A 143,956-nucleotide genomic window follows, 5' to 3' on the forward strand; every position below is an offset into this window, starting at 1 on the left:
ACATCCAGAACAGGTGCGCTCACTTCCCAAACTCAACTACCCACAGTGGCTCGCATGAAGCTCATTACTTCCCCCAGGTAGTGGTCCAACACCTCAACAGCCTCTCCTGATTCAGATGGCACAGGTAGAGTTGCATGCCAGCAACATACTGGCATAACACTCTAAAACCCCAGTGGCTTCATACAGATGTTGAACAGCATGAGGGGCAAGATTGACTTCTGGGAGACACAACTCCCATGATGTAGCAGTCCCCCACTACTACTCTATGGAAATGATTCCTAAGGTAAGAGAGACATCACTGCAGCACATTGTCTTCCCATTTCCAACCCCCAGCTGCTCCAAGAAGCTACTATGGTTCATGGTATCAAAAGCCACTGAGAGATCAAGGAGAATCCTTGGTGTTACTTGTGCTTGAACTCATCACTGGTATCATGAGTGCTGAGATGGGACCAGGCTCGGGCATGGAATAGGAGGTTGAGAAGAATGAGGGAAGGGCTGAGATAGGGCAACAGAGCCTGGAGACGGTGCTTCTCCCTTGCAGAAGATTGCTGTCTCAGCTGGGGAAAAGAGCATGGGAATGGAATCTGAGGGGCGGGGGAGAACCAGAGTCACAAAGGGAACTCACACGTAGCCTCAACACATGCTCAACCATCTCACAAGTGAGCCAGCCTTGCCTCTTCTTAAAAGTGAGTGCAGCTACCAACCCTCTGGAATGGCACCACTGCTTCTGTGCAGTTGTGAGCTCCTTGCCCTAATCTTGGGACTCCATAAACTTGGACTGCTGCTTCTAGTCTGGCTAGCCTTGCCTTTCCTCTTGCCAAACTTGATCACGGTGGCTGCTGGGACACATTACCCGTTGCTAAGCCTCTCTCTGTCGTGGTGGCCTGGACAAGAGCCAAGAAAAATCACTTCTCTTGCTGGTGGCAGAGGTGCTGGGCCTGGTGTGGGATAAGCATCCTGCTTCCTACTGGGAGATCCCCTTGAGACAGAGTGGGCCAGATCCTGATTACCTCCAACCCCAAGGACCACTTCAACAGATGGGAAAGGGCTGCACATCTGCCAATTACCTATTGTTAGCTGAAGTGTTTTCCTTTGCCTGTGTTGTGGCACAAACTTGGCTGCAAACTTTGTTTCCTTTGGCCACAAAGTCTGAAATCAAACCATGTGGGCAGAGGAAGTGCAGCCAGCCATCGCCAACAATGAGCTAATTGAGCTGCCTAGTGATTGGTGTCACACAGGGCAGGAAACCAAACTTGGCAAGCTGTAAATAACAAAGCTGTAACTGTTATAAACCCACTGCAAACTGGGCAGACTGATCCCCACCTACCATACCCCTAACTCTGCATTGTTGTACAAAAATCCTATACAGTGGTACCTCGGGTTACATACGCTTCAGGTTACAGACTCCACTAACTCAGAAATGGTACCTCGGGTTAAGAACTTTGCTTCAGGATAAGAACAGAAATCGTGCTCCGGCGGCGCAGCAGCAGCAGGAGGCACCATTAGCTAAAGTGGTGCTTCAGGTTAAGAACAGTTTCAGGTTAAGTATGGACCTCCGGAACGAATTAAGTACTTAACCTGAGGTACCACTATATACAGTATTATAAATTATATTACAAGGTTTAGCATAGTTCCACATCTCTGTGGAACAGCCATCTTCTGCAAGGGAGGAGAAGAAGAAGAAGAAGAACAAGAGGAGTTTGGATTTGATATCCCGCCTTTCACTCCCTTTAAGGAGTCTCAAAGCGGCTAACATTCTTTCCCTTTCTCCTCCACGACAAACACTCTGTGAGGTGAGTGGGGCTGAGAGACTTCAAAGAAGTGTGACTAGCCTAAGGGCACCCAGCAGCTGCATGTGGAGGAGCGGAGACGCGAACCTGGTCCCCCAGATTACGAGTCTACCGCTCTTAACCACTGCACCACACTGGCTCTCACCCACTATGCATGTAGCCTATTTATAATGGCTGAGATAACACACCATCTGTGTTGGGCAAAAGATGTTGGACATAACATCTTTTGCCCAACACAGATGGTGTGTTATCTCAGCCATTATAAATAGGCTACATGTTCAGCACTTCCCTGACGTCCTGGACATGCTGTTTTTCATTGTCCGAATAGATCAGGACGTCATCCAGAAATGCTACGCAGTTTTTGTACAGCAGGGGTCCCAGCACATGGTGCATGAAACTTTGAAAACAGGCTGAGCCCGACTGTAATCCAAATGGCATGACTAGGTACTCAAAGGCCCCTAGGGGGGTAAACATGGTGGTTTTCCATTCGTCCCCTCCCTCATTCTAATCAAATTGTATGCTCCCCAGAGGTCCAGCTTGGTAAAGATCTTCCCTTTCCTTACCCGAGTTAGAGTATCATCCATTCTGGGCATTGGGAAGGTCATGGGTTCCGATACGAGGTTCAATTTTCTATAGTCCACGACCAGCCTAGGCTGATCCGTGTTTTTTTTGTCCACAAAGAACACAGGGCTGCCCCCCACTGCCTTAGATTCCCTTATGAACCCCCTTTTTAGGTTCTTGTCAATAAAGTTCCGCAACTCCTGCATCTCCCGGTCCGACATGGCATACAGCTTACCCACTGGCAGCTGCGCCCCAGGGAGTAGGTTGATTTGACAGTCAAAGGGCCTATGTGGTGGCAGCCTGTCCGCCTCCCTCTCGCTGAAGACCTCCTGTAAGTCCGCGTACTGTGGCGGCACCTCTGCTCTCGGCTTCAGTGTAGTTGCTGCCACTCTAGCCAACCTCCCCCTGGGCTTCCCCCCCCCCCAGTGTCCGTTGATGCCAAGCCACCACTGGATCATGTAGCACTAGCCAGCTCATGCCCAGTATTATCGGGGGTCCAGCCAGTGTGGCCACATGAAAGGCAATGGTTTCTGTGTGTCTGGAAACCCTCATACTCATTGGTGGGGTTTGATGTGTCCCCTCCCCTCCCAGCAGCTCCCTGCCATCTATCGTGGTGACCTGGAGGGGAAAATCAAGTGGCAGCAGGTGGAGTTGGTGCTCTAGTGCGAACTCCTTGCTAAAAAAATTGCAAGAGCTGCCTGAGTCCAGCACTGCCTTAACCTTGACTGGGTGTCCATTTGGGAGTTCTAGCACCACCTCTATCGCTATAGACGCCTTGGGTGGGTCTGGTTGGGGCACTTCCATTAGTTGCTCGCCTGGCTGCTGCGCCCCCCTGTGGGCAGCCTTGTCCTCCGCCCCCTCCTCCTCGCTGCCAGCGGCCCCCACCATCCCTTACCAAGCCTTTCTTTGTGGACAGACCCTGGCAAAGTGTCCTGGCCGTTGGCAGAGGAAACACTTCTTGGTGCTTTTGGCCGCCTTTCCCTCCCTTTTGAATCCTTGGTTGGCGCTTGAAGCCTCGCGCGCGCGCGCCCCCCATCAATTTCCATTGGCTCAATGTCCCCAGAAGGCTGCTTTGGCATCTCAGGAATGCGGTAGTCAGGGCAACGTTCTCTCCCTTCCCGCCTTTCCAAAGCGTGCGCTTCCTGCTGAGCTCCTATCGCAAGCGCAGCTTTAGTCAGTTCATCCATAGATTGCGGGCGGGGCGCGCGGGAGAGCTCGTCCTTCATGGTTGGGGACAACCCCTCCTCAAACAGCATCCGTATGGGCGGGTCATCTAGATCCCATTCGAGCCGGTGTATCAGCATCGCAAAGTGGGACCAGTAGTCTCTAACGGATAGATCCCCCTGCTTGCATCTCATCAACTCCCGCTGGGTTACTCTGCCCAATTTGGCTTGAATACATTGCATCCATCGCCTGGAAGAACTTCCGGACGTCCCTCATGGCAGCATTCTGCGTGGCCATTAGGGGCCTGACCCATTCACGCGCGCCATCCTGAAAGTGCCCCACGATATACGCCACCCTCTCTGCATCGTCAGCAAAGTCATCGTGCTGCAGCTCCAAAGCGTACTCTATTTCCGTTCGGAACCCATTATAGTCCTGGGGCTTCCCCCCAAACTTCTGTACCAGTCCCGGCACCTTCTTTGCCACTGGGTTGGGTCTAACCTGCACATACTGGGTTCGCCTCTCATCCAGCCGCGCCGTCAGCAGAGCTACATGCTGTTCCAGCTCCCAGTTCCTCTTCACCAGGTCCTGCACACCCGCAGCTTGCTCCGCTGCACCGGCGCCTCCAGTCTGGCTCATGGTCCCCCTGCCTGCGCACAAGTAACTTCAGGGACTGACGGATTGCTGTAATGGTTGTAAGGGGGTTACTTGTGCGTAAGTTGCCTTCAGTTTTAGTTATATTGCCTGGCCAACCATGCTTTGGCTGACAGCTCACACTCCGTGACCGGTCAGTCACTTGCAGAATCCGTCAGTGGGCGTTTCTTGAACCTCTTCCAGCATAAGAGCTGTTTGACGCCTAGTCTCCTCCTACTTTCCCTGCGCGGAACTCGTCTGCGCAAGTACGGGGAAGGCAGGGCGTGTCAGCGCTCTCTCCACTAGTCTCTGGTGAAGGGTCTTGGAGACCTGTCTCCAATTCCTCCATCTCCCTCTCTTCCCTACTGGTGTTACGCTGAATTCCTTCCCCCCTGCTGGTCCCCTCTCCGGCATCGCTCTGGAGCCCTGCCTCCGCCCCTCGTTCTGATGTCAGTTCCCTGACAGGTATGAAGTTTACGGCATGTAATGCCTTAAGAGAGAATATTATGAAAATGATGTACAGGTGGTACATGATGCCAGTCAAGCTTGCAAAAATTTATCATTTGCCCGATAATAAATGTTGGAAGTGTAAAGAGATTGAAGGTACATTCTTTTACCTTTGGTGGACATGCCCAAGGATTAAGACTTTCTGGGAGATGATTTATAATGAAATGAAAAAGGTATTTAAATATACCTTTCAGAAGAAACCAGAGGCCTTTCTCCTGGGCATGGTCGGCCAATTGGTGTCAAAGAAGGATAGAACTTTCTTTATGTACGCCACAACAGCAGCAAGAATACTTATTGCAAAGTACTGGAAGACACAAGATTTACCCACCCGGGAAGAATGGCAGATGAAGGTGATGGACTATATGGAACTGGCGGAAATGACTGGCAGAATCCGAGACCAAGGAGAAGAGTTGGTGGAAGAAGATTGGAAGAAATTTAAAGTTTATCTACAGAAACACTGCAAAATTAAGGAATGTTAGAAGGATGTTGGAATGAAGTAATGTGGTTTTAGCAGAAATGATATAAAGGATTAAGTAGAAATGGATTGTTAATTGGTGAAAGAACTGAATGTAAAATTATAGTATATTAAGATAAATCATCAGGATAGAAATAAAGATGGAAAGGATTTGCTGAAATATCTAATTGAATTAGAATACAAAAAAGGGAGGTGTGAGGAGGTCAAGGAAATAAGCGAAAGAAAGTTATGTAAAGGATTGATTTGTTTTTTTTCCCCTTTAATTATCTGCATCTTTTTTTCTTTTTTTCCCTTTGTTTTTGTATTGTTCTGTATTTTTATTTTTTTTCTCTGTTTAAATATGTTCTTTATTTTTTCTTTTTGTAACCTTTAAAATCTCAATAAAAATCTATTGGGGAAAAAAACAAAAAGAAAGAAAGAGATAACACACCATCTGTGAATCAGGAAAATGAAACGGCAAGAATGAATACTACCCACACTATAAACTTTATTCTTGTTTCATTAAACAAAACAAAAAAGTAAGAAAACACAAAGCCTTTCATACAGCTAAGGCTTAAAAAAAAGTTGGTTTGAATGGAAGTGCACTCAAAATACGCAAGGAAGAGTATTTCTTTTACAAAGATGCTCCAAAGCTTAAACAAACTTTAACATTAAAGATAATGAACACATATTTGAGGTTTGCCAAAGGGTACCATTAGAAAATGAACATACTTGAGTGGAACATATTTTAAAGACTCAGAAGTGGCATTCTCCTGGTTGGAAGAGGACATGCCCATTAAACGCTTGCCATCAATGCCAAAAACAGAAGAGCCTTGTGTGCAAGACTCCTCCATCTCTCAGGTGCAATTTAGTGCAATATCCACAAAGCAGGAAGATCAGCACTGCCATCTGAAACGCCACTCACTTCCTCCACTGTAGGATATACAGGCAAGTTAACCGTTTATACCATAGAGGGTTGTGCGTGCTCTCAAGTGTATTAAATACACATTTCCTTTACAGACGTTAATCTGCCAGTAGCAACAGCTGTAAAGAGACAATTTTTCTGATATCAGTTGTCATTCAAATAATGAGGGACTTTATTCATATGACGAGTTCCAATAAATTTAATTCTACTGATCTGAAACTCCAGCAAAACAGAGTGGGAGAGCACTCTCGTTCACAAGTTCCACAGCTAACAGAATAGTACCCGAGAATGACAAGGCAACAATCCAGACTGAGCAGAGATGAAAGCAAAGAAACAAAAGCACAGGGGAGACGTAGACCTTGGCCTCCCTGCCAACTGCTTCACAGTTCTGACAACAGCACTTCTCCCCACTCCAATTGCTGGGCGAGCGAAGCAAATCCTCCCTACCCTCTGCAGAAAATTTATTTATCATGCTGAATCCTGCAACAGAGGAGGGGCTCCTTGGATGGGATATATCACTGTGGTCCCTTTATAATGGGAGGGACAACTCATCCAGGGATCTTCTCCTCTGCTGCAGGAAAATGAGTGCCATGCCGATGCATGCCGCTCCAAAGTTTATGCTTTGCTTCTCTCCTCCTCTTTTTTCAGCCCCGAGAGGTGCACTGCATTGTCTCTCGAGACAGACAGCTGCCAACCATAAGCTTCCTCAGGTGTCTTTGGGTAAGGTATTTTCTCAAAGCTTTTAGACATTCCAGGTATGTTGTGTCAACTGGATCACCTCTATGTTCTTGTTGACACTCTCAAAGAACTCTTAATAGGTTCGTGAGGGGCAAAGCCATGCTTCACATCCCACACCTCTGAGGTGTTTGGGAGGCCCTGTGAATCTAAATACAACCAGATAGTTGAAATTATATGACAAAGGGACCATGCAGCCATCATCCCAGCCAGGACAAAACAAAGCACTAGCTCCAAAGTATGTGCTACATGAATGGGCTTCAGTCCCACATGGAGGCCATGATATCCTGGGCCTCTCTCAGCCATGCTGACGCTTGCCCTCCTAAGCACGAAGGGAGGCAGGGCTGACAGCACGAGAGGCTGTAGCTAGCTAGCAATCCTCACTCTTCCCTCACAGAATTCTAGCTGCATGAAAAGAAGACTTGCAAAATGACCGTAATCAGCAGCAAGAGGGAAGTGAAGTGAGGCAAGGATTAAATATACAATACACATAGAAGATTAGATATTATTTCATACAAGTTACAAATTCAAACATTTTCTAAATATCTTACCTTCTGTGCCAACAGGTGGCTTAACAGTTGAATACACAGTATCCCTTTTGTTGTCTAATATCTGTAGTGAAAGGGAGGGGAAAGAATTATCTCAAGAACAAAATAATATTTTGATATCTCTTTCCAATGTATTGCTTAATGGTATTGTAAGATAATACTGAACTACAATTCACTAACAAGTGCAATATATAGAGAGTGCTCCTCATTTTACTCATTTATGCAAGGTCTTCTGTTACAGGAGAGAACTGGCAGTAAGCCTTTATTAGAAACCAGCACTCAGCAACAAAAATGTTCTTCCTAAACTCTGTATCAGTTTCCTAAACAAAACTTGCTTCAAAAGAACTTTACTGAAATAACAAGGCATAAGCTCAAGTCTTTTCAATTAACAAATAATGTACATTATTGAATAAGGTTCTAGTTTTTCACACAACAAGCAGTTATGTTACAACACCAACACACTTCACAAAAAACACTTACAGAGAAGCAATATCCTATTTATTATTGCAGAAGCCATGTTGATTCTTCATCAGCAAGGCTATTCCAGATGCTTAATTCCAGGACAGACATTAAGGGTATAGATTAGGGCAGAAAGAAGAGAAGCATCCAAGAAGGAAAATGGGATAAAATATAGATAGAAACAAGTTTTTACCCTCAGCATTCAATGCCCAGGTCATGTTTTCCTTACACCACTGTGCAAGATAGTGAAAAAGGAAGAAAAAGGGTTCTGCTACTTTCACATCATCCTGCCTCTATAATGAACTCTCTGAGCCTCACCCCTGCTAGCGCAGAAAAAAGGAAGAATTATTGCTGGACATGAGTGAGAGGAGAAATGAGTACAAGGTGTGAGCTACTGCTAACATGGGGCAACTTTGTTGGTTAAAATTATATTAATGCAAGGACTTCTGCTTGCACAACTGAACATCCCCGTCCTCTCTCTGCAGCCCCACCATCTGCTGCAGAGGATTGGGGAGCTCCCAAAACAAATCTGGTGGCACACGGAGGAGAGAAAGGGAAAATTAGGTTACACAAGCAGAGGTCCTTGTGCTAATGAAACATTTTTGTTGGCTACAACCCATCATTCTGCTTGATCTAGGCAGTGGAGCATTCTGACTGCAAAAGATAGCCACTAGTTTGAGGAAGGAAGAGGAAAAGGATTTGAAATGGAAATATGGGGCAGAGGACATTCAGGTTGAGAGCCAGAGGGCAAAGCCAAGCAGGAGACTTACAATACTTGTAAATGGTACTCTTTGTTGGCTCTAACAGTGTCCTATGCTCTAATAGGCTCACTGCATGCTTCAGAAGCATAGCACACTTGCACTTTCCTGCTCCCTGGTGGAGTCAGAAGTCAAAAAAAGAGCCTGCAGGAGGGCCTGCCTATTTCTAGCCAAATGCACATCACAACGGGGAAGACCAATTCTATGCCCCAAACACAAGCAGTCAAGATACCTGGGATTATCTCAGGCAGTCAAAATACCTGGGATTATCTCAGGCTATCAATAATATATTATTTATACCCCGCCCAGCTGGCTGAGTTTCCCCAGCCACTCTGGGAGGCTCCCAATCGAATATTAAAAACAATACAGCATTAAATATTAAAAACTTCCCTAAACAGGGCTGCCTTCAGATGTCTTTTAAAAATAGGATAGTTGCTTATTTCCTTGACATCTGATGGGAGGGCGTTCCACAGGGCGGGCGCCACTACTGAGAAGGCCCTCTGCCTGGTTCCCTGTAACCTCATTTCTCGCAGGGAGGGAACCGCCAGAAGGCCCTCAGAGTTGGACCTCAGTGTCAAGGCTTGAACGATGAGGGTGGAGACGCTCCTTCAGGTATACAGGACTGAGGCCGTTTAGGGCTTTAAAGGTCAGCACCAACACTTTGAATTGTGCTCGGAAATGTACTGGGAGCCAAAGCAGATCTCTCAGGACCAATGTTATATGGTCCCAGTGGCCACTCCCAGTCACCAGTCTAGCTGCCGCATTCTGGATTCTACAGTTTCTGAGTCACCTTCAAAGGTAGCCCCACATAGAGCGCATTGCAGTAGTCTAAGCGGGACATAACTAGAGCATGCACCACTCTGGCCAGACAGTCTGCGGGCAGGTAGGGTCTTAGCCTGCGTACCAGGTGGAGTTGGTAGACAATACCCTGGACACAGATTTGACCTGTGCCTCCATGGACAGCTGTGAGTCCAAAATTACTCCCAGGCTGCATACCTGGTCCTTCAGGGGCGCAGTTACCCCATTCAGGACCAAGGAGTCCCCCACACCCGCCCGCCCCCTGTCCCCCCCAAACAGTACTTCTGTCTTGCCAGGATTCAACCTCAATCTGTTTGCCGCCATCCTTAAAGGCTGAATGGTGGACTTACAAGCATTTGTGGCAGGACTGTAACTATGTTCATAAATTTGGGGTTTCATTAGTGCAGGGAATTTGACAGTTTACGGGAGAAAGGTTAATGATGGACCCCAGTTTATATTTACTTTCTACGTTTGTCAATGAAAATGTTAATGCAATTTGTAAACTTCTAATGTTCCATATTTTGGTTGCCGCCATCTGGTAATGGCTCAGGGTTGGAAGGATGTCTCAACTTTTTCTCTGGACATTTGGCTCAAAAATCTTTCTATATTGCCATATCTCATCATCTGTGAGCCATTGGGGGGGGGGGGAGGCTGACCCACAAGACCCACTTGGTGGCTTTTTGAGACTTAAATGACAAGACCAACATATGGTTGCACAAAGTAGGATTTTATTTGGAGAGATGTGTAACTTTATTTATTATGTACTACTGTCTTTTTCAACAATGATATTCATTTTGCTCTGTGTAACTTTTTGCACAACCCCAGTAGTAGGTCTGGATTTTCTCTATTATTATTATTATTGACTACCTCTGGATTTAAGAATTCCATTGTTTTGGTTTGTATTATACCGTACAATTCTTTCTGGGTTTTGTGTCTTACTGCTCTTGGGTTCTAATGAAAATGTTTTTAAATAATTAAAATAAAGCAACTTAGCATTTTAGAAAATACTTTACCTCAGTTGGACTTGCATCCTGTTCAGGAATCCGATTCCAAACATTGATAGGACTTACTACCTCTTCATTTCCACTTGAAAGATTCAAAACCTTTATGTAAAAAGAATGCAATCTTTACAGACGTAACTTTTATAGGGCACCTTAATGGACAAGTATCATTGACATAACAAGATCCAGTTACATGTGGCAAATTTATTCACCATATTCAAGCTGACTTACCTTTGTACCTTCAGCAGATACGCCTAAAATCTGAGCCTTGTACCAATGAATGCCAGACCACACCATGCATTTGGAACCAATATCAAAGCCATTTAAGTTGCAAGTAGTTTCATTTTTTTCTGAAACAGAGAATGTGCATTATTTTTCTAAGATGTCACACTGCAAGGCATAAGCAATTTAAAATGAAGCTATAGGGTTACCGATTGCAGTCCAAAATGACAACTCCCAAGCAGTATTGCCAGATTTCAAGGCTTCCCTCCATGTTGTCTTTTTATTACTCAATTTATTACGTTGAAGGCAGCTTGCTTTTTCAGTATTCCACTGTAACACCTGACCACTAGTTAACAGTCTGAAGTTATCTTAGTTAACAGTTGAAGGTAGGGCAATTTATAATATGCCTGTTGGGCATTTTCTTCCTAACAGAAAAATGGTCACCGCTAGACTGATCAACCGCTGAAAGAAAAAGAAGCCAGCAGTGCAGGTGTGGGGCATGTGCAAGGAAGAGTGAGAGAGGTCCTACTGCTGCATGCGTATGCAAGGAACATGTGCATTGCTCACGTTATCTCTAACTACTGTGCATAAATGTTTTCTACATTCTAAATACTATGCAATCCATGTCATAATTTTATTTGCTTCCTTAACCATCTGCTCTGGGATCCAGGCTGTGGAGCTCCTTGTCCTGCAAGACTGGTCTACCTCCGCTTGTGTTATTGCTTTAGCCACTTATCTGTTTAGGCAGGCATTTCATGTTGGCTGGCTGGCTAGTCTCTGCAGGACCCCAGAAGTGTTTTTAAGGGGAAGGGAGACAAAAGGCAAACAGGGCATGAATAACACTGCCAGCTTTGGAGGTATATTTTCATGACATCTCTTTTCTGGCATTTCATAACCCCACAGTGAAATCCTATTCTTTATTATCACTATAGATTTCAAACATCATGCTAGGAGATGAGACAGGACTTTGCCCTCTTCTCTTCTCCCTCACCCAGAACTCCCTATCTGCTCCGGAGGCCGACTGCAGAAGGAAGGGAAGGGAAGGGAAGGGAAGGGAAGGGAAGGGAAGGGAAGGGAAGGGAAGGGAAGGGAAGGGAAGGGAAGGGAAGGGAAGGGAAGGGAAGGGAAGGGAAGGGAAGGGAAGGGAAGGGAAGGGAAGGGAAGGGAAGGGAAGGGAAGGGTCTGTGAGTGGGAATCTGCTGCACAAGTGGAACACTGCAACTATATACCATCCTATGGAGCTAGAACTGCTTGTGCAGTTACAAGCCTATTTCTATTTGTTAAAGTTTATCAGTGCCAACCCAAAAGAGCCCTGATGATGTTGAAGTGCACAGAAATGAAGCATGCACTTCATAGGTCCAGAGAAGAGTTAAAAACAAAGAAAGCATTAAACAATGCTGCTGTGGATATTGCTATGGATGGAATAGGGAGTAACTCTTGCTTCTTGGTGCACAGACAGAAGAACTTCAGTGGATGCACATTTTCCCACCACTGTGGTAAAGCTACTGCTGCTGACCTTCTATCTGTTGTGACGTGGGGTTTGTGATTTCAGCTCTCTTGACATAATATGCTGGAGACAGTTCTCTAGTAACACTTCTTTATTAAAAGCAACAAGACTGAAACCTGAGGAGGGGAGAGCTACATTTATAGGGACAGGGAACTAGCTAGAAAGGATACATTTTGGAGGGAACAATATCAGGCAATCACAGTCCTGCCTTTTGGAGGCAACCAATAAGACAGAGGATCCAAATACAGCAGCTTAAATGAACCAATAGTAGCTGAACCCTCTGGAACCAAAAGGCAGTTACTTTACCCTAATTCAATTACAGACAATAATAATACAGATATAAAATCCTTTGACTCAATACACAACACTATCTACCTGTAATAATAAAAAAGGAAGAGCCCTACACAGCATTCTATTCAACAACTTTAGCTAGAGCCCACCAAGAGATGACAAATATGAATGGGCCTTTCCCTTAATGCATGTTTTGCATTGTCAAGAATTCCCGTTTTCCAGAAGGGAGCAGCACACCATGTGACTAGAAATGTTACAACAGGTGTAACTCAAAAAGCCAATTTTTTCTTTTACTTCAGTATATATCTATACAGTATTTACTAACCAGCACATTTATCTGAGCCCAACAATTTTACGTTTTGTAAAAGGAAAATAATGTCATTACTCATTCTATATTCAATAATACATTTCAGTTTTGACAAATAGTACTCCTAAGTGGTGGTGATTGCAATCCTTGAAACAATTTTTACATTCATTTCTTTCTGTACAATTCCTCCTCCTAGCAACCACTTATTACAGTATTCTTACCTAACAAAACCTGCAAAGTAAGAGTAACTCTCTTCAGCGAGAGACACCATATGCACCACAGGTCACCTGCAACACTTAAAAGTAAGCAATGTAAAAACAAGCACTGTCTTACCTGTACTGTGACTTGGAATGTCAACTGTTTCTTCATCTAGCAGTGTGCTTCTCAAAAAATCCTCTCCAACCAAATTGCTCTCTTTAAATCTTTCACCCGCATCATGGCTCATCTGTGTTTCAATGTGGTTCTTCAGCAGAGTTTGCCTTGCTAGACAACGGTAACCTTCGTTTTCTTGTCCTGTTTCACACACCTCCACAATGTCCTCACGGCAGAAGAAGTCTTGCAGTTTGAATCCAGTTTCTGAAAATGGTAACTGGATTTCATTATCTGCAGGCAGCTCCAACAACATATCCTCCCTGATTTCACCAGCTTGTAAAAGACACACTTCAGGTGTAACAGGTTCCAGCAGTAAACAGTCACTTTTATCCTTTAGTGAAGAGCGCTGTTCTAACTCCCCTTCTGCATGTGTCATGTCAAGCAAGTCCAATTCTGCTCTCTCTCGTGTTTCCTCACACAGGGGAGGGCTCACGTCAGCTGTCTCCAGATCCAGTGTGTCTCCAAATGGGTGCATCTTCAGTTGAAAAGGCAGCTGATTTGTATCTGATAAAGTCACCACCTCAATAGGCACCAAATCTGACACACTCAGTGTTTCATCCACAGCTAAAAGTACTTCACGTGTATCCAGTGTTAACATTTCTGCTTGGCCTTCAGTCTCTTTCAGAGTTTCAAACAAATCTAGTTCTAACACCTTAGATTCACCACCATTAGGAAGCTGTGTTTCAGTAACATCTGCAAAATTTGGTATATCACTTTCTTTTGCAAATGCAGAATAGTCAGTTCCCTTTTTAAATGTTTCAGACACAGTGTGTTGGTCTCCAATGTCAAGTACTTCAGAAGTGGTTTGGTGGTGCTTGGTTTGAGATTTGGGTGAAGAAGTTGGGGGAAATGCTCCAAATGAATTACCACTCCCTGTAGCAACTAAACACTTATCTGCCGGTTGGAATGCCTCTGAACAACGCAGCAGATCTGAAGGCATTAGTGCACAGGCAGATACTTTGGTTTCATTTATAACCACCTTTGACCTATCTGTCCCTACATCTTTAATCTGTTCTTCAGGTTTGTGAATACTATTTGTCAAAGTTAAGGCACAGTCTTCAACAACAGGCTTCCAAAAGGGTTTCATTTGTTCATTGATGCTGATTTTTTGACATTCCAATTGAACAACAAATAAAGGGATTTCAAAAGGGTCATCATTTTGTTTTTCCATGATGGTAGTGTCTAATAGAGAGTCTGTCGTGAGATCACAGAAGATCTTATTTATTCCTTCAGCCCACAAACCTTCAGCAGAGTTAAAGCCAAACAAACAACAAAGAAATGCTTGAGGTGGTATTACCAACAGGTCATCAGGAATTTGCCTGATCATCTCTGCACTTGTAAGTTCCTCGGTTCCATTGTCAATATGAATGAGACTCAAGGTTTCCCCCTCTACACTGCTAATAACTGCTCGGTAAAAGGTATTATCTTCACTATTCTTTGCTAGACAGGGACAGCCACTTTTTATATCCTCAACATCTATGCCCATAAGCTCTCCAGCTTCCTGAAGCTTTGTTTCAATTAATCCAATATCATCTGAGTCAGCAAACTGACACCAAAAATATCCTGGGCTCTTTGCAACTATCAAAAAGGTTTTCAAAGTTTGACCCACCTTAGGAATCTTCCAGAGGAAGAATTTGGTGTTTGACATATTGAAAGGTTTGCTATACTTATCAGGAACAGCAACTTCACACAGGTTTATCAGATCAGTGTCACTCTCCATTTTGTCAGATGTTTCCCCCAAAGGAGGTTGTTTGTACTCAAGGTAATTATCAACCAAATCCACTGCTATATTACCATCTTTGTCACAGAGATGAATGTTCCATTTGCTTTCAGTTTTCTCCACAAATTCGCCATTTAGCTGAGTATCACTTGTCCTTTGGGAGAAATACAGCACTGCTTCCTGTGTCCATTCTGAAAGCTCTGTGGTCTTAACTCCATACAATGAACAATGAATGCTCATCACTGGGACTGATGAACAGTCTTCAAGGAGTCTACCTGTTTTGCAGATGCTAACCAGTGCGGTATTGCCATAATCAATATACTGCACCCTCACCAGTTTACCAGAGGGTTTTTCAATGACTGCAGCTCGATACCATAAGCCATCTTCTGAAAACAATGCACACATTATGTCTCCTATGTGAAGCTGTTGCCCATTCAGGCTCTCAATATTTTCAGATTTATTTAGTTTTTCTGAAATGCTGTCAAGCAAGGGCTCATCTTCTACTAGGTGAACATAGAAGTCGGATGGATTATTTATATGAGAAACATACACCAAAGTTTTAAGACCAAGGCTTATGATTTTTTGAGGTAAAGCACAAATATTTTTAAGTGAAAAGTGTGTATTAGTTTCTGATTGATTTATGCTTTTCAAGTTATCAGGGGGAGTTTCTCTGCTTAGCATGGAATCTCTATGACTCCTATCTGTTCCAGGATCATTTCCATTATTTTTTTCCACTGGTCCAGGAAGCTTAATTGTCACCTCTCTTTTTGTTTTCTGCTGAATTGTCACCTCTCTTTTTGTTTTCTGTTGAAATTGTCTTACTTCTCTACATACAACAGTGTGTTTGCTACTGCCTACTATGTCCAAATTTTCATTGTTCCACCTCTTGTCCTCAAAAGTTGGTTTATCCATTTCTGTCAAAGATAGCCTTTTTTCAGTGTTTTGTTCCCTGGTGAGCAGATATCTGGATGCTGAAGCTCCATTTTTTGTATATTTGGCCGTCCCTCTGCTGTACTGCAAACTCTCTTTCAGTTTTGCATTGATCTGCATCTTACCATCATATAGTTCAATGATCAGTTTTCCATCAGGTTCTTTTGCTACAATTAAAGCCTTTAAGGGCTTATCTAGTACTGCTTTTTCAAACCATGCAGAAACTTCTTCTGGAACATCAACAACATCAGATAGAGAGCATTTTATGGCTTGCATTGGCAAAAGCAGTAACTCATAAGCATCATTTGGTACTAGGACCAAGTCTCCATTCTTTAGCAACTGCCTATTCCCAAAATCCACAAAGAAAACTTCTTTGGTATCTTTTGCTGAAGTTACTACTGCCCTGTACCAGCAGCCATCCATATACTTTGCAAGATACACATTTCCAGGGCCCTGTGATGTTTCCAAATTGTACTGCATTTTGCTGAGTTTAGCAATACTAGTAGTTAACTGCCCAATAACATTTGCATTTCTAGCAAGTTGGCAGTAAAAGTGACTGGGATCATTAACATGTGTGATATAAACCACCTCTTCACTTCCTATTTTAATGTCATGTGTAGAATAATAGTATGACAGAAGATGAACAGAAGATATTAGAGGTTTTTGAGGCTGCACACATCTGGCTAGACCCTTCTTTGTTAAAAAATGGCACACACTTTCAAAAGGGGTAATCAAGTCCACAATATTGATGAAATCTGTATTGTTTAATGCTGCAAAAGCAAATATGGTACATTTCAGTTCTAATGTGCTTGCTGACTCCACAAATTCATGAAAAGCTTCAGTGGCTTTTTCATCCCACACAAACGGATCCTGACCATTTGGCTGAATTAAGTTGTAAAGGCTACATCTGAAAGCTTGAGCTTTCAACGTCAGAAACTCTGTCTTAGTTGCACGGACATTCTTTAGTGAAACACGCTCTTTGTTCCCATAGTCAACATATGCAACTTCCACCTCTTCAGCACAACATACTTTACTAGTAATAAGAGCTCTGTACCACTTCTCATCCTCAGAATACTTAGCCAAACATACATAATTTGGCCATTCACGGGGTTGTGCTGAATGCATACAATAATCTTGAATTTTAGCCATAAGTGCTCTCAGGTCTTGGGAACTTTTAGCTAGCTGACACCAGAAGAGACTAGGACTTTCTGTATAGGATACTACCACATCTACTGTATTTCCAACTTCCAGATGCCCTTCACTAGAAAACCCTGGCTTTATTTCAGAGTAGTTTTGCATAACATAGAGTGAAGGGGTTGGGGCAATGCTAGAATCCTCTTTTGCAAATGCTTTGCATGACAAATAGCAACTACCTTCACTGGGCTGCTGCTTGACGATCAAAGTTTCAGTAGGATAAGGGGCTGAACTGTGATGTGGTGGCGAGGGTTCATTTTCATCTTTGGGGGAAATTTTTCTCACAGGCTTCTGCCCTATGCCCTCTATTCCAGACGTGCTCCTCAATGGCTCCTTGGTCACTTTCTGGAGAGTCTCTAATTCCTCACCCTTATGATGCTCAGCATACTTCTGTTGAGACATGATTTTGCCCAAGTTTTTTTCTCCTGCTAGTGAATGATCAAAAAGTTCCACTATGTAAATGTCCCCTTGCGTGCCTAAGACCTTGATTACCAGCTCCTTGTTTAGCACGGCTTTCCTGAAATAGTCTACAGCATCTGGGCTCCATGACTGCCCTGGTGGGAAAGGATTAGCCAATGCACATCTGAGTGCTGCAGCAGGAAGTTCTCTGAACTGGGGAAGTAATTCCTTCACCTTATGCAAGTCAATAATTTCAGTGTTTCCTCTGTCTACCAGATAAACTTCAATTCCTTTCCCCAGCATCTTGGTGACAACAGCACGGTGATAGCAGTTCTCCTTCAATGCGACACAGCACAGGGATCCTGGTTTGGGCTGAAGCAGAATACCCTCTAGTTTTTTACTCTGAGAATAGAAGTCACTTAAGTTCTGTATGAGGCAACGGAGAGGTTGGCGATGCTCCTGCAGGTGCACCCAGAAGTCTGTGGGATCCTGGAGGAAGGACACTTGAGCACTGTGGTACTCACCAGCCTTCAAACGCACAACAGGAAGTGGGTCAGCGGCAAGCATGGACTGAACTCCCAACAGAGAGGCACGTTCTTCCTTGGCTGTGGCACCTACCTTCTTTAGTTCAGCCATTAAGTCAGGGGAATGCTCTTGACTGCTGTGAAGGAGGCTCTGCTCCAGACAATGGGCCTGGACCCCATAGAGGCAGTTAAGGTTCAGGCCATCTTCTCCATAGAGAGTAACATAGTAGAGGTGCTCAAAGGGACAGTAGGCTTCAATGTGGGCTTGCACCACCTTGCTCAACAGCAATGTTTTAAGCTGACTTATCTGAGAGCGGGTCCAGCCACAGCCTCCATCGGTAATACCTTGCAATGAACAAGGATAGGTCACCACCGGCATTCGGAAACACTCAGCAGGCAAATTGCGCAGGTTTTGCTTTGTCACAAATTCCTTCCTCCCATAATCCACATAGATCACCTGTGCCACCTCTCCAAGCTGCTCCTCCGGGCCACCCAGAGGATCTACTTTCAGCAGCAGGGCCCGGTACCAGCAGCCATCGATGCCCAGCGCGGCACAAGGGGACCCTGGGGCCGGCAGGGGTTCTTGCAAGTCTTTCCCAGCGGAGGCCTCGAAAGCCTGGCGCATGGTGTCTGAGAGCAGCTGGATCTCTCTGGAGAGGCTGCGCAGTTGACAATATATCCTGCAGGGGTCGGATACCTGGGTCACCAGCATGGGCTCTGTCACTCTCATCTGCAGCTGCGGGTAGAAGTAGTCCAGGGCGGTGGGGTCATCCTGGGTGCGGGGAGCGGCAGGGCCCCCGGGCGCCTGGGGGGACGGCTGGGGTGGGGCGCTGGGGGCCCCGAGGGAGGTGGCGAGCAGGCCGGCGAAGGTGCTGGGGGAGAGGTGGCCGGCGAGCCCCAGGTGGCGCATCTGGGCCAGCAGCCCGGGCAGCTCCAGCACCACCAGGTGCTGCGCCACCAGCACGTCCCTCACCAGGCCCGACACCTCCTGGCCCTGCAGGCGGCCCAGGAACTCGGCGGCGGCCAGCGTCCAGCTGAGGCGCGGGGGCGGCGCCAGGTCGGCCAGGACGCAGCCCAGCACCTCGGAGGGCAGCTGGAAGAGCTCGGCGGGGCCGCGCGCCAGGGCCTGGGCGCCGGCGCTGAGCGTGCGGCCCTCGTCCAGCAGGAAGACGCGGTAGGCGGGCGCGGGGCCGGCGCGGAGGAGGCCCAGCACCCGGCAGCGCCGCCAGCGCCCGCCCGCCTCCGCCAGGCACAGCTCGCCCGCCGCCAGCCGGGGCCCCGCGCCCGCCAGCCGGGGCCCCGCCCGCGCCTGCACCTCCTCGGCCAGCCGCAGGTACTCCTCGCGCCGCTCGCCGCGGAAGCCCCACAGCCGCACCAGCGGAGCCTCCGCGTGGAGCTCCACGAAGGACACGCGCAGGGACAGGCAGCTGCCCGGGCTCGGCAGCGAAGAGCACATGGCGGCGGGCGGCGGGCGGCGGGAAGGCGGGAAGGCGGGCCGCGGACACCGGCGCCTCACGCGGCACCAACGGCGGAGGGCGGGGGGGGAGGAGCCCGTTCCTCGCCCCGCCCACCCGCCCGCCCGCCCGCGCGCGAGCCCCGCCCCGCGGGGCAGTTACCTCGCGGAATCCCTCCGGCGCTTCGGGAAGGCGGCCGAAGGGGGGGGCGGGGGGGGTCCCGCCAGCCCACCTGCGGAGCGCGCCCTGCCGGGCTGCTGCTTGCAGACGGACAGACGGAGCAGCCGAGCTGCGGCGCCCGCCTGTCTCCGCCCGCCATCCTTTCGTCCCGCGACCTGGACACAGGTGTCTGCCCCCCCCCGCCCCCCCGCCCGCCCGCCCCCGGGCCGGTGTCCTCAAGGGCCGGAGCCAAAGGTGTCCGTCGTCTTCCTCCTGCACATGTGGGTTCCCCGCAGAAATCAGTATGTCAAGTTGAAGCAAGGAGAGGAGGTTTCATGGGGCCAAGTCACAGAAGCAGGCAGGCAAAGACCCTTTCCCCGAAGGGGCATCCAGTCCAGGCTCCTGCAATGCAGGAATCTTAGCTGAAGCATCCAGGGCAGATGGCCTTCCAACCGCGGCTTAAAAACCTCCAAGGAAACCTCCCACCTCCCAAGGGAGACCATTCCACTCTTGAACAGCTCCTGAAGTTTAGTTGGAATCTCCTTTCCTGTGATATGAAAGCACTGGTTCAAAGCCTGCCCTCCAGAGCAGGAGAAAACAAGCCCGCCCCACCCTCCATGTGACTGCCCTTGAGATAGTGGAAGATAGCTATCTATCTCAATCTCTTTCCCTGGCTCCTTCAATTGTTCCTCATAAAGCTTGGTTTCCAGACCCTGGATCATCTTGGATGCTCTCCACTGCACATGTACCAGCTTGTCAATAACTTTAAATTTTTGTGCCCAAAATTGGACGCAGTATTCCATGTATGGTCTGACCAAGGCAGAATAGAGTGGTATTATGACTTCCCTTGATTTGGACATACTTATCTTGATGCAGCCTATGGTAGTGTTAGGCTTTTCTGCTGCTGCATGACACTGTCAACTCATGTTAAGCTTGTGGTCCACCAAGGTCCCTAGATCCTTTTCACATGTAAGCCAGGTATCCCCCATCTTATATTTATTCATCTGGCTCTTCCTGCCTACTAAGTACAGAACCGTACATGTGTCCCTATTAAGATCCCTTTTGTTAGTTTGGGCCCACTTCTTCAATCTGTTAGTGTCATGTTGATTCCTGATTCTGTCTTCTGCGGCATTAGCTCCCCCTCCCAGTTTGGTGTCATCTGCAAATTGGATGTGCATCCCCTCAATTCCTTCATCCAAGTCGCTTATAAAGACACTGAACAACAAGGGGCCCAGGAGAACTCTGCAGCACCCCATGTGTCACTTTCCCCCGGGATGACTAGGAACCATTAATGAGTACTTTGGGTTTGGTCTGCCAACCGGCTACAAATCTAACAGTTGCCTCATTCAACCCACATTTTACCAAGTTCCTCACAAGAATATCATGGGGGACTTTGTCAAAAGCCTTACTGAAATCAAGATACACTAGGTCCACAACATTCCCCTGATCCACCAAGCTTGTAACTCCGTCAAAATGTAATGAGATTCGTCAGAATGACTTATTATTGAGAAACCCACGATGGGTCTTAGTAATCAGAGGCTGGCAAAGCATGTAAGACAGACATTGCATGGAGGATTCCCCATTGCAGAGATCATGAGAGGGGAAACAGTATTTTTGAAGTTTCATGGAGGAATTATAGAAAAATTAGCTGAAGGCAGATGTGCAGAAGAGGGACCGATTGAGGAAAAGAGAGGGAGGGGCTAAGAAGGGTGGCTGGAAGAAAAAGAACCCAAGAGACCACAAGTAAGTAAAAGGGAGAATGGGGCAAGGAAGTTGCATCAAAGGGAGTTTATACCAGTTTGGTTTTTAATTGAAATGTAGTCTGGTGTGTTTTTTTAATTGTATTATACCAAATTTTTGGGATTTTAAAATTTACTCATAAGTTTGATAAATGTATTATAAGCAAGGACAACAAACACCATCACATTTAGTAAGCAGACAAATGTTTTGTGAAAAAAATGTAGCATATACTCATTAATGATTAAATAGCCTATAGTGTAGCTTGATTCAAAGGTCGTGTTTTATCACCAAACCTTGCTAGGTCAGCATGATACTAACAATCAGCTCACTTTGGGAAGCTCAACTATTCTAAGATAAATCCAGTATTTTTTCAAGATTGCCTATGAATGTAACAACAGTATTTGGATATTATAGCTCCATCTACATGTATGACAGCTTGGAAGATAAACAGATATTTTACTCAGTTCATGGTCAATTTATTTATATACCACATTTCCCACAAATATGTATGTGCTGAAAGCAGTTCACATAAAAACGTTTTAAGTACATTATTGAGATGTAATAAAAAATATAATCTCAGAGCTTGCAGGGCAGCAGCTGAAGAAGGAGCAAAAAGGGTTTTCTTGTGTGTGTGTGTGTGTGTGTGTGTTTCTTTGTGGCTGATTAGCTGCTCTCCCTGTGCAAAGGTCAGAGGGGGCAGGGTTTCTGTTGAGGCAGGTGATTAGTTGTGGGAGGAGCTTATCAGAGCTTGCAGGGCAGCAGCTGAAGAAGGAGCAAAAAGGGTTTTATTGTGTGTGTGTTTCTTGTGGCTGATTAGCCGGGCAGCGGCCTAGCGGTACGCGCAGTTTGATCCATCTTTTAGATTTAGGGGAGCTAGTCTTAAACGTTTGTTGGGGGAGACCTAGGGTTGAGTGAGGGAACAGCTGCAGTTGCCTGCGGTTCCTGCGCAATGTTTGCCATCTTGCCAAAGGTTGCAGGCAGCTTTACCTGCAGCAATTGCATGTTGATTACCCTCTTAGAAGACAAAGTCCAGCAACTGGAGGAACGTGTAGCTACGCTCCAAAGAATTAGAGAGCTGGAGCTCTTCTTGGAAGCAACAGAGCACACCGTCTCCACCAAGGGGGAGACAGGGGACTCCCCTGAGAAGGAGGCTAGTTCACCAACAGAGGAGCCAGATATATGGAGAAACGTGACTCAAAGAAGTAGGAGGCCCAGGGTTCGCTCTGATTGTTTAGAAATACACAATCGCTTTGAGGTCCTCTCCCCTAGCATGGAAGACGAAGAGCAGACTCCATTTGAGGATCTCTCCCTCATTACAGTCGATCAGGTATATGAAGACGAGCAGCAAAGTCAGTCCTCAGGGAATGTGCAGGCGACCTTGGAACGGACAGCTCACGGAAGAACCCCGACCAAACCTAAGAGGAGGCGTGTAGTGGTGATAGGGGATTCCCTACTGAGGGAAACAGAAGCAGTGATCTGTGGGTCTGACAAGATGTCTCGGGAAGTGTGCTGTCTCCCCGGGGCTAAGATCCAAAATGTAACTGAACGACTGCAAGGAATCATAATACCCACTGACAAATACCCCTTCCTCTTGGTTCATGTGGGAACCAATGACACTGCAAGCAATAGCCTCCAGAAGATCAAAAGAGACTATGAGGCTCTGGGCAGGAAATTGAAGCAATTAAATGCACAAATTGTCATCTCATCTGTCCTCCCAGTTGAACGACGTGGCCCAGGGAGAGAGAGAAAAATAGTGGAAGTGAACAGCTGGCTTCGCAAATGGTGTAAACAGGAACGGTTTGGATTCTTAGATCACAGACTGCAGTTTCTTGAAGATGGACTTCTGGCAAGCGATGGGCTGCACCTCACAACGGTTGGGAGGAATGTTTTTGCCAAAAATCTCAGAAACCTCATCAGGAGGGCTTTAAACTGACTAATGTGGGGGAGGAAGACAGTGCTCCTGAAGGTAGGAGTCTATCAATTGATGAAGATGATCATCCAAATGTCATAGACCAAATGGAGCAAACAGCACGCAGACCTAGTGGTGGGAGGAAAAAATCCTTAAATAAGAGACACGGGGGAATGATTAATGGACTTCAATGTCTGTACACTAATGCGCAAAGCATGGGAAATAAACAAGATGAGCTTGAGCTCTTGGTACAGCAAACTAAATATGACATAATAGGCATCACTGAAACCTGGTGGGATAAGTCCCACGACTGGAATGTAATAATGGAGGGATACAATCTATTTCAGAGAAACAGACCAGACAAGAAAGGAGGAGGAGTGGCGTTATATGTCAGGGATGTGTATACCTGTGAAGAGATCCAAGATTTAGAACCTCAAAGCCAAAGTGAGAGCATTTGGGTCAAAATTAAGGGAGAGAAGAATAACAGGGACCTCATTGTGGGAGTTTACTATAGATCCCCAAGCCAAACGGAGGACATAGATGATGCTTTCCTAGAACAGATGGCCAAGCATGCAAAAGGAAGGGAGATAGTAGTAATGGGGGACTTCAATTACCCGGACATTTGCTGGATGTCAAACTCAGCCAAGAGCATAAGGTCAAACAGATTCCTCACTGGCCTTGCAGACAACTTCGTTGTCCAGAAAGTGGGAGAAGCAACAAGAGGAACAGCCATTTTAGATCTGGTCCTAACCAATGTTGATGACCTGGTTAGTGGGGTAGAAGTGGAAGGATCATTAGGCGCGAGTGATCATGCTCTTCTGAAGTTTACTATACAGCGGAAAGGAGCAGCCAAGCATACTAGGACTCAATTTCTTGACTTTAAGAAAGCCGACTTCATAAAACTTAGGGAAGTGCTGGATGAGATCCCATGGGCAGTAATACTAAAAGGAAAGGGAGTTCATGATGGCTGGGAGTTTGTTAAGAGGGAGATAGTAAAAGCACAACTTCAGGCAATACCAATGAGACGGAAACATGGAAGGTGCCTAAAGAAGCCAGGGTGGCTATCTAAAGAACTTTTAACTGAGTTAAGATTAAAAAAGGATGTGTACAAAAAATGGAAAAGGGGGGAAACCACCAAAGAGGAATTCAAACAAATAGCCAGCATGTGTAGACACAAAGTCAGAAAAGCTAAAGCACAGAATGAACTCAGGCTTGCTAGAGAGGTTAAAAGCAACAAAAAAGGCTTTTATGGGTATGTTCGTAGCAAAAGGAAGAACAAAGAAACCGTGGGGTCACTCAGAGGAGAAGATGGTGAAATGCAAACAGGGGACACAGAAAGGGCTGAACTCCTCAATGCCTTCTTTGCCTCAGTCTTCTCCGATAAAGAAAACAATGCCCGACCTGAAGAATTTGGAGCAAATGATTCAGCAGAGGAAACACAGCCCAGAATAGCTAAGGAGATAGTACAAGAATACTTGGCTAGTTTAGATGTATTCAAGTCTCCAGGGCCAGATGAACTGCATCCAAGAGTATTAAAAGAACTGGCAGATGTGATCTCAGAACCACTGGCAGTCATCTTTGAGAATTCCTGGAGAACAGGCGAAGTCCCGGCAGACTGGAGGAGGGCAAATGTTGTCCCTATTTTCAAAAAGGGGAAAAGAGAGGACCCAAATAATTACCGCCCAGTCAGTCTGACATCAATACCAGGGAAGATTCTGGAGCAGATCATTAAGCAAACAGTCTGTGAGCACCTAGAAAGGAATGCTGTGATCACCAATAGTCAGCATGGATTTCTGAAAAATAAGTCATGTCAGACTAACCTGATCTCGTTTTTTGACAGAATTACAAGCCTGGTAGATGAAGGGAACACAGTGGATGTAGCCTACCTTGATTTCAGCAAGGCATTTGACAAGGTGCCCCATGATATTCTTGTAAAGAAGCTGGTATAATGCGGACTTGACTATGCTACCGCTCAGTGGATTTGTAACTGGCTGGCTGACCAAACCCAAAGGGTGCTCATCAATGGTTCCTCTTCATCCTGGAGAAGAGTGACTAGTGGGGTGCCACAGGGTTCTGTCTTGGGCCCGGTCTTATTCAACATCTTTATCAACGACTTGGATGATGGACTCAAGGGCATCCTGATCCAATTTGCAGATGACACCAAACTGGGAGGGGTGGCTAACACCCCAGAGGACAGGATCACACTTCAAAACGACCTTGACAGATTAGAGAACTGGGCCAAAACAAACAAGATGAATTTTAATAGGGAGAAATGTAAAGTATTGCACTTGGGCAAAAAAAAATGAGAGGCACAAATACAAGATGGGTGACACCTGGCTTGAGAGCAGTACATGTGAAAAGGATCTAGGAGTCTTGGTTGACCACAAACTTGACATGAGCCAACAGGGTGACGCGGCAGCTAAAAAAGCCAATGCAATTCTGGGCTGCATCAATAGGAGTATAGCATCTAGATCAAGGGAAGTAATAGTGCCACTGTATTCTGCTCTGGTCAGACCTCACCTGGAGTACTGTGTCCAGTTCTGGGCACCACAGTTCAAGAAGGACACTGACAAACTGGAACGTGTCCAGAGGAGGGCAACCAAAATAGTCAAAGGCCTGGAAACGATGCCTTATGAGGAACGGCTAAGGGAGCTGGGCATGTTTAGCCTGGAGAAGAGGAGGTTAAGGGGTGATATGATAGCCATGTTCAAATATATAAAAGGATGTCACATAGAGGAGTGAGAAAGGTTGTTTTCTGCTGCTCCAGAGAAGTGGACACGGAGCAATGGATCCAAACTACAAGAAAGAAGATTCCACCTAAACATTAGGAAGAACTTCCTGACAGTAAGAGCTGTTCAACAGTGGAATTTGCTGCCAAGGAGTGTGGTGGAGTCTCCTTCTTTGGAGGTCTTTAAGCAGAGGCTTGACAACCATATGTCAGGAGTGCTCTGATGGTGTTTCCTGCTTGGCAGGGGGTTAGACTCGATGGCCCTTGTGGTCTCTTCCAACTCTATGATTCTATGATTACAAAAGAATCCAGCATTAGCATTCATTAAAATTTAAGTGAACATAAGTTCACCAATATTAAAAGCAAGGCTTTCCAATAACTTCCTATCCAAAAGTAGCCCAAAAGCTGATGATGCCAGTACCTGGCACCCCTCGACCTATGCCTCAAACCAGAAGCCCAGAAAGCCCATGGGCGTAGCCAGGATTTATTTTAGGGTGGGCAGGCATTTTTTGGGGGGGGTGCAGAATGAGTTATATGGGACGCAGTCAGATAGTTAAGTATTTTTATTTATTTACTTGATGGGGGGGATAGCTGCCCCCCCCCGCCCTCCCTGGCTACAGAATTCTTCTGGGAGGCTCTCAGGCCTGGAGCGTGGGGCAAGGCAGACAAAAGCAGTCATTGCCAAATGGCACACACACAGTCTTTCTCGCCTCACAGTTCTGGAAGCAGGTCCCTCATGAAGGCTCATTGTAGAAACACAAGTGCAATGTGCTTGACTTTTTTTTTAAAGTTTTATGTAAAAGGAGTCCTCAACTTACACAGGGCTTACAGTCTGGGGATCACACCTAAAGCTAAAATTGGTCACAGTAAATGGCGAGTGGGATTGCCAAAGTCTTTTCCCCCAGATGCCCATCCATTTCTGTTCTCTTTAAAGAATAAAAAATTAAAAATAAAATTTTGCCAAGGGCATAAAGCTGAATGCACACAAGTTAAATATGCATGAGTTGCAGGTTTACTGTACACCACTTAGAAAATCTGAATATTAAAAAGTATATAAAGACCTAGATAAATAAATGAGCAAGCCAGCTGCTAGAATCCCTGAATACAGAGACCCAGAGCTCCTTATGAGTACACACTGCTCTTTTCAGCCCCAAAATACAAGGGGAAGAAAAGGGGAATCTTCCAAATAGCTCCCATGGCTGGAAGCCTGCAGATAAAATGTGGAGAAAAAGCTGAAAGAGCTCAGGTCATCACAGCTAGTCATGTGGTGAGCTTCTCCATAGTCTATGTGATGGTGGATGTGAGGAAAGTCCTGTCCTTTTGAACTACTGGAGTGCACAGAGAGAGACAGAAATGAGTAATGATCAGCAGTTGTGACACATTGCTCCTGGACCTGTCTGCATTGTGTCTGTTCCTAAATGTCTGTAAATACCAAATGTGCTCAGGCTCAGGCTCTGTGGCTCCAAAACTATAATACTGTCTATTGATATAAAAAAAATATCAAGGCAATGTATGCACAGTTAAATAACAAAGGATCTATTTTCATTATTTGGAACAGAATAGCTTACAACAGTTAATATTGGACAAGAAGGAAAATGAAATATGGCTTCATGTTTCAGAGAACAGAGAGAAGAGAAGTCCATTTTGAGGGTCAGTTAGAAAGTAAAACTAGCCTCTCCCAGAGGCAAGCTGAACTATGTAATACACTTGTCTTTTATCATAGCATCCGCAAGAAGGCAGCAGTACAAACAAGATTTTTTTGAATACTATCCTGAAGTAACCCCTAGCAGCATTATATCTTACAGCGGCAGCCTGTGTCAGAAAAGCAACTGCTACAGAGGAAAGAAGATGGAAATCATTTTGGCTCTCCTGTTTACAGTGGTTCTAGGTTTTGTTGTCAAGCATATTTTCTTTCCATTCAGAAACATCAATGAGCCGCCTTGTATCCGTGGCTGCATCCCTTGGTTCGGAGCTGCCTTCAAATTTGGGAAAGCTCCTCTGGAATTCATCAAACAAGCCAGACTCAAGGTAATAACTGTGGGAGCCAGGGAGGGAGAATGAATGAATGAAACCATTTAGTACAGTCACAGACCAGAGATCGGGGAGGGAGAGGATGAAAAGGCTTGAGCTTGAACTGAACAAGCCAGGTTTCTAACTTACCGTATTTTTTGCTCTATAAGACTCACTTTTTCCCTCCTAAAAAGTAAGGGGAAATGTGTGTGCGTCTTATGGAGAGAATGCAGGCTGCACAGCTATCCCAGAAGCCAGAACAGCAAGAGGGATTGCTGCTTTCGCTGTGCAGTGATCCCTCTTGCTGTTCTGGCTTCTGAGATTCAGAATTTTTTTCCTCTTGTTTTACTCCTCCAAAAACTAGGTGCTTCTTGTGATCTGGTGCATCTTATAGAGCGAAAAATACGGTACTTTGCTTTTTACAATTTAATATGCTTTGTGTTAGCTGACTGTTATCAAACAATTTATATAGTCTGAATTACTATGATAGAATAACATGCTGAGAGAAATGCTAAAACACGTATTTGCTCTCTCTCTCTCTAGCTTTAGGGCACTGTTCAGAACAATGTGGCTGTTCTTGTCTAACAGGACAGTTCCCCTTGAACAAGCCAAGTGTTAGGTTACTAAAGTTCATGTGTGCTTTTCAAGCTGTCCTGAAAGCTACTCAGTGTTGAAAGAATACATTAAAATAGAATTCTACGAGAGTCTTATAAAATGAGTATTTTCAAGCACTATGTATACAAATGTGTTTTTTATAATAAATTTTGCAACTTCATTGTAATGCAGTCTGCTTTTCCCCCCTTTCACAACAGTATTGCTAAGAGATTTTAGATAATACTGTTTTCTGCATTTTCAATGCAGCCTTCAGTGCTGATGGCATAAGTAGGCAGAATTACACTGGACATGTAAAAGTGGGAGGTCTCTCTCTTTCTCTCTGTACTCAGGTAATCCCCAAATTAGCAAAAAATGAAACCTAATAGGGAAAGTTAGAACTGTGCATATGTTCCCACATGCAGGAAAGCGGTAGAAACAGAGTATAAACCACATTCATAGAGTGGGAAAGATTGTGCATAAGGAGGAAGGAGGAGGAGTAGCAGAAACGCAGAGTGAAACTGGGTAGGAGAGGCAAGCAAGGACAGAGACCAGAGAGGAACTGAGGTTTGTGTGGACCACAAAGCACTTTTAAATCAGAGCCATGTAGGGAAAAGGCGGTGTGCTTGCAGCCCAGCAAGGAATGAATGGCTGTGGCTGCCAGTTTGTCTTTCATCACAACAACCACACTTAGCATTTTGTTTTTTGTATATCTCCCACCCCAACTATTAACCTGCTGATCTTCAGAAATGGGTAACAGGGTGGAGATACCTTATGGGTGCATTGCCTCCCCCTTGTTCAAAATCCATTCCCTAGAACAATGTTTCTCAACCTGTGTGCCGTGGTATGTTGGGGTGCCCTGAGTCAGGTGTACTGCAGGCAACACTGGCCTCTGTCCCTGTTTCCTCCCCTCCCTCCTCTGATGCCCTCTTGTGTCTTTGCCTCCCAAAGGCTTGTGTGGCTGTTTGTTGCAGCAGCCCTGGCTATAAGCTCCGCAGGCGAATGATGCCTCTGGGGCTGGCCAGGAGGTGCTGGTTGCCAGGAACGGAGGCAGCCTTGGAGTAAGCAAGCAAGCAATTGGGTGAGGCAGCCCAGCCAGCCGGTCTACCAGCCCTTGCTGTTGGGAATAGATGGAAAAGTGGAAGGCTGGGCATGCAGCCAGGTGCCATGATTGCTTTTCTTGTGCTTGCTGTGTGCAATGTCTGCCTGGGAGCTGAGTTTCTGGTGCCGAAGGGGAGCCAATGGGCAGGACCCAATGGCTCCCCCTAAATGTAGTTGTATTAAACTACTTAACTTTTTTAATAAAAATTACATACCGGTATTTTTATATGTAAAAGATTACATATAATCACATTACGTAACATTGTACCCTCTTATTTTATCTCTTTGGCTCAACTGAACCTAATGACTTCCCTCCCGTCTGATGGTTTACAAAATTAAACTTTACGGACTTCCGGGTTGGCGCCATCGCCGAATGGCGGACTCCCTCCGAGCTCCGGAGCGAGCCAGCTCGGCAGGGGCTGGGTCCTACCGCGCCGGCGATGCGGGGACCCTCAAAAACCATGGGCGCTTAAACCCATGGGCATGGTGACTCGGTGGGCACCGTTTGCGCCCCCCGACCCGCGAAGGAGCCTTTTTAAAGGCTGCGGAGCAGGTGCCGGGGGGGGGGTGTGGTGCTATGAGTCCTCCGCTTCCCCTGCCGAGCGAAGCCGCATGCCATTCGGTGGAGAGCGCTGACTTCTTCCATTGAAAATTTGGATCAAAAAGAACAACCCGTGAGTAATTGGAAACTGGACTTAAAAAGGGGAAAAAAAATTTTAAATTCGGAGCGAGCGGGGGAGGTGCAAAAAGGAAGTCAGTCTCCCCCCGGTTGTAGAGGAATTAAAGCAAAGGATTTGACAACTAAGATCGAGTGCTACCTTATTTTGATAAAGTTACTAATTTCACGATGGAAAACTATAAGATTGGGCTGGAGGAGAAAAGTAAAATGTGAGCTAAAAGGCAACCCCCCCGTGAACCGGGAGCGATCCGCGAGAGCGCCGGGAGAGGAGCAACAGAGGCTTTGACAGCTGTCAAAGGAGCTGTCAAAGTTGAAGAATAAAAAGAGAACTTTGTTACGAGGACTTTGCCGGTTATATTTGTTACAAATTGGATATTAACTGTTTAAAATAAGGAATAACAAGTTACTTTGACTGTTGGGTGTGATCTGGAAGGAAACTGAGTTACTATAATCCCTCTAGAGGGGATGTGGGACACTACAAGTATTGCTGGTACGGAATTTGAATAGGACTTTTTATCTCCTGGGAAACTGCAGAAATGGAATACTATTTTGTCTACAGAGGTCTCTACACTAAAGGAGACAATGGATTTATCTATTGAAGAATGGAAGGGACTTGACGTAAAGTTTTGTTCCTGAATAACAAAGCCTCTGTAGAGGATTTAGAAGCTTTTGGAATTAGAACATTTTTGCAGGGGAGCAGGAAATGAAACTAGAGGAAAGTGAGGAGAGAGAATAACAAGAACAACATGAACAATAAGAATTGGATAAAGTTGGAAGTGGGAACATTTGGGACATCCAGATTTGAAAGGTCTAAAGAAACAAAATTGGAGTTTTTGCTCTTGAATACAGAGATTTGGATGGAAAAAATGGGCCCTTTTGAGATAGAGTTCTTCCAAGATTGGACGTTCAAAATTAAAGATGACCAAAAAGGCGGCAAAGACTTTTAAAAAGACGGCAAAGTGGACTTGTGAAGGATTTCGGCCTAGATGTGGGATCTCCAGGATGACAGCAGGGATGGACACTGGGGAACGCAACCGGGAAAGGGGGGGGGGTTGGAATCCAAAGGGTGTTAAACTATACTTTATTCTTTTTTCTATTTTTTTTATTTTAACCTGTTCTGCATATTAAAGAGGGGAACTCGTGGAAGGGAGCGGGGTCGATTTTAGGGGATGAACATTTTTAACATTGGGTTAATCATAATAAGTTTAAAATTTGGGGTAAGAACTTGTTGAATCTATTTGAAGGAATTGGAATACAAAAGGGGGTGGGGCGGGGAAGTCCTGAAAGGATATCAATGAAAATAAGGTTATAAAATGGATGTTTTATTTTTCTTTTTTTTTCTGTTATATTTGAAAATGTTCAATAAATATTATTAAAAAAAATAATACAAAATTAAACTTTACATCTTTACATTTCGCTTCGTTTCCTATCCTTGTTGTATCAGTACCTAAAATATTATATTACTCAACCTGCATAGGTAGCAATTTCATCTTACAGAACTTCAGATAACCCTGCTAATGATGTTGATTGCTTACAGTTGTCTTTCAAATATAATATAAATTTGTTCCAGTCCTTTTGGAAGAGCCGCAAAAAGATTCCATTGAGCACATGGATTGACAATATGGACAGACTAGCGACATACGAACAAATTGCATATTGAAACAAATTAAGAATGAATTAATATGAAGAAATCTGGAAGGTTCCAGATCTCGCTGGTTCCGGATTCTTCCTGTCAGTTCGCCAGTTCTGCAAAGTCCATCCGCTTCATCTGCCGCTCTTCTTTTGTTGGTAACTCCTGTTGTTTCCATCTTTGGACTAACAAAATTCTTGCTGCAGTTGTTGCATAGTCTATTCTTCCTGCAGTGTGTGTGTGTGTGTGTGTGTGTGTGTGTGTGTGTGTGTATATATATATATATATATATATATATATATATATATATAAAATAAAAACTACTTAACTTTTTAAACACTATATTTTTCAGTATGGACCAGTATTCACAGTGTATATGCTGGGAAAACGATACACATTTGTAACTGATGAAGAAGGTTTTCAAGCATTTTGTACATCTAAAGATGTGGATTTTGAGCAGGCAGTGCAACAGTCTGTCCAGCGTACAGGTAGGTAAATGATATTTAATTTCAGTGGGGAAATGATTTCTTTCTATTTTAGTTGATAAAGGGTTGAAACATGTGACGTGGGATATCTTTTTACTTTAATGTAGCTTTGGGGACTCCAGTTTTGACTGGAGCAATGTGCTGAGGGAGCAAGTATTTCTCTCTCACACACTCATTTTTTTAAAAAAAAATATTTAATCATTTTTTCAATATAAACAGCAACCACAAAAAACACATACAACAAAAACCACAATAACACTAATAACACAATTTAACAATTCAGATTTGGATACACTGATATACCTATGACTACACCTTTTTAACAATATTTCCCCACCTCTCCTCCCCCTACTTCCCACCACTGTCCGCCTTATCGCTTAAATATTCCTTCCAGATTTCTTCATATTTATCCATTCTTAATTTGTGTCAATATGCAATTTGTTCATGTAAAGGGATTAGGGGTTGCTTGTGCGTAAGCGCCAAACCGCTCCAAGCTGAGTAGTTGGCTAAAACTTTCCCTGACCGGACAGCCTTTACTTCGTGGCTGCCTTAATCACTGGCAGAATCCGTCAGTGGGCATTTCCTGAACTTCTTCCAACATAAGAGCTCCTTGACAGAAAGTCTCTGCCTGGATTCCCTGCGCGACAGCTTTCTGCGCAGAGTGGGCGTCCCCAGGGGAGGTCCTGAGCTCTCTCCACTGGTCTCGCCCTCCGACTCCTCCTCCTTCCCTTCTTCCTCAGCAGAAGATCTCCCTCTTTCCCTGCTGGTTCCTTCCCCAGCGTCTGAGAGCCTCTCCACCACCCTGCTCTGCGATGGCAGTTCCCTGACATCCACCTCCCCTCCAGGACCCCCCTCACCCCCGGTCCATCCCCTTTCTTCGGCCGGTGATGCTGGGAACCCCCTGAAGGAACCTTCCCCATCTTCTGATGACTCGAACACTGCTCTCCACCTGCTACTACCTCTTCCCACTGGAGAATCTTCCCAATCTGATTCCACCCCTTCAAACACTTCTCCTCCCTCCTGCCCAGACGCTGGAAAGCCCACAAACTCCTCTTCATCGTCCGTGGTGCCAAATTGCTCCTCCCAGAATCTCGCTAAGGGTCTGGGCCTCCTTGGGAACCTGCGGTGAAACTCTTCCAGGAGAAACTCATCCTCGATGGTTTCCGCTGGCACTCATGCATTTTCCGACTCAGGTTCCCCCTCCCAAGCCACTAGATACTCCACCTGTCTTCCCTTCCACCTTGAATCTAGTATCTCCGCTACGTGACTGCTGCGCTCCCTCTCCTCTACCTGTGGGTGTACGGGAACCTCTCCTTCTCGTCCCTGAAATTCCCTCCCTGCCTGGTATGGTGAGAGTAATGACCTATGGAATACCGGATGTAGTTTCATGTTGTCAGGCAGTTTGAGCCTAAAGGCCACCGGGTTCACCTGCTGTGTTACCTCGAAGGGTCCCAGTCGCTTGGGCCTTAATTTCTTGCAACCTCCCTTGAACGGTAACCCTTGGGTTGAGAACCACACCCGGTCCCCCACCCTTATGGTCTCTCCTTCCCTCCTGCTCCTATCTGCCTGCCTTTTGTACACTTCCTTAGCCCTCTCCAAGTTCATCTTAAGCTGTTGGTGCAGGGCTTCCATCTCTTCCACAAACTGTTCAGCTGCGGGCACACTCCATCTCTCCTCCCCTTCCCCTGGGAATGCTCTGGGGTGACAGCCGTAATTGGCCATGAACGGGCTCATCCCTGTGGACACATGCTCCGCATTATTGTAGGCAAATTCGGCCAAAGCCAATTTCTCTACCCAGTCATTCTCCCTCTCGCTGACGTAGCACCATAAGTATTGTTGGAGTATACCGTTCGCTCTTTCTGCCTGCCTGTTGGTCTCCGGGTGCCTGGCCGTCGAGAAGTTGACCTCTACATGAAGTAGGCTCATGAGCTTCCACCAGAACCTGGAAGTGAATTGTTTCCCTCGGTCTGATAAAACCCTCAAGGGGGCGCCATGCAGCCTGAAAACGTGTTCCACAAACAGCTTGGCGGTTTCCTCCGCCGTCACCGCATGCGAGCAAGCGATGAAATGGCACATCTTAGTTAACAAGTCGACCACTACCATGACGGCCGTCTTGCCCCTTGACTTGGGCAAATCGGTCATAAAATCTATGGACACTGCCTCCCATGGTCTTTCTGGTGTGGGTAATGGTTCCAGTAACCCCGCGTGTGCCGCCCTCTCCCCTTTGGCTCTCTGGCAGCGGTCGCATCCCCCTTATATATTCTCGTACATCTTCCCTCACCTTTGGCCACCAGAACTGCCTGGTGACTAACAACATGGTTTTGTGTTGCCCAAAATGTCCCACCGTGGGGCTGTCGTGCAGTTGTTTGAGTACTCTACTCCTCAAGTCCCCCTCTGGTATATACAATGCCCCCCTGTAATACAGTGCCCCATCCTTTTCCTCAAAACCCCCCAGGTTTCCTCCTGCCCTCCTGAGTTCCCTGATCTTGCTTTGGGCGTACTCGTCGTCTGCCGTCCCCTCTGCAAGCTCCCGTCGCCCTACCAACACTCCCCCACACACCCATCGGTCCTCGGGTATCACATGTCGTTCTTCCGGCGCTCCCTCTCCTTCCAGGTACTCTGGCTTCCGGGAGAGGGCGTCTGCTCTGACGTTTTCTTCTCCCGGAACGTAACGAATCTCAAAATGGAATTTGGAAAACTCCTGAGCCCACCGCACCTGTCTCTGATTGAGTACCCTCACCGTTCTCCAGTATTCCAGGTTCTTATGGTCCGTGCACACCTGGATCTTGTGCTGCGCCCCTATCAGCAAATGTCTCCAGCGTCGAAACGCTTCGTAGATAGCCAGCAGCTCCCGGTCATACACCGTGTAGTTCTGCTCCGACTTGTTCAACTTCCGGGAGAAAAAGGCACACGGTCTCCAACCGGACTGGTTTCCTCCCCCCGGCTGGAGCAGTACAGCCCCCACCGCTCTGTCCGATGCGTCGGTCTCCAGCCTCATTGGCTTCTGCAGATCCACGTGCAAGAGCTGCTCTTCCGAAGTGAACGCCTTCTTTAGCCTTTCAAAAGATTGCTGCGCTTCCTCCGTCCAGACGAACTTCTTCTTGCTACTGAGGCAATCTGTGATGGGTGCTGTTAAGTGGGCAAAGTTCTTGATGAACTTCCGATAGAAGTTCCCAAACCCCAGGAACCTCTGCACGTCCTTCCTGGTCTTGGGTGTCTTCCATTCCAGTACCGCTTGTACCTTGCCTGGATCCATAGCTAGGCCCTTGTCTGACAATCGGTACCCCAGGAACTCAACCTCTCGGGTGTGGAACTGGCACTTCTCCAGTTTGACCCACAGCTGGTGCTCCTGTAGCCTCTTGAGCACTTCCCGGACATCTCTGACATGTTGCTCCTCGTCCTCCGAATAGATCAACACATCATCTAAAAAGGCCACGCAGTTCTTGTACAGCAAGGGCCCCAGAACGTGATGCATGAAAGATTGGAAACACGCTGAACCCGCTTGGAGTCCGAAGGGCATAACGAGATACTCGAAGGCCCCCAGAGGGGTGAACATGGTGGTTTTCCATTCATCTCCCTCCCTCATCCTGATCAGATTGTACGCCCCTCTTAGGTCCAGCTTGGTGAAAATCTTTCCCTTCCTCACCCTGGTCAAAATGTCATCAATCCTGGGCATGGGGAAGGTCACTGGTTCCGACACTGAATTAACGGCCCGGAAGTCCACTACCAACCTGGGTTTATTCGTGTCCTTCTTGTCCACAAAGAACACTGGACTACCCCCCCCCGCCCTTGATTCCCTTATGAACCCTCTTTTCAGGTTCTTGTCTATAAATTCCCTCAACTCCTGCATCTCCCTGTCCGACATGGCATACAGTTTGCCCACTGGCAGCTGGGCTCCTGGGAGCAGGTTGATTTGGCAGTCAAAGGGTCTATGAGGGGGCACTCTATCCGCTTCTTTCTCACTGAAGACATTTTGCAAGTCAGCGTACTGCGGTGGTACCTGCCCCTTCTCTCCCACCGCCATCCCTGCCACTCTGGCTATTGTCATCCTCGGGGTCCCCCCCCCCATGGCAGTGTTCCAAGCAGTGAGCTGACCCGAATGAGACCGTCCGCTGGTGCCATCCCACTAACGGATCATGTAGCGCCAGCCAGCTCATTCCCAGTATAATTGGCGGTCCTGCCAGAGTGGCTACATGAAAGGCAATAATTTCAGTGTGCCTGGCAATCCTCATTCTCATGGGGGGCGTCTGGTGTGTTACCTTCCCCCCCTCCCAGGAGTTCCCTCCCATCGATCGTCGTGACTTGTAAAGGACTCCCTAGTGGCAGAGTCTGCAGCTGGTGTTCTAACGCAAATTCCTTGCTAAGAAAATTGCAAGAACTGCCTGAGTCCAACAGCGCCTTTATCTTGAGTGGGTGGCCGTTAGGGAGCTCTAGCACCACTTCTATGGCAATGGCTGCCCGGGGGGGGCTCTGGCTTGGGCACATTTACTGGTTGTTCGCCTGGCTGCTGGGCCCTATCGGCAGCCAAGCGTTGGCTTTTCCCTGCTCCTTAAGCCCCTACTCCTCACTCCCGGCCGCCCCCACCATTCCTTGCCATGCTTTCCTTTGAGGGCAGACCCTGGCAAAATGCCCTGGCTGTTGGCAGAGGAAACACTTCTTGGTCATTTTCCCCTCCTTCTTTCGAACTTATCCAGCGTTTGAAACCCCGCGCGCGCGTGCGCCTCCGATCTCCATTGGCTCCACTGGCAGGGAAGGTTGCTCTGGTATTTCAGGAATGCGGAAGTCATTCCAACGCTCTCCTCTGCCTTCCCACTTTTCCAGAGCCCGCGCTTCCTGCCTCGCTCCGATGGCAAGCGCAGCCTTGGTTAGCTGATCCATCGACTGCGGGCGGGGCGCGCGGGAAAGTTCATCTTTTACTGCGGGGGCCAGGCCTTCCTCAAATAACATCTGAATTGGTTCCGCAGTCAAATCCCAACCAAGTCGGTGTATGAGCATGGCAAATCGCGACCAGTACTCTCTGACTGATTGGTTCCCTTGTTTGCAAGCCATCAACTGCCTGCGTACCATGCTCTCCTCAATCTGGCTGGAAAACATCAGATCCATGGCTGCAAAGAACTTCCTCAAGTCTTTTAGGGCATCATTATCAGATGCCATCAGTGGTCTAACCCACTCTCTGGCTCCAGCCTCCAGGTGTCCAACCACAAAGGCAACTCTCCCCCCCTCGTCCACAAAGTCATCATCCAGTGCATACTGCACCTCTGTCTTAAAAGCCTGGTAGTCCCTCGGATCGCCCCCAAACTTATGCACCAGTCCCGGTACCTTCCTTGAGATGGGGGTGGGTTTCCCCTGCGCATCCTGAGCCCGCCTCTCATCGAGCCGCGCTGCTAGGAGAGCCAGCTGTTGCTCCAAATCTCTGTTTCTCTCCTCCAGAGTTGGTCCTCCCCTGGCTCCCCCTTCGGCTCCTTCTGTGTTGCTCATAATGCCTCCTCCGCACAAACAACGTCGGTGACTGACGGATTGCTGTAAAGGGATTAGGGGTTGCTTGTGCGTAAGCGCCAAACCGCTTCAAGCTGAGTAGTTCGCTAAAACTTTCCCTGACCGGACAGCCTTTACTTCGTGGCTGCCTTAATCACTGGTAGAATCCGTCAGTGGGCGTTTCCTGAACTTCTTCCAACATAAGAGCTCCTTGACAGAAAGTCTCCGCCTGGATTCCCTGCGCGACAGCTTTCTGCGCAGAGTGGGCATCCCCAGGGGAGGTCCTGAGCTCTCTCCACTGGTCTCGCTGGAAGTGTCCCTGCGCCTTCCCTCCGACTCCTCCTTCCCTTCTTCCTCAGCGGAAGATCTCCCTCTTTCCCTGCTGGTTCCTTCCCCAGCGTCTGAGAGCCTCTCCACCACTCTGCTCTCCGATGGCAGTTCCCTGACAGTTCATATGTCGCTAGTCTGTCCATATTGTCAATCCATATGCTCAATGGAATCTTTTTGCGGCTCTTCCAATTCATCAAAACAAGGTTTTTTTTGCTTCTAATATGGCACAATACATCCATTTTTTTTTTGGCCCCTTGTAATCTCCCACGTTTCCGGTATATAATTTAGAATTAAATTCAAATCCCCTAAATAACAATTTCTTTTTATTACTCTTGCTATATATATCCTTACCTCACACCAAAATGATCTTATCACCAGGCAGTTAATCATCATATGTACTAAGTTCGCATTTTTACTTCCACATCTCCAGCAGTTTTCTGCATTTGTTATTTTCTTCTGGTAAAGTTTTGCTGGAGTCCAGTGGACTCTGAATATTATTTTCTGCTGAATAAGTCTTAGTCTTAAATCCATAGAAGCTATATCTGTTGATTTTATACTTGACTCCCATATATCATTTGTTATCTGTACCTCTAACTCTTCACTCCATTTTTGTCTATCATATTCTAAATCATATTTCTTTCTGTTGTGTAGGGTTTTATATAGTGCAAGTGTAAAGTTTTTTGTTTTTGCTGCAGAGATTAAATCTTGTAGCAACATGGGTGTTTCCGATACTGCTATAGCGTCAGAGCCAAACTGCCTTTCCAACATATGTTTCAATTGGATGTATTGTCATTGTGTTTCACTGGTTAATCCATACTTTACTTGCAAGGTCTTATATTCCACAATTTTTCATCAATTAATTCATTCAATGTCAAAATACATTTTTTCATCCAATTTTGCCAAATTATTACTTGATTTCCAATTTTTTATTTTGGGTTGGCCCAAATTGTTAATTTCTCATGCTGATAGGGGTCATCCTTATTATTTTTATTCAACCAAATTTTTATAGGTGCTTTAATAGTCTCCAGGATAATAGGATATTTCATAAAATTGGAGCCCAGTTTATCCCACCCTACAAGAGGTTCAAAGAAACTATATTCAAGAGTAGCCCAAATGGGATTCCTGCTAGCTCTCCAATCATTAGTCTTACTCAGCAGGTAGGCCTGGTGATATAGTTCCAGATTTGGGAGACCAAAGCCACCTTCCTTAGTTGGAAGTTGCATTTTATGTAGTAATATTTTTGGTGGCTTTGTACCCCACAGGCACAATCTAAATAGCTGATTTATTTTTTGGAAATAAAATTTGGGAATATGTATTGGTAATCCTCTGAGAATGTATAAAAGCTTTGGAACAACATTCATTTTGAGGACATTAACCTTTCCCCAAAGGGAAAGGTTTAGAGGTCCCCAGCTTTCAATATATATATAAAAAATCTCATTTATAATTTGATTCAAATTTAATTTTACAATTTGGTCTATATCCAATGAAATCATTATACCCAAATATTTAATAAAGTCTTTGCACATCCGAAATTGATGGTTTCTATACAATGTTGCCCTTGGCCCAATTGGTAAAATCTCTGATTTTGTCCAATTTATAGAATATCCCGATATTCTGCCAAAGGTTTTTATTTTCTCCATAATTTTTGGAATTGTATCTTCTGGTTTTGTAATAAATAAAAGGATATCATCCACAAATAATACAATTTTGTAATTATCTTTGTTGTGTTTTACACCCTTGATATGCTCATCCTGAATTATTGCTCTTGTTAATGGTTCCAGGCAGAGATTAAATAATAATGGAGAAAGAGGACATCCTTGTCTCGTTCCTCGATTTAAACTAATCAAATTCAAAATTCTTCCATTTGTAACGACCCGGGACGTTGGGTTTTTATAAATCATTTTAATCCAATTACAGTATTCTATAGGGAAACCAAATTTACGTAACACACTCATGTTTTTCACTTCAAAATTATCCTCCCTCAGAGATGTTATTAGCCTTACTAAAGACAGTTCCAGTAATACAGGCACTATACAGGTAGTGATGTAAGAAGGCAACAATTTCCATTCTCGTCTGTGTTCATAAACATTAGCACTGCTTCCATTCCACTGCAGCTTGTTTCCACTAAATTTGTTGTTGTTGTTTAGTCATTTAGTTGTGTCCGACTCTCTGTGACCCCCCGGACCAGAGCACACCAGGCTAATATCTTCCACTGTCTCCCGCAGTTTTGTCAAATTCATGTTGGTAGTTTCGAGAACACTGTCCAACCATCTCATCCTCTGTTGTCCCCTTCTCCTTGTGCCCTCTATCTTTCCCAACATCAGGATCTTTGTGTGGACAGGTGGAGTCCCCCCAATCCCAGGCGACCCCTGAGTGGAATAATGACTGAAGAAATGTGCTATGGGATTAAAATTGGCCACAACTTTATTAAGTTTTAGATGTAGGGAGACCTTGGCTCAGGCATTGGGCATTTATCCTTCTCAGTCCCCAGCCGGGGATCTGGGAGACTTCAGGGTTATCCAGAATGTGTGGGGATTGGGCTGGCTCTGGAAAACATATGTTCAAGCAGAGAGCCCGCCCCCTGTTTTGCCGCCTTCGCAGGGGAAAGCAATGACAACCTCTTGGCATATGGCTAATGCCTCTCCTCAAGACCCCTTTAATGGGGAACCCTGGGATCACTGCCGCAAGGGGGGCTTGGGTCACCGCTTCACGCCCCCCCCCATTTAGGAAGATAGACTAAAGGATTCCACCCAAGGCCTGAAACCGCCAAAGTTGTGACATTTTTGCTACAGGAAAGGCAAAACGTGCCAATGCAGGAAAATTCCTTTCCGGCCCTTCAACAGTGACCCATGTACCTGTGGAGAAGAGGTTAACCTGCAAAAGAAGGCTTAACTGAGGGAGGGCAGGATGGGAGAAGCTCTGGAGCCAACTGACACTTTGCAGGTATAAGATCCACTTTCCATTGTGTGGGCAGGACGGTCCTTCCCCCTACCTGGCCAATCCCCTGGCAATGCCTCCCAGGCAGGATTGGGTGATTGGCTGAGGTAGGCAGAGATCTCCAGGTATCCAGTCTGGGGAGGGTGAAGCCAGCCCATACTACCGGGAGCCTCACTGGGATCCGGGGGCTGCACGCAACCACACAAAAGGCATGTGGGGAGCGGTCATTTCCAGGGAGTCTTCTTTTCTCATGAGGTGGCCAAAGTATTGGAGCCTCAGCTTCAGGATCTGTCCTTCCAGTGAGCACTCAGGGCTGATTTCCTTCAGAATGGATAGGTTTGATCTTCTTGCAGTTCATGGAACTCTCAAGAGTCTCCTCCAGCACCGTAATTCAAAAGCATCAATTCTTCGGCGATCAGCCTTCTTTATGCATGTGACATGATCCATGCGACGGTCACCTCCAGGCTTGACTACTGTAACTCGCTCTATGCGGGACTGCCCTTGAAACTGTCCCAGAAACTCCAGCAGGTGCAGAATGCTGCAGCAAGGCTCCTCACAGGGTCCTTGCCATGGGAGCATATTCACCCAGTGCTTTACCAGCTGCACTGGCTCCCGGTGGAGTATAGTTTAAGGTGCTGGTTTTAACCTTTAAAGCCCTATGCAGCCTTGGACCCTTGTACTTACGGGACTGCCTCTCCTGGTACGTTCCGCAGAGGACCCTAAGGTACATGAATAATAATAGCTTAAAGGTCCAGGGGCCTAAGGAAGCCAAACTATCCTCCCTCACTTTTTCAGTGACGGCTCCGACCTGGTGGAATGCTCTGTCCCATGAGACTAGGGCCCTGCAGGACTTGAGCTCCTTCCGCAGGGCCTGTAAGACAGAGCTATTCCACCTGGCCTTCAATTTGAATTAGCCTGAACCTCTATTCCCTTTTCCCTTTCCTCTTCTATGAAGAAACCCTTTCTGGGACCCCACATTTAAATTCTTCCCTGGTCTCCTTGCTGGCCCTTGTAGGACCAACTTGGCCAGTTAACCCTGGTGATCATTTGATGTCTACTGACTGGGTTCCCCCCCCAAAAAATGACTCCTGAATTTTTGAATTTTATTGATATTGATGCTTTATTTTATGTTGTATTTTATGCTGTTTTAAAGTCGCATTTTAATCAATGTTTTATATTTGCTGTTAGCCGCCCTGAGCCCGGTTTTTAAACCAGGAAATGTGGGGTATAAATAGAATTATTATTATTATTATTATTATTATTATTATTATTATTATTATTATTAGCCCATCTCTCACTTCCATACATCACTACTGGGAACTAACTAACTCACTAGGAACTACTTACCTAACTCCCACATGCCGCCTAACCCTGCAGAAAGCAGGATTTAACCCCCACCTATCAACTGATCACTATCTTCCCCACCCCAATGTAAAGGAAACATGCTGAACATGCCATTAATTACTTATTGTTTGTGGACTTAACACACACTCCACAACAATGAATTCTGATCCTATTCACTTTACTGGTTCTAGAACACAGATTAATATGCAAACTACAGCAATATGCACTTCCATGTACACTTCCATGACATACAGGTACCTGTATTTTTCCACTGGGGGCGGGGGCATGAAATTTAGATGGAAGAAACAGTGTGGGAGTGCCATGGCATCAGACTCGGAGGAGTCTGCCATTCCTATATATGCCATTAAGAAATTCTCAGTTGCTTATTCACACTATAATGAAGACGTATTTAGTGAAGACAAGGAAGCACCCAACTTTACCAGGGCACATTATGTCAAGATTCTGTATCTACATATTTTTTATGTCTAATCAGAAAGAATTGCCTATTTTGAAAGACAACACAACATGAAATATAGAAACAAAACTGTTCATGATGCCTGCACAGATTCTAGGGTATTTTAAGTAAAACTTTACAGCTTATTCTGACTGATGTTATTTTTCCCACTTGGATTTTGAAGCTTCAATTCCTGAAGAAATATTTTACAAGAATAGGAGCAGGTTATATATCATGATGAAGGGAAGACTGAGTACATCTAATCTGCAGCATATGCCCAGGAGTCTCTGCCAGGAACTTCAGAAACACATGGAGGACTTGGGTCACGAGGGAACTGAGGAGCTCAGAGATCTTGTAAGGTAGGCAATTTTGCAAACCAGCCAGAATGGCACAGGCCTCCATTCTTTTCATTAAATAAAATTAATATCTAGAATAAGCCATAAATGTTGTAGTTTAGAAGAAAATAAAATATAGTTTAAACACTACAAGAGAAAGCAGAAGGGTAGGGCACTGGTGGAGTTGCCATAAACCCATTTTACTATTGGATAGGATATTCTTGTGAAGCCAACAGTAGCATCTCCTTAGTATGTAATAGCAAGGGAGTGCGATAAATATACTCTTTGAGGCTAATTTCATAGAATCATTGAATAGAGCTGGAAGGGACCCAAGGAGCATCCCGTTCAACACCTTGCAATGCAGGGATCAAACCATAATACATACTTGTACATTGGAACAATTTGACTTTGGATCCGCTTTGGATCCATTCCAGTCTGGTTTTTGCTCTGGTCATGGGACTGAGACGGCTCTGGTCGCCATAACAGATGAGTTCCGTAGGCAGCTGGATTGAGGCGGGTCGGGGCTGTTGATTCTTTTAGATCTGTCAGCAGCCTTTGACATGGTTGACCACAAACTTCTAGACCACCACCTCACCTACGAGGGGATTCAGGGCGCAGTCCTTCAATGGCTGCACTCATTTCTCTGTCAGGGACAGAGGGTGGCACTGGGGGGGAAGGAGTTGTCGTCGCGCTACTCCTTTGTGTTTGGAGTACTGCAGGGTGCAATTCTCTCCCGATGATTTTTAACATCTATATGTGCCCCCTTGCCCAGCTTGTCCGGAATTTTGGTTTGGGAGAATTGGATTCTAACATTACAGTGGTACCTCGGGTTACATACGCTTCAGGTTGCATACGCTTCAGGTTACACACTCCGCTAACCCAGAAATAGTGCTTCAGGTTAAGAACTTTGCTTCAGGATGAGAACAGAAATCGTGTTTTGGTGGTGCGGCGGCAGCAGGAGGCCCCATTAGCTAAAGTGGTGCTTCAGGTTAAGTACGGACCTCTGGAACGACTTAAGTACTTAACCCGAGGTACCACTGTATTAGAATGACATATCCTGATGACACCCAGCTTCATCTGTTAATGGACTGCCACCCTGACTCAGCCCTAGACACACTGTTCAGATGGCTGGATGGCTACGTGGGAGCTTGGTAAAGGTAAATCCTTCGAAGACAGAGGTCCTTTGACTGGGTTGAGACGATATGGGGTTGTGGGGGGGGCAACTCCCATCCCTTGCAGGGGCGCAACTAGTACCCGCACCTTCCGTCAAGAGTTTGGGTGTAATTTTCGACACCTCCCTTTTTAGGGAGGCACAGGTTACAGCTACAACAAAGGCAGCATTTTTTCATCTCCACTGAGCTAAGCAGTTGGTCCCTTACCTCTCACACCTTGACCTCACCACTGTGATCCATGTGATGGGCACCTCCAGGCTTGATTATTGTAACTCACTCTATGTGGGGCTGCCCTTGAAACTGATCTAGAAACTCCAGCGGGTGCAGAATGCCGCAGCGAGACTCCTTACGGGATCTTCACTGTGGGATCACATTTACCCAGTGCTATACTAGCTGCATTGGCCCCCGGTGGAGTACAGGATCAGGTTTAAGGTGCTGGTTTTAACCTTTAAAGCCCTATACAGCAGAAGTTTATCCACTACAATCTGTTTCACCTATTTTTACTTTACTATTTTTACTTTAGTTGTATGAAACCAATATAGCCAACAGCTGACCATTCCAAGTGGATTCTAACATTATTTTCCTTCAGTCCACAACTATACCTTTTCTCCCATTGCAGGCACATCATGTTCCCATCAACAGTGAACACCCTGTTTGGAAAAGACATATTTTTGACCACCAGGGATAATGTCAAGGAGTTTGAGGAGCACTATCAGAACTTTGATGATGATTTTGAATATGCTACCCAACTTCCAAAATATTTTTTGAAGTAAGGGAGTAGTGTTTCTGTTTGACAATATAAATTTATCCAGAAATTCATGTTCTAGCTTAGACTGTCCTCAGATTCCTGTTGCTTATGTCTACAATATTATGGGTGTAATCCATAGACAACGTACCGTATATGATGGCATGTTTTCCCTCCAACTGGCATACTCCTGCTTGCAGTAGCTAGTTGGGGAGCCTAACTAGTATGCGCAAAGTTCACTTTTGATTTTCTAGATTTACACTACAACAAAGAGGGGACCCTGCATTCTGTGAAGAGGTGTGAGCACAGAGTCAGCTTAGTGTGATGTTATGGAACAGGGGCAGTGCATCCTGTTTTACCGCCGGAGGAGAAACGTAAATGCGCCACCTTGTTGCCCCACCTCTGATTACGCTCCTCTCCCCCGCCACTGCTGAAGCCTGCCTTACCCGCATTGCACAGCGGCACTCACAAAGCACCAGCAGTTGTGCTGGCTTCTGGCGAGATCTCGCTGAAATCTCACAAGTTCTCATGTGCTATGTGAGATCTTTGCAGAAACCATTGCTGCTCTGCGTGCCGCTTCTCCAGAGGTGGCAGGACTCCACGGGGCACTGCCCGGTGGGCTTCTGCCGCTCAAGGCGAGCTTGCCTCATGGCCCTGCTATGGAACCTGCTTGAATGGGAGCAAATTTAGGCCAAGTGCAGTTTTGGCTATCTGGAAACAGATGCTAAACTTTTTTCCAAAAAATAATTGTGGTCATTTAATCCTCACCTCAATGAAAATAGAGATAGATAGTAAGGGAAATCCTGGTTAGCCTTAACTGCATCATGAGTTGACAAACTGCCTGAGCAGAGTGGAAGGTTGTTCCAAAGATGGCTCTTTCTTTTCTGGGAGTTAGCTGTGAGCCAGTCTGCAGTAGCTCACCATGTATTTAGAAGTGCTTTTGTATGCCTAAGAAATCCTTTAGATCCTGGCCTGCAACAAGCCCTTATTGGATCTTCCCCCTTCTTGTAAGGTGTTATATATTTAGTGGTCTGTGTTTGCCTGAGCTTGAGTCTGGACTAAGGATTCTGAGCTCCTGTATTCTGATTCGATACATGATGACCAATCACAGAACATTTCAGGATTTGGGCCTCTGCCATTGGCCCTTGAACTCTGAGTCACGATTCGCAGTTTGGAAGTTTAGACATCCAATCACGTTGAGAGTAGGAGTGGCCCAGGCTTTCAGGAATGTATATAAGCAGTTTCTTTGCCCCTGTTTCCCAGTTATGTAGTTCAATAAAGGTTCTTGCTGTTATCACTGCATCTTGCCTTGTGGGCACCCACCTACACTTCATAACGCTCTTCTGAGAAATCCTGCAGGGCTTCTCATAAAACTGAAAGTACTTGCCCTGTGATCAGAGTTGGGGTTAGAAGTGGTTCTGCCTCAAGCAGAAAGCCCTCCCTGATTCTGCTGGCAATTCTCCAGTAGTGACGAAAGGGGCAGTGGTAGTACTATTCCTTATTTTTCAATGCACTCTGTTCATGAAGGCCAGCATGGCAGGTCCCTTCAATCTTACTGACCAGCATGAACTGGGAGCATCTTTCTTTCTCCTCCTGTGGGGTGTAATGGCTCCATTAATTATTGTGAGGAAAGGGAAAACCCCAGTGGGAAGAGATGTGTATTTCTTTTTCCTTTACATATCGTAAAAACATTTAAGTGGTTTACAACAATAGTATCTATATACAATAAAACCACATAAAAATTAAAATTGAGGGTGTTATGTACTGAGTTGAATAGGATCCATAAGGCAGCAGTCTGATTGGTCCTAGAACAATAGGATTCAGAATGCAGCAGTCTGATTGGTCCTAGAACAATGCAGCAGTATGATTGGTTGGCAGGTACCACCCAATCATGCTCCAGATTGAAGTGAATCCACAACCTGATTGGCTTACAGTAGAATTCCGGAATTAGCCAATCATGTGTAGCCCATTGTGTAAATAATGTATATAAAGCAGATACTTTGAGGGGACTTTCATTCATTCCTCCTCACCACCACTATGAGCTGAATAAAGAGCATGAAATCACTTTGCGACTCTGAGTATATTTCAGAGAGACTACCCTCTGAGTTTGTCCCACTAGAGTTTTATTCCTTATATTCACTGACAGGACATCACCACTCTTTCTTCTGGTAGCACGCTCTGTTTATGCCAGCCAGTTAGGAGAAGAACCATTCTTCCTAGCCAGAATAAACAGAAAGCAGCACCTTAATGTGGTGCCTTGAACTGTGAGCAGATTTGGTTGCTCAAGGGCTCATCCACACTCACCTTTTGCCCTGCTCTTTCCAGGCAGAGGTCCACACTTTAAAGCTCCATGCCTGAGTGTTGGATTTTTTGCCCCAGAGCTTTCCCCACAAAACCGCACTGTTTAGTGCTGAATCTGAGCAAATGTCAATTTGGGTTTTCCACCGGTTGCCATTTGCTCCAATTGAACTTTGAAGACCAGGTTTTGCCTGGAAAGGCTCCAGAGCCAAAAATATGGACATGGGGCTTTAAAGCGTGGAATGAGCCTGGAAAGAACAGAGCAAAGGTCAGGGTTGCTGAGCCCTTATTGCTCAAAAGCAGGGCAAGCACCTGCCACTGTGATCTGCTGAACTTCTGCAATTGAGCATTACTTGAAAGTTTAAAAAATTATGGGAAAATTGTTTAGAATTATTTCCTGAGTACAGATAATCATATATATTTCATAAGGGTTTGTTTTCCTTTTTGCTTCCTAGAAAATGGTCTAAATCAAAGAAGTGGCTCCTAAAAAGTTTTGAAAAAGTTGTCTTGCATGCAGAGGAATCTAATCCTTCAGATGACAGTTCTAAGGTAAACCTTCCATAAGGCTTTTCATGTTAATATTATTATTTATAAAATACTAAGCCAGGTGCTGCGCAAGTCAATGAAGTGTCAAACCTTTTGGCAAAATTTTAGGCAGTTTTGGGAGGGCTGGGATTGAAGTGAGGAGACTGGGGAATGGGAGGACTTTTGAGAAATATCACAGAGTGGGAGTAAGGCGTTGCTTTGACGCCAGAGAGGGAAAGACAGCCTGTGGTCCTCCAGCTGGAGTCCAACAGAATCCCTCCTCATTGCCTAACAGGCTGTAAGGGGGGGGGGCAGTCCTATGGGCCACCTGTCATCTACAACCTGAGGCGTCTTCCTAGACTACAAGATGGCAACAGGGGTGCTTTTTTCCCTTTTTTTCTACTGGCTCTTCTGTGAGTTTATCTATAATAGCCTGTAAAAAATAAGTTGGTGAAGGCTATACTCCTGTGTGTGCGTGTGTGTGTAAGACTAAGCTTGAGCACAGTGGGATTTCCTTCTAAGTATACCTATAGAAGAGATATGAGCATGTGTTATTAGCAATTGTACCAATGTTTTAGGGTTCCAGAAGTTTCACTTAAACAGCTATCTGATGTAGGAGCAAGGGGTCCATCTGATGTTATCTTCCTTGCCTCTGCCCCACCAGTCCTAATGGGAAGCAGTCACCACGACTTGGGCATCAGACAAGCTGATAATTAGGCAACCTATAATTAGTAACTCCCCAAGTTACTATTAGTTGGGCAACTAAATAACACTGTGGCTATATGTAAAAGAAGCATATACCATGCATAGCTAAACTAGCTAGGAGCCTGACCCTGCAATCTGTAACCCACTGTGGTTATATATGAAAAGCAACAGCTGAGGTGATGCCAGTTGGAACTCAGAGCACTGACATCAGGATGAAAGCACCCTTGTGATCTCAAAGGCAGGCCTTACTTCTGAAGGTATAATCCTGCTCTTCCTATTGGCAGCAGCCTGCAAGGCAACTTGCATGCATGAAATAAAAACCACAGTCAATATCTAATTCTGGTGACCTCACTGTAGCTTGGTGGTTAACTCTAATGCCAAAGCAAAAAGAATCTTGGGAATTGCAAGAGCAGAGATGGAGTTTGCGCTTCATAGTGTCAGCCCTACGTGGAGACTACTGGAATCAAGGTCGACCAAACATTTATTATTATTATTAATAATAATAATAATAATAATAATTTAATAAGATAATTTCATTTATACAGTGAAAAAAAGGAGGAAAGAAAAAAGTGTGAGAGAGTATTAAAAAATACTGTTATATTACTATACATATACCATGCAGATATGTATATTCTTATTATCCTAATACACATATATTTGTCAATAACCTAATATATTCTGTGCAAAGTTGCAAACTCATTCGAAATATCATTGTATCTATTCAAAAAAAGTCTGCGTCTATAAGCTGTCTGTTCATATGTTGCCATGTTGTCAAGCCATTGATTAAGGAGGATCGTATCTGTATTCTTCCAATTCATAAGTATCAGTCTAGCTCAACCAACCGTGGGAGCAGCTGACTGTAAGCCTAGTTTATCAGGAGCAATTGGCTGAAGGCTTCACTTTTCTGGCTGCTCTGCCCACCAAACAATGCTCTGGGCATCAGCAGGTTGTCACTATTTCGGCAGAATGCCAGATAGGCCACTAGCCATTCTGCTAACAGAGATATGTTGGTGGAGCAAATGAAGGGGTTGAGCTGTGGGCAGCATGCGGGTGAGAAATATGGGGAGGAACATATTTGAATCTAATGCTACCCCCTCATTCCATTGCCACATACCCCATCAATTGCAGAACATTACACAAGCTCCAGAGCTTCCATAAGACATTTTCCTCACATGGTTTTTGTATGTTCTGGTTGTGTATTTCCCCATTCCAAGACTCAGCATCAAGGGTTCTTTCTAGCAATGTCGCAGTGGTGTTTTTTTAGTTTTGGCATAATGAGAGCACAGATTTACCGTACTTTTTCATGTATTAGACGAGGGTTTTTTACTCCAAAATAGTGTTTAAAAACAGAGTTCGTCTAATACACGGGCAGTACATTGGGGGACCGGGTGATTGGTTGCAGCCACAAGCTGCAGCTTGTAAATGGTGATTTGGTGAGTGATTGGTTGCTGCGTCAAGGCCTGCCTTGGATTGGCTGCCGCTGCAGCAATTGGGTGTTTGGTTTCCAGCTTGTGTTTGCAAATGGGCAGGTGCTTGTCGGCTTCTGCAACGCGAGCAATTCTGAGCTCTTGTCTTTAGGGTTAGTGATTTTCTGCACCCCCCCCCCATGGGCAATCCCCCCCAAAAGCCCAACAACTCTGCACAATCCTTCCCAAAAGCAACCCCCCCAAAGACTCAGCAACTGTAGGCAATCCTCCCCCCCAAAAAAGCTCAGCAACTCTGGTAATATAGCCATCTCCCCCCATTTTCTTAAATTATAGCACCCTAAAATAGGGGGCGTCGTATACATGGGGGCATCCTATAGACGGAAAAGTACAGTACTCTGTCTGGCAATTAAAAGCAGCTAGCAGCAATAAAACATACAATGACAATAAACAAGGGCGTGTGGAGTGTACACATTTCTTCCCTACTGTCATCTTGAAGATGTAAAATGTACCTATTTCCATTTAACAAATATTTAGAAGCATGGAATCATAATAAATAACTCTTGTGCTTGGGCTTCTTTGTGGTCTGACCATCAGTGCCTATCTCTCCCACCTAGGTTGCAGTTAGGGATGAAAGAATAGGTCAGTTTCTGAATCAGTTCCGAATCAGTTCAGTTCAGAATCATTTTGCTTAAGGAAAAAAGTCCTCATGGAAAACAGCCAAGCTTTTAGTGCAAATTTGTTCAAATACATACATGCATGCGATTTTGCCCACTCTAAACATTTCCCCCCAAGAGATCCATAATAATAATAATAATAGTCAATGCATTTTAATACAATAATATTTTATATGTTATTTTCACTAATATATGCATTTTTATGCACCCCTTCCCTTAATATACACATTTCTGTACACATTATTTGACTGGAGAACTGCGTCACACAATTCAGAGAATTTTTACAAAATTTGAAGGTTAACTGTGTTTTGGCTTGGCTATTGTTTCTTAAAGTGTGGATCAGGCAGGGCTCACATTAAAATCCAAATGAAATTGGTGATGAGCAGAGCACGGGGAAATACCAGCTAGCATGAGGCAACAGATTTGACACTTTTGTATCTTTCCCCATCATCTGTACCTGAAGGAAGTGTGGTCACTTGGGCATTCTAGAAAATGGTGTCAGGAAGAAAGCTTGTGTGTGTGCAGAGCCTCACGCCTCTGCAAGAGAAGGCAGGGCCACCTCTTCCATAGTAAAACTTGCAGTGTATGGGGAAACAGCCACACACACATGTTCCTCTGCCCCATGAAATTTCTCTCACCTTCCCAGCAAAAGAGGCATTAAAATAGCCTCTTTCACAAGGAGGAAAGATTGTCATTAAAATTTCATATAAATTGGTTAGAGCACGGTGCACCATGATAACAGGTTCGATCCCTGTATGGGACAGCTGCATATTCCTGCATTGCAGGGAGTTGGACTAGATGATCCTCAGGGTCCCTTCCAACTCCATGATTCTACAATTCTACAAAATTTAAAATAAAAAGCACTCGATAGCCAGTGGCCGGTGTAAGTCAGCTTGTTATAGAAATAGCTTGGGTTCAAAGTAAAATATGGCTGCTCTGTGAGAATGACTTGTTACCCCATTAGTGTATGCTATTTTTATTTGGTCTGTGTTCTTCTGATTTTAACAGACACTTTGGCAACATGTCCTAGACACTTTGCAAGGAAAGACCTTCAGTGCTAATTATGGCCTCTTACTCCTTTGGGCATCTCAAGCTAATGCAATTCCTGTAAGTATGAGACAGAAAGTATGCTTCCTTCAGTGAGTAAAGTGAATCAAGGAGCCACTGGCAGGCAATTTTCTGAGCCTTCAGTTTCTTAGAAAAGTACCATATTTTTCGCCCTATAGGACGCACTTTTTCCCCTCCAAAATCAAAGGGGAAATGTGTGTGCATCCTATGGGGCGAATGCAGGCTTTCCCTGAAGCCTGGAGAGCGAGGGGGGTCGGTGCGCACCGACCCCTCTCGCTCTCCAGGCTTCAGGAAGCTATCCAGGCTTCAGGAAGCTATCCGCAAGCCTTGGGAGCCCGCAGGAGTTCCCGCCAGGCTCCCCCGGCTTGCGCAGAGCTGCCTCTTATCCCGAAGTCCCGTCGTGCTGACAGGGCTTCGGGTAGCTCTGCGCAAGCCGCGGGAGGGCTACCACGGCTTGCGGAGAGCAGCCTGTTCTGGGGTCGGGGGAAGCTCAGGCTTCCCCCGCCCCAGCCTCGCACCTGGGGGGGGAATAAATTTTTTTTTCCTTTATTTCCCCCCCAAAAAATTAGGTGCGCCCTATGGGGCGAAATATACGGTAAGTCTCTAGCCCTTCCAGGAAGAAAGTTATGAAACAATGTGCCATTTCTATGTATTTTCTTTCAAATGACCTGGGCTCGCTGCTCCTGTGTTGATGTTTATAGCCAGTGAGTGAAGTCAGGCATGTGACTGATCAGGTGATTTGTTTGAACACCAGGAAATCAGAATAATTGCACCAGGGCCCATGCCAGCAACCGGGGCCCCAGACTCTGAGGTCGCATTTTTTAAAAGAGCAAGTCTCTTGTCCTTATAGAAAGAAAGGTATTAAGCAACCTTCTAAGTTGGGGTCTGGTGCAAGCAGAGACTAGTGTCACTTCCACCTAATTTAGCTTCTACCTAATTCAGAGGCCTCATTATTATCATAATCTTCCCCCTCTGCCTGGCTTACAGCAAAAATTGTTTGGGGAGGGGTGAGCACAGTGCAAAGGCACATTCAGCCCCACCCCACAAAAATGGGCTGTGCACAGGGCCTCAGAAATCATGAACCTGATACTGCCATCCTCAATTCAAGGGGCAGCACTCTGCTTTTGTATGTGAGGCAGGCATTCTGATAATGCTACTTCTTTCTCTGGGTCTCACTAAGGTGGGATTTCTGGATTAGGCGGCAGTTTTTGAGGAGAATCCATAGGTATCTGAGGATGCTGTCAAGAACATATTCTTAAGAGTGGGGAATAAAGGAAGCACTATCCTTTGGGGTTCTTCCTCCCCTTCATCTGAGGCAAAATTTGCAGGAGAGATTGATTCAGTAACAAAAGATTCTGAATCCCATCGTAACATGACACATGAACGTTTCATCTCGGGACCCTTAAGAATATTACGCATAATGCCTTAACAGGTTTTAGAGGCTAGGCATTATTCTGAACACACATTGAAAACAGCAGCCCTGTGTCAAGTCTCCCCCCCCCCCCCGCCCCAATGATTCTATGATCTTCCCTTCCTTGTGTAGAAAAGCAAATGACTGCCCCTTTGAGAGAAGGGGCATCCCAGAGTCACTTTCTCTTCCTGCTGTACACAGGGAGCCAGCCAAAGAGGAGCTCTGGGACTAGAAGCAAAGTTTAAATATGTAATCCAACCACAGTTATGCACTTTTATGATTGCGTATTGTTAAGAAGAGATATTAAGTATATTTAATATTTAAGAAAAAACAGCAAGTAGCTGAGATGAGGCATGTCATAGAATCATAGAATTGTAGAGTTGGAAGGTACCCCAAGGGCCATCTAGTCCAACCCTTTGCAGTTCAGGATTCTCAAGTATCCATGGCAGATGGCCATCCAATCTCTGCTTAAAAACCTGCAAGGAAGCGGAGTCCACCACCTCCCTAATGAGACTGTTCAGAGGGGATGTGAGATCAGTTAGTCTACTCTAGCAATTTGAACTTTGTGGTCTTTAACCCCTTCATATACTTATGAGCATTGTTTGATTGCGGATCTCCCTCAGATTTTAGGTCCCATACATTCCGGTTTCAGATACTGAAGCAAAAACAGTCGAGTCTAATAAAAATTACATTTGGCTAGGTCACGTACATACTGTTGCCAGAACACCAGATATAGTAAACTACTCCCCTCAGGAGGAGATGGGATGGGGCATATCAAATTTAGAATTTTATTATGAAGTGTTCCAGTTGAAATACTTAATAGATATTGTTTATAATGATAAGATCAAATGGTTAGGATGGAGAATGAAATAAATAATGGAATAGGAAGAGAGGGGATCTTTATCAGAGATATACAGATGGCATGTAAGAAGACGACAGGACCTAGGAAAATAGCTCCAGCAATTTGGAAGAAGTGGAATAAGAAATGGATGCCTATATATTCAACGTGAGCTCCATTAAAATATATAGATAAGTGATGCAGATCCTGGATGGTGGAAGAAATTAGAAGAAGATGGATTTAATAAATTAAAAGATGTGTTAGATGAAGACGGGAAGTTAAGGACAAAAAATAGCATTTTGGAGAAAGTAGGAAAACAATATTGGTTGGAAGTGCAAGGGCTATATAAATTAATAGAAGCGGGAAAAATAGAGGATATGATGAGGTCAGGATCCGTAATTGATGAAATACTTAACAAAAGACAATTAACAGAGAAAGGGATAGCAAGCATGGTATCTAAATTAATGATAAGAAGTAAGGAAAGGATGATAAGGATAATTCAGAATAAATGGGAGCGGGAAGGGCTGTTTCATTTGAATACGGTCCAAGAGATGATGAAGAGTACAGATAAAATAAAAAGAATAAGATAAATATAAAGAATTAAGTAGGAAATTCCTATTGAAATGGTATAGAACCCCGGTGCAACTGGCATATATAGTTAAAGGATTGAGTCCTAAGTGTTGGCATTGTGGTCAAGAGTTAAGGTATATGCACATATGTGATGGGAGTGCATTTGTGTAAAGGAATATTGGCAAAAGATTATATAGGTTATTTCTGATGTATTTCAGGTTAAATAGAAGTCAATAGAGAAATGCTTATCTCAGGAATACTGGAGAATAGTAAAATAGAAAGAAAAGAGCAAGATTGGTATAAAATTATGATCTTAGCTGGTATGCTTATTATTGTATTAGGATGGAAAGAAAATGATAAATGGACAATGGAAAAATGGAATGACTATGTTTTTGAATATATACAATCTGATATATTTGAACAGGTAATGATGGAAGATACATGGGAAAACAAATGTCAAAAGATTTTGGATAAAAGGACAAGTTATAGGAACTGGATAGCACAGGGGGAAGCCAACCCCAGCATCCAAATTAGAATGAATAATCTGTGCACATGGTTAAAGATATGAAGAAAGAACAAGTTTGTGGGGGAGGGGTAAAGGGGAGGGAGGAAGGGGGGAATAAAAAAAAAATAGGATAAATGAGTAGGGACAAAAGTATATACTGTTATGTATAACTAATAGGAGGATGATTTTGATGCATGTTATTGTTAGATTTTTAACTGAATGATTTTTTTTGTAAGTTATTTGATATCCCTAGATGAAAGTGTGATCATAAAGAATGGGGGAAAATAATAATAATAAAAAGAACTTTAAAAACAAACAAACAAATGTACATACTGTTTAATCATTAGGAAGAGAATAAGAGGAGTCCTGGCTGTCTAGTCCCATCGTGTACAGTGAGATGCTCCTGAAAGCCCACTAAAAGGACATGAGGGTTAGAATCATAGAATCATAGAGTTGGAAGAGACCACAAGGGCCATCGAGTCCAACCCCCTGCCAAGCAGGAAACACCATCAGAGCACTCCTGACATATGGTTGTCAAGCCTCTGCTTAAAGACCTCCAAAGAAGGAGACTCCACCACACTCCTTGGCAGCAAATTCCACTGTCGAACAGCTCTTACTGTCAGGAAGTTCTTCCTAATGTTTAGGTGGAATCTTCTTTCTTGTAGTTTGGATCCATTGCTCCGTGTCCGCTTCTCTGGAGCAGCAGAAAACAACCTTTCTCCCTCCTCTATGTGACATCCTTTTATATATTTGAACATGGCTATCATATCACCCCTTAACCTCCTCTTCTCCAGGCTAAACATGCCCAGCTCCCTTAGCCGTTCCTCATAAGGCATCGTTTCCAGGCCTTTGACCATTTTGGTTGCCCTCCTCTGGACACGTTCCAGTTTGTCAGTGTCCTTCTTGAACTGTGGTGCCCAGAACTGGACACAGTACTCCAGGTGAGGTCTGACCAGAGCAGAATACAGTGGCACTATTACTTCCCTTGATCTAGATGCTATACTCCTATTGATGCAGTCCAGAATTGCATTGGCTTTTTTAGCTGCCGCGTCACACTGTTGGCTCATGTCAAGTTTGTGGTCAACCAAGACTCCTAGATCCTTTTATATATAGCCGTTATAGCCGCTGATATTCAGAGACTTGCTACCTCTGAATATAGCAGGTTAGCCACTTAGACTAGGAGCCATTGATAAACCCATTCCATGTGAATCTGTCCAATCCCACTTTAAAGACATCTGAGGTAGTGGCTGTCAGCACTCACAGTGACAACAAATTCTATGGGTTAATGTGTAATTTCCTCAGGTCATTCTATGACCATTTCCTCTGGTCTTTCTTTAGGTTTCATTCTGGACACTAGCATTTATTCTATCTCAACCTTCTGTTTACAAAAAAGTCATGGATGAACTAGAACCGGTTTATAGAAAATCAGGTAAATATGCCTAAATGCCTTACTATGACATCAAACTGTTTGGAACAGTCTGCATATCTGCATCTATGTGCATCTATCGTAGGCTTTGATCTGAAGGATTTCACCAAATTAATTTAGACATAGCAGTAAGCAGTGAATTGGCATTGGATGCAATTTGAGGATCACAAAATGCTTATTGTTTTAGTGTTGAGACATATGCCCCAGGTACTTCTTGATATTGAAGTAGACATTTGTATAACTACACTTATGTTCCAACTGGGATTAATCTACGCACATATCTTAGTTTTGTTGTTTTTTTAAATCACATGGGAATTGGCCAGAAGAATACGCTTGTGAAGAAGTGTCAAATCCTGCCTATTATTAAACATACATGTCTATTGGAAAACCTTGTGTATGAACCTGTCACCCCAGTATCCCTTTAAACACACCTTGAGAGGAGGGGGAACTTTTGGTAGAGATGAACCAGGCACTGTCCTTGAATGGGTCTGAATAGTTTGTGTGTAACCCAAGAATGTAGGTCCAGACCTGACTAAAGCAAAGCTTTCTTTTATTGCAAGAAAAGAGAGAGAAACAAAATTATTTGGGTGCGTGGCAGCATTAATTATGAATATTGTAATCTATTCATAACTCTAAACTAAGACATAAACGGTCCCTACTGCTACAAGAAGGAACAGGTGCCAGAAATTATATCTTCTAGAGTGAAAAGTGTAGGGAGTGGTATACAGTAGCATCTGTGAAGAATATACCATATTTTTTCATGAATAAGATGCCCCCATGTATAAGGCGCCCCCTATTTTGGGGGACCCCAAATTAAGAAAACACCCCTCAGCACTACCTGTGTATAAGACATGCTCCAATTTTAAACCTTATTTTTTTGGTAAAAAAAACCCCTAGTCTTATACACAGAAAAATATGGTACCATAGGCCAATGACTTGTTCTGCTATCTTGAACAATGGGATTTTCCTGCCAAGCATGAGGGAAGCTGCCAAGGAGATAAGATAAAAACTCTTGTCATGAACTCATTGTATTTTGGGGAACTCACAAGTTTATTAATTAATTTATTGCAAGTTGAAATGCCTGAATCCTTGTCATGTCAAATGAGTGAAACCCACAGTGGGTAAAAAAAGGAGAAGGGTGCCTGTTATGAGCCAAATGCTCCAAATGAACTAAGTGCTGGTCTGCCAAAGGCATCCACCTAGCACTGCCTTGCACTTTCTAAGCAAGCAAGCAAGCAAGGCCCAACCCTCTAACTGCAGTTTACAACCCACTTGTTGAGTAAGATTATAGGGCGTTTGCTAGACATTTGATGTGGTAGGGCTGCCAGAGAGGAGAGTGAATCAATATTGTTTCAACTGTTTAACATTTGTAACTTCTCCTCCAAAATTTGATCGTAATCACACCATCTTTCTCTCATTATACTTAACCTGAGTTCTACTGCTCTCATTAAGAGTTCCCACTCTTGCATGACTGTGAATTCACATAAAGATATGGGAAAGCTTGCAGTGTTTCAGTAACTGGACTTTTGTATGTGACTTTTGCAGGTAAAGAAAACATCCAGTTATCTGAAGATGACCTAAAAAAGTTCCCATTTATCAAGTGGTGTATTTTGGAAACAATACGATTAAGGGCACCAGGTGCCATCATCAAGAAAGTGATCGCTCCAATGACAATTCAAGTAAGGTTTTGTTAATGACAGTAATAGTGTACCACAGTTCTTCATTCAATAATCTTCAAAATGAATATGTTGTTGAATGTATGAAACATACAGATACACATAGAAATTCCTGTCAAGTCATCTATTTAGCACAAATGACACCCTCTCCAGCCTCTTTCACTGTCTTGAAGATAATGAGGGATGCTGAAATTTATGTGAGATTCTACTCCAATGAAGGCATCATAGATAAAAGCTAGCAAGTACAGTACATCTTCGTGTTTAGGGTCTGGCTAACAATCAATTATTACCTAAGTGCATCACTTTATTAGTGACCTCATATAGACAGGATTACCTGCTGTGTTCTTGTGAAATAAATATGTTTATAAATGACTGGCTTTGTTGGAACAGAGTTTGAAGTGTGCATTAGGCAGCACTGTTTAGGGAAGTTTTTAATGTTTGATGTTTTATTGTATTTTTAATATTTTGTTGGAAGCTGCCTAGAGTAGCTGGGGAAACCCAGCCAGATGGGTGGAGTATAAATAAATATATTGTTGTTGTTGTTGTTGTTGTTGTTGTTGTTGTTGTTATTATTATTAAGAGCATGTTCTTCTGCTTTTAGAATTTTGTTATCCCTGCTGGTGACCTGCTGGCCTTGTCTCCATATTGGATTCATAGAAACCCCAAATATTTTCCTGAGCCCAACACTTTTAAACCAGTAAGTTATAACATAGGAGCCATTTGTTTTTCTCTTTTCTCACTAGCTGATGTGGAGTGTAGTATGTATGTATATATGTATGTATGTATGTATGTATGTATGTATGTATGTATGTGTTATGTAGTGAAGTTTCACCCTGGGCCAGCAGGGGGATACTGTAGATAGTTTTCACTCAGGTCCACGTCAGTTATTTTAGGCGGGAAACTCTGGGCTGTTGTTGCTACAATGTTGACAGCCGGCTGCCTATAAAAGCAGGCCGGCTGAGCTGTTTGCTAGTCAGTTCTATTCCAGCTTACAAAATAAAGAGCTGCTTTGGAGAAATTGCTGTGTCGTCTGCTATGTCAACCCACAACATAACACTGGCGACGAAGGTGGGATCGATGGACATCAGAGCACAGCCAGATGCGGCCAGCCTCTGAACTGAGCTGAATCACAGAGCAAAATCACTGAGCGAAATCACTGGACAGAACCAATTCAGAGCTGACTGTTCTGGCTAGAGCACTGTGTTCCATCCATCGCCCTTCACGCCGGCATCGGAATCATGGCTTCACTTGTGCCTCTACCGCTGTTTGCGCCAGCCTCTGAATCATAGGACTCCTACCTCGCTCGGTTCGACTGCTACCTCCAAACCAACGAGCTGACAGAAGTATCAAAGGAGCGGAAGCGGGGCCTGAGGTGTTTGAGACAGCCCGAGCATTGGTTGCGCCTGAAGCAGTCCAGGCAACACCGTGGGACACGATCCAAGAGAAGCTCCGCAACCACTACGCACCAAAGCCATCCAAGATTGCTGCCCGCCATGCGTTCTACCACCAGAACCAGGCAGAGGGGGAGTCAATCAACAACTACACCACCGCCCTGCGACAGGCTGCAATGCACTGCGAGTTCCGAGACTTAGATGATGCCCTGATGGATCGAATCGTCTGCGGGGTCCGGGACATCCATCTGCAACGGCGTCTCCTCGCCAAGCCAGACCTCACACTACAGAAAGCCATTGAGGAGGCTGTGGCCTCAGAAGCTGCTGAACGCTCCGCCCAGGAGATCCGCAAGTCCAGCAGCCCGCGTCTTGATAGGAAGCGAGTTCCGGTGCATCATGAAGAGGCCAGCAGTGATGAGGCATCCTCCAGTGAAGACGATGATGTGCACCAGACAAAGCGGGAGCGCAGGAAGTTCCAACAAAAGTCCAAGGGCCAACCAGAATGTGCCGGCTGCGGAGGCAACCATTCCCGTGCCAAGTGTCGATTCAGAGACGCCATCTGTAGGAAGTGTTCCAGAAGGGGCCACATTGCTAAGGTCTGCCGATCGGCTCCATCTGACACCCCCCTTCACCGACTCGCAAGTCCAAGTCTTCACTCCAGTCTGCCAAGGAAAGTTGTTTTGCTCTTACCAACTGCCGCTGCCCGTCTGGAACCACAATTGGCCAAACCGACTTGCCTACGCGACGCAAGCTGAACGTCACGGTGCTCATTGAAGGAGCTCCATGTGACATGGAGATCAACACCGGGTCTGCCCTGTCCATCGTGTCTTGGAGCACCATCAAAAGACTGGTACCCAGAGTGTCCAAAAGGCAACTCGACTCTCACCGCGTACACCTGAGAGACTACCAGGGAAACGACATTCCCGTGGTAGGCGTTGGCCGGTTCCGGATCGCCTTCAAGGATTTTTCGGGCCTGCTCCAGTTGGTGGTGGTCGAAGGTCAGCGGCCAAGCCTCCTAGGGCTAGACTGGTTTGATGCCCTCGGCCTGGAAGTCACCGGCATCAACTGCATCTCTAACGCAGAGACTGAGGGTCTGGTCAAAGACTTTGCCGATGTTTTTGACGGCACCTTGGGGCAATATACAGGTACGCCCATCTCCTTTAGCCTTGATCCATCAAGCTAAAGCCACGCCGGGTTCCCTTTGCTCTCAAGGCTAAGGTGGACGAACAACTGGACAAACTGATCGCCCAAGGAGTTTTGAAGCCGGTTGACCACGCCAAGTGGGAAACCCCCATCGTCACGCCTGTCAAGCCAGACGGGTCGGTGAGAATCTGCGCTGACTACAAGTGCACGATCAACAAGGCACTTCAGCAGCACGCTTATCCGGTTCCTGTTGTCCAACACCTGCTGCATTCCCTGGGTGAGGGTAAGGTCTTCGCTAAGCTGGACCTTGCCCAAGCCTATCAACAACTGCCCGTCGATGATGCCACTGCTGAAGCCCAGACGATCGTCACCCACGGAGGGGCATTCCGTTGCCGCTGGTTGCATTTCGGGGTGAGTGTGGCTCCTGGCATTTTCCAAAGCCTTATGGAGCGTCTCCTGCAAGGGCTTCCGGGCGTGGTACCATATTTTGATGACGTCTTGGTGTCCGCAGACTCACACCAGCAGCTGTTCGAGCGCCTCCATGCCGTGCTGACCAGGTTCCAAGAGGCCGGGCTCAAGGTAAAGAGGGAGAAGTGCCAGATCGCCGTTCCACAGGTAGAGTTCCTGGGCTATCTTATCGACGCCTCCGGCCTCCACCCAACCACATCCAAGATCCGCGCTATCCAGCAGGCCCCCATCCCAAAGAACAAGACGGAGTTGCAGGCGTTCCTGGGGCTGCTGAACTTTTATAACATGTTCCTGCCCCACAAAGCCACAGTGGCTGAGCCTCTTCACCGACTCCTTAGCACAAAGACACCTTGGGCCTGGGGTCATCGGGAGACGGCAGCCTTCAAGGCTCTCCTTTCATCGGACCGTGTGCTGGTACAGTACAGTGAATCCAGGCCGCTGGTCCTTGCCTGCGACGCCTCACCTTTTGGCATCGGCGCTGTCCTTAGTCACCGTTTTCCAGACGGAAGAGATGCACCGCTCGCCTACTTTTCCAGGACGCTATCTCCGACGGAACGGAATTACAGCCAGCTCGACAAGGAGGCACTGGCACTTGTGGCTGGAGTGAAGAGGTTCCGTGAATACCTCTATGGCAGGACTTTTGACCTCATCACTGACCACAAGCCACTCCTGGGCCTCCTCGCCGGTGATCGTCCAACTCCACCGGTCTTCTCGCCACGCATGCTGCGATGGACTGTTTTCCTGGCTGCCTACCACTACCGGCTCGTCCATCGCCCGGGGAAATCGATGGGCCATGCTGACGCCCTCAGCCGTTGCCCTCTTCCAGCATTTGTGGAAGACCCGGCTCCAGCTTCATCGCTCCTCCTGATTGAGGATCTTCCGGCAGCGCCTGTATCGGCTGCCACTGTGGCCTCCGCGTCTGCCAAGGATCGCACCATCAGCCGGGTGCTCAACTGGGTGTGGAGGGGGTGGCCACAAGGGCCTTTTGCATCGAAGTTCCAGCCCTTCGCAACCAGACAACAGGAACTCTCGGCTCATCGCGGCTGTCTGCTGTGGGGAGACCGCGTCGTGATTTCCCAGGGACTCCGTCAGCATGTCCTGGAGGCTCTGCACGTTGGCCACCCGGGAATTGTCAAAATGAAGGCGTTGGCTCGGTGTTACGTCTGGTGGCCTAATATGGACGATGCCATCACTGCCTGGGTGTCCGCCTGTCAAGCGTGCCAAGAGTCGAGGCCTGAACCACCGGCAAGTAAGGGACACACCTGGGAGACGCCAAAGACACCCTGGTCGAGGGTGCACATCGATCTGGCTGGCCCCTTTCACGGCCGGACCTTTATGGTAGTGGTGGACGCCTATTCCAAATGGCTGGAGGTGGCCCTGATGCCCTCCACCACTACCGAGGCCGTCATCCGGGTGCTGCGAGGCCTGTTTGCAACGCATGGGTGTCCTGATGTCCTTGTCTCCGACAACGGACCGCAGTTCACGTCAGGCACGTTTGAGCGGTATCTTTTGGGACTGGGCATCCGCCATGCCCTAACGGCACCCTTTCATCCATCCAGCAACGGGCAAGCGGAGAGAATGGTGTGCTTGGCAAAAGAGGCACTGGCGCACCTGGACCGGGGAGACTGGCACGAGCGGGTCGCCAAATACTTGTTTGTGCAACACATCACCCTCATGCGGCCACAGGGCGGAGTCCTGCTGAACTGCTTATGGGCCGCCGCCTCAGGTCACCACTCGACCGGCTGCACCCGGACTTTGCCGTGGCTGAACCCCCAGGCTGTGCCAACGCGCCACGGTCATTTGTCCCAGGAAACCAGGTCTTTGCCTGGAACTATGTGGGGGACATTCCTTGGGTGCCAGCCACAGTAGTGGGAGTCACTGGACCTCGCTCGTACCAGGTGGCACTCGAAGACGGACGCTTGTGGCGCCGGCACATAGACCAGCTTAGGTGCAGGGTTGGGGACTTGGACACTACCGTGGTGCCCCCAACTGCGCCTGTGGCTTCAGAAGAGACACTTACAGATGGCGAGGCTCCACCTACACCTCCCTCGCAAACTGCCAGCGTGGAGCCAAACCAAACCACTTCAGAGGGTCTGCCAGACTTACCACAGACTCAGACCACTCCACTTGCGGAGGCTCCACCCACAGCAGCAGATCCAGGGGATTTGGTTTCAACGCCACCTAGGGTCGCACCACAGCCTCAGCAAGAACTGTGTGGCCCTCCGGACTTGGCTACCAGTCCCCGGTGGTCTGGCAGAGTTTCCAAGTGCCCAACTTATTTAAAGGACTATGTTGTTGGACATGTATCACTGTTGGTTTAAGTATGGGAAATGTAACCGATATGCTTTTGTGCCTAATTGAACCATTACGCGTAGTGCTGTATATAAGGAAACCATTACGATTGTAACTAAAGCCTTATCTCAGCGGGGAGGGGTGTTATGTAGTGAAGTTTCACCCTGGGCCAGCAGGGGGATACTGTAGATAGTTTTCACTCAGGTCTGTAGATAGTTTTCACTCACATCCACGTCAGTTATTTTAGACGGGAAACTCTGGGTTGTTGTTGCTACAATGTTGACAGCCGGCTGCCTATAAAAGCAGGCCGGCTGAGCTGTTTGCTGGTCAGTTCTATTCCAGCTTACAAAATAAAGAGCTGCTTTGGAGAAATCGCTGTGTCGTCTGCTATGTCAACCCACAACATAACAGTATGTATGTATGTATGTATGTATTTGATGCTGGTTGCATTTTTAGCCCACCTTTGCCAAAAAACTTAAGCAACCCTGTGAGGAAGGTTAGGCTGAGTGGCTGTGTGTGGTGACAATCCCACCTGCCTTAATCCCACCTGCCTTAATGGAGGCCTCCATCCATCGGCAGCATGATTTGAGAATGGTTCCTCAAGAATTCAGAATATTGGCATTAATTATGGGGCACTCCTGAAGCGGCATATGATAATGGGCTGCAACTAACCAGCTACCGAATGGACTTGACACGAGCTATGAAGGTATCTGAATGACTTTGAACAAGCACGAAATTTCTTACAACAGTAAGGAACAATGATGGGGGGGGGGCAATCTTTGCTTTCATGATTTTTAAGGGTCTTTTATTTTCTGACCACCTCCCCACAAAATAGAAGAATCGTGTGCAGGCGTTATGATGTTATCTGATATCAAGAAATGTGGGAGCCATTGATTTATGCTCCATAAAGGGTTTTACAATGCTTTTCTATACCCTCCCCTCTCGAACGTATGGATTTTATATAAATTATTCTTGGACTTGATCTGTAGTGAGATGAGATTTGCAAGGACGAGGGTCTGCTAATTGCACGGGGGGGGGGTTATATGTGTCTTTGATTTTTAACTGTGGGCTGTGGAAAATAATCCCGAGTTTTAATGGTGGAATGGTCATCTTGTCGGGGATTTATTTATGGCTCAGTGTAGCCTTGAAGAACGGAAGGAGTGCTTTCAAAGGAGTCCTTAAAGGAGAGGAATGTGAATGGACAATGAATTATGGCAGTTAATCCCTCTACACACCAGTCCTGAGAAAAGAGTGCCTGAAGGGCTGCACATGGGAAATGGACTTTTATGTGTTTGGGAAACAACAGAAGAACTGACTGCAAGGCAACAAGAGCGGATAGCTATATAAATGGATTAAAACGAATAGAAGGATGAAAAGATGATTAAATAAGAACAATGAAGCAGCAACATCAGGAAGAATTGGACATATTTGCAACAGGAGCTGGAAGCCTATTTTTTATTTAAAAAATGTTTAAATAATTTGGATTGATTTGTTAAAGTTTGGAAAACAAGTTTAAAAATTTAAAAAGAAGCAGAGGTTCTCCATTTAATTGGATCTTTAATTGGCTTTAAAGTACAGTGGTACATCTGGTTACGTACTTAATTCGTTCCGGAGGTCTGTTCTTAACCTGAAACTGTTCTTAACCTGAAGCAGCACTTTATCTAATAGGGCCTCCCGCTGCCACCGCACAATTTTTGTTCTCATCCTGAAGCAAAGTTCTTAACCCGAGGTACTATTTCTGGGTTAGCGGAGTCTGTAACCTGAAGCGTCTGTAACCTGAAGCATATGTAACCCAAGGTACCACTGTACCAGCATGTGATGGAAAAGGGTTGCAACAACATACTGCTGAATATACTAACTACAGGGATCAAAGGTTTGAATTAAGATTTTCTTTGGCATGAGAGTCGGTTGGAGAGAAGGAAGCATTTATATCTTTATGATCTGGCAACCCTTTGTGTGTGCTACTGACGGAATGTAATCTAAGATGAAGTTTAATTGAGCCATAAATCTCTTGCTGGAAGGAAAAGAGTTTAGGAACTGTGATAAGAACACTGCAGAGATTCTGGGAGCTGGAAAGGAGTATTAAATCTTCAGCACATTCGAAAACTGCTCACCTTTTCCGAGGCTGAGGGGGAAATGGCAAAGATCTGTGACATGTTTTACTAGTGAGACAGAATGGTTTCTAGCAGACTGCTGCCTGTTCCGAGACATCGAAGCAAGGGACGGAGAGATAAGACTTCTGGCAAACTTGGAGATTCAGTTCTGCCCAAAGCCATGATGGGAGAAAACAACATCTGAGAAGTGAAAGAGACAACACCATATATGGACAGAAGAAATAACCATGGATAGAACAGTTTTCACACGCAGGGCAGAAGAAAGATAATAGTTTGAGTTCCTCACTTGAAGCTTTATAAATTTATATATTACAACATCAAAAATGGAAACCATTAATTATGTAGCTGTTGACAAAGGGATTATTATTATAACTGAAATGTAATTGACAATTAAGTTTATGGGACGCAGTGATATAGGATTGGAAATGCACCCAAACCACCATGCGGGGAGCCACTTTAACTAAAATGTATTAATTGGAAGTTGATTGGCACTTTGATAATTGTATAATTTGGGATTTAATTGTTATTATTATAATTTGGCTATTATTGGGGGTATATTGGAAAACTAATTAAAAAATGATTCTTTAAAAATTATATGGAAATGAGTTAGAACCTCAGAGATAATGAGCTTAGATACAGCTGTTTCCCGTTAAGGCTTCAAGACCGGTGTCACAAGGTAATTGGGTGGAAGAGGTGAACGCCCATGGTCTAAGCCCCCATAAAACCTGGGTTGGTGGGAGCTCTTGGCAGCCAGCAAAGCAGAGGTTGGGCTTCTGACAGCATCTTGTTCTGTTGCTCAGCCTACTGAGATTTAAGTGTGTTTATGTTAATTAGCTGGATAAGTTAGTGTTTGTTGTTTTCTTACCTTTTGAGCTATTTGGAGTTTCTCTCTTTCATAGGGTTTTGTTTTAGTAAAGTCTGTGGATGATTTTATGAAGTTGATCTGGTCTGAACTCCTGAACCCTTTAATTTTGACCATGTTTTTTGGAGCAAGGGTCATCCACCACACCGTGACTGACCCAAGGGAGCCAGGGAGCTTCATGGTTGACTGGGAATTTGAACACTGGTCTTCCAGGTTGTAGTCCAACATGAATCACTACAAGGCACTGACTTTGTGTGTGGACATAGTTCTCATGGAGCAGGCATTTCCAACACGCTGATCACGATTGACTTGGGAATCGCTGACCAATTTTCATCAGTCGCAGGCTGAGAAAGAAAAGCCTTTCGGGGACTTCCGGTGCAGCGCGATCTCGTCGCAAGCGGGGATTTTTCCGTGAGGGAAATCCCGGGCTATTTTGGAGGAAAAAGGGGTGCTACAGGGCGCGGTGGCCCCCCAAAATACCACTGGTGGGTGTCCAGAGGGTCAGGATCCCAGCGAACCAGGAGCGGTCAGCCCGGCCGTTAGGTAGCTTCGAAAGGAGTGAAGAGAACGGCGGAGCGGACTCGCGGGTCGAGGGAAGCCATTATCTGCCTCCAGAATAGCGAAGCCCCGAGCTTGCCGAGGAAGCGCTACGCTCTCAAACTAAAGAAATCCGGTACCGAATAAGCTGAAATTTGAAGTTATAAAACAAGGAAGTCCCGGAGCAAAAAGGAGAAGTTGCGGAGCTCAGCTGACAGCTGAAATCAACTCCGACGCAGCACTTCTTGCAGAGCTGGGAAAAGTGAAAGTGAGTTGCCCCAGCGGATACCGTTTTTCCCCCTTGTCTGAACTCTGTTAAAAAGTAACTTATTTCAAAGATACTGTTACAGCAAAGGGGGGAACAGAAGTTTAACTGTCTCTAACTGAAGTTCTGGGTGAATCGGAGGGTGTTAGTGATAAGAGGGACGCTTCTCTATTTGTACTCAGTAACAAAAAGCAGCGAAACGGAAGAGAAGGTTCCGACGCCATTACAGACATTTTATGCGTCACGTACGGACACCTCAGCGGAATATCTTTGAGCAAGATTGAGCAACATCAGTTGGTTGGTGCAAATCGTCCTGCTTATTTTTTTCTTTCCTTCTTTTTTCTTCTATTTTGGGTTTTTCTTCTTTTACTACTTGTGGAGTTTATTTTTATGAATCTGGGGTGCGGAGACTGACGGCGACGGATACTTTCCGTTGCTTGCCTTTTCTTCTCCTCAGTTGGAGTATCGCTATACAGACCAAGACCTCTAGTGGATAAAGAGAGGCAGCACAATTTGTTCTTTATTTTTCACTTAATTGATAGACTTTGATCATCGATTAGCAGTCATTTAAGCGATTGCTCTTGAATACATAATAGGACTACCTTACTTCAAAGGGGAAGAGGGCTCTGAAATACCCTTCCTCCATTCCCCTCCAACTGAATCTGATGAACTAGCTACTAAACTGTTATCTTAAATATCATATCTCCCCTCTTCGTGTTCGGCAGGACCTTACCAAAAGAACATCATTATAAAAGGATTAGCCTGAGTGGAGGCAAGAAGACAACACAGTGGACCTTTATATGAACCTCTGGTGGTATATATATAAGTTGTATAAGTTATAAAGACTACTTAAATTTAAATAATTGTTAAATTGTTTATAACTGTGAAATAACTGTGAAAGGACAGAATTGGGCTAATTTGACAAACTTTGTTGGGAGGAGTGTGTGGCTGAGGGTTAGGCAAGAAGTTGTTGGTGTGAGGGGAGAATTACTGGGTCATAATGTCAAATCCAACAAAGAAAGGGGCTGAGGGGGGGACACCGGTAGAGAGGAAAGGATCTAAACAAGAGATAGACTTTAAAGCAGATATTCTAAGAATGTTTGCGGAAATCAAGCAGAGCGAAAAGAATCTAGAGTCTAAATTAGAACAAGTAGATAATAAAATTGGAAAAATGGATAAAAAAATTGACGAAACAGTAAATGAATTGAAAGGGCAAATGAAAGAAGTGTTTAGAAGGACTCAATCGGTAGAGGAGGGATTAAAGAAGACAAGATTAGAAATGAAAGAGGTTAAACGGGAAGAAGAGAAATTAAAAGTAGAAATGATGGAATTAAACAAAGCGCAGGAAGAGATGAAGGATGTGATAGCGATGAATGAACTCCGGATGAGGGAGGTGAATCTGAGACTCAGAGCTGTGCCGGAGACTCAAGGAGAGAATATTAAAGACAAATTAATAACAGAACTGGCAAATTGGATGGAACTACCTACAGGAGAGATGGCAAAGGCGGTCCAAAGTGCATTTAGAATGAAAGTGAAGACAAATAAAGCAAAAAGATTCACAGGGGATTGCCTGATTACATTCAAGGATAGAGAGATGAGAAATTGGATCCTGCAGAGGAACAGAGAAAAAAGACTGAATATAGACGGGAATTTCATAATCATTTTTAAAGATATACCAATTAGACTGCTTAAACGAAGAGATCCCTACAAATTGCTGGCCCAGACATTAAAGAGAAACAATATTGAGTTCAGGTGGGAATTCCCAGAAGGAATTTCATTTATGTATAGAAGTAAGAGGCACAGACTGACAAACCCAGAAGAAACTGGGAAATTTTTGAGGAAATATAAAGAACTCAAAGCTGATCCGGAGGAAAGTAAAGGAGTAGAGGGAAGAACACCAGAACAACTAAAACCAAAGGTGGCGGAAGGAGAGAATAGAAAGGAAACGGACGAAGAAGAAGACGAGGAAGAAGAAGAGGCAGACAAATTATAGGCAAATAGCTAGACTTTATTTAAATTAAGATATCATGGCGTTAAAAATTTGGAATTGGAACATAAATGGGATGAACGATAAAAAGAAAAGGAATAGTATTGAACAGTTTCTAAAAAGGAAAAATTTAGACATCATATGTTTACAAGAGACACATGTAGCAAGAAGACACAAAAAAATATTAATCAATAAAAGACTGGGAAACGAATATGTATCGTCAGACAAGGAGAAAAAAAGAGGAGTGGTCTTATATATTAGAAAACAAATTGAAGCGAAACAAATTTTTAAGGACGAAGAGGGAAGGATAATTGCGGTTCGAATCAATTGGCATGGAGAAAATCTGATTATTGTAGGGATCTACGCACCGAATGGAAATAAAACAGAATTCTATAAAGTGTTAGAAGAAAATCTATCTGAATACATAGATCAAAAAATCATTTTAATGGGTGACATGAATGGGGTGACCTCATTAGAAATGGATAGATGCAGAGAAGGAATAAGTAAAGAAGGAAAACTACCAAAATCCTTTTTTTCGATGATTGAGAGTTGCAATCTGATAGATATTTGGCGCCTCAAGCATCCATTAGACAAACAATTTACATTCTATTCTGAACCGAATAAGTCAATGTCAAGGATTGACCAGATTTGGATCTCGAGTGAACTGACACCAAGAACCCAACGGATAGAAATTCAACCGAAAGTAATCTCTGATCACAATCCGATAGAACTTGAATTAAGAAGCCTCGAAGAAAGAACTTTTAGATGGAGATTGAAAGATTATCTCCTAGATGACCAGAAAATAGTGGAAAAAGCGCAAAAGGAATTATCAGAATATTTTATAGCTAATAGTAACAAAGGTACAAAGGATAAAGTAGTATGGGATGCCAGCAAGGCAGTAATGAGAGGCTTCTTCATTCAGCAAAATTCAATTAAAAACAAAAATAGAGAAAAAGGGAAAAAAAGAAATTTTGAAGCAAATTATGGATAATGAACAAAAATTAATTAAGAAACCAAACAATTTGGAGATAAAAGAAAAGATTAAAATTCTACAATCACAGTTTGCCATTATAATAAATAGAGAAGTAGAGTGGAATATAAAGAAGTTGAGACAAAGAAATTTCGAATTTGCGAATAAATCAGGAAAATGGCTCGCATGGCAATTAAAAAAAAGGAAAGAACAGAATACAATAAATAAGATCACAATAGAAGGAGAAGAGGTTACCAACCCGAAGGAAATTAGAAAGGGATTCTTGGATTATTATAAAAGATTATATAAAAATACAGAAAGAAACAACTCGAGGAAAATAGAGAGATACTTGAAAGAGAAAAAGGTACAAAAGATCCCGATTGGAAAAAGAGAGCAACTGAATACCCCAATTGATATAGCAGAGATAAAAGAGGTGATTAAAGAGTTAAAAAGGGGGAAAGCTCCAGGGCCGGATGGATTCACTGCCTGTTACTACAAAGAAATGGAACCAATTTTGATAACACCATTGAAGGAAGTGATGAACAATATTCTAAAAGAAGGAGAAATCCCGGAAACATGGAAGGAGGCGTACATTACATTCATCCCAAAACAGGACTCAGACCTAACCCAAGTCAAAAACTATAGGCCGATTTCACTCCTAAATCTAGACTACAAGATATTTGCTGCAATTCTTGCAAAGAGGCTGAAAAAGATTCTGTCAGAAATTATACACAAAGACCAGGCCGGCTTCTTACCAAACAGACAGATGAAAGACAACATAAGATATATAGTTAACATGATGGAATATCTGTCTGATAGGATTGATAAAAGAGCCGCAATGATTTTTGTCGATGCCGAGAAGGCATTCGACAATATAATATGGGACTTTATGTTGAGGAACCTAGAATACATGGAGATAGGCGAAGACTTTCTTAATGGAGTTAGAGCTATCTACACAGATCAGAAAGCTAAACTGATTATAAATAATGTGGTTACAGAAGGAATAAGGATACAAAAGGGAACGAGGCAGGGATGCCCTCTTTCGCCGTTACTTTTCATAACGGTATTAGAGGTTCTTCTGAATTCGATCAGACAAAATAAGGTTATAAAGGGAGTGACAATCGGCCAGAACGAGTATAAGACCAAAGCATTCGCAGATGACTTGGTTATAATGATTGAGGAACCAATAAGTATGACAAAAGCAGTTTTGGAGGAAATGGAACAGTTTGGAAATTTGGCAGGCTTTAAACTCAACAAGAAAAAAACAAAAATAATAGTAAAAAATATGGATCAAGATCAAATAGAAGCAATGCAACAACTAACCCAAATAGAGGTGGTCAAAAAGGTAAAATATCTGGGTATTTGGATAACTCCCAAAAATATAGATTTATATAAAAACAACTATGAACCAGCTTGGAAGGGAATCAAAAAGGACTTGGAGGTGTGGGGAAAATTGAAGTTGTCATTTTGGGGAAGGATCTCTACAATCAAAATGAACGTGCTCCCAAAGATACTGTTCCTATTTCAGACTATCCCCATAATTAAGGGAAGTAAGATCTTTAAGGAGTGGCGAAGAGTGATCTCAAAATACATCTGGCAGGGCAAAAAACCGAGAATCAAATTTAAATTGCTAACAGATTCAAAAGAAAGAGGAGGTTTTGCCCTGCCAGATCTGAAACTGTATTACGAGGCTTCATGTCTTTGCTGGACGAAAGAGTGGATCAAACTGAAGAATAACGAACTGTTGGATTTGGAGGGATTCAACAACAGATTTGGGTGGCATGCCTATTTATGGCATGAAAAAAAGAGAGTCCATAAGGGCTTTGAGAACCACATATTCCGAGGTCCCTTAATTGAGGTTTGGGATAGATATAAAAATCTATTAGAACCTAGAACACCACGCTGGTTTTCACCTTTAGAAGCAAAGAGTATAAAGAGATTAAATATGGGAAGTAAATGGATAACATATGACCAACTGTTATATAAAGAAGGAGAAAAGTGGAAAATAAAACCGTATGAGCAGGTGAAGGAATATGTTTATGACTGGATGCACTATTTCCAAATGAATGAGGTGTTTAAGAAAGACAGTAAAGAGCGAGGTTTCATGGATAAGGAATCGTTATTTCAAAGCGAGGTTATAGGCAATGATACAAAAAATTTATCAAAAATGTATAAACTGTTATTGGATTGGAATCTGGTAGATGAAGAAGTTAAGTCGGTAATGATTAGTTGGGCAAAGGATGTGGGCCACAATATACAATTTGAGGAATGGGAAAAATTATGGAAGGAGGGCTTAAAATTCACTGCATGTATGACGTTAAAAGAGAATACGATGAAGATGTTCTATAGATGGTATATGACACCGGTGAAATTGGCGAAGATGTATAAGACATGCAAAAGATGCTGGAAGTGTAAGGAGAAGGAGGGCACTTTCTATCACATGTGGTGGGGCTGTGGGAAGGTGAAAGACTTCTGGGAGAAAATATACAATGAGTTAAAGAAGATCTTAAAGTATACGTTTAGAAAGGAGCCAGAAGTCTTTTTATTAGGACTACTAGGAAAGGAAATAAAAAGGGAAGACTGCAAATTCTTTAGATATGCAATCACAGCCGCAAGAGTGGTATTGGCCCAGAGATGGAGACAGCAGGAAATACCGACCATAGAGGATTGGAGAACAAAATTGTTAGAATACGCAGAGTTAGATAAATTGACAGGAAAGATTAGATACTTAAGAGACCAAAAATTCATCGGGGACTGGGAGAAATATGTAGAGTATCTGGAATGTTTAAGTAAAGGAGAGATGACGCTTAAGGGATTCAAAGAAGCACTGTAAAAAAGTAATAAGTATTGATTAAAGGGAATAAGAGGAAAAGAGACAAATAATGTCAATACAAGTCTGAGGAATGCGTAATGAAAGTGACGAATACGGATGATTTACGGGACAGCTGAGGGAAGTACGAAAGAAAAAGCAGTGATGAAAATGATGTGAAACTATTGTATATATATATATTATTTTTCGTTGTTGTTGTCGTTTGTCTTGTTTTATGTTTAATAATAAAAATTATATGGGAAAAAAAAAAGAGAAAGAAAAGCCTTTCTCTGCAGCCTGGGACGCAGCTGCAGCCGCTGCTACTGTCAGTCTCATGGAAGCCTCAGCTGCTCCTCCTCCTCCTCCAGCCATGGAAGTAGGCTTGCCTTCCTTCCCCATGCCTGCTCTGCACTGTGCTGGGGGGGGGGTAGAGCGCCAGTGGTGGTGTGAGGGGGACGCGGTGCCCTGAGGGAGGGCTGGGATGTTTGTGGGGGCAGGGTGTTCCTGCGGGGTACTAACTTAGGGGTGGGGGCAATAACATGATTGAATGAAAAGCTCCAGAAGCAGAAAGACTGAGGTGGAGGGAGAGAGTGAGGGTGCTGTGTGTGGGGGAGGCAGGGGGAGGGAGGGAGAACCTGGAGGAAGGAAGGGAGGGAGGGAGGGAGGGAGGGAGGGAAAGAGTTAACACAGAGAGAGAGAGAAGCTGGTTCCTCAGATCTGTGCAAACTAATATAAAAATATAGTTTGACTTTTCTCACTTGTTTAGTTACAGTACTTGTTCATATTTAATAAACTTAAATGACTTCGGAGGGTGGTAGATCACTGCCAGTTTTTGAGACTTGTTGGTAGATCGCAGCCTACTTGAGGTTGGACTTGCCTACCATAGAGGAACTTGAATGCTTCTCCTTAGGCATGGCTAAAGGTCATAACAGCTCGTACTGCCATAATAGTTTGTACTGAGGAAAGTATTGGGGAAAGAAGAATTATTTAAAAAATAACCACAACCATGGGTATTGAAAGTACACCTTTTATTCAAATGAGAGCCAAGTTCTTGTTTACATTGCTATCACAAGGATTCTTGGGATTCTAAGAGAAGCTTTTGAGCGTTAAAACATCTGCAGCTGCACTTGCTGCACTTTAAGCTTCCCTACTCTCTCTCTTCCGGATCTAGAATTTATGAATGTTTAAAATAAACTCACAAAAGTAGCTTCTTACTCCATGCTTAGCCAAATAGAAGGTCATGTTTGTTATTAAGCTTATTTACCACAAAGTTGATTTTGAGAAAGGGAATTTTCATTACACAGGATCGTTGGAAAGAAGCAAATTTAGAGAAAAATGTTTCCTTGGAAGGTTTTGTGGCATTTGGAGGAGGAGGACACCAGTGTCCAGGAAGGTCAGTAAAACAGCTGGAGTTTATTTCTTAAACTCTTTAGAGAGTGACTCTACTCCTATAAATTCATTCCCTCTTAACAACAAAGCTTCACAGATGATTTTGTTTTTTCAAAAAGGATTGAAAAGTTTATTACTGTTACAAGCTATTACAGCAGATACCTTGATGGAGGTCTTCCAAAGTGGAATGGTAAAGGCAATGCTGGATAATGTGGCATGTAGGAATGTCTTGCAGTTTCTCTGAATTTACAGTTTCCTTGCCACCTTCTGAAGCTGTGTAAAGTTAATTTCAGTTGCTCCATACAGTTGTACCTCGGTTTAAAAACAGTCCTGTTTATGAACTATTCGGTTTACGAACTCCGCAAAACTGGAAGTAGTGTCCCGGTTTGTGAACTTTACCTCGGTCTAAGAACGGAATCCGAACGGTGAAAGGGTACCGGTGGCGGGAGGCCTCATTAGGGAAAGCGCACTTCAGTTTAAGAACAGAGTTCCAGAATGGATTAAGTTTGTAAACCGAGGTACCACTGTATAATTATTTCAATATTTGGTCACAATGCATTCTGTTGATGTTGCAGGATGCAATGTTAAACATTAGCTGAAACAATAGTTTTTGCATCCATTTGTATAGGTGTAAACCAATTTTCTCAGTGCACTGTGTCAACATTCTGTTGTTGATGGCTTTCACTTCTAAGAATTAGAATACAACAAACATTCCATGATGTAACAGTATCTTTTTAAAAATGGTGGGAAAGCTTGCAAAGTTAAATTGCAAAAAAGATGCAACCATTTTTTCCCAAGTTGAAATTAGAATGTATCCAAGAGCAGGCCTAAGAAACTTACTGAATTTTACTTCTAGTACACCGGCTCCCTCGGCCAATAAAGCGAGATGAGCGCCGCAGCCCCAGAGTCAGTCACGACTGGACCTAATGGTCAGGGGTCACTTTACCTTTTAGTACAAAACAAGCACTCAGATAAACACACTACTCCTAATACAAACTGGGCTAATGTTTGTATTACTCAGGTTTTGAAACTATCCCATCATTGACAAAACTGTCTTACCCATGAAATGAGCCCACACAGACTACCCCCTCCCACATTGTGCAACCAAAGGGGGCATTGTGCAAATGGTTATCTACACACAAGTGGCTGAAAACATCTGCTTTAAGATAAATCAAGTCTACTGTATATTTTGGAAAGTTGTTTCTTTGCTATATGCCTCTTTAAAAATTGGGGAGGGGTATTTTTTATTATTGTTATGTTATGCATTTTGTGTTTTTATGTTGTAAACTGCCCTGTGATCTTTGGATGAAGGGTGGTGTAAAAAAATTAATAAAGAATGAAGCATTGTAGCAGAATTTTAGATGATGTTTCCTGAGATCAAGTCAGTTTTTATCTACTTGTACTGTTTGCATTTTAGATGGTTTGCTATCATGGAGATTCAAATTCTAGTAGCTATGTTGCTTTGCAAATATGAATGCCATCTTTTGGATCCACTACCAAAGGAGGTAACATATTCATAATGAAAATTAAAGTTCATAGTATGTAACTTTATTTATCTTTCATCTCCTCTGTTAAGCTTTTGTGACTTTTCTAACTAGATAAAAGTTCACCATGTACAGTAGTGCCTTTTCTTATGCAGCAGTTTTTTTAAGTGGGGAGTATCTGTGGAGGAACAGACATGAAAAACATTGCAACAGATGTCAACCAATACAGATTTTTGATTTCAGTCTGTTGCTTGTGTATCTTTCCAAAGTCACAGAAAAACATATCACTTGGGACAAATGCTCCACAATAAGGACTCAGCTTAATCAATAATCAAGCTGATAAGATAAAACAAGATATATAGTCAACATCTATTTCCAGCTGAAATGGTTACATTTCAGTGAAAATACATATATCATATATTAGCTGCACAGTGAAGTCTTAGTAGTAAACAAGCAATAGCTTAGAAAACTGGACAAATCTATAAAGATACAACAAAATGACAATATTATTAGTCTAATTGCAAAATGGTGGGAAGAAACTCTGAGTTTACTGGAACATTGTCTGAGTGTTGATTTACAAGTTGATGTTACTTCTATCAAATACATGAGGTATTGTAAAGAAAAAGACTACGTCTGTTGTCTGCTTGTCTGTACTCCTTATTGTTCTTGGTGATATATTTTTCTGTAACTTTGCATTCTGCTGTTATATCACCATCCTCTGTATTGTCTGTTGTGTATCTTTTCTGCAAGATTCTTAGGGATTAGGAATTTGAATGTAATAATTTTTCACATATACTCCTCCATAGGTATTTGTCAGTGGAATATTAAGTTGAAGCTGGCACCCTAGTTACATTAAATGGAAGTTAAATATGCTTACCTGAGTTCTGGGTTTCAGCCATAGGCTACAGGCCTCCATCCAATTAGTCCATGCTACAGTAAATTCTCTTGAAACCTCCACATTTACTAGGTGCAGGCTTATAATCATAGTGGACGGTCTAGCTTCATGGAACTAATAGGAATTTTTTCATGCTCTTTTATTATTTGAACCAACATGCAGCAACCTTGTGATGTCAATGAAGTTACTGTACTGTTTTAACATCCCCTATTATGTTATAACAGACTTTTATTCCCATAGTTTTTTGAAAGATCCTTAAAAGTATATGTTCATAAAAATTCCACTAAATATAGATAATCTTTATTTAGATCTCTACGTCTCCCTTACAGTTCATGATTAGATAATCTGAAATGTAATCCTTGTTTTAAAAGGATTGTGAAAGCTTGTATATGCTCCACTTTTGAATAACTAGCATCCCAGATTGTTAGCTGTGACCCTTGTTAGAATATTTATGAAAAACATTTAATCCCACTTTTCTGTCCCATTATGAGGCATGATAAGATCAATTGCAGGCAAAAGAGAAAAAAAGCATGCATGAATAAAAGCACTTTAAAAACCCAGATTATTCATAAAGTGCAAAAAATAGACAACATCAGTCAAGGAATAAGGGTGATGGTTTGTAGCACACTTTTCCAGTTACAACTGCCCAATATCTACAACCTGAACCCTCCTACCATGTGAGCCTGCCTTCTTCCTCTGCCCAATATCTACAACCTGAACCCTCCTACCATGTGAGCCTGCCTTCTTCCTCTGCCCAGTATCTACAACCTGAACCCTCCTACCATGTGAGCCTGCCTTCTTCCTCTGCCCAGTATCTACAACCTCGTTTACTTAGGTTTTTATCTTGTCATAAAGTAGAATTCAACATCACTCTCTTCCAGTTGTTCTATCTGTGCAAACATTATGGCTTGCCAGATAGAAAACCCCCCTTCTCCTCCCACACACTGTTCTGGGGATTCTCCCAAACTACCCCCCCCCCCCCGCAGTTAATTTTGGGGAGAGGAGGAAGGAGCCCTGTCACAGAAGCAAAAGTCCTTTGGCAGGGCCTCTGTTGACAGGACTGGCTATGTGAAACTTGCCCACAGAGTTTAATTCTAAACTGCTTTGGAGACCGATTCTGGCTCAAAATAATGAACATTTTTTGGGGGGAATATACTTAATTGTTGGTAAAATTCTTGTTTCAATTACACGTAGATTATCACTTGTATTATCATCTGAAGTGTCTGCTTGTAACTTCTTTTCTGTTTTTGCAGAGCCTTCTCCACTTGGTGGGGACACAGCAGCCTGAGGGACCATGCCGAATTCAGTATAAGCTGAGGATATGAAGCTGAGCATTGGTGCCCATCCCGATTCCTTAACTGTCAGACTGAGAATCAGAATTGGAAGGGACCCCAGGGGCATCTAGCCCAAACCCCGCAATGCCGGATGGATCGGCTCCATTCCTTTTTAAATTTTTTTTAAAATAATTTTTATTAAGTTTCATATTACCAAATTAAACACATCAAATCAATTAATCCAAATTATAACAATACATACCATGTAATCCAATTGTTTTCCAAATTATTTTTTTGTGGGGGGGGTACCCATGCTTCTCGATCGGCAAGAGTCCAATCTTCGAATATTTGTGCTTCTTTCATCTTAAGAATGATATTTCCAGTCCCGTCTTCTCAATCCTTGTCATTCCTCATTTTCCTTTTCATTCACCTCCGAGTTGCTCCGCAAGTGGGTTGGGGAAAAAACCAGTCTTATTTGTGTTTCTGTGTGGGCTTTGTACTGCTCTCTCGTAAATCACTCTCATCCAATAATCCAGGCATTTCTGCTCGAGCAAGCAATCGCCATTTTGTCATTCCGATGAAATACAATCTAAGAGCTCGCTCTTTAACTTTCCCGACCTGTTGCATCATAAATTAGTCTTTTTTCCAGGAGGGCTGCCCCTTCCAGATCACAATCTCCTTGTAAGTAATAAATCTTCGGCTCGCCCTCCCCAAGACCAAAACTCTGCAACACTGGTCTCGTATCAAATCTCCATTCTTACTGCGTCACAAGAGAGCCCTTCTTCTTTCCAAATCCTTCACAGAGTAAAACCTTTAAGTTCAAATTATTCCCCCAAAATTCATATTTAGTCCCATTTGCAATTAGTTGCTGTGACGGATCTTCTAAGAGGGAGGGTTATTAGTTAATCACATAGAGCAAAAAAAAAAAAAAAAAGTCATTTCCCCCCTTTCAGTTCCGTCGCATTCCATTCCACATACCATGTCTGTTGTACGTTGATGTAATCTTCCATCTCAGTCTTCTTCATTTCAGTGGTAAAATTGTTAGCAGATAAGAACCTCCTGCCTCATGTGGGTTATCTTTCACCAATTTTTTCCTTTTAAGTAACGCAACTAGTTTCGCACCTGGAAGCAGCTTTGGAGGAGTTCCGAGGCCCGCTGAGGGTTGTGCACCCAGTGCCTCACCCCCTCCTTCTTCCGAACTCGGGGGTGATTTATGGCAACAGCGGGTGAAAACTGCATCTCTCCCCCCTGGAGAGATGAAGGGAGACTGATTTACTCCCCATAATCAGACTTTAATTACCTCGTGCGGGCTGGATAGATGTTAATATCCGCCATCTTCCAAGGCGCCCCTAGCAGCCCCCCCTGGATTGGCTCCATTCCAATGTGTCTTGCATTCTCTGTTCCAACCTTTGATCATCAGAGGTTTAAATATACCACACAATCCACTTCAATCCACTTCAATTGTTTTTATAGGATGCCAATTATACTTCCAGTTTGGGGCTTGGCTATCCAGAGAACTGCCAACTTCTTTTAAGTAGACACATTTTATTGTCATTGAAATACCCAGTTAATTAGAACAGTGTTTTTCAACCTTTTTTGGGCAAAGGCACACTTGTTTCATGAAAAAAATCACGAGGCACACCACCATTAGAAAATGTTAAAAAAATTAACTCTGTGCCTATATTGACTATATATAAAGTAATTCTCTTGAATAGGAATCAAATAAACACAAAGAAAGTATTTTATAATTACTTTATTATGAAATAGTAAGTAAACAGAAATATGAAAAATTATAAAATACTTTATTCAGTGCACAACCTGGGCCTGTTTGGCTGAACACAAAGCTGATATTCTGGCTGGAATCAAAAAAGACACACACGTAGCTCTTCGTCAACAGCTCTCAGTCTCTCTCTGTATTTAGTTTTTATAGCATTCATGCTTGAAAAGCTCATCTCACACAGATATGTAGTGGAAAATGGGAGCAATGTCAAAATAGCTTTGTTTGCCAGAAGGGGGAACTCCTTGGCAGTATCCAACCAAAAACTGTCCAAAGGTAGATCAGCAAATCTTAGCTTGAAACCACGATTTTGTCTCAGTTCAGTTAGTTCCTCCTGCTCCTGTAAAGTCATGTCCTTTCCACCAACTGATGCTGAGCTATAAGGGTCCCTAACCCAGTCAAGGCATTCAGTGGAGACTGAAGAGAAATAAAATGACAACTTCTCCTCGAGAGTTTTTAAATGTTTACCTATTATCTCACACAGTGCAGCAGTGCGAACACCTTGCCATTGCTTGGTGAGTGTGAACATTTCAAGATTGCCACTTTCCACGTGTTGATGCCAGAGTTGCACCTTTGAACGGAATCCATTTATTTTATCTGTACTTGTAAGCAGGTTTTCATTTCGGCCTTGCATTCGTGTGTTCACTTCATTCGGATGATGAAATATATCTGCCAGGTATGCCGGCCTTGCACACCACTCATCACTTGCAAGCAGCTTTGCGTAATCTGACCTCTCATTTGTCAGAAACACTTGAAGTTCCTCCCGCAGCTCATACACACGAACCAAGACCTTGCCACACGACAACCACCGGACCTCCGTATGAAACAGCAAGGTTTTATGCTTCGCTCCCATCTCCTCACACAAAGCTGCAAATATGCGACTTTTCACGGGTCATGACTTTACAAAGTTTACCATGCGCACAACATCATCCAACACATGAACTAGGTCTGCTGGTAGGAAGTCGGAAGATGATGTCCTACTGTGATAGGTCCAGGCTGGAGTCTGGACCAATCACAGCCCGGACATCAGAAAAGTGGAGGGTGTCCCCCTGAGGAGCGCCAATCGGCGCCCCTGCTGGCCGAGGGTGGGGTCAAAAACCCCACCCCCCCATACCCAGGACACAGTCCGGCGCCTGCCTAGTGGGCGAAAATGTGACTTAAAAAAAAAATAAAAAAACTTCCGAATTTTTCAATTTTTCCCACGGCACACCAGGCAACATCTCATGCGGCACACTAGTGTGCCGCGGAACAGTGGTTGAAAAACACTGAATTAGAAACCCCCACAACCAAGCGAGTTAACTGAGGGCAAATGATTTCTCTCAGCCAAACAGAGTTCCTTTTAAATATACTGTAGGTTGATTAGTTCTTGTTCTGCAGCTGCATGAGCGCTGATAAAATTAAGAGGGTTTCAAATACTACCAAAATTTGAAGGGAAATATTTGCTTTGTTAGGTGCAGGGCATTGGTAAATTAGACTACACCTTCTGTGAGCTGACTATGATCATTTAGCACAACTAAATGAAAACATATAGTGAACTGTCCCGTGTTTTCTCCTGAACACTGTGTCTTCTGGATTGCGTCCATCTTGGTGAGTGGGTATTCTTGTAATGGGTATTCTTGTAATCTTTCCACATTGTACAGTTGTACCTTGGAAGTCGAATGGAATCCATTCCAGAAGTCTGTTCAACTTTCAAAACATTCGAAAACCAAATCACGGCTTCTGATTGGCTGCAGGAAGTTCCTGCAGCCAATCGGAAACTGTCGAAGCCCTGTCGGACATTCGGGTTCCAAAAGAACATTGGCAAACTGGAACAATCACTTCCAGGTTTGCGGCACTCAGGAGCCAAAATGTCCAAGTTCCAGGGCATTTGGGATGCAAAGTACGACTGTACTTGGAAACTCACTGCACAGAGCTCTTGTGAGAGACCCTCTAGGCTAATTTCTAGAATACTCTCTGTGGGCATTCTGCCCATCTGGATCTCTTTCTTCAAGAATCAAGTTTCTTACAGCCCACTCTTAAGCATCTTTGTAGAAGTTAAGTGACACTTTGTTCTCTTGAACTTGCTCTTCATGTACACATTTTGGCATGGCTGAGAGGGACCAGCAGAATGTCCACCCAGAAGGGAGCAGCAATTTACCAATGGGATAGTCTGCCTCCCTTGAGCTGGCCAGGTTGTGCTGACTTGGCAGGAAGCTGTGCTCTCCCCCCCCCCCCCAGGCTAGAGCATCTCTCACCTGTGCCTCTTATGCAGGGCTGAATGACAAAGTAAGGTCTCAAGCAGCTGAGGGCAGCGGTAGTTCAAGCCCTTTCAAGGGCATGCTGCTGCTATGCAGCATCTCAAGTTGCAGAAAACTGCACAGCCATACTCAGTACTCAGTACCACTCTGTACCACTAAGAATCTGACAGGAATACACACACACACACACACACACACACACACACACACACACACACCACAACTATGTATGTTCCAGATAGAAAGCATCCCAGTTAGTTTTTTACAATTACATTTTTTTTAACCGCAGGTACATTAAAGCCACAAGCAACACGTAAGTAGTGTGTGGAAGTAGCACACACAACATTTAGGAACATGTTTCTCTTTTTAGATTGGAACATTACTGTGGTAGCTGGTGCCCCATCCCCCAAGTCTACCATCTGACCTACCTATGCAACTACTTCAAATAAGGAAGTTTAATTTGGCAGATATCTGCACAGCAGCTTTGTGGCTGTGAAACATGACAAGTATGGAAATGGATTAAGGTAGAACAGATTACACACACACACACACACACACACACACACCAGTATACCTTTATCTCCAGAACATGGAAAACTTTAAAATCACCAGTCCATCAGTTTCCTCAAAATTGAAAATGGAACACCACCAGATTTGGTCATTGAGCAGGAAAACTAAAGGCAGAGTTTGGATTTTATCATGCCCAGATTATCTGGAAATCATTTTACTGATGGAACAGCTGACTGAAATATTTTATATAACAAGTCATTAAAATAAGGAAAACTGAGACTTGATGCAGGAAAAAGTCTGCAAGGATGTTCTGATGGTACCAGTACTTGAATATTTAACAGAATAATCACCTAAAGCTGAAGAATAGTTGCATTGACAGATATAAATGGGGATGACATAGCTAAAGAAATGGACAAGAAAATAATAAAATGATTTGCAGAACTTCCAAATATATTTCATTTAAACACATGGACACAATTAGAGAAATAAGTACTAAGCAAACAACTGATTAAACTATTGAGTCAACCCTTTAGAGATTCCCCTTCATTGCAAAATCTAGCAGCATTTAAGAAGAATGTTGCATCAGATTCAAATTGTGGTTACACCCAACATCCTTGTCTTGATTTCAGCTTATTTTTCCAAAAACAAAATAAATTACTTCATACTATTCAAATACTATTTCGAACAGACAATACTATAGTATGTAGGCCAGCAAGTGGAATAACATTTGTGCTGGATGGGGGCAGAGGGGAGCTCTTCTACATGGGATCCAATGAAACTAACCATATTCAGCCATCTTGGAATAGTATTCTACTTAAGTGTACAAAAATATGTGTGTACATGTTGCCCAAGAACTACAATCATGGTTGATGGGTATACTAATACCAATGATCTTCAGCTATGCTCCCCAGGTTTTGTCCCTCAACATTGGATAAGCTGGCTGGGGATGTAGTCCAACCACATATGGGGATGCAGGGTTGACAAAACACTGCAGTACAGTATCAAGGACATGTTGTATAGCAGAAGAGAAGGTCGAGAAATCATATTCATGGACAAAATACAGATCCACAAATTGTTTTCATGCAAGTCAAAAGGAACAATGACCCATCAGTGCACTGACAACAAGCAATTTACAGTAGCTCAGGCTAAATGGTGGTGCTGGTGTTTTGTTTTTCCCAGCAGCTGCCAAGCTAGCTCAGTCCACCAACACTACAGTTGCATGGGAGACGACACCAACCTGTTTCCCCTGCTTTGTTTTCATGTTGCCAGTCTAGTAAGGCATTGTGTTTTTCTGCAGAGCCACCGAAGGGAGGGGAACCAAAGGTGTTGAACATTAAAAGTGAAAGAACCTCCAGGGTTTATGGATCTGGGAAAGGATTTCATGTGAGCACATTCATGTACAGTAGTGAATTAATAAACAAAATGAAACAGGCAGGGCTGTTTCTTAACCACAACACAGCACTAAGGCAAAGTATGTAAAGCCAGTAGGATAGAAAACAGAGAAAGATGGAAAGGAATTGCTGAAACAGTTAATAGAAGTGGAATACAAAAAGGGAGGTGTGAGGAGATCGCGGAAATAAGTGAATGAAAGATATGATACTGAAACTATTTGATGTGTTTTAAATCGTGGTGTTTTGTTTTGTTTTTTGTTAGTTTAAATGTGTTGGTGATGTGTAGTGTTTTTGTGTTGTATTGTTTTTATTCTTTGTAGTGTTTAAATTGTTAATAAATATTATTTAAAAAAAAGGGGGGGGAGTATGTAAAGCCAGAGGCAGTTTGTTGGAATACTAACAAGGGAACTGTGATTAAGTCAGAACATTACAACGATCACTGCTGATATAAAAGAGTGTTAAAACTAAATGGTGATTTAACAAAGCTGGATGTCACAACTTTTAGTATGCAGTTTCTTATGTTAGTCTGTTGTTCTCTCTCAAAATAAAATACTTCTGCAGGAATTTTACAGTTTAGCCTTATTTTTACAGGACCATAAACAGTATTGCTTTGAATAAAAAATTGTCCAGTGGCACCTTAGAGACCAACTAAATTTGTACTGGTTATAAGCTTTCGTGTGCATGCACACTTCCTCGGATACACTGAAACAGAAGTATCTGAACTGGACAATTTTTTATTTATTTTGACTTTGTCAGACCAACACCGCTATCTACCTGAATCTAGTATTGCTTTGGTTACTGTTTAAGACTTTTTACAGGAAAATGAACATTTCTGTATATTGATTTGGGAATTATTTTGGTACTTGAATGATTGGCAGAAAGATGGAATAAGATAAAACATATGAGAGCTGGATTCCTAAGTAAAATTGCAACAGAGGTTGCAATGTCATAGGAAAACATGTCATAATTTCTTTTTTATTGTGTGTGTTCTACTTAAAGTTTGAAATGCTTTTTGGTTTTTAGTTCTTTTTCAGGCTCCAATTGAAGGGCGGTTCAGTAATGATGTGTGCTCCATGGTGTCTGTGCTGTAGCCTAAGCAAAAGAAACAGGAATCTACACTTCAGTTTTATAGTGTCAGATTCATTTTGTTGATGCTGCCGAACCAAAATCTTTGTGTTCCTAAGTGCAACCTCAGCATTACGGAGCATGAAAGAGAACAATTGAACTCATCTCCCTGAGCTACTTCTCAGTTTGCATTTTATTTTTAATCCCATTGGTCAAAAGGCTTTGAGGACAACCAGGCACATTCTGACAGACATTTCTGTGCTATAAGAAAGCTGAACGTTTACCATTCATTCTATTACCAAATTCAAGGGCAACTAAGGTATAGAATGATGGACTTTGCAAGTCAAATGAGTCTTGCTTTCAAAAGACAAAGCCTGCAGCATGTGTGTGTGTGTGTGTGTGTTTGAATGAAATATCCTGTATTCTACTGTAAATCCTAAAACCTAATAATTAAATTCCTAGTATTTCTAGAGGAGCTGGGTTGTTGTTGTTTTTTTTCAAGACTAGAGACAGGCTATGAAAAGGCTCAGTCATCAATTCAGTAAAATTTATGATGGAAGTACATGACTGGATATAAACACTGCTGTTTATTTGCTGTGAAAATTAATGTTTTCTAGCCTAGAAAGTACTGGATTTGGCCATAACATACAGAACAATCCTATACTTCTATAACACCAGGATCAGAGATACGCTGCCACTACATTGCCACATCCAGTGCAGGCTCAGGCGAGGAGGGGAGAAGAAAACGCTCAATTGGAACATACAGAAGCAGAGTAAAGATGGCAGACCCACATCCCTGGAAAGGCCCACCTCTCAGGAACTCTTCAGAGACTGCCTGGGAAACTGACCAGGGGGAAAAAGAAGGGCAGGTGTGCAAAGTGGAAGTAAGGAAGAAAAAGGAGTGAATAGAGTGGCGTCCTTTGTATCTGTTGCAAGCTGTACAGAGCGGCTGGTCCTGTTGCAAGTGCCCGGCCTCAACCTGAGACTACAGAGCTACATGGGCTACATGGCCGTCCGGGAAGGCATCCAGGTAGTAGCTCATGTTGTCTCCCTGAGCTGACGGTTTCCTCTGCCCCGAGTCCCAGAGCAGCCTGTGACAGGAGCCTGCCTGGTCTGAGGTGAGCCTGTCTTTTGCAGTAGCAGCTTCCTGGGGGCAAGTTTGTAGAAGAGGGTAATTGATCTGAGGCATGGCCCTGCTTTACAAGCATTCAGTGCAATGCCCACCTCTCTTATTCTCCATGATAGCAGAGAAACTTTTGGCATTATCGTAGGACCTTCCAACCATATTGCTGAGGAGCTCTCATCTGTCACCACTGGCTCTTTCAGATTCTCCTGGTTAGCCATGTTGGCCACCTGGAAGGGAACCTGGAAGAGGGTTAGGGAGGACTCGTGGGATCTGTGCATGGGATCCATTTAATTAGGTCATCGGGACATGAAAGCATTCCCAAACGCTTATGGAGATTTGTCTTCTGTGTACCATTATTCTGCCACCATTAATTCTGGTTCAACTTTAATTGCTATGTTGCAGGGAGATGAATATGTTCCAAGCATGGGGGGACGGGGGGGGGATGGAGAAATTGCTGAATTTCATGCAGCTATTAAAGACACAGGAATTATGTTGAGGGAAAGTGGTGGCAACTGACAACCCTATCAAAGGGGGATCAGTAGCAGCGTTGCTGCATCACAGGTTGTGGCTGGGACAAAAGATGGGATGTTGGCTTTTAACAATGGCTGAGGGTTCTAGTGAGGATCCAGAAAAGCAAAATGCCTTGGAGGACGTTCATGTTTTGCCAACACAAACTATGATGATTCCGTTGCCAGCCTGTGCTGCCTACATTGATTTAGTCTGGGTTTATTATAATCATATTCTGTTTGCTTCATTGTGCTGCCCGGAGTTGATAAAACGTGCGAGTTGGGGGTGAGGTAGCGTGTGTCAGTCCTTGTGCTGATGTAATTGCAATGCGAAATGGAACAGCAGCGCCTGCATAGCTGGAAGTTGTGTTGGAGGCTAGAAACAGCTCCGGCGAGAATTTGCATCCGTGTTTCCTCCACTTTAAAGCCGCTGCCTTTAGTCCTGGAGGAGCGTCCGGAGCAATTAGGAGGCATCAGCTCCGAGGCTGCGAAGCTCCTTCCAGACTGACGCCGGGGGAGGGGGGCATGGACTGTGCGGCCGCCTCTCTGGCTGCCTGCGCTCTGGACCTTGAGGTTTTTACCACCCAAGATGTGAAGGTATGGACCTGCCCCTCCGGGGGAGAGGGGACGGAGGGCAATGGGAGTTACTGAAGGGCTGCAATAAAGCAGATAAGATGCTGTCATTCTAAGCACAACAACTGGAGCGCGTAGGTCTGTTTAGATGAAGAGAATATGGGGCTGTTCCTTAGTATGAGCTTTTAAAAACATAGCTTTTGAATTACCTTTGTGAGAGTAACAAAAATTTTTTGCATCTTAATGGAAAGCTGATTTCTTAGCAAAATGTCCTTGTTCTTTATTTACCAGTCTTTTAGCATAAACAAAATTATCTTTGGTTACTCTGCATTTTTTGGACAGCATGATAAGGAAATGAATAGTAAATGCCATGTGAGTCCACGAGAGTGGGTTCTCTGGATTTTCTTCCAGTATGCCAACTGTTCTATGCGCCTGGAGCACTCACTTGGAAAAACCCATAATGTTGACTAAAAATTATCAATTGTAAGGGGCTAGGTTTTCTGTTTAACGCTGGCGATTGAACCATGATCAACTTAAATATAATTTCCCTTTTTTTCTTGAGCTGCCAAAAAAGCAATCCTAAAAATAAAGATCAATTTTGTGAAAATGTATAATTTTAAAAGGCAGTGAGAAAAGCCTTCATTTAAAGAATAGTTGCAAATGGCATAATTTGGACCAATGAAGCATCCCGGATGCAGCGAGAGGCGGCACAGGGCTGAGGGCGTGAGTGAGTGTGACAGCCCCCCCCCCCCGGTGGGTGGTCACCATTGTATTTGGAGTAAGTAGACCACTATGGGGTATCTTGTGATTTTTACTATTTTATATTATTTTGAAGATTGTCACTGCACTTATTGTACTTTTATTGCACCCTTCTTTGAATTGATATACTGTTCACCTCTTTGGGCCAAAAAGGTAAATATGTAAATGAATCCTTAATGTAGCATATGTTGTGCCCCACATCCCACATTTTGTGATGGAAGAAGAGGCAAAAAGAAAAATGTTGTTGGCATATTCACATCCTGTGGGTGCTGCACGGTACAGGGAGTCTGTAAGTCAGTCTTTAATATTTTCACCATAGCGTACAACAGAGGATAAAAACAATTAACAATAATTACAAAAAATGATATTCAAAAATCTTATGTACTAATCACATTATGTACAACAGAAGTAGAAATTTGGCTTAAACTTTGGCAGCTGCCAAAGCAGATCTTACGGCAGCTAAAAGAGTTGCTTGGTTACAAGATGCCACAGCAGAGGAAACATGAAGTTTAGAATCTGTCTCTTTAAAACTTTCCAGTTGAATCTGAGCTGCAGCTCTGAGACTGGTAACAAGTAGAGCCCGGCCAAACTCCAAGGCAGGGTGAGCCAGTGTGGGCCCCTCCAGGTGCTGCAGGACCCCCACTCCCATCAACCCCAGCCAAAATGACCAATGGTCAAGGACGATGGGAATTGTCCAACAACATCTGGAAGGAGGCACATTGGTTGCCCCTGTTCCAGGGCATGTGCAGAGTTCAAGCTAAGTGTCTCAGTAACACACAAACACATACCTTAAAATGACTGCCTCACACTGTTTCTTTCTTTTCCCCTCTAAAACAATGTGGGCTGAAGAATTGGATGTCATCCCCCCCTCCATACTCACATCCACACATCCGTTCCATTTTCTCTCCCCCCCCCCGCCCGCCGCCCCCTTTCCTTTCTCTCTCCTTTTGCCTGGAACATCAAGCCTGGCCAATGGCTTCCCCCACAGCCTGGAGCACCTGTGTCGCCGGCCCCTCCTGAGCCTGCTCCAGACTGTGCTATGCAGACACAACCCCTCACAGAGGCACATCTGTTGGACATGAGAGTAGGGTGGGCTGCCTCCAGGTGTTTTTTTGACAATGTATTAAACTGTGATGAGAAGGCAAGTTTGACATTAGAAAGCTTTGTTTTGTGGTGGTCCACTGTATCGCGTTTTTTTACTGCATTAGTTGGTTGTGGCTTGCTCTTCCCTTGGCTTCAGCTGTCTCTCAGGTAGATGTGTCTAATTTTACTTAACAGCCAAATGGTTTTGTTCATGGACTGCTGGAGCAGGGTTATTTTATTTCCCCCTGTTACTTACTGATTGTTTTTTGGCATTTGTATTGATCATTAACTGCATTGATTATTGTTTCATAGCATTTGCCTTTTGCTAGAGCATCTGTTTCTGTATGTTGCTTTGGGCTTCCTTTGGGGTGGAGAAGCAGAGTGCAAAAACAGGGATGAGATCTGGCTCTGCAAGTTTGTCCAGGTTCTTTGGTGCTCTGTAATTCTTTGGTTGTGGGATTGCCTCCATTTTACATTGTGTCCATTTTACTGCTTCAGTCGGCAGAATTGGTGCTACTGCAGGTGATACATAATCCCCATTCCACATTTGTAAAAACTCAATCATTTGGTGAGGCAGCAGCTAGGCTGGAACTCCCTGCCTTTGACATCACACAGGCATATTCCCTGCCCTCCTTTTGGTACCTGTTTCTTCTTTAGACATTCTTCTTTAGACAAGCCTACTCAGATGCTTAGGAAATTGAGGTAATTTTAATCAGTTTTAATATTTTAACTTTTGTATGTTTTAAATTATGTTTATGAATATTTCTTGATTTTACTATTTTATCTTTTGTAAACTGCTTTGAGGTCCTCTACAATCAAGCAATGCATAAATGTTATGAAATAAATAATACAATAAATAAGATAAATAAATAAATGAAGAAGCACAGTGCAGGCAATAGATTGCTTTCCACGAAGGCTCCATTTTTCAAAATAAACAGGCCTGACTCTGCTTCCCTGTTTCCAAATCTTGTATCCAGCCAGAGTGGAAGTGTCTTCACTATTTAGAAACTACAGTATCACTCTTAATAATAATAATAATAATAATAATAATAATAATAATATGCCTGAGGTAGGAAATCAGAATGAGCCACTTGCATTTTGGCCATCCTTTCTTCTAATGTAATGTCTGCATTATCTTGAGGGCCTCCACCCATTAATATAAATGGCACTACAATTAACGTGCCTGTAGTTGAAGGCTTGCTTTGTTTTTAGTTTGATATGTTTATTCTGAATTTTAGCTCCCATAGCAAGGTTTAATTTTCTTTGCAATGTGTGGGGCAAAAGAGCTTGTGACCTCAGTAAAGGCAATACATGACTGCACAAGAAACTATGGAAAATTTAATTGATCTGATCTGATCAATACCCTAATCTTTTGTTCTGTTTATACCACAACCAGCCCTGCTGGGACAGGGAAACACTTCTCATATAAAGCTCACTGGAGCAGTAAATACAAAAATGCAAACAAGTTTGTGTATCTGGGGAGATGTGCAACCACATAAAAATGTAATAAAAAGACCCATCAAGTAATAATTATTGCTTTTAGTACTGTTACAGTATGTGTCTGAACCCACATGTGTGTCCAAGCCCCCAGCCACCCATGAGAGATTTGGGGTATTTTGCTTATGAACGTGCACTTTGTTAGAAGAAAAAACTGCTCCGTTTCCCATATGGGGTATCCTAGAGTCCGGAGAGAGTCCTTATGTGGGTTCCCTATCAGTGGGAGAACGGTGAATGCTGTTCACCTGCTCCATTTGTTGCTCCAATGAAGACACTGAGGAGTCCAAGTAAATAATTATTAGGGATCTCTTCCAGTACTCTAAAGGGCTGGACGTTGGAGGGTTGGAGCCATGTTGCTCTCAAGTCCACTCCAAATTCCTTGGCCATCTTGTAGGTATCCTAAATGAGGTCTGTAGCAACTTGCACTGCATCACTGCAGTGAGTTGTCATCACTCCAAGAATCTGTTTGATGCACTCTGAACATTGGAGCAGATCCAGGTTTTTAGAGCATTTACCACAAGTTCCAATAAGACAGAATACTTGGCTATCGGAGCGACAGCAATGATGAATTGAGCTTTGGTGGCAGCAGAATGTATCTGTAATACCTATTTCCACATGTTGCCATTTCTTTCTGGTGATAATCTCATCAACCTTTCAATGATGCTCACAAAATGCTCTTTGAAAATGGCAATAATTTTGTACTTTTGGGACCACCACGTCTCACGGAGGAGTGGAATGTTTGGGGCATATTTTCTTCTCAACACTGACTCTCTGAAGAACCTTATGATATCCTTGATAGTGGAGATGGTATTGCGTATTTCTGGAACATTGTTCAAGTCATTCACTACAAGATTCAGTTTGTGAGATGCATAATGGAAAAACATGGCTTTCTCATACTTTTTTCTTAAAATTATTTGCATGCCACCGACCTTGCCAGCCATAGCTGAACACCCATCGTAACTACACAAGATGAATTTTAATAGGGAGAAATGTAAAGTATTGCACTTGGGCAAAAAAAAAAATGAGAGGCACAAATACAAGATGGGTGACACCTGGCTTGAGAGCAGTACATGTGAAAAGGATCTAGGAGTCTTGGTTGACCACAAACTTGACATGAGCCAACAGGGTGACGCGGCAGCTAAAAAAGCCAATGCAATTCTGGGCTGCATCAATAGGAGTATAGCATCTAGATCAAGGGAAGTAATAGTGCCACTGTATTCTGCTCTGGTCAGACCTCACCTGGAGTACTGTGTCCAGTTCTGGGCACCACAGTTCAAGAAGGACACTGACAAACTGGAACGTGTCCAGAGGAGGGCAACCAAAATGGTCAAAGGCCTGGAAACAATGCCTTATGAGGAACGGCTAAGGGAGCTGGGCATGTTTAGCCTGGAGAAGAGGAGGTTAAGGGGTGATATGATAGCCATGTTCAAATATATAAAAGGATGTCACATAGAGGAGGGAGAAAGGTTGTTTTCTGCTGCTCCAGAGAAGCGGACACGGAGCAATGGTTCCAAACTACAAGAAAAAAGATTCCAGCTAAACATTAGGAAGAACTTCCTGACAGTAAGAGCTGTTCGACAGTGGAATTTGCTGCCAAGGAGTGTGGTGGAGTCTCCTTCTTTGGAGGTCTTTAAGCAGAGGCTTGACAACAATATGTCAGGAGTGCTCTGATGGTGTTTCCTGCTTGGCAGGCGGTTGGACTCGATGGCCCTTGTGGTCTCTTCCAACTCTATGATTCTATGATTCTATGATTTCTCCCGGTCCTTCTTCCTCCAGGAACTTGTCTATCGCTGTTGCAGTTGTAATGGCATCAAGGACAGGGAGTTCTACAAAACCCACAAACTCTATTTTCTTGTTGTTCAAAGAAGCGCAAGCCAATGGACAACTTCTCCTTGCCTGATATATTGATAGCTGCCTCATCAGTCAGTATGCTGACAGCAGATGCCTTCTTTGCATCTTCTATTAGGTCATCTTTGATAATAGCCCTGCATTGACCAACAATTTCTTTTTGGATGTGAGGGAACATATATGTCAAATTTTTAAAAAATAAAATAGTAAATTTATCATAGTGTCATTTCAGTTCTTGGTCACCGGCATTAATTTGGAAATGGATCAGGTCTTGAAATACACCTCTATTTTCTTTAAACATTATCCAATCTTTATTAACTTTCTGTACTGAATTTCCTCTTAATCTCCCTGTCATCCTTGCTAGTTGTAAATATTCTATCATTTTTGCTTGCCAGTCAGTTTTTGTGGGGATGTTATCACTTTTCCAATTCTTTGCTATTAAAATCCTAGCCACTGTGGTTGCGTACATGAAAAAAGTGCTAAGATTTCTCTTGATTTCTATAAACATAATTCCTAATAGGAAGGCCTCAGAGGTTTTTTTTAAACGAGAGTTTGGCTTGACAACCATATGTCAGGAGTGCTCTGATGGTGTTTCCTGCTTGGCAGGGGGTTGGACTCGATGGCCCTTGTAGTCTCTTCCAACTCTATGATTCTATGATTCTAAGTGGGATTTGGCCACACACTGGGAAATTCAGACAGTGCTGGATTTAGGGAGATGCAGGGAGTTCCCCCGCACAGAGCACTAAGATGAGGGGACCACAAAATTGAGAAGATCCATTTGGTGGCACCAAACTTTGGCCTGGCACAGGGTGCCAGATTACGAAAGGAATTAGTACAGACAGTCCACCCCTTCTTCAGGCTGTGCAATTAAAGTTGATTTGGAGCTCTTGTGAAGCAAACTCACAATGGAAGGATGCACTGGGAAGCAAGGATTAATACTCGCTTGAAGCAAAAATTCCTAACCACTCCACAAACTAATGAGAATGAATGTGCAATAAATTTGGATAAAAGCATGAGAGGGTAGGTTTGCTAAGATGCAAAGCAAAGCAAAACAAAACAAAACAAAAATGCCACCACCCAAAGCTGGGTAGTTTGGACCAAGACAATCAGTGCATTATTTGGTTGAGTGGTCTATGTTCCTCTCACCAGCAAAACATGGTTTCTCAGTAGATAATGGTTGAGTTTCAAGACATCTGGCATGGTGCTGCAGCTTCTCATATAGCAAAGAACTAATTCCAGCCTTCCTAGTGTACTTAACTTGTGTAAAGACTTTACAAATGTTTAGTCCCTTGATAATGCACTACATATTGTTTATGTTACATGTTTTTTTGAGCTGGTATGTAGTCTGTGGATGAGCTCATATGTTTTAGCTACGTTTGTTTCATGCTGCGCAATAGTAGATTGGCAACAGAGTCTCATATAATCTGTGAGGGTCATGGTGTGTGTGTGTGTGTGTGTGTGCGCGCGCACACACATGCAACCTTATTCTTTCACATTCTACCCCTGACAACCAATTTGAATATGAACATGTGAGACCACACATAATCAGGTCAAGGAATTGGCTACACTCACTTACCCAGCAGCGGGCCCTGTTGGATTCAGTAGGCCTTAGTTCTGAGTAGGCATGTTTTGGGTTGCATCCTTAAGACTGCGCTCCATTGAACTTGGCATGCATGTATAAGATTGCTCTCTGTATACACCTTTGAACAACTGAAACTTGCAGGTTTCCTGTGAAAGTGCAATGCACAGCGTTGCTGGGGGCTTGCTTGGGGTGCTGAATGGAATGTTTAGCACAAGCATATTGAATCATACCTAGAATATTCTATTGGTGTTTTAATAAATTTTGACTTGCAGAAATGAAGTCTTAGAACAATATGAAGCTGCTTTTTCATATACACCTTATTCAGATTTTGTTCCATAGAAAAACAACATCAACAATAACAGCCAAGAGTGATGAGGTACATATTTTTGCTTATGTTGTAAATTAACTGGTATCCATGTTAATCATAATGTTTTTCATTACATTCCAAGTATTTTGAAGAGTTCAAGAGTGTAAGTAGTAAGGCTGCAGGAGTATAGTCATTGCACTTCATGATGTAGAAACTCTCTACATAAGATTTAAACATAATGTAGCTGTATAACTGAGGTAAATAAAGTGCACTATTGCATAAATGTCTTCAAGATCTTACAAGTAATTCTTATTTAAAGAAAGGATTTTTAAAATCCCTTTAATCCCTACTAAGGTTAAGAAGGTTTAATTTTCTCTATAGTAGATTCAAGCATGCACACCTATCTTCACCTCCAGAGCCTTGAAAAATATTTATTAAATGAACATTTAATACACAGAAACCTTGACACAACTGGGGGTGATGGTTAAACTTATAGTTAAACACACAACCCAGTGACTGCTAGAAGTCTACCAGCTATTTCCCATCTCTTCAGATACCAACCATAACAGAAATCTTTTTAACCATGATTCATCTCTGGCGGAGAACCGTTTTGGTGCAGGGAGTGCACCCAAACTGCACCAAGGGAGCGCAATGTGTTGGATCGTAGTGCTTTCAGTCAATGTTCATTATTGTGCTTTACATTTCTATGTTTATATTGTACTGTTTTATTTTTCACATTGTAAACGGTTCATGGGCATATTGGCTGAAGAGGGAGGGAAAGAAATAATAAGTGAATTATTTTATCATTTATTATTATGAAATTACTCTTGTATAATGTTATGCTGACTTAACTAGAATCATATGTCAGTGTATCTCCAAGACCACAGTAGGACTTAATCTTGATCCAATACCTTCCAGCTGCCATAACTGGAGTATAGGATAACCAAAGAAAATCCTAGGCTCCTGTTTGCATTCAGGACAGAGACAGGGGGAAATGATGGGCAGATAAGGGAGGTGGCTGGAAGGGATCAGACATGTAGAAAGAAGTAAAAAAGGACAGTGGGACAAACTGGACAACATCTCACTACTACATTTCTCAGCTTCCAGAGAGACTTATCACAAAATGTGGGGTTTCCATTCCTCCCCCCCCCCCACACACACATTTTATGCAATGAACTTCTGAAAAGTGGCTCCACTTAATGGTCATTGGGTGCCAACAAACTCAGTTGGTAGCAGCCCAGCAAAATTCAATATCAATGATATTCTGAAAATGGCAGTATATACTGCATTGCTAGCACATATTGCCAAAGCGCTGTCTTCTCTTCTTTAGTGAGACTCTTTCTTTCATCCATGTAAAGGTCCGGAGTTCTGAGATCGAAGGGGACAAACTGCATTTGGCTCCACCCCAGCCATCAAAGCAGTTTCTTATCTCTCCTCCAGCCTCTCCTCCTGTAGGTTGGCAGCCAATGAACGATGCAACACCTGCTGCTAACTATGACCTCCTTTATGCAGTTTCTAAACGGGAATCAGGTAGGTATTCTGAAATTTCAGGTATTTGAGTTTAAGAAGAGAAGATGAACTGAGCCAATAGAGACATGAATACCTAAATTCTATCTATCGTTAAGTTCACCAAAGTTCTCTTTTTAATCACTTGTGTGCAAATCTTGGGTAGGTATTGTAATAAATCTATATGGATAGCTTCAGTTTCAGCTTGAGGACATTTTCTGTGTGCTCCAAGGACATGAGTTTTCCTACTTCTTGTTCTGAGAGTAGTTCTGAAACTGAAACATGTACAGCATCACAGAACTTAATACTTGCATTTCATGAGTTTTTCTTATCTAAATGAAAAACGTGATGTATGGTTGCATGCTGCAGTTTTCAAGAGAAGTAACCACTGACTGTATTTCTCCATGAGACCTCGACTTGGTCTGAGATCTATAGCATTTCTACCTATATCCACATTTTTTCACAAGCAAGGACAACTAGAAAGGTGGCTTAAAAACCCCCAAAAGCTCAGGTTTTGAGGCACCATGTTCTGTACTCTGTTGCATGGCATGATTGTGACTAGAACCGCCAGCAGGATCTTTTATGAGTAGCTGTGCCTCTTCTGGAATCCCTCCATGCACCCACACAAATAAATGGAGCTCTCCTGTGTGGGTGTCTGAGGGCCCTGCTCCTTCTTGCCACTCACCATCTGGCCCAGGGGGGGGGCCTGACAGGCCTCACAGGGACGATTGCTGTCACTGCTGCTGCGGCCCAGGGGGATCCAGAGGGGTGCAGAGTTCTTTTTAAAATGTTTTAAAATTTTCCTTTACCTTTTTATTTCTTTATTATTATTATTATTATTATTATTATTATTATTATTATTATTGTCATTATTATTATTGTATATGCAGGGATGGGGTGGGGGTGGGATGGATGTTTAGTTGGGAATTTGTTTGATTTTGATGGATTTGTAATTTTTACAGTTTTTTATTTGTATTGTTTTTTTGTTTTGGGGGGTTTCTTTTTTGTTTTGTTTTCATTGTTTTAAGGCCTTATTTTGTTCTTAAGGGGAGGGGTCAGGGCTGCCGGGGAGTGGGTCCCAGCCAACAAAATGGCTGCGGCATGTTCCACAGGGGGGGATGCGTTGGGACAACCGATCTCAGTGATCTCGGGTAGGAGGAGGAGTTACGCTAAGACCAGACCATGTCATTACAGAGGAGGCAGGTTTAGTCGTTGTCTGAGGACAATCCCTGCCTCCAGGTCTGGTCCTGACAAGATGGATACTAGAATCAGCAAGGGATACCCACATGACCTGAAGGTGCTGCTGTGCAATGCCAGGTCAATGATTCATAAGACCACTGCCATCCATGACCTGATCATGGATGGAGGATTTGACCTGGCATGTGTAACAGAGACTTGGTTGAATGAAGCAGATGGGCCTGTTCTTGCCGCTGCTTGTCCACCAGGTTTCTCTTACGCACAGCAACCCAGGCCTTGTGGGCGGGGAGGGGGGGTTGCAGTGATTTTTAGGAAGTCATTAGTTTGCACCAGGCGTCCTATTGGGAAGACCCAGTTCTCTGAGTGCATGTTCTGGAAGTTGGGCAATAGGGGCAGTACAGGATTCCTTTTGGTGTACCGACCTCCCCGCTGCACCAAGGATTCCCTACCCGAGCTGCTTCAGGTCGTGGCGGATGTTCTCCTGGAGACGCCTAGTTTGGTTGTCCTAGGGGATTTTAATATCCATGCCGACACGACCTTACAAGGGGCCGCTCGGGACTTCGTGGAAAGCATGGCCTCCATGGGGCTGTCCCTGAATAAGTTTGGCCCAACCCATAGCCACGGACATGCCTTGGACCTGGTGTTTACCTCTACGGATGTTGGTGACCTGACACTAACTAAAAGTGAAACAAAAGAAGTGCCATGGTCAGATCACTTCCTGGTGCAACTGGACTTCTCTGCGACCCTTCCCCTCTGCAGGGAGGTGGGACCGATTTGGATGGTCCGCCCCCGCCACTTAATGGATCCAAATGGTTTCCAGAGAGTGGTAGGGAATGCTTTATCCCATGTTGATGGCCTTTCAGCTGATTCCCTGGTGGCCCGCTGGAATGTGGAGTTAACCAGGGCTATTGACTGTTTGGCTCCGAAGCGCCCTCTCCGATTGCATGGAGCCCGGACAGCCCCGTGGTTTTCCACGGATCTGAGGGCAATGAAACAATCGTTGAGACGGCTAGAGCGCCGGTGGCGGATAACTCATTCTGAAGCTGACCGGACACAGGTTAGAGCTCAATGTCGAGCCTACCAAGTGGCGGTAGCGACAGCGAAGAAGACTTTCTTCACCGCCTCTATTGCATCTGCAGAAATCAGCAGCAGGAGACTTTTTCAGGTGGTCCGTAATTTAGCGGAACCACCTGCTACATCGGGGCCCAGTATGGGCCACATGATCTCCTGCAATGATTTTGCAAAGTTTTTTGCAGATAAAGTCGCTCAGATTCGGGAAGAGGTAGACGCCACCGTGGGAGCAGGGCCGGGGCGGGAGAGTGCTAGAGTCCTGTCTAGTCAAATTGTGTGGGATCAATTCCAATCTGTTACCTCCGAGGATGTGGACAGGCTGCTTGGACGAGTGAAACCAACCACCTGTCTCCTGGATCCTTGCCCATCCTGGCTTATAAAAGCTAGCCGGGAAGGACTGGGCGATGGGCTTCGTGGGGTGGTGAATGCTTCCCTCCATGAGGGAGCCTTCCCAGACCCGCTGAAAGAGGCGGTTATCAAACCACTTCTTAAAAAACCATCTTTAGATGCGGCCACGATGGCCAACTATCGCCCAGTCTCAAATCTTCCATTCTTGGGCAAGGTGATTGAGCGAGTGGTTGCTGAACAACTCCAGGCACGCCTGGAAGAAGCGGACCATTTGGATCCCTTCCAGTCGGGATTCAGGCCTCATCATGGGACTGAAACTGCCTTGGTCGCACTGGTTGATAATCTCCGGCGGGCTAGGGACAAAGGTGAGAGCTGTTTCCTAGTTCTGCTGGATCTCTCAGCGGCGTTTGATACCATCGACCATAACATCCTTCTGGACCGTCTTGAGGGGCTGGGAGCTGGGGGCACTGTCATACAGTGGTTCCGCTCCTTCCTCCTGGGCCGTGTTCAGAAAGTGGTGGTGGGGGATGAGTGTTCAGACCCCTGGGCTCCCACTCTCACTACGCTAAGACTAGACCATGTCGTTACAGAGGGGGCAGGCTTAGTCGTTATCTGAGGACTATTCCTGCCTCCGGGTCTGGTCCTGACCGGATGGATACTAGAATCAGCAAGGGATGACCTGAAGGTGCTGCTGTGCAATGCCAGGTCAATGATTCATAAGACCACTGCCATCCATGACTTGATCATGGATGGAGGACTTGACCTGGCATGTGTAACAGAGACTTGGTTGGATGAAGCAGATGGGCCTGTCCTTGCCGCTGCTTGTCCACCAGGTTTCTCTTACGCACAGCAACCCAGGTCATGTGGGCGGGGAGGGGGGGTTGCAGTGATTTTTAGGAAGTCATTAGTTTGCACCAGGCGTCCTATTGGGAAGACCCAGTTCTCTGAGTGCATGTTCTGGAAGTTGGGCAATAGGGGCAGTACAGGATTCCTTTTGGTGTACCGACCTCCCCGCTGCACCAAGGATTCCCTGCCCGAGCTGCTTCAGGTCGTGGCGGATGTTCTCCTGGAGACACCCAGCTTGGTTGTCCTAGGGGATTTTAACATCCATGCCGACACGACCTTACAAGGGGCCGCTCGGGACTTCGTGGAAAGCATGGCCTCCATGGGGCTGTCCCTGAATAAGTCTGGCCCAACCCATAGCCGCGGACATGCCTTGGACCTGGTGTTTACCTCTATGGATGTTGGTGATCTGACACTAACTAAAAGCGAAACGAAAGAAGTGCCATGGTCAGATCACTTCCTGGTGCAACTGGACTTCTCTGCGACCCATCCCCTCTGCAGGGAGGTGGGACCAATTCGGATGGTCCGCCCCCGCCACTTAATGGATCCAAATGGTTTCCAGAGAGTGGTAGGGGATGCTTTATCCCATGTTGATGGCCTTTCAGCTGATTCCCTGGTGGCCCGCTGGAATGTGGAGTTAACCAGGGCTATTGACTGTTTGGCTCCGAAGCGCCCTCTCCGATTGCATGGAGCCCGGACAGCCCCGTGGTTTTCCACGGATCTGAGGGCAATGAAACAATCGTTGAGACGGCTAGAGCGCCGGTGGCGGATAACTCATTCCGAATCTGACCGGACACAGGTTAGAGCTCAACGTCGAGCCTACCAAGTGGCGATAGCGACGGCGAAGAAGACTTTCTTCACCGCCTCTATTGCATCTGCAGAAATCAGCAGCAGGAGACTTTTTCAGGTGGTTCACAATTTAGCGGAACCACCTGCAACATCGGGGCCCAGTACGGGCCACATGATCTCCTGCAATGATTTTGCAAAGTTTTTTGCAGATAAAATCGCTCAAATTCGGGAAGAAGTAGACTCCACCGTGGGAGCAGGACCGGAGCGGGAGAGTGCTAGAGTTCTGCCTGGTCAAGTTGAGTGGGATCAATTCCAATCTGTTACCTCCGAGGATGTGGACAGGCTGCTTGGACGAGTGAAACCAACCACCTGTCTCCTGGATCCTTGCCCATCCTGGCTTATAAAAGCTAGCCGGGAAGGACTGGGCGATGGGCTTCATGGGGTGGTGAACGCTTCCCTCCATGAGGGAGCCTTCCCAGACCCGCTGAAAGAGGCGGTTATCAAACCGCTTCTTAAAAAACCATCTTTAGATGCGGCCACGATGGCCAACTATCGCCCAGTCTCAAATCTTCCATTTTTGGGCAAGTTGATTGAGCGAGCGGTTGCCGAACAACTCCAGGCACGCCTGGAAGAAGCGGACCATTTGGATCCCTTCCAGTCGGGATTCAGGCCTCATCATGGGACTGAAACTGCCTTGGTCGCACTGGTTGATGATCTCCGGCGGGCTAGGGACAAAGGTGAGAGCTGTTTCCTAGTTCTGCTGGATCTCTCAGCGGCGTTTGATACCATCGACCATGACATCCTTCTGGACCGTCTTGAGGGGCTGGGAGCTGGGGGCACTGTCATACAGTGGTTCCGCTCCTTCCTCCTGGGCCGTGTTCAGAAAGTGGTGGTGGGGGATGAGTGTTCAGACCCCTGGGCTCTCACTTGTGGGGTGCCTCAGGGTTCTGTCCTCTCCCCCGTGCTTTTCAACATTTACATGCAGCCGCTGGGAGAGATCATCAGGAGGTTTGGGCTGGGTGTTCATCAGTATGCGGATGATACCCAGCTCTACCTCTCTTTTAAATCAGAACCAGTGAAGGCAGTGAAGGTCCTGTGTGAGTGCCTGGAGGCGGTTGGAGGATGGATGGCGGCTAACGGATTGAGGTTGAATCCTGACAAGACAGAAGTACTGTTTTGGGGGGACAGGAGGCGGGCAGGTGTGGAGGATTCCCTGGTCCTGAATGGGGTAACTGTACCCCTGAAGGACCAGGTGCGCAGCCTGGGAGTCATTTTGGACTCACAGCTGTCCATGGAAGCACAGGTCAAATCTGTGTCCAGGGCAGCTGTTTACCAGCTCCATCTGGTACGTAGGCTGAGACCCTATCTGCCTGCGGACTGTCTCGCCAGAGTGGTGCATGCTCTGGTTATCTCCCGCTTGGACTACTGCAATGCGCTCTACGTGGGGCTACCTTTGAAGGTGACTCGGAAACTACAACTAATCCAGAATGCGGCAGCTAGACTGGTGACTGGGAGCAGCCGCCGAGACCATATAACACCGGTCTTGAAAGACCTACATTGGCTCCCAGTATGTTTCCGAGCACAATTCAAAGTGTTGGTGCTGACCTTTAAAGCCCTAAACGGCCTCGGTCCAGTATACCTGAAGGAGCGTCTCCACCCCCATCATTCTGCCCGGACACTGAGGTCCAGCTCCGAGGGCCTTCTGGCAGTTCCCTCATTGCGAGAAGCAAAGCTACAGGGAACCAGGCAGAGGGCCTTCTCGGTAGTGGCCCCCGCCCTGTGGAACGCCCTTCCAGCAGATGTCAAAGCAATAAACAACTACCTGACATTGAGAAGACATCTTAAGGCAGCCCTGTTCAGGGAAGTTTTTAACATGTGATATTTTACTGTATTTTTGGTTTTTATGGAAGCCGCCCAGAGTGGCTGGGGAGGCCCAGCCAGATGGGCGGGGTATAAATAATAAATTATTATTATTATTATTATTATTATTATTACTACTTGTGGGGTGCCTCAGGGTTCTGTCCTCTCCCCCATGCTTTTCAACATCTACATGCAGCCTCTCGGAGAGATCATCAGGGGGTTTGGGCTGGGTGTTCATCCGTATGCGGATGATACCCAGCTCTACCTCTCTTTCAAATCAGAACCAGTCAAGGCGGTGACGGTCCTGTGTGAGTGTCTGGAGGCGGTTGGAGGATGGATAGCGGCTAACAGATTGAGACTGAAACCTGACAAGACAGAAGTACTGTTTCTGGGGGACAGGATGCGGGCAGGTGTGGAGGACTCCCTGGTCCTGAATGGGGTACCTGTGCCCCTGAAGGACCAGGTGCACAGCCTGGGAGTCATTTTGGACTCACAGCTGTCCATGGAGGCACAGGTTAAATCCGTGTCCAGGGCAGCTGTGTACCAGCTCCATCTGGTACGCAGGCTGAGACCCTATCTGCCTGTGGACTGCCTCACCAAAGTGGAGCATGCTCTGGTTATCTCCCGCTTGGACTACTGCAATGCACTCTACGTGGGGCTACCTTTGAAGGTGACCCGGAAACTACAACTAATCCAGAACGCAGCAGCCAGACTGGTGACAGGGAGTGGCTGCCGAGACCATATAACACCGGTCTTGAAAGACCTACATTGGCTCCCAGTACGTTTCCGAGCACAATTCAAAGTGTTGGTGCTGACCTTTAAAGCCCTAAATGGCCTCGGTCCAGTATACCTGAAGGAGCGTCTCCACCCCCATCGTTCTACCCAGACACTGAGGTCCAGCGCCAAGGGCCTTCTGGCGGTCCCCTCACTGCGAGAAGCCAAGTTACAGGGAACCAGGCAGAGGGCCTTCTCGGTAGTGGCCCCCGCCCTGTGGAACGCCCTTCCAGCAGATGTCAAAGCAATAAACAACTACCTGACATTGAGAAGACATCTGAAGGCAGCCCTGTTTAGGGATGCTTTTAATGTTTGATGTATCATAGTATTTTAATATTCTTTTGGAAGCCGCCCAGAGTGGCTGGGGAGGCCCAGCCAGATGGGAGGGGTATAAATAATAAATTATTATTATTATTATTATTATTATTATTATTATTATTATTATTATTATGCAACCATGCTAAACACCTTCAGCAAGCAGCCCAGTGATCTATGTATAAGATCAGCTCATGGCTGCTGTCTGAATGACCACTGGAGAAGTTGAGGAGATGGGCTGTTGTGTTCTGGAGGAGGGCACAGTTCTTTCTGCTAAGAAACACCTGGCCACCTTTCTTCCCATCTACTGTATTCTATGACATATCCTCAAATACATAGGTGTTTGTGCGCTTAATTAACAACTAAGAGGATGTGATGGCCAAGTAATGAACAAACTTGCAGAGCAATCCTAACCATGTCTATTTAGAAGTTAAGTCCTGTTGAATTCAGTGGGGCTTTCTCTCAGGTAAATAGGGATAGGATTACAACTGTTAAAACAAAATGAATCTCAGTATAAAGGTACTGTATCTTGGGGGTAGACAACTATGTCGACAGACTCAAACAATTTGCTGTGCGTGTGTGGACCTTTGTTGCAGAGCAAAAGGCAATGACCACCAAGGCCTTGGAGCTGACCAACAGTCATCTCAAATCAACTGATGCCTGCAGGCAAATAAGCACTTGTAATTTCTCCCTTTGTATTTTATCCTGTCAACAAGCCCATTAATGTTTTATTACACATGAATTAGTAGATAGGAATCCCAAGATATTCTTTAATTTCCAATTTAATATAGGCACTGCGATAAAACTCATCAGGAGGATAGATTTATAGATACTGTCGGCAAAGCTTGCTAATCAAGTTTCCTCCCATCTGCTACACTGAGAGCTGCCTCTTTCTTTTTCTGTTTGGGAATGATCTCTGCTTGTGCAGAAAGTCATACGATAAAGTACAAAGGGCAACCTAGTATTGCGCAGCAGGTACACAGAGCAGGCATCTCTCGTGTTGCCCAAGCGCGCTCTCTCTTCTAAAGACTTTTACAGTGAAGGAGAAAACGCACGTACGTGGAACAGCACAAAGGCCACTTGAACTGGTTGCCAGTTTACAGTCAAATATGGTAAGCGCATTCGTGCAAAATGCTCCTCCACAAACTAAACAATCACACACTGCCCCCTGGGGGAGAGGTTAGGCAACAGCATGTTCAGTTACAGTTTGTGTCCCAAATGGGATACTTAAACAATAGTGGCATCATGAAGGTCTTGAGTCAATGTCCAAAATCCATTCATGCCATTTTTGCATTTATATCCTACCTTTTCATTTGATTCTCACCCTCCTCATTTAATTCCCACAACAACCCTGTGAGGTAGGTTAGGCTGAGAGGCAGCGACGGATCCAAGAAGAAGAAGAGTTTGGATTTGATATCCCGCCTTTCACTCCCTTTAAGGAGTCTCAAAGCGGCTAACATTCTCCTTTCCCTTCCTCCCCCACAACAAACACTCTGTGAGGTGAGTGGGGCTGAGAGACTGAGTGACTGGCCCAAGGTCACCCAGCAGCTGCATGTGGAGGAGCGGAGACTCGAACCAAGTTCTCCAGATTACGAGACTACCGCTCTTAACCACTACACCACACTGGCTCTCACAATGTCACACAATGAGCTCCATGGCTCAGTGGGGATTTGAACCCTGGTCTCCTAGGTCTTATTCCAACACTGTAACCGTGACGCCCCTCTTGACTGCCCAGTTGAGCAGTAATGTATTCTAGTGGGGCTCTATGATGCTAAATAGCATTTAGTCTAAATGTTTGTCTTTGCTTGCAGGTGAGAAATATGAGCTGCACGCAGGTACAGAGTCCACCCCAAGTGTCGTGGTGCATGTCTGTGACACGGATGCAGCAGAAGACAATTCACCCAAGCCCAAAATTGTTCAAACTCGATGTCCTGATGTGCCATCTTGTGTGTCTAACTGATTTTCTCCAACAAGAGCACCTCTTTTTTATTCCACTTCTGTAGTCTTCCCATGCATTTTAATTTCTATTGGCTCTGTTTGTCTGGAAAAAATATATTGTGTGTTTCTGGATATTTACCTTATTGGAATACACTCTTTGCTACAATGAAATCTTACCAAAGAGTATATGTTGTTGTTGTTGTTGTTGTTTGTGGGGGGCTACAGTAATCATATTGCACATCACACAGAACAATTGGCATGGGTCAGATAATGCAAGGCTGGTAAGTTAAGTTGACTAGGCAATATTTCATTGCTCACTTGAATGTCAAGCATTGTTCAATGAACAGTACCAGTGATTTGCAATTGAGGATCCACAAGTTAGTCTTCCAAGTAAGCTTCCTTTTCAAACAGGATCCCCATATGCCCTGCTTAACTACACGGCTTATGTTGACTTACAGAAGGCAATGGCTTGGCAGCCTTTTCGGAGCAAGGAACAAGTTACATTCAACACTATCTAATCATTTCCCCTTCCGATATATCTAGTCCTATCTAAACCTTCAGTTTTGGGTCTAAGATGGGAGGTGCCTCCACACAGTGAAAGAACACGAAAGGATGCTATTAGAGGCAACAAAGCTTCCTTTAGGAAAACGGAAGTCTTGTCCAAATGAGAACAAAAGAACTGCTGGTAATTGCAGACAATAAGAGATGCAACAGTAACAAGGACAAAAATCTGAGAAGCACAACACTAAAAATATTAAGATCAACAGTAAAACAAAAAACAAAACAAAAAACTTTAGATAAATTAGAAGCAGGAAACTAGCTGGATGACAAAAGCCTGCTAAGGGACAAAACGGAGATTAATAATGTGCTTATTTATTTATACAAATATTTAAAGACCACACCTTCATATAAAATATCAAATACAACCAAACATCAAATACCGTAAAAACTAGAAAATAATTATAAAAATGACTGATTCTTCTTGAAAAAGTTTAAACAACTTAATAATTTGCTCTTTTGGCATAAAAATCTTTAAGAGATGCCTGAAAGCTAGCAGCTAAGATGGCCTGCAGAATCTCTGCTGGAAGAGTATTCCACAACATGGGACCATAGAACCAAAGAATTGTGGAGTTGGAAGGGATCCCAGGGGTTGTCTAGTCCAACACTCTGCAATACAGGGACACTAAATGCTCTACTTTTAGTTGAAGCCAGTTGAGCTTCTGAGTCACGGGGGATGGCAGGTGGGATGATAGCACTGATTTCAGTGACTTAGCTGGGATGTATGAGCTCAGCTGGCCCTTAAGGTAGGGTCACCAGACGTCCCCGTTTCCCGGGGACAGTCCCCAGATTTGCGAATAAGTCCTCCGACAAATTCCATCCCCAGAATGTCCCTGGATTTCATCAAATGTCCCTGGGAAATGCAGCAACGGCAGTCTCAGCAGCCCGGAGCAATTAGCTCTGGCTGGCTTCAGGAGCTGCTCAGAAGTCCCCATCTGATGGTGCTGCAGGGGCTCTAAGATGCAGCTTCCAGGCTGCCTCCACCTTCCCTGACCCCAGCAACTAATCTGTGAAGAGAGGCTTCATGCTGCCTATCGGAGCAGCCTCCCAAATCCTACTTGTGTGCAAGCAGGAGTGGGGTGGGGATCTCAGCTGTGAAGGGAGGCTTCACGCTGTCTATCAGAGCTTGCGTGCAAGCAGGAGGGGGCAGGGATCTCTCAGGAAACGGGAAGCCTCCCTTCCCAGCTGAGGGATCCCCACCCCCTCCTGCTTGCACGCAGGTAGGAATGGGATTGGGGCTGCTCTGATGGGAAGGGAGGCATTGGGCTGCTGAGCCTTGCTGCCGCTCTTGGACCTCCTTCTCTGCCTTCCACGCCTGACCTACTGTACCGCTTCCCCACCACCACCAAAGAACCAACAACTCAGGGGCTGCCCAGGCTCATGGAGAAAGGAGATAGAAGCCTCGGAGGAAGGGGAAACGTGGTGGCTGAGGTCAAGGCGGCGGCTGCCCCTCTGCCACCTGTTGGTTTCTGCTTTCTTCACTGTGCAGCGAAGTGCTTGTCACGAGACAGGTGTTTACATTCCACAGTCTGTGCTGTTGGGTTTTCCCACGGGAAAGGAGACTGGATGTGACGTACACTGGTTTCCTGTTTTTCTCAGAGTTCTCTCCGTGTTTCAGAGGAGAGAGGATGCTTTCTCTGCTCTCAGAGAAGCAAGATGCTTTTCTGTAATCTACCAGCTTTGAAGTGTAAATAAAATAATCTAAAGCTTGTGGCACGTACTCCTCATCCTCCCGCTGTGCTCCGGACTCTGCAAACACAACATTTTTTGGTTATGGGCCCAGAAGTCGAATCGGAGTGCCGGCAAAAGGATTGGAATGCAGAGGGACGGATCGGACGGTATCTGCTCTGCGCGTCAAGATGATTGATGAGGTATGTGCTCATGCTCCGGGCAGCCTGCCAGCTTCTAATTAATGGCTTTATGGCTGGACTTTGAACTTTTAGAGCCGTTTTGCCGGGCACAGGCAAAGGCTCAAAGGCACAAGCTCCTAGGCTTGGGGGAAACCGAAAGTACCCTCTAAAAGTGCTTTTGGAATAAAGCAGCTGCAACAGTGACGCAGCTTGATTTAAAGCAGCAGAGATGACGCAGAAGGCTAATGCCAGAGTCATGATGGCCCTTCAGGATGCTTGTGGGATTCCTAAGCTCAATAAGAAAAACTATGCGGACTGGGTTCTCTATGCAGAGGCTATTCTGCGGAAAGAGGGTCTGTTTGAAGTTATTACAGACACCCCCCCCAGCTCCAGTTACAGATGCATGGAATGCTAAAGATTCCAAAGCAAGGGGAACTCTTACGTTGATAGTATCCCCAGAAGAGCTCTGTCTATTGCGTGATAAGACCTCAGCCAGAGAAATTTGGGACGCTTTGAGAGAGGCTCACTTGAGGACAGAAGCTGGGTCCACTATGTTTTACTTTACCAAGCTGCATAATATGGCTCTTGCTGAAGGTGGAGATGTGCGTACACATCTGATGGAGATGCAGAATCTGAGACATGAGCTGCAACAGAGAGGACTCGTTTTTCCAGAGGCTGTGTATTCCTTCATGATACTACAATCTTTGGGTTCAGGTTGGGAGTCCGTTGCCACTCAGATTGCTGTGCAGCCAACTGCTCAACTGACAGTGGACTATGTTACTGCCGTGATTCAGAATGAAGCAGACCGCCGGGGTGCTAGCTGCATGGGAAAGGGAGAGTCTTCACAGACGTCATCCCAGAGTGCAGTGGAACCACCAGATGGCGCCAAAGCTTTGAAGGCAGTGAAATGCTACTCGTGTGGACGTCTAGGCCATATGAAGAGGGAATGCAAATATCCCAGGGCCAAGACAGAGCAGTGCAGCGAAAGCTCATCGCGTGGAAAAGGCCGAGGCAAAGGCAAAGGTCCAGTGTCCAGGACAATGCAGCACAAGGCAATGGTCTCACGCTTCACTCCAGAGGTTGCAAAGGTCCAGAAAACGTCTAGATCTTTCTTCGTGGTGGATTCGGCTGCAACGCACCACATGTGCAACGATAAGCGACTGTTCGTGTCTTTTACACCACAGGAAGGTGCGATTCACCAGGCGGATGACCACACAATCCCCAGTAAAGGCTACGGAACTGTTGTTCTTCACAGTTTGGACTTATCAATAAAAGATGTGCTTTACGTACCAGATGCCAAACATAATCTACTCAGCGTTGGACAGCTGAATGAACGGAAAATTGACGTTTCCTTTAAGAACAAAAAGTGCATCATCACAAAGAAAAATGATTATGTATTGCATGCTGAATATGTTGATCGTTTGTATGTTTTGTATTTTGATGATGATGTGCAGGATGAAACTTGTTGCATTGCAGGTTCTAACAAAAGTTTGCATGCAGAATGTATTCATGATTTTCACCGGAAATTTGGTCATTTGAATTTTGAGGCAGTATCTAAAATGCCTGCCTTGGTTGAAGGTATGACTATTAAACCCTGCAGGTACCACATGAAGTGCAAGGCATGCGCAGCAAACAAGGTAAAAATGGCTGCGAAAGGTAAGGTGTCTAGTAGGCAACCATACCAAATTCTTCATGCTGATTTGGTTGGACCACTAGCGCCCTCTTTGGGTGGAAACAGGTACTTCATGGTTCTCATTGATGCATTTTCCAGGTATATTTCTGTGTACAATCTCAAGCAGAAATCAGAGGCTTTTCCAAGGTTCAAGGAATTCTGTGCTTGGTTGGAAAATGTGCATGGTAAGAAGATAAAGACTTTTTTCAGTGATCGCGGGGGAGAATTCACTTCTCAGCAGTTTGAAGCTTTTCTGACTGAGAAAGGAATTCAACACGATTTGTCTAGTCCTCGCTCGCCATGGCAGAATGGACTTTGCGAGAGGGCAAATCAGACATTGCTTCAAGGGTTAAAAACCTTGCTACATGATGCAAATCTTCCAGAGAGTTATTGGGCCGAAGCTCTCTCGTGTTTCACTTACAGTTATAATCGCAGGTTATCTTCAGCGATTGGTTGTACCCCGTATGAGAAGATGTTTGGCAAGAAGCCATACATCAAACACATGAAAATTTTTGGTTCTGACATATGGGTTCATACACCACAAAGCTCCAAGTTAGACAAGCGTGGATTGCATGGTATCTTTCTAGGTTATCAGAAAGGTTCTGTGCTGGTCCCGGGGGAAGGTACCGTGGGTGTAAGCAGAGTCCACACGAAGAGGGGCGAGGTCCAAGACGGGGAGCCGGGCGGGGAACAGGTACGCTGGAACAGGAGGCCGAGCTGGGAACTGGAACACCGGATAGTCAGGAACAGGAGGCCAAGCAGGGATCAGGAACACAGGAAGGTCCAAAGCCAACAACGACGTTGCTCCCGCAACCTGGGGCCAGGCTGACTGGGCTTTTATCCTCTTCTAAGGCCGGGGGCGGTCCCGACCCCCAGCAGCCCCGCCTCCTCTGGCCTTAAGGCGAGCACTCCTCCTGGGGGCAACCAGTTCCCTTCGCCTCTCTGCCCTAAGCCTCTGCAGATCAGGAGAGGCCGAAGGGTTACTGGGCCCTGGAGGAGGCTCACCTGTGGCCACTGAGTCGTCAAGCCCCTCTGGGGCCAGAAGGGCTTCACCTGGGGCCAGCTCCTGATGCTCTGTCACAGGTGCAGGCTCTTCAGCATCTAGGCCTTGCCCCAGTTCAGCCGGCCCTGGAGGCGGGGACTCCTGTGCAGGCTGGGATTCCTCTGGTTCATCCTCTGAATCGGAATCCCAGGCCATCACACCATCCCCCCTCCCAGCCCCCCCCCAACCGAGGGTCCGGACCCGGCTTGCCGGGGTACGTCGCATGGAACTCTCGGAGGCAGGCAGGTGCGTGGACGTTGGCCGCTGGTTCCCAGGAACGGTCCTCCGGTCCATACCCCTTCCAGTCAATGAGATACTGCAGCTTTCCCCTGCGGTATCGGGAGTCCAGGATGCGTTCCACCTCATACTCAGGCTCTCCCTGAACCAACACTGGCTGCGGACGGGGACGGTTCGGGTGGAACTCGTCGGGTGGGGCCACCGGACTCAGCAGGGACCTGTGGAAGACCGGGTGAACCTTCAGGGTTGCGGGTAACCGGAGACGGAATGCTACAGGAGAGACTTGGTCCACGATAGGGAACGGGCCGGTGAAGCGGGCGTCCAACTTCCGCGAAGGTCGAGAGGGGTGGAGGTGGCGAGTGGAGAGCCAAACCAGGTCACCGACGCGAAGTTCCGGCCCCACCTGGCGGTGGCGGTCGGCCTGGGCTTTGTACGCTTCCTTGGCCTGGTGCAGTTGCTCCACCAAAAGCTGTTGCTGGGACTGGAGCTCTTGAAGCCACTCCGTCACCGCCGGGACCGCGGATGCCGGCAGCACATCTGGAAACAGCCGTGGATGATAACCGTAACTGGCCTGGAACGGGGTCTGCTGGGTGGATGCATTCACCGCGTTGTTGTAGGCGAACTCCGCCAATGCCAGGTGGTCGACCCAGTCATCCTGCTGGTAGCTGCAGTAACACCGGAGGTACTGCTCCAGCACCGCGTTCGCCCGTTCCGTCTGGCCATCGGTCTGTGGGTGGTAGGCTGACGAGAGGCAGACCTCTGTCCCGAGGGTCTGGTGTAATGCTCGCCAGAACCGGGATGTGAACTGAACGCCCCGGTCGGACACCACGCGCTCTGGTAGGCCATGCAGGCGGAAGACATGCTGAAGGTACAGCTGAGCGGTTTCCTTGGCTGTGGGTACAGATGGGCAGGGGGTGCAGTGCACCATCTTGGTGAAATGGTCGGAGAACACTAGAAGGCAGGTACAGCCACGAGACGGGGGTAAGTCCACTACAAAGTCCAACAAAACCGTGTGCCAAGGGCGCGGTGGAACTGGCAATGGCTGAAGTAGGCCGGGGGGTCGCCCGGTAGGACCCTTGGCGCGCCGGCAGACATCACAACCAGCAACGTAGCGAGCCACGTCGGCCTTCAGGCGGGGCCACCAAAACTCACGACTGACCAGATGGGTGGTCCGATACCGTCCAAAGTGCCCCGCTGCTGGGGCATCATGGGCCATCCGGAGAACCTCCAGCCGCAGTGGCCCTGGCGGGATGTACAGACGGCCATGGTGCAGCAGAAGGCCCTGATGCAGGACCAGCCCCGGATACTGTGGGCTGGACCCTTCAGCCAGCTCCCGGAGCCGTTCCTGGGCCCAAGCGTCGACCCGCTGCTGTTCCCGCACCCGAGCCTGCAGTGGTTCCGCCTCCTGGGTGGCCAGGAACGTAGCTGGAGGTAGGATCGTGGTGGGTTCTGCTTGCTGTACCGTGTCTGCGTTGTCTTCAGGTTTCCGGGACAGGGCATCTGCCTTCTGGTTCTGAGAGCTAGGGATATAGCGGATCCGGAACTGGAACCGGGAAAAGAACAACGCCCACCGGATCTGTCTTTGGTTCAGCTTGCGGGTGGTCTGGAGGTACTCCAGATTCCGGTGGTCGGTTCTCACCTCCACCGGATGTCGTGCCCCCTCAAGATGGTGGCGCCAGACCTCAAAGGCCACCTTGATGGCCAGTAGTTCCCGCTCCCACACAGTATAGTTACGCTCCGCTGGTAGGAGCTGGCGGGAATAGAAGGCACAGGGCAAGAGTGGCGCTTCAGGTCCATTCTGTTGGGACAAGACGGCACCGAGAGCCGTACTGGAGGCGTCGGTCTCCACCACAAAGGGTCGAGAGGGGTCAGGATGTTGTAAGATCGGCGCCCTCTGGAAACAGGCCTTCAACCCCTGGAACGCCTCCTCTGCCTCCTCGTCCCAGGAAAACGGCGTCTTTGGGCGCAGTAGCCGGATCAACGGGGTGGTGCGATGAGCATAATCTGCGATGAAGGTCCGGTAGTAGTTGGCGAACCCCAGGAAACGCTGTAGGTCCTTGCGGTTCCGGGGTGCCGCCCATTCTCCAACCGCTGCCACCTTCCCAGGGTCCATCTGCACCCCATCTGGAGAGAGCCGGTGACCAAGGAAGTCCACAGTCCGCTGATGGAACTCGCACTTGCTGAGCTTTGCGTACAAACGGTGCTCACGCAAGCGCTGCAGCACGGTCCGGACATGTCCCTCATGGCGAGCCGGGTCACGGGAGTAAACCAGTATGTCATCCAAGTACACCACCACGTACTTGTCTAACAAATCCTGGAACACGTGGTTGATGTAGCGTTGGAACACAGCAGGCGCGTTGCATAAACCAAAAGGCATAACCAAGTATTCGAACTGCCCGTACCGGGTCCCAAACGCTGTCTTCCACTCATCCCCGGCTCGGATCCGAATCAAGTTGTAGGCCCCCCGGAGGTCCAGCTTGGTGAACACCTGTGCCCCTTGCACCCGCTCCAGCAACTCCGAAATAAGGGGCAAGGGGTACCGGTCTGGGATGGTGATTTTGTTCAGGGCTCGGTAATCATGGCAAGGACGGAGTTCCCCACATTTCTTCTTAACAAAGAGCACTGGTGCCGCAGTAGGCGAGGTGGAAGGCCTAATGAACCCACGCTCCAGGTTCTTGCGCAAGAAGTCCTGCAAAGCCTCGCGCTCTGGCTCTGTTAGAGAGTATAAGCGACTCACCGGTAGGGGCGCTCCGGGCTGGAGGTCTATGCCGCAGTCAAAAGACCGATGCGGCGGCAGCTGGTCTGCCCCCCGTTCCTCGAACACGTCTTGGTAGTCCCGGTACACGGCTGGGAGCGTGGGTGCTACCTCCTCCGTGGGTGCGGCCGCTAGCATCTGCGACTGAGCATGGGAACATGGATCTGGGAAGTGTACGGTCCGTTTGACCCAGTCAATCTGAATGTTGTGAGCCTCTAGCCAGTCCATTCCGAGCACCAGGGGGAACCGGGGCATGGAGGCAATGTCCAAGGTTCGCACCTCCCGGTGCTGCTGGAGACACAGGACCAAGGGCTGGGTCTCCCGAGTGACGGCACCCGAACGCAGGAGCCGTCCGTCAATTGCCTCCACCTGTACCGGTTCTGGTTTGTTCTGAAGTGGCACCTGATGATGCGCGGCAAAGGCAGCGTCCATATAGGAGCGGGTTGCCCCCGAATCTACCAAAGCGTGGGTAAGAATCCAGGGCCCACCTGGAGGGTAGAGACGCACCGGTACCATGAGATGTCGCAATTCTACTGGTGAGGGCCCTTCTTGCATGGTTTGGGACCCCACGTTGCTAGGGCCTTCGGCTACCGAGGTTGGCGGTTTCCCTGCGACTGGTAGCTTCTCGGGACAGGAACGGGCGTAATGTCCACCCCCACCGCAGTAAAGGCACAGGTTCCCCTCCCGACGCCGCGACTTCTCCGAGGGGGAGAGCCGAGGTCGCGCAGCCCCGAGCGGCGTTGGCTCGACTGGCAACTCGGCTGTGGGCGTGGACCTGCTGGGAAGGACTGGCGCCAGGAGTCGGGAGTGCTGGCGGTCCCGGGTCTGGCGACGGTCCTCCAACCGATCGTCTATCTGCAGGCTCCGCTGAATGAGGGTATCCAGTGTGGTGGGACGATCCATCATGGCCAACTGGTCCAGTATCTCGTCCGACAGTCCCTCAAGATACTGGTCCCGTGGTGCAGAGTCATTCCAAGACAAGTCTTGTGCCAACAGCCGAAATTCTGTGGCGTAGGCGGCGGCTGTGGACTTGTTCTGTCTCAACCGACGAATCGCCCGATTGGCTTGGCTCTCCTTCAGTGGGTTACCAAACGCAGTCTCTAAGTGGTTACAAAACCCCACATAGTCCGTTAGCAAAGGAGAGTCTTGCCGGAGCAGTGGCAAAGCCCACTTGGCCGCCTGGTCCTTTAACAAACTGATTAAAAAATGCACCTTGGTGCGGTCGTCAGGGAAGTTCCGGGCTCGCCCCTGAATGTACAACTTGGCCTGGGCGAGGAACATGGGAAAACTGGCCTGGGTCCCATCAAATTTCTCTGGCAAGGCCACTGGGTACTTGCCTGGAGCTAGGGCGTCGGCCCCAGGATCTGGAAAGGCTTCCAACCGCTGCTGAAGCGCCGCAACCACATCGCTTAGCTGCTGAACGGTGTGGGTCAAGGCCTGGTTTTCCTGGGCCAATGCCACCAGCGCAGCCGCCTGGTCAGCCATGGCCTCTGGCTCTTCCCGAACGCACCCCAACGAAGGGGGAGTGCGGGTGTGGCGGGAGCAAACTGTGCTGGTCCCGGGGGAAGGTACCGTGGGTGTAAGCAGAGTCCACACGAAGAGGGGCGAGGTCCAAGACGGGGAGCCGGGCGGGGAACAGGTACGCTGGAACAGGAGGCCGAGCTGGGAACTGGAACACCGGATAGTCAGGAACAGGAGGCCAAGCAGGGATCAGGAACACAGGAAGGTCCAAAGCCAACAACGACGTTGCTCCCGCAACCTGGGGCCAGGCTGACTGGGCTTTTATCCTCTTCTAAGGCCGGGGGCGGTCCCGACCCCCAGCAGCCCCGCCTCCTCTGGCCTTAAGGCGAGCACTCCTCCTGGGGGCAACCAGTTCCCTTCGCCTCTCTGCCCTAAGCCTCTGCAGATCAGGAGAGGCCGAAGGGTTACTGGGCCCTGGAGGAGGCTCACCTGTGGCCACTGAGTCATCAAGCCCCTCTGGGGCCAGAAGGGCTTCACCTGGGGCCAGCTCCTGATGCTCTGTCACAGGTGCAGGCTCTTCAGCATCTAGGCCTTGCCCCAGTTCAGCCGGCCCTGGAGGCGGGGACTCCTGTGCAGGCTGGGATTCCTCTGGTTCATCCTCTGAATCGGAATCCCAGGCCATCACAGGTTCTTACAGAATAATGATGACTGACTCTAAGACAATTAAACTCACAAGTGTTGAGTACAATGCCAAGTGGGGGGAGAATGTGGGAATTTTCCAATGTTATCCTGATGACAGTGATGAGACTGAGGATAGTCAAAAGCAGCCGCCACAACCCACACCCACTGATGAAGGTTCTGATTCTGAGTCTGAAACTGAATCGGGTGATTCAGAGGATTTCAAGAGTGCGAAAGCCTCTATGCGACCCTCTGAAAGCTCTGATCAGGAATTGGAAGAACCATTGTTCACAATAGGCCACTTTTCTCCTAAGAAGGAAGAGGAGAGTGTTGAAGACCTACGGCTAATTCGCAGGTCACAAAGAGCCACAAAAGGCAGACCTCCAAAGAGATTTGCTGATGAGTTTGCTAAGATAGCAGTAACAGCTGTTAAAAGCTCCAAGAAGGTATTTGAACCTTCAAGTTTCCAAGAAATCCAGGATTTGGATTCAAAGGAAGCTGAGCCATGGTTAAATGCCATGAAGGCTGAGCTTGATTCCTTAGAAAGGAACAAAACATGGGAACTTGTTCCAGTAGTTCCAGGAATGAAACTGCTTGGAAGCAAATGGGTCTTCAAAGCGAAGACTGATCAAAATGGCAAGATAGTCAGACACAAAGCCAGATTGGTAGCCAGAGGTTTTGCACAGGTACCAGGTGAAGACTATCACGAGACCTACTCACCCACAGTGAGGTATGAGAGCATTAGGCTTATGCTCAAGCTAGCTGCAGAGGAGAATCTACACATTAGTCACCACGATGTGAATACAGCTTTTCTGTACGGATCTCTAGGTGAATCACTTTATATGCTTCCACCTGATGGCGTACAGGTAAAACATGGATTTGTTTGTGCTCTGAAGAAGTCCCTTTATGGTCTCAAACAAAGTGCACGGTGTTGGCACACAAAACTCACTGAAGTATTGTTTTCTCTGGGTTTTCAGCAAGGGAAAGCTGATCCATGTGTATTTGTCAAAGAGGAGGGGCAAAAGAAACTGTATTGTTTGTTTTATGTTGATGATATTTTATTCTTTTGGAAAGATGTCACAATGTACAATAACGCCCTAGCTCAACTGAAAGAGCACTTTGACATGAAAGATCTTGGTGAGGTAAACAACTACCTATCTCTGGAAATAGAAAGAGATCAAGATGGTAACAATCTAGTACACCAGTCACGGAAAATTGCTGATGTGTTAAGCAAACTAAACCTGATGGATGCTAACCCTGTAGACACACCGATGACAACAGGTTATCAGGTAGATGACACTGAAGAAGCATTTTCTGACACTACACTGTACAGAAGTGTGCTAGGCAAGCTAAACTTCATTGCCAGATGTTCAAGACCTGACATTGCTGTTAGCTGTAATTTGCTAAGCAGACAAGTAAACAATCCTACTGTTAAGGATTGGAAAGCTCTGAAACGCGTAGCGCGGTATTTGAAAGGCACTATGCATTACAGACTAAGATTTAACAATCAGAAGTCTGGTGGTCTTGAGATATTTGCAGATGCAAGTTTTGGAAGTGACACTACAGACAGGAAAAGTACGTCTGGAGTTTGTTATATGTACAATCAGGGTCTATTTGATTGGTCATGCAAGAAGCAAACAACAGTTAGCTTAAGTACTTGTGAAGCTGAACTGAATGCACTGTCTTATTCGCTTAAAGATTGTGAATGGTTGTTACAATTGTGCAAAGACATGAAAATTCCTGTCAAATGTCCAATCCAGGTTTACCAGGACAACAAAGCATGTTTGGCTTTGCTGAATTCTGAAGGTTGTAAGCAAAGCACGAAGCACTTGCAATTGAAGTTGCAACATGCTAGGGAACGTATTCAGAAGGGACTCGTAACGGTGTCCTATATGCCAGGTAATGAAATTCCTGCTGATATATTGTCCAAGATTGTATCAAGGGATCAACACTGTACCTATGTGCAGAAGTTGGGTTTGTACTGATATTGTACGAACACGCTGCCCAGTGATGTTCACAGAAAGGGGGAGAATGTTGGTTTCTGCTTCCTTCACTGTGCAGCGAAGTGCTTGTCACGAGACAGGTGTTTACATTCCACAGTCTGTGCTGTTGGGTTTTCCCACGGGAAAGGAGACTGGATGTGACGTACACTGGTTTCCTGTTTTTCTCAGAGTTCTCTCCGTGTTTCAGAGGAGAGAGGATGCTTTCTCTGCTCTCAGAGAAGCAAGATGCTTTTCGGTAATCTACCAGCTTTGAAGTGTAAATAAAATAATCTAAAGCTTGTGGCACGTACTCCTCATCCTCCCGCTGTGCTCCGGACTCTGCAAACACAACACCACCACCATCACTGCAGCATCAACATCCCAAACGTGTAGTATTTATTTATTTATTTATTTAAAGTGTCCCCGGATTCACTGAAAAAAATATGGTTACTTTACCTTAAGGAATCTGCCTGGCTTGTGCTCTCCCCAAAGCTCCTCTGGCAGGTTAGGGGGGAATGCAGAACAGACTTAGTGGGAGGGAAAAGTCCCATTGCTCAAGTTGACATGACAGTTACTTAACACCGCATTAGATGCAGATGGACCCCAGTTGTTCAGGGCTTTATATATAGAAACCTTTAGCCTGGCCTGGTTGCATATAGGCAGGCAGTACAGAAGTTTTAGCAGAGGTGTTCCCTATTGTCGGCTAGCTGGAGCTTCGAGGCAAGGCCAAGGTTCAGCCCCATGTAGAACACTTTGCATTAATCCAGTCTTGAGGTTGCCCATGCACAATCCAGATGCAGTTGTAGCTGGCATATACTGTAACAGGCAAAGGTGGTAAATGGCACTCCTAGCCAGTGTAGTCACAAAGCTGTATCTGGGAGCCATCCCATTCCCCCAAGCTTTCTTTCTTTCTTTCTTTCTTTCTTTCTTTCTTTCTTTCTTTCTTTCTTTCTTTCTTTCTTTCTTATACTCTGCCCATCTGGCTGGGTTCCACAGGGCAGGCGTCACTACTGAGAAGGCCCTCTGCCTGGTTCCCTGTAAACTCCCTTCTCACAGGGAGGGAACCGCCAGAAAGCCTTCGGAGCACACCCCCCCCCCCGTCCCGGTGGAACCTGCCCCAGCCAGGAAACAGCCTGCCTGCAATTTTTTTATGTTAAGTAATTTTTATTAATTTTCAATTACAAAAATCCAATATGCGCCAAATTATATTAATACCAAATAACAATACCAATACAAATAAATTACATAGCCAATGATACATTTTGTATGGCTTACCATGCGCTCTACTTCAGGGTCTGATTCCCTTTACCGTAATTCTGCCTCCAGACTGTTGCTCAAACCAAATACAATTCATTCTTTTCTTTTTTAAAAAAGTGTTTATTAATTTTCCAATAAGAGCATCCAATTAACATACCAAATCAAATCCAATAAAAAATAAATAAATCTTAAAAAGTCCAATTGTCTTCCAAATAGTAATCTTATTTTTTTTTACTTCCCGCGGTCTGAATTCCGAAGCATTTTCCACATTGTAGTGTGATAGGAATTTTGAGGTATTAGATATATAGCAATGTTCATAACCGCACGTACATAGATCAGCACAGGAAGACCGACCTGAAGCCATTTTGATTCCTAAGCTGAGCAAATGTTTTCTCTGCATGGTCAAAGTGGAAAAGCCTCCCCATTGTCTTTTCCTTCACAAATCCTGTCTTAAGGGTATGTGTGTTTGAATAGGGTTTGAGCCTGTGACCTGGCCCAGGAACTAAGTATTTATCACTACAAAAGAATGGCCGGGCTCCCCAGCTCAACCCAATCAAGTAACCTGCCGGACGGGAGATAAACAAGGACAGGAGAAAAAACAACATTCAAATGTTCTGTTTTAGACTGCCTTTTTTGTGATGTAAGTGTGATGTATCTGAGGGGTGGTCTTAGGTTATGCCCCTTCTGTGATGTATGTATGATGTTTCTGGGGGTGGTCTTGATCTACAGGGTGGCAATTTCAAAAGTCTTTATAAGGCCTTGCATGCCATTTTTCTGGTTCCCTTCTCTCTCCTGCATGTGAGGGGAGCACCCTGTTGCAACAGATCAATAAAGATCAAGCTTACTAGCTACTTTGCTTCTCAATATTCTCTGGTTGGCCTCTGTTATTCTCTCCTACCAATAGGGAACCTATGTAAGGACTCTATGTGGGCTCTTGGATACCCCATAAGGGAAAAGGGCAATTTTTATTTACAACAGTAGTCCTGCCTTTCATCATCAGTGTTTTCATAATTCCATACCGTGATTTTATCCTCCACGTTTGTCTCTGGCTCTGTGATCCTCATAAATACAATCCATTCTTGATAAAATCCCTTATACTACAGCTACAATGATTAACTTCAGTTCGCATTAACACATATAGTAATTTGTAAATTCACAAATGAAGTTCTCCTTTCTTCTTCCTGTATGAGGTTTTAATTTCCATCAATTGTTCCTTTGCTCTTTTATCAAAAATTATGTCCCCATTAATTATTCCTGATCTCATCTGTTGATTCAGAGTTACTCTGGAGAGGTCTCTCTCTTTGTTCGCAACTTTTCTGATGCAGCTGTAAAATTCCACTTTCGATTTCAAACAGGGAGTCACCCAGCATCCTGCCAAAGTCCTTGCAAGCCTCCAAGTTCTCCTCTCCACATCCATTCAAAGCAATTAATTATAATTATTCGTAGCAGAATGATATGGTGCCCCGCCAGAGCCCCGGCAAGTCTTAAAAGTGAAAGAATTAACTCCGCAGAGGCTCCAGGCCCTTTTTGTAATTATTCCAAACATTAATTTTTCACTCACACAGTCCCATTTGTCATTATGATCCATATTAGTACTCCCATCTCTTTTCTTCTTCATTAGGTTTAAAGAACAATTTTTTTGGCATTGTCAGGCATTCTTAGGGGTGTGGTGTGCTGAGTAATTGATGTAACAAAAGATTTATAATGAAGCAATTGGCTCCCCCCCCCAACACATACCTTCTTTTTGGCTTGAATGAAGTCATATTTCCAATTTAAATCTGTGCAGCCTTGTAACTGTTTCAATTTGGCAGTCCCTAATCTTGTCCTGTCATTACCAACACGTTTCTGTGCATTAATTCTAATTAATCCTTAAATGAACAGAAGCACCACTGCTCTCAATGGCAGCATTGGGGGGTTACTGAGAGGCGAAGTGCTTTGCACCCAGCGTCTCCCTGGTTCCCACCTCCATGTAGGAGCAAAAGCCGGGTACTGAGACAATCTGTGAGTGTAGCTCACTCCCCCCAGGCCCTGGGGGGAGTTTACAAAAATATTTACCCTCTTTCATCTTTGTTTATTGCTTCATCAACAGTCTATGCTGTTGTGGGAGCTGTTGTCATTAAGGCAACCGGAAACTGGAAGCCCAGCCTGCCTGCGAATTCTGCATCCTTACTGCAGGAGATAAAGGTCAGATTCCTATGCCGGAACTACGGTAACTTTCTCAGAGACAAAGTTCTAGGTCTTGTTGACAAATTAATGAATTTCTAGACGCATATGGCATCCAACTGAGAGTTCCTAAAAAACTGAATGTGAAATTGCTGATCTTCTAAGAAAAACATGTGACTTATTCCTAGCAACAACCACCATACCCGAGGACTAGGAAGTAGCTAATGTAACACCATTTTTTAAAGGGGGCTGTTACCAGAATGTTTATAAAGGTTGGGGGGGGAGGTTGTTTCCAGTTAAATGGGACACTGCACCCCCAGACCATCCCCCCAAACCAACACCATTCAATATTGTAAATATCCCCATAAAACCCACCAGTTTTGCCACATTGTATCTTGTTCAAAGTTACATGGTATTCATCTTCCCTTGTGCAGCAAAACACCATCCCAGCTTCATTTTACTCAGGGAACAAAGGACTGCCAAAGGGGGGACTTGGGAAAACTGGTAAAGACAGCCCTAATCCCTGCAACTTGGGATCCTGTACACAGCAGTCTCTTGCAGAAGAGACAATCACTGGCATCCAGGCAGATGGGTGCCAGACGGGTAGCCAGCACACGGACAATAGCAAACCATCCAAGAATGGACTGTGCTTTCGGTCAGGACAAAGAGGTGTGATTACCTGACTGGGAAAACCAGGAACTTTTAAATATTTCCTTTGTATCACTTGATGGGTGTAAGATAGAGGGCAAGGGAGGGTTGGGGGCAAAACCTGATAAATTGATTTCTGCCAGAGACCTCTCCCTCATACATACATACATACCCCATATGTACGAAGTATCTATGATGTGTGCATGATGCATGACCAAAGATGTTTATGGGAAAAAGGGGAAATTTATAAGAGAAGGAGCCATCCTTTCTTCAGGACCACTTCCAGCTTCTTCTGTGGGGTGGGTGGAAGTCCTGTTGCAACAGTCTTGAATAAAGATCAGGCCTACTGGCTGCTGTTTTGCTCCTATATTCCTGGCTGGTGTCTTTGTTTGGCAACCCAAGTGAGCCCAAGGATTTTCCTTTAACAGGGTCCAGGGAATTACAGGCTTCACATGTGTTCTGGGGAAAGCAGTGGAAAGTGCTATAAAATATATGAGGACTGATCACATGAAAGAACAAGTTTTGCAGAAGAAGAATCAGCATGGCTTTTGCAAGGGAATGTCCTGGTTAGCTAACCATTCTATGAGAGCACCAACAAGGATGATGTAAACAGGTGATCCAGTTTACATGGTGGGCTTCGATTGTCAAAATAGTTTTTGACCATGGCTATGAACACATAGGGACGCGGGTGGTGCTGTGAGTTAAACCACAGAGCCTAGGACTTGCTGATCAGAAGAAGAGAAGAGTAGAAGAGTTTGGATTTGATATCCCACTTTATCACTACCCGAAGGAGTCTCAAAGCGGCTAACATTCTCCTTTCCCTTCCTCCCCCACAACAAACACTCTGTGAGGTGAGTGGGGCTGAGAGACTTCAGAGAAGTGTGACTGGCCCAAGGTCACCCAGCAGCTGCATGTGGAGGAGCGGAGACACGAACCCGGTTTACCAGATTACGAGACTACCGCTCTTAACCACTACACCACACTGACTCTCAGAAGGTCAGAAGCTCAGAAGCTCAGAAGGTCGGTGGTTCAAATCCCCGCAACGGGGTGAGCTCGGTTCCTGCTCCTGCCCACCTAGCAGTTCGAAAGCACATCAAAGTGCGAGTAGATAAATAGGTACCACTCCAGCGGGAAGGTAAATGGCATTTCCGTGCGCTGCTCTGGTTCGCCAGAAGCGTCTTAGCCATGCTGGCCACATGACCCGGAAGCTGTACGCTGGTTCCCTCGGCCAATAAAGCGAGATGAGCGCCGCAACCCCAGAGTCGGCCACGACTGGACGTAACGGTCAGGGGTCCCTTTACCTTTACCTTTTATGAACACATGAGCATTTCCAATTGAATTCTGTCTCAGTGTTTCCTGTCCACACTAGTAGGCAGCACTTGATGCATCCTCACCGTTGACTCTCACCTCTGCAAGGACCTCCCTCCCCTCCCTACACCGTAGGGACCTGAGGTCCACGTGTGTGAGAGGTATTTGTTTACATGTGTCCTAGGCCATTTTTAAAAGGAAGCTTTGAGATAACATGTTTTCTGATATACCAGACTTGCACCAAACAGTGGGTTACCTAAAACAGGTGTGTGGTGCCTGGCACTATCGCTAGCCCTGGAAACAGGCCAGGGTGGCCATGGGCACAGCCTTCTTTACTAAATTGCTTATTCAAAATAACAGGTGATTAAGCTGAGTTTCTGGCAATTGTTGTGTCTCCATATTTCTTGAAGACGTGCTCCTGTTTCTTAATATGCTTTACAACTGGCATGTCCAACTTGGAGTAGGCTGTGATCTACTATCCAATATCAAAAACTGGCAGTGATCTACCACCCTTCAAAGTCATTTAAGTTTATTAAATAAAGAAATAAATGGATCTTTATTTCACAGATACAGTAGTTATGTTTGGATATCATCATGACAGATCCAAATAGTTATTAGATGGACAAGTAACTAAACAAATGAGAAAAGTGAAACTATATTTTTATATTAGTTTACACAGATCTGAGGAGCCAGTCAGAGTGCACCAGGCTTCTCCATCTTTCTAATACTGTTCCTTTAAATCACAGTTGACTTTGGGTCAGCACCCCCATCCCTCCCCCCCCCCTTTCCCCTGCTGTTGCATTAAAGCCTTTCCCTCCCTCAAACTCATGGAGCACTAAGGGGGCTTTTCCCATGTGCTTTGTTCTTTGCCTTCCTCACTGCTTGTGGAGGGGCGTGCTCCTTTCTTACTCGTTTCTTTGCATTTGAATTTGCATTTGAACTAGCGGGTGAGCAAGTGCAGAGCTTTTCGTTTCCTTCCATATTTTTGTACAAATACATTAGTTCTGTACTTCAGTGGAAAAGCAATATTAAAGTTTGGTGGGAGTGACGTTTCTTGTCTACACTCTACTCCTCATATTATTTTATGCATTCATAATGTTTGTAAGAACGCCTAGGCACTTTGGAAAAATGGTCTATACAGGGAATTGTTATGTACTAAAGTTCTCACTCTGGGCCAGCAGGGGGACACTGTAGATAGTTTTCACGCAGGTCCACATATGCAAATAAGGGATTGAAAGTGACGTTCAGTGATTGGATAGTTACAGAAAGTTGTTACTGTTGCGTTGTAGTGGAGCTCTATATAAGCAGGTTGGCTGAACCCTTCAGTTCAGTTCTGCTCTGGCCTGTGAATAAACAAGAGCTGTTTGAAGAATCACTGTGTCGTCTGATATGTTCACCCACAACTTAATAGGAATGCTGCCCCCCATCCTGCAGCATGAATTCCCTTTTTGTATTGGGCATCCACCACCTTCTCTGCTATAGAGATGGCTGCTGCTTCTTTCTATACAGGAGTCACTGTGCCAGGCAAAAGGAGGCTCTACTAAGGAGGCCGGATTCCATTGCATGAAGCTAAGAGACAAGATGGGGGGAAAGGTGCCATAAAGCACAGCCCCCCCCCCCGCGAACCTGGGCTGCGGTGACACTTCCATGGGTGTAGCCAGGATTTGGGGGGGGGGGCAGAACCTCAGATTGGTATTGATTAGGGGGCAGCTGCTCCCTGCCCCCCAGCTACGCCCATGGACACTTCTGGGGGGGCATAGCACCCAAAATGCCTGAAAGGGCACCCCCGGCCAGGCAGGGGCCCCAGACACTGAGCTTTCCTTTACAAGAAAGAAAAAAGAGAGGAGCGGGGCAAACTGCCTCCCTCCAGGATGAGACGGGGGGGGGGGGCTGCTGCGTCCCTGCGCAGGGCGGGGGGGGAACACCCTGTCAAGACTGGCTGCGAACTTTCCTCCGCTTTCCTCGCTTCCTGGTTTCGCGAGCTTCTCCCGCGGTCAAGCGCGGGACGCGAACTCGGCCAGGGGAAGAGGCGGAGCCCGAGCGGGGGGGGGTCCTCCTTCACCGCGCAGGCGCGCTCAGAGGAAAGAGGGGGCCTCCCCCCCCGTGGGGCTTCGCCGCCCGCCTCCCCCCCACCCCCTTCTCGGCCCGGGCGAGGCTCGGGCCCCCAGAGGCCCCGGAGCGTCGCGGGCCGGATCCCGGGCAAGAGGCTGGTCCCGTGTGGCCCTTGCGGGCGCCTCGGGGATGCCGCTCGGGAGCGGGGCTGAAGAGAGCAGCCTGGGGCGGGGGGGGGCGGGGGGGGCCGGAGCGCCCCGAAGGACAGAGTCGGGGAACCTGCTCGGGATGGAGACCAGAATGATCAGCCCTTCGCCTGATGCAGCTCTTGCACCAGAAGAAGGCACGAAATGACCGGGACAGAGCATCCCTATCATTTAAAAACCCGTAAGGAATGAGAGCTGCCATTGAGAGCAGTGGTGCTTCTGTTCATTTAAGGATTAATTAGAATTAATGCACAGAAACGTGTTGGTAATGACAGGACAAGATTAGGGACTGCCAAATTGAAACAGTTACAAGGCTGCACAGATTTAAATTGGAAATATGACTTCATTCAAGCCAAAAAGAAGGTATGTGTTGGGGGGGGGGAGCCAATTGCTTCATTATAAATCTTTTGTTACATCAATTACTCAGCACACCACACCCCTAAGAATGCCTGACAATGCCAAAAAAATTGTTCTTTAAACCTAATGAAGAAGAAAAGAGATGGGAGTACTAATATGGATCATAATGACAAATGGGACTGTGTGAGTGAAAAATTAATGTTTGGAATAATTACAAAAAGGGCCTGGAGCCTCTGCGGAGTTAATTCTTTCACTTTTAAGACTTGCCGGGGCTCTGGCGGGGCACCATATCATTCTGCTACGAATAATTATAATTAATTGCTTTGAATGGATGTGGAGAGGAGAACTTGGAGGCCTGCAAGGACTTTGGCAGGATGCTGGGTGACTCCCTGCTTGTAATGCACTTTGAGCTCTTTACCTTTCCCAGCCGAAGCGTAATCCTAAACTTACCCTAAACCAGGGGTCAGCAACCTTTTTCAGCAGGGGGCCGGTCCACTGTCCCTCAGGCCTTGTGGGGGGCCAGACTTTATTTTGAAAGGGGAAAAAATGAACAAATTCCTATGCCCCACAAATAACCCAGAGATGCATTTGAAATAAAAGCACACATTCAACTCATGTAAAAACATGCTGATTCCCAGACCATCCGCAGGCTGGATTTAGAAGGCAATTGGGCCAGATCCGGTCCCCGTGTCTTAGTTTGCCTACCCATGCCCTAAACTTAATCTTGAGCATGACTTTCAAAACAGAAGTAGGGCAGTGCTGGAACACTGTGCATGAAATGGGCCATCTTTTCCAGTCAGTGTTTTGTTTTTTGTTGTAAAGAGAGCACAAGTTTTCTTTCAGTCTGAGTTGGTGACTGAGGAGCAGGCTGACTGCAGCTGTACTGGCAGAAATGAAAGTCTGGTGAACATGCTAGGCTTGGTCCCTTTAAAGACCAACTCCCTCTTATCAGATGCCAGAGATTGGTCATGGAAGTGAGTGGTCATGGAGTAATGAAGGGAAAGAAGGTTGCTCTTGGCACCTTCTAGGCACCGGGGGGGGGGGCATGGTGAGCTAGTCTTGGCTGGGCTCTGGCACCTGGGAGGATTTCTACCCCTCCCCCAACTAGCAGCACGTCTTCCTCTCGCCCCATGTGTACACTTTATACTGGTTGGGGACCCTTGAACTAGTCCTGAACTAGTACCTGAGAAATACTCACCTGAGGCTTAACTTAACTGGGATACTGGGAGCATGCAACTAGTAATTATATATGGGTGGCCTGGACCTATGTGCCAATATGTATGTACACAGAATTTACATGCCCCACAGCGGGGCGGGGAACTGGTGTGACATGTAAATGCGTCATACACACAGGCCTGTGTTTATGTAAAGAACCTTACATATGATGTGTGATTTTTTCTCATCACCTGTCTTGTTTAAATTCAGCTTGAATTGCGGTTGGTATATCATACCATGAACTGGCCTTACATATTATACTTTATTGTAACACTTCGCTTTATAGCATAAAGCTGTAGCTGCTTAACACTTTATGCATCTGATGAAGTGAGCATTACAGGGGAAAACTGTATAGGTCAACTCAGAAAAAAGCCACATTGAATTCAGTGGTGTTTACTTCCAGGTAAGTGCATGTAGGATTGAAGACTTGGACTATGAAAGCTCATGCCACAATAGATTAATTGGTCTTTACAGTGTTACAAGACTATGCACATGTGCTTAATATATTATGATTGCAATGGTTGTCAAGTTAGACTGCATAAAATCCTAGTGAAATCTGGGAATACAGCAAGCAATTGACCACAATCTTGCAGTAGGCAGATTTGTTTATCTATTAGCTACACATTTCTTGACCACCAGCTTCTTTTTTGTGCATGTAAACCAAACAATTTCTCAGGATCCTTCTATTAAAGCCTTCTGTTTGGATTTTATCTGAAGGGAAATTTGCTGAAGTATAAAATGCTTAGCCAATGTTCATCCTCACATGCGTGTCGATAAGAAGGAGGATATCCCAAGTAGACTGCATTACCAACACAGCTGTAGAATTCAACCTATTTTAGCAGTTGCTGATGAAGGATGGGAAATCTTGCAAAACAAATCTGAATTTGTATGTAAGTATTCTTTCAGTCACCTTTGAACCATTCATTAACCTTTGAACCTGCTTTGTTAAAAAAAACAACAACACCAAACTCACCATTGAAAACCAGTGTGATTCAGTAACTATAGTATGTTGTGGTTAGCCAGAGTTAGGTTATCCCACTTTACCCTACAGTGTTACAAATTGAGGTTGAATCCTGACAAGACAGAAGTACTGTTTTGGGGGGATGGGGTGGGCTGATGTGGACGACTCCCTGGTCCTGAATGCGGTAACTGTGCCCCTGAAGAACCACGTGCGCAGCCTGGGAGTCATTTTGGACTCACAGCTGTCCATGGAGGCGCAGGTCAATTCATAGAATCATAGAATCATGGAATCATAGAGTTGGAAGAGACCACAAGGTCCATCGAGTCCAACCCCCTGCCAAGCAGGAAACACCATCAGAGCACTCCTGACATATGGTTGTCAAGCCTCTGCTTAAAGACCTCCAAAGAAGGAGACTCCACCACACTCCTTGGCAGCAAATTCCACTGTCGAACAGCTCTTACTGTCAGGAAGTTCTTCCTAATGTTTAGGTGGAATCTTCTTTCTTGTAGTTTGGATCCATTGCTCCATGTCCGCTTCTCTGGAGCAGCAGAAAACAACCTTTCTCCCTCCTCTATGTGACATCCTTTTATATATTTGAACATGGCTATCATATCACCCCTTAACCTTCTCTTCTCCAGGCTAAACATGCCCAGCTCCCTTAGCCGTTCCTCATAAGGCATCGTTTCCAGGCCTTTGACCATTTTGGTTGCCCTCCTCTGGACACGTTCCAATTTGTCAGTGTCCTTCTTGAACTGTGGTGCCCAGAACTGGACACAGTACTCCAGGTGAGGTCTGACCAGAGCAGAATACAGTGGCACTATTACTTCCCTTGATCTAGATGCAATACTCCTATTGATGCAGCCCAGAATTGCATTGGCTTTTTTAGCTGCCACGTCACACTGTTGGCTCATGTCAAGTTTGTGGTCAACCAAGACTCCTAGATCCTTTTCACATGTACTGCTCTCAAGCCAGGTGTCACCCATCTTGTATTTGTGCCTCTCATTTTTTTTGCCCAAGTGCAATACTTTACATTTCTCCCTGTTAAAATTCATCTTGTTTGTTTTGGCCCAGTTCTCTAATCTGTCAAGGTCGTTTTGAAGTGTGATCCTGTCCTCCAGGGTGTTAGCCACCCCTCCCAGTTTGGTGTCATCTGCAAATTTGATCTGGATGCCCTTGAGTCCATCATCCAAGTCATTGATAAAGATGTTGAATAAGACGGGGCCCAGGACAGAACCCTGTGGCACCCCACTAGTCACTCTTCTCCAGGATGAAGAGGAACCATTGATGAGCACCCTTTGGGTTCGGTCAGCCAGCCAGTTACAAATCCACTGAGTGGTAGCATAGTCAAGTCTGCATTTTACCAGCTTCTTTACAAGAATATCATGGGGCACCTTGTCAAATGCCTTGCTGAAATCAAGGTAGGCTACATCCACTGCGTTCCCTTCATCTACCAGGCTTGTAATTCTGTCAAAAAACGAGATCAGGTTAGTCTGACATGACTTATTTTTCAGAAATCCATGCTGACTATTGGTGATCCCAGTATTCCTTTCTAGGTGCTCACAGACTGTTTGCTTAATGATCTGCTCCAGAATCTTCCCTGGTATTGATGTCAGACTGACTGGGCGGTAATTATTTGGGTCCTCTCTTTCCCCCTTTTTGAAAATAGGGACAACATTTGCCCTCCTCCAGTCTGCCGGGACTTCGCCTGTTCTCCAGGAATTCTCAAAGATGACTGCCAGTGGTTCTGAGATCACATCTGCCAGTCTTTTAATACTCTTGGATGCAGTTCATCTGGCCCTGGAGACTTGAATACATCTAAACTAGCCAAGTATTCTTGTACTATCTCCTTAGTTATTCTGGGCTGTGTTTCCTCTGCTGAATCATTTGCTCCAAATTCTTGAGGTCGGGCATTGTTTTCTTAATCGGAGAAGACTGAGGGAAAGAAGGCATTGAGGAGTTCAGCCCTTTCTGTGTCCCCTGTTTGCATTTCACCATCTTCTCCTCTGAGTGACCCGACTGTTTCTTTGTTCTTCCTTTTGCTACGAACATACCCATAAAAGCCTTTTTTGTTGCTTTTAACCTCTCTAGCAAGCCTGAGTTCATTCTGTGCTTTAGCTTTTCTGACTTTGTGTCTACACGTGCTGGCTATTTGTTTGAATTCCTCTTTGGTGGTTTCCCCCTTTTCCATTTTTTGTACACATCCTTTTTTAATCTTAACTCAGTTAAAAGTTCTTTAGATAGCCACCCTGGCTTCTTTAGGCACCTTCCATGTTTCCATCTCATTGGCATTGCCTGAAGTTGTGCTTTTACTATCTCCCTCTTAACAAACTCCCAGCCATCATGAACTTCCTTTCCTTTTAGTATTACTGTCCATGGGATCTCACCCAGCACTTCCCTAAGTTTTATGAAGTCAGCTTTCTTAAAGTCAAGAAATTGAGTCCTAGTATGCTTGGCTGCTCCTTTCCACTGTATAGTAAACTTCAGAAGAGCATGATCACTCGTGCCTAATGATCCTTCCACTTCTACCCCACTAACCAGGTCATCAACATTGGTTAGGACCAGATCTAAAATGGCTGTTCCTCTTGTTGCTTCTCCCACTTTCTGGACAACGAAGTTGTCTGCAAGGCCAGTGAGGAATCTGTTTGACCTTATGCTCTTGGCTGAGTTTGACATCCAACAAATATCCGGGTAATTAAAGTCCCCCATTACTACTATCTCCCTTCCTTTTGCATGCTTGGCCATCTGTTCCAGGAAGGCATCATCTATGTCCTCCGTTTGGCTTGGGGATCTATAGTAAACTCCCACAATGAGGTCCCTGTTATTCTTCTCTCCCTTAATTTTGACCCAAATGCTCTCACTTTGGCTTTGAGGTTCTAAATCTTTGAACTCTTCACAGGTATACACATCCCTGACATATAACGCCACTCCTCCTCCTTTCTTGTCTGGTCTGTTTCTCTGAAATAGATTGTACCCCTCCATTATTACATTCCAGTCGTGGGACTTATCCCACCAGGTTTCAGTGATGCCTATTATGTCATACTTAGTTTGCTGTACCAAGAGCTCAAGCTCATCTTGTTTATTTCCCATGCTTTGCGCATTAGTGTACAGACATTGAAGTCCATTAATCATTCCCCCGTGTCTCTTATTTAAGGATTTTTTCCTCCCACCACTAGGTCTGCGTGCTGTTTGCTCCATTTGGTCTATGACATTTGGATGATCATCTTCATCAGTTGATAGACTCCTACCTTCAGGAGCACTGTCTCCCTCCCCCACATTAGTCAGTTTAAAGCCCTCCTGATGAGGTTTCTGAGATTTTTGGCAAAAACATTCCTCCCAACTGTTGTGAGGTGCAGCCCATTGCTTGCCAGAAGTCCATCTTCAAGAAACTGCAGTCCGTGATCTAAGAATCCAAACCGTTCCTGTTTACACCATTTGCAAAGCCAGCTGTTCACTTCCACTATTTTTCCCTCTCTCCCTGGGCCACGTCGTTCAACTGGGAGGACAGATGAGATGACAATTTGTGTATTTAATTGCTTCAATTTCCTGCCCAGAGCCTCGTAGTCTCTTTTGATCTTCTGGAGGCTATTGCTTGCAGTGTCATTGGTTCCCACATGAACCAAGAGGAAGGGGTATTTGTCAGTGGGTTTTATGATTCCTTGCAGTCGTTCAGTTACATTTTGGATCTTAGCCCCGGGGAGACAGCATACTTCCCAAGACATCTTGTCAGGCCCACAGATCACTGCTTCTGTTCCCCTCAGTAGGGAATCCCCTATCACCACTACACGCCTCCTCTTAGGTCTGGTCGGGGTTCTTCCGTGAGCTGTCCGTTCCAAGGTCACCTGCACATTCCCTGAGGACTGACTTTGCTGCTCGTCTTCATATACCTGATCGACTGTAATGAGGGAGAGATCCTCAAATGGAGTCTGCTCTTCGTCTTCCATGCTAGGGGAGAGGACCTCAAAGCGATTGTGTATTTCTAAACAATCAGAGCGAACCCTGGGCCTCCTACTTCTTTGAGTCACGTTTCTCCATATATCTGGCACCTGTGTTGGTGAACTAGCCTCCTTCTCAGGGGAGTCCCCTGTCTCCTCCTTGGTGGAGACGGTGTGCTCTGTTGCTTCCAAGAAGAGCTCCAGCTCTCTAATTCTTTGGAGCGTAGCTACACGTTCCTCCAGTTGCTGGACTTTGTCTTTTAAGAGGGCAATCAACATGCAATTGCTGCAGGTAAAGCTGCCTGCAACCTTTGGCAAGATGGCAAACATTGCGCAGGAACCGCATGCGACTGCAACTGTTCCCTCACCCTCCATCTTGAGAACGTGTCGTTGGGGCTGGCTACAGCGGTCCTCCATCATAAAAAGCGTGAAGACAGGACAGATAACTCCCCCCCCAAAAAACCTAGGTCCTGTGTCCAGGGCAGCTGTCTATCAGCTCCATCTGGTACACAGGCTGAAGACCCTACCTGTCTGCAGACTGTCTGGTAAATGTTTCATGTGTATCTTGTGCCATAGGATTTTATCAGTCGTCTCAATCAGTTCAAGCTTAATAGCCACATTAAAGTTCTCATATTGTGCCAGTTCAATAACTCCTAGTCATAGTGATACATAGTGAGTTAGTGTGGTATAGTGGTTAGAATGGTAGACTAGGACGTGTGGAGACCAGGGTTCAAATCCCTCCTCAGCCGTGGAACTCACTGGGGGGCCTGGACCAGTCACAGTTCTCAGTCTAACCTCCCTCACAGGGTTGTTGTGAGGATAAAGTGGGGAGAAATAGAACCATGTACTTGGTGGGTTATAATAAATAACTAAGTAATAAAATCTTGATGTCTGAGAAGTTTGGGGACTAAAAACCCAAACCTATCTACAGAGGTATATCTGTTATTACTGATATAACCAAGGTCATATGACTGCATGTTCCAGCAGTTGTTGTTTTTCTGGGAAAGAGGTCTAAAGAGTCTAATAGTCTCTTGAAACATAGCTGTATACATATGAATGTCAAAAGAGGGCAGTAAATGAGAATTTGTTTGTTCTTTTTCTAGTGAGTAACCACGGATATGACAATGTGCTACCAGACACGCAGCCTATCTTCTTATCTCATGGGCCTGCCTTTAGAAAGAACCTCTCCAAGCAAGCTATGAATTCCACAGATTATATCCCCTTTTGTGTCATCTGTTGGATATTACTCCACTGCCCAACAATGGGTCGCTTGACAGTGTGAAGGATCTGCTTGTTAGTGCCGTCCCAAAAGAGCCACAACATATAAACTATCAGCAAGAATCCTTTGCCTGTTTTTTTTTTTTTTTTTAGTAAATATAGAATCATAGAATCATAGAATCATAGAGTTGGAAGAGACCACAAGGGCCATCGAGTCCAACCCCCTGCCAAGCAGGAAACACCATCAGAGCACTCCTGACATATTTAAGTTTTTAAAAAAGACAACAAACATAAGAAAAAACAAGAGCAAATACACAAAAATTGTAAAATACATAAAAAATAAAGAAAAAGTAATTTCGAAAAAAGAAAAACAACAACACATTTTAAGACAAAAAAGAAAAAACACAAAAATCCCTCTTTTTGCTTCTCATCTTTGATTCACTTATTTTCTTGACTTCCTCGCATCCCCCTCTTTTGTATCCCTGTTACAAATTAATTCAGCAAATTCATATCCAGTTTATTTGTCTAACTATCCATCCAATCTTATTTTTAACCTTGTTGCTAGAACCCCTTCAGTTCATTTCAATGCCATTAACTTTCAAAAATTTTACAATATTTCTGTAAATAAATTTTAAATTTCTTCCAATCTTCTTCCACCAACTCTTCTCCCTGGTCTCGGATTCTGCCAGTCATTTCCGCCATCTCCATATATTCTATTACTTGCATCTGCCATTCTTCCAGAGTGGGTAGGTCTTGTGTCTTCCAATGCTTTGCGATGAGTATTCTTGCTGCTGCTGTTACATACATAAAAAAATTCCTGTCCTTCTTTAACACCAATTGGCCGACTAAGCCCAGGAGAAAGGCCTCTGGTTTCTTAGGGAAAGTGTACTTAAGTACCTTTTTTAGTTCATTATATATCATCAAATACATAAGAGACATCAAAGGCTCCTTAGAGAAGATCATATCCTTTGTATCCCCAAAAGTTAATGTCAGCCCCGTAGACGCTTCACCGGAGGATACGACCGAACCAACTCCCAGAGTACCTGCCCTACTGCGCTCAACTTCGCAGACTGGCTGCAAATTTGAAAATGAACAAACTATGGAAGATCTACACACCACATCTTCCTACAATCTTTCACTACAAGCCACTAGACTCTGTTTAATTATCCTCCCCTTCAAAGGTCAGGTTGTTAACTGGTCGTCTATACATGTCGCAAGAAGGCATCTAGCTGAGCTTTTGGGCGTAAATCCCCTTTCCATCGATCTGAAATCCACTGTCCACATTTACAGCAAGCCACACATGCAGAGGATACTGCTCACCTTCGAATCTAAAAAGTTTCCAACTTATATGATGTCTCTACGAAGCTCCCTGACTAATTTTGGATTTTTTATTACAAGAGTTTTTATCAACACTAAGATTTGCCCTCTTATACCCTACTTTCCAGCTAAAAGGAAAGCAATTAAAACTGAGGGCACCCCACCTACTATGAGCTCTACCTCTCCACCCTCAGACTTAATTAGTTGGACAGAGACCCCCATGCCCCTCCTGTCAAAGGCTACTCATCTAGAGAATTCGATGGAGCAGGAGTTACTTGTTTCCTTCTCCCATCTCCCAAAAGCCGAACAAACAGAGATAACGGAAAGACTAGATGAGTTATTACTCTATCTTCGCAACTCTGAAGACCTAGCGCCCACAAAAGAGGCAAATACTCCACCTAACTTGGAGTGAAAAATGGAATATGAATCTCCTCAGGTCACGTCAGAACACCCCCCCCTACTCTGCCCAACTGAAATCCACGCCGAAATCTCTGTGGCGCCCCTAATCACATTACCGGAGACTTCACCACCCAATGGTTGCATCTTCCACGACTCCGGGAAAGTCCTAGATGCTATTGAAGAGACAAAATGACTCTCACCTCTATTACTATCCTGGAACGTTGCTGGGTGGCAATCGAAAACAATGGACAAAGACGTTCTAACCTACGTATCACAGTTCAAGATCATTCTGCTCCAAGAAACCTGGATGCAAAATCCTTTTGACCTACACAATTATTTTGCTTTCCATTCCTGTGCCTCAATCGGCCCAAAAGGCGGAAGACTGGCGGGAGGTCTGAGCACCTTCGTATCGACAGATCTAGGAACCTCCCCCACCCAATTGAAAATCGATAAAAAATGGATTTTGGCTGTGAAAATATTCTCTACCCACTTTAAGATCATATGCATCAATGTTTATATTCACCCACTCATGAAACAAACTGATCTTAAAAACATCTGGAACGAACTGGAAGACTGCATTCTCCTTGTCTCAAATAAGTTTCCCTCTGCCTCCCTAATTATTGGTGGGGACTTTAATGCAAGGTTAGGCCATTCAGACGAACAGCTAATCAACGAAAGTGGAATGGGTCCCCTAAATGCTAATGATGAACACTGGCCCCTATTCAGGCGTCATTCACTTGACCCAGTTACCAATTTCGCTGGTACATGTCTCTTTCTAATGGCACTTAGATTAAACCTTGTCATTTTAAACTGCCTCTCCTCGGGAGACTGTCCTGGCCAATTTACTTATTGGTCAGGCTTAAGGCATTCTGTTATTGACTACATCCTTGTCTCCCAAGAACTCTTTGATGAATATATTGAATTTACTGTAGATATAAGAACCGAAAGTGACCATCTCCCCCTAAATCTTAAAAGGACTGAATTTTGGGAACCCTCTAGATGTGGGCTCGCCCCACAGTCCCCTGATCCTAATGTTCTACAACAAATAGGTAGATCCAGAATTAAATGGTCCCCTTATGTTAATAACAATTTTAGCATTTGGACACAATCAATGGAAGGTCAACTCCTCTGGGCTGATCTGACCTCCAACGATACTGAAGAGACCTCCCCAATTGACCATTATAACACATTAATCCAAAAACTCCAACCGTTATTGTCAAGACTCGGGAGATCTAGCCACAATGAGTCCCCTACCAACAAAAAATGGTTTGACCGCGAATGCATCCAGGCAAAACTTACACTCAGGGAATGCTTTAAGGCCTTCCAGCAAAATCCTAACCCTATCACTAAACTAGAGTTACAACTTAAAAAAAAGAACTACAAAGAGTTACTAAAAACCAAAAAAAGAACCGCAGACTCTCTCATCTGGCAGGCCCTCATAAAAGCGTCAATAGAAAAAGACAATACCAACTTCTGGAAAATTATCTCCAGCCAAACCAAAGCTCCTAACGAGGGCACAATAATCCCTGCAAACTCATGGGAAGAGCACTATAAAGTGCTGTTTAGGGAACACCGACCTTCTGCGCTGCTTAACATCCCCTTAGACAATGATACATCATGGCCCCCAACATCTGAAACTGAAATCACTTCATTAATTCTACAAATGAAATCTGGCAAAGCCCCAGGAAGTGATTTCATTGTCGCTGAACTTCTGAAAGCGCAAATAAACTGGTGGGCCCCGGTTCTTGCAAATCTATTTTCATATATAGATAAGACAACTGAAATCCCTAAAGATTGGGGACTGGCTATAATTGTTCCTATATTTAAAAAGGGTAACCCCTCTGACCCATCTAATTATAGACCAATTAGTCTTCTGAATGTGATCTGCAAACTTTATACAAAACATCTATGCCTAAAATTATGTGAATGGTTAGATCATAATGATTTACTAGAAATTGAACAAGCAGGGTTTACATCTGGACGTTCCACCATTGATCACTGCTTAGTGTTAGATTATTTTGTCTATAAGTATGTGAAACATTGGAAAAAGTCACTGTATGCGGCCTTTGTAGACCTAAAGGCAGCATTTGATTCTGTATCCAGGGGTAGGCTCTGGGCCAAACTGGCCAATATGGGTATTAACAGAAGGTTATTACTTCTGATGATTAAGCTTCATGAGAACAATACCCTCCAGATAAGACTTGCACAGGACGGCAGACTTTCTAGAGAAATCCCAGTCCAAAGAGGAGTTAGACAAGGATGCCTATTAGCCCCATTTTTATTTAACATCTATGTTAACTCCCTGGTCACATGCTGCCGTGAAATCGAAACCCCCCCCCCCCCGTGTTCTCTAACGGCAGAAAAGTACCAGTTTTAATGTATGCAGATGACGCTGTTCTTCTCTCTCAAACCAAAGTGGGTCTGAAACGTGCCTTAGGAAAGTTTAGTGACCAATGTAACACTGAACTGTTAACAATTAACTTTGCCAAAACCAAAATTGTACATTTTAACCGCTCCTTCAGGAAAGATAATTGGAGCGTAAAGGGAAACGCCATTGAACAGACTAAGACCTTCCAATACTTAGGCATTACTTTCTCTTATAATGCCAAATTGTCAACACACCTGACCACAGCAGCTATATCAGCAGGAAGAAGTGCAAATGCCATCCTTAGATTATTCAGAAGGAAAGGAGCTGGCTTCCTCCCGATGGCCCTAAAAGTTTTTCAGGCAAAATCTTTAGTCCAACTCCTGTATGGCACTCAAATTAGCCCCTCTGCCAACCTTAAGACCCTTGAAACAGTACAATCAAAATTCTTAAGATCACTATTTGCTACCCCAAAGTGTACACCCAATGCAGTCTTAAGGCAAGAGGCAGGACTACCCAGAGTGGAATTAAAAGTCTGGGAGCAAGCAATATGCCTCTGGCTGAAAATCCATTACAATCCTAAGGGACTGCTACCTTGCTTCCTGGCCGCAGTTCCCTATCCTCCTTGGCTTATGCAAATAGCTAACAAGATCAAACAAATTGGCCTAAACCTTGAAAATCTTTTTCTCGGAACTCAGAACAAGGCAAAGGCAATTATCATTCAGAGACTTTACGATGTCGAATTACAACAAGAAGACGCTCTACTCCCGGAGACATATAGATGTTTAAAAGCTTGGCCTAACTTTGCAGCTGCCCCTTACTTAACTAACATCACTAACGAAGCTTATAGATGGGCTTTCTCTAGAGCCCGCTTTGAGACAATGCCCTCAGCAGTGCTGTACGGCAAATTCACGCGGGTACCAATGCATGCACGTCTCTGCCCCTGTATGCCTAATAAGGTAGAATCTGTCACTCACATCCTTCTATTTTGCAAATTTTATAGTGAAGAACGAGCTCAACTCATTTTGCCGCTTTTATCAAAATTTATACCCCTACAACATTATTTGGAATCCTCCCCCGAAATTATACGAAAATACCTTCTGGAAGATTCCTCAAGCTCAATATCATATGAGGTGGCCAAATTTTGCACTTTAGCAATCAGGAAGCGTAAATTTCTTTTGTTGAGTGGCACACTGCGAAGTTCCCTTGTGTAATCTTTTTTCTTCTTCTTCTTCTTGATGTTGTTGTTGATTTCTTTTTGTTTGGTCTTGTGGTGTTTGGTGTCGCTGGCTTTTGTCGCAATAAAACTTGGTCTGGTTCACAGGAAGAGAGCCCAGAAGTCACATATTCAGTCACCAGATATTGCGCTGCCATGATAGATATCTGACGAATAATGATCTATGCTACAATTCAATCCTAAACTGAAGGCCCATATTATTAGATCCGCACTTCTGAAGCCCAACCCATATAGCTGCGTTAACTGATCTTTTAATCTTTTAATCTTTCTTATAAATTTTTAGACCCATTGTCTATCCTTAATTAAGTACTCTATGTATATGTTTAAATCTACGTTTGGTTCTAGCTCCTATTTATTTAATAATTATTCACCTGGATTCATACTGTTATACTATCTATGTATATGTTTTGTTTATGCTGGTCTATGACCGTAATAAAGTACTTGACTTGACTTGACTTGATATATCATCTCCCAGAAAGCCTTAATCCTTGGGCATGTCCACCAAAGGTGAAAGAATCCTGCCACTTGGCCAAATTCCTGGATTAATTCTAAGGCCCTCTTAGTGCTAGCTATTGGCTCCTGTAATGTCAATACAAGGTCATCTGCAAAAGCTTTAAGTTTATAATGTTTAACTCCGACCTGAATACCCTGTATCAAGTGGTCCCATCTTATCATGTTTAGCAAAACTTCCAGGACCGAAATAGAAAGCAATGGGGAAATTGGGCAGCCTTGTCGTGTCCCTTTCTCAATCCTAAACTCTTCCGTCACCACATTATTAACTATCAGTTTAGCCTTTTGCTCAGAATAAATCGCACCTATACCGTTTTCAAAATTTTGTCCTACCCCCATCCCCTGAAGGTTTTTCTTCATAAAACTCCAAGAAATATTGTCAAAGGCTTTCTCCGCATCCACAAATATCAAAACTGCTTCTGTATTAATATTCACTTGTAACTTTTCCAAAATGTTAATTACATTCCTCATGTTGTCAGATAGGTGTCTACCAGGGAGAAAGCCAGCCTGATCTTTATGTATCGTTTCAGCTAATACTTTTTTCAATCTTTTAGCCAGAATATCTGCAAAGATTTTATAATCCACATTAAGCAGGGATATGGGGCGGTAGTTCTTAAGTTGTGTCTTCTCGGTCTCAGTTTTCGATATAAGTGTGATGTAGGCTTCTTGCCACGACTCTGGCGCTTTTTTCCCCTCCATAATTTCATTGCAAACCTCCTTTAGTGGTTGAATTAAGTAGTCTTTCAAAGTTCTATAGTATTTGGAGGTTAATCCATCAGGCCCTGGAGATTTGCCCAATTGCATATTCTGGATAGCACCTTCCACCTCTTGTTCTGTTATTTTGTAATTCAAAAGTAGTTTATTTTCTTGATAATTTTTTTGTAATCCATTAATTTTCAAAAATTGGTCAATTTTGGTCTCATTCTGTGGCCCTTGTGTATAAAGTTGTTTGAAATATCTCTGAAAACAATTTCTTATCTCCTGTGGATTCTGTATGTTCTTACCATCAACTTCAAGATTAGTAATGGTGTTTAATTTTTGTCTCTTCTTCAACTGCCATGCTAGCAGCTTCCCACATTTATTCGCTGAGTCAAAAGTCTTTTCTCTCATCTGTTTAATTTTCCATTCTATCTCTTGGTTTATCATTTTCATATATTGTACTTGATAAAGTTTGATTTCTCTTAAGATCTCTTGTGACTTCGGCTTAGATCTAAGTTTCCTCTCTCCTTCTCTTATTTTCCCCAAGATCTTTTCTTTTTTCTCCTCTTGAGTTCTCTTTTTTAATACATTCTGCTGAATCAAAAATCCTCTCATTACGGCTTTGCTAGCGTCCCAAATTATTCTTTTTTCCACAGAAGTCTTCAAATTTATCTCAAAATAGTCTCTCATAATTTTTTGGGCCTTCTTAATAATTTCCTGGTCTCTAAACAGGGTGTCATTCATCCTCCATCTGAAGGAGCCAGTCGATGTTACTTTCATTTCCATCTTCACAGGGTTGTGGTCGGAGCAAGTTTTTGGGCAAATTTCCACTTTTCGAATCTTGGGAGCTAGTCCTCTGGTTATCCAAATTTGGTCAATTCTAGTCCAAGTCTTTTGGGCTTCAGAAAAGAAAGTTCCCTCTCTACCTAGGGGGTTCTTAGTTCTCCATGTATCAATTAAATTCATATTGTCTGTCATTTCAAAAAAAGTTTTTGGTAGTCTTCCATCCTTGGTCACCACTTGTCTTTCTGACTTATCCATATTTGTCGAAACCACACCATTCATATCTCCAAGCATGATAATATTGCAGTCCATAAAGTCCAACAGTGTCTCATGCAGTTTCTTAAAAAATTCTGATTTCCCCTCATTTGGTGCATAATTAATTACAAATTTCTCTCCTTGAAATTGTATCTCAATCGCCACAAATCTTCCGTGATCATCTTTAAAAACAAATTTGGGTAATAGGCTTTCTTTTGCGTAAATCACAACTCCTCTCTTTTTAACTTTGTCAGATGAAATAAATTCTTGGCCTAATCTTTTATTGATTAAAACTTTCCTGTGTATTCTGGTCACGTGAGTTTCTTGCAAACAAATCAAGTCCAATTTCTCCTTTCTCAACAAATGAAAAATTCTTTTCCTCTTGTCAGGGGAATTCAACCCTCGGATGTTCCAACTTAGCATCTGCAAAGACATTGTGTAGTTATTCTGTTCCTCCTACTGCTCCCAGTAGTTGTTCTTGGTCTGTTGGTGGTTTCGCTTTCTCTGATTTATCCCATCCCAGTGGTAACTTTCCTGTGTCCAAAGCTCCTGGCTTTGGTATCTTCGGTTCTCCTTCCTCTGACTCTTTTTGTAGATGTTCCTCGTGGTCTTTCAAAAATCTCTCTTTATCTTCTTCTGATCTTCTTCTCACTTTTTTCCCTTTGTAGGTAAAGGACAAACCCTGTGGAAACTCCCACCTAAAGATAATGTTGTTTCTTCTTAGCAAGTGCACTAGGTCTCTGTATTTAGCCCTAAGGTCCAATAAGTGTTTTGGGATGTCTTTAAATATCTCAATCCTAGAGTCCTCTATCTCCAATGATTTCTTGTAGTGCAGGCCCAATATTTTGTCTCTCTCTTCTTTAGATCTAAGTGTGATCAGGCAATCTCTTGCTCTGTTCTTCTTTCCTTTACCACCTTTACCAAATCTAAAGGAGGTCACTATCTTGAAATCTTTGTCTTGATCAAGGCCCCAGAATTCTTCAAATTCCTGTGTCAGAAATTCACTCAAATTATTTTCTTCCACTTCTGGGACTGCTCTGATCCTCAGATTGGCCTGTTTATCTCTAAGTTCAAATAAGGACAATTGCGTCTTGTGGTCTTCAAGTTGTCTATTAATTGGCTGAATCTTTTGCTCTACTTCTAGTACCTTCTCTTTTGCGTCCTCTGCAATCCTTCTTGTCACTTTAGATTCCTGCAGCAGCCTGTCGATAGCCTGTGTATTTGAACTAATAGTTGTAGTGTTTAAGTCAATTTTAGCTGACAGTTTTTCTAATGCTCCAAAAATTTTATCTAATGATGCACTAAGTGTCTCTTCAGAGCCCCCGCCTTTTGTCCCAGATTGACCAGTTTCTTCCTTTTCTATAACTGGACGGGCTACAATTGATTGTCTTCGCTGCTGCTGCCTGGTTTTTACTCTTGGAGCTTTTTCCTGGGGTTTTTCCTGAGGTTGGAGTTGATCCATTACTTATCTTCTTCAAGGTCACTCTCACAGTCAGATTCTTTTGTAGTGGAAAAAGTTTCCTAGCCAGCTGCAATGGAAAATCCCCAGTAATAACACAGACCTCCTGTAGGGGAGCACCTTGGCAACAATGTTCCTTTCAAAATGGCTTGCTTCTAAATACAATAATATCCTTCAATCAGAGGCAACAGTTGCAAAAAGAGTCTCTCAAAATTTTATACAGTTCATATACAAAGTAACCATATTGCAACAACAAATGGTGCAGGGCTTTCCTTACAGTCTCTGGCAGCCCAATAGCAGGGGTTAAGCGGTGGTCTTAATTTCCTCCCTTTTTTCCCCTCAGGCAACAAGTTTCTTCTCACCCCCCAACTTTAGGGGGGAGTTCTTTCAACAGGCATTGAAGTTAAACTCCTTATAGTCAACTTTTCCCAGTTCTTAGCTTCAAAAGTCTTTGCTTTAATCCTATTTACAAAAGCGGAAGACGGACTTCCTTTTTGTGCCTTCCCGCTTCAGAGCCAAATTCAAGTTCGTTGTGCCGATCAAAGGAGGCAAATCCTTTGATCTCCCGTTTTTATCAAGTTCTTACTCACGGGTTGTAGTTTAGCAGCCGAATTTTCAAAGGAAAAAAGGTCAGCGCTCTCCGGCATCAGCTGTGCAGCTTCACTCCGCAGAAGTAGCGATTAACTCTCAGCACTGCGCCACACCCCCCCGTCCTGTTCCGGAGCTCTTTTCCGAGCCCCTTTCCAAAACGGGGGGAGCGCAAAGGTGCCCGCCAAGTCCCATGCTCGCAGGCTTCACCCGCCTGCGGTTTTTGGCAGGGTCCCCGCTTCGCTGTAGCGGGTAGACCCGATTTCTGCGGAGCTTCCCCTTCTTACTCAGAAGGAGTCCGCCATTGCCGATGGCGCCGCCTCCGGAAGTCCCTCCTTTGCCTGTTTTATTAGAGTTTTTCTTGGCAGCATACTTGTCTTTGTCTTTCTTCTAGTGTTCATAAAACATTTAATTCACAGTCACATGCCAGGTCTGTGGGTACAAAATGCTGAAATAATTGAGCCATAGCTTCAGACTTAATGCTTTCTTAAAATAAAGGCATTGTTCATAAGAAGCCTTCTTAGAAATTGTATATGTGTATGAACAAGAGCAATACCATGTGAAATCTCCTGTTCAGCTAGGGTAGACAGCAAAACATTTGTGGGAAGGGTTAAAAGCTTTTATAGAGAAACATGGAAGGCTAAGTCACTAGAAATCTGAGATGGAAATAATCTTAAATGCACTTTAAGCTTTCAGTCTTCTAACTTAATCAAATAATTAATTTTATAACTTGCAGTTCTGCAAGTTGTAAAAAGTGGGATGCACACGTTCTATATCATGCATGCACAGATTGGTTTAAATTGCTATGTATAAGAATTTTATTTTTAAAAAATCTCTTACAAAACACTAAGGGTTGAGCTATGTAGCAATTGCATATGCTTTAATAAGATCTAAATGAAAATAAAGGCAAACATTATGTTAAGTTATTGAAGAAATGTGATGGCTTAATCTAATATAAGCAGCAAATCTTCCATTTACTGATTCAAAATTACTTTGTCACAATCCTCTTTCTAGTGTATATACAGCAGAGGAACTAGCAGTAGACTCAGCATATACCGGTAGTTAAAATTTCTAGATCTACTCTCTCCTACATGGTCTCTGCGTTAGAATACACGAATAGGTGTTTTACTTAATACCTATTATTATACTCTAACTAATTTCCTTCCTGTAAAGCTTGAATGATCACATTCTTAAACAAAGTTATTTCCAAGGAAGTGTCTTCTGATAGTTTCCTCTATCTTCAGTACGAGCTAAAACAAGGAAAAGTGAGTGCCAAATCATATCCATATCAGTTTGAATTTCACAATTTTTTGTGTAAAGCTTTGTATGTACCGGTATATATGTGTGTATATTTAAATGCATTCTAGAGTCTGCTACATTTTGGTTTATGCTGCAGGCTGTCTTTCAGGTTTCAGTCCTGAGCTGCCTAGAGCTTTTTATGTCAAAATGTGAACTATAAATGTGCTTCAGTAGTGCTACTGAAGTCAGTTGGCAGTCAGTTCAGAGCTTTCAACACCTGCATTGTTTGTGAGATGTCCCCAAAAGTATTCTGCGCCAACTGCAGCTTCTGAGCCAGACCTTAAGGCAGCCTTGTAGAGGGAATTGTGCTGATTCAGCCATGAAATCACCAATAGTAGCCAGACACGGCCTGTTCAGGGACAGCCATACGGGGAGCCAGCCAAAACTGGTGAAAGGCACTCAGCTGTGGTTTCCACCTGGACTTGCACCAGCATAGTTTTCTCAAACTCTACCCACAGTCTACAAGGGGAGTGCAGTATCATGCAGAACAGTCCCCAGTTCTTGGAAAAGGGAG

At 44.9% G+C, this 143,956-nt stretch overlaps 3 protein-coding genes across 9 annotated transcripts; 2 read left to right on the forward strand and 1 right to left on the reverse strand.

The window, feature by feature from the left end:
- Positions 1 to 5,594: 5,594 nt before the first annotated feature.
- Positions 5,595 to 19,277, reverse strand: TDRD6 (tudor domain containing 6). Of its 2 annotated transcripts, none has more exons than XM_081855442.1 (5): positions 12,991 to 19,277; positions 10,562 to 10,680; positions 10,343 to 10,432; positions 7,318 to 7,378; positions 5,595 to 6,150 (listed from the first exon to the last, which is right to left on the reverse strand). In XM_081855442.1, exons 1-5 carry the CDS (start codon positions 19,250 to 19,252, stop codon positions 6,104 to 6,106), a joined length of 6,579 nt encoding a protein of 2,192 aa, XP_081711568.1. In that variant the 5' UTR covers positions 19,253 to 19,277; the 3' UTR covers positions 5,595 to 6,103. The 2 variants fall into 2 exon arrangements, with proteins under 2 accessions (XP_081711568.1, XP_081711567.1); XM_081855441.1 differs by lacking the exon at positions 5,595 to 6,150 and adding an exon at positions 6,157 to 6,915.
- A 7,136-nt stretch (positions 19,278 to 26,413) lies between these two features.
- On the forward strand, positions 26,414 to 105,165 carry CYP39A1 (cytochrome P450 family 39 subfamily A member 1). Of its 6 annotated transcripts, none has more exons than XR_014154880.1 (12): positions 26,426 to 27,814; positions 32,150 to 32,285; positions 43,007 to 43,181; positions 44,949 to 45,098; positions 47,828 to 47,921; positions 51,712 to 51,810; positions 56,434 to 56,524; positions 58,067 to 58,200; positions 58,799 to 58,894; positions 74,340 to 74,428; positions 95,697 to 95,868; positions 104,853 to 104,977. XR_014154880.1 is itself a non-coding variant. In XM_081855608.1 (12 exons), exons 1-12 carry the CDS (start codon positions 27,635 to 27,637, stop codon positions 78,126 to 78,128), a joined length of 1,404 nt encoding a protein of 467 aa, XP_081711734.1. In that variant the 5' UTR covers positions 26,437 to 27,634; the 3' UTR covers positions 78,129 to 78,351. The 6 variants fall into 6 exon arrangements, 5 of the variants coding, with proteins under 5 accessions (XP_081711735.1, XP_081711733.1, XP_081711736.1 ...); XM_081855608.1 differs by lacking the exons at positions 95,697 to 95,868; positions 104,853 to 104,977 and adding exons at positions 75,842 to 75,929; positions 78,057 to 78,351 and having other exon boundaries at positions 26,437 to 27,814; XM_081855607.1 differs by lacking the exon at positions 74,340 to 74,428 and having other exon boundaries at positions 26,418 to 27,814; positions 104,853 to 105,165.
- Positions 105,166 to 124,992: 19,827 nt separating this feature from the next.
- ENPP5 (ectonucleotide pyrophosphatase/phosphodiesterase family member 5) lies at positions 124,993 to 142,724 on the forward strand (the record flags this gene model as incomplete). The annotated part of the gene is given in 6 exon segments (XM_081855952.1): positions 124,993 to 125,029; positions 127,167 to 127,310; positions 132,417 to 132,524; positions 132,527 to 132,664; positions 134,974 to 135,008; positions 142,435 to 142,724. Coding segments are annotated over 6 exon segments (639 nt in total). The 3' UTR covers positions 142,612 to 142,724.
- Between the last annotated feature and the right edge of the window lie 1,232 nt (positions 142,725 to 143,956).

Source organism: Podarcis erhardii, assembly GCF_964252035.2.
Source record: "Podarcis erhardii genome assembly, chromosome: 3".
Lineage (NCBI taxonomy): Eukaryota > Metazoa > Chordata > Lepidosauria > Squamata > Lacertidae > Podarcis > Podarcis erhardii.

Coding starts and splice junctions, on each gene's coding strand:
- TDRD6 (XM_081855441.1), bottom strand. CDS start 19,252: ATGTGCTCTTCGCTGCCGAGCCCGGGCAGCTGCCTGTCCCTGCGCGTG. Junction 10,681..12,990: donor CATTCCAAGTCACAGTACAG/GTAAGACAGTGC, acceptor TCTCTGTTTCAG/AAAAAAATGAAACTACTTGC. Junction 7,379..10,342: donor AGGATGCAAGTCCAACTGAG/GTAAAGTATTTT, acceptor CTTTCACTACAG/ATATTAGACAACAAAAGGGA.
- CYP39A1 (XM_081855607.1), top strand. CDS start 27,635: ATGGAAATCATTTTGGCTCTCCTGTTTACAGTGGTTCTAGGTTTTGTT. Junction 32,286..43,006: donor ACAGTCTGTCCAGCGTACAG/GTAGGTAAATGA, acceptor TGGATTTTGAAG/CTTCAATTCCTGAAGAAATA. Junction 56,525..58,066: donor ACCGGTTTATAGAAAATCAG/GTAAATATGCCT, acceptor TGACTTTTGCAG/GTAAAGAAAACATCCAGTTA.